Here is a 144,179-nt window from a genome sequence, read left to right as displayed (position 1 = left end):
ATCTCAAATGTCACTGCATAACTTCCCTTGAATCAGCAGAGGTGAAAATGGCCATTCTCTAAATGCTGTTTTGGTTTCAATTTTGAGGGTGGAAATTTAGTTTTGTCATGAATGGAGAAAATATCTAGTGTTTCTGAAGCATAGGTATGCTTGTGGTCCAAGTCTAAATTTTAAGCCATCCCTGACAAAATGAAAACAATAAAAAAAAAAGTGTTCAGAAAGTCAAATGCATTTACTTTAAACAATTATTATTGTGTATTTCCTACCATTTTTGGTATAATAATGTCCCATCTTTTTTTTTTTTCTTTTTTAGATTCCACATATAAGCAATATCATATGATATTTGTTGTTCTCTGTCTGACTTACTGCACTTAGTATGATAATCTCCAGGTCCATCCATGTTGCTGCAAATGGGATTATTTCATTCTTTATAGTGGCTGAGCAATATTCCATTGTATATATGTACCAGATACATGTATATGTGTAACTGAATCACTTTGCTGTATACCTGAAACTAACACAACATAGTTAACTAACTCTGCTCCAATATAAAATAAAAATTTAAATAAATAAATAAATTTTTAAAAAAAGAAAAAAAATGTCCCATCTTTAGGAAATATTAGTGATAGTAAATGTCAGTTGTTTTCTCTCCTAATGTCTTTAATGCACACAATTTGAAGTTGGCTGCTATATATTAATCTCTAAATCTCTCATTTTTCTTATTTACAAAATTCAAATGTCAAGAAATTTCCAGTGTATACTGGAGACGTTGGTCTTACCATCATTTAGAATGGCTTAATTCACACACACACACACACACACACACACACACAAGTGCTTTTTTAAAATCTGCATTTGGGATGAAACTGTAGCAAGTACACTTAGATAATATTGCTTATCCTGTGTTTTGGTAGGTGGAAATCATCATCTGTGTATGTACAACATAGAATCATGCTGTGACATTTTGATCTTGTGAAGCTTTGAAAATCTGAGATGCTCCCAATGATGACCACTGAATCCAAGGACAATTTTCTCCTGAGATCTGCTTTTCTCCGAGGTTGTTTTGGCAGTTGCTCTCTCCTGAACAGGCAGTCTTAGTACTGTTATTTTTCCACGTCACACACACATACACATACACACACGCACAAAACAAAACAAAACCTAACACAGACAGACACTTGCCCAGGAACCCAAAAGAGATGAGAGCCATGCTTTAACAAAGAACTAAAAGGTACCTCCAGGGAACTCATGCTTAGTCAATAGATGCGTCATCTGCCTGACACCCAGAAGTGAGGGAAGAGCTGGTCAAAGGATTACAGATTGGAAATAAAATGTTGTGGGCTGACAGGTTGGAAGTCTGATTGTCTGGTATTCCTGTCACAGTTCATAATAATGTGAAAATGATCAAAGCCTGGAAAAAAATGGAAGTCTGCTTATTGTGAGTATAAGCAAATACAGGGGATTGAATGACAGACGTTGACAATATTCCATTGCAGTGGGCCAGAGAGTATAGTGAGAAAACGTTTGTAGCACTTAGCTTGGGTATGCGGCTTCTTGCCTCTTCCTGCCAGCTTGCGGACTTTTCTATCAGGATTATGGATCAGACAGAACTAACAGGATAGGTAAAATTTAGAACCTGATGGTTTCAAGTCCCAAGAGGCACCGAGAGAAGAGTCTGACAATTGGGTTCACACCGTACAGCATCTGGTAGAAGTTAGGGTGATGTCACCCATTTATCACTATTTCCATCTCCAGTGATGGAGAACACTCTGGGTTCTGACTCTCAGACTCCTTGGAACTGCATAAATCTTTTGGTACCCACAGATAAGTGAGGGTGTTTCACCTAACTGTCTTACAGTTGTGGACATTTCCCAGAGACATAAAGGTAATATAAATGCCCAGCATGGTAGGAATTTTGAATCAAAGGTCATATACAAGTCTCTCTGCTACTCATCTAAAACACTGTATTGAAAATATATCAGCTCCTGAGGTCTGAGAAAAGGCAAGACCTCTGTTAACTTATATCCCGTGCATTGTTTTGATTTTCCTAATGACAAAATGGAGGCCAATGGCTTTAAATTATTGTATAATTATCCCTAGTATGATCCTATAAAAGAAAAGAATCCACATTCTAGGGACAAGCCTGTTTGTGAATTCAATAGTCTGGCTGACTTCCAATGATGTTCATTCAAGTGTTTGATCTGTAAATCCTAGTGTCTTGGGTGGGGGTGATCAAGGGACATTTCTCATCTGTCCGACAAAAGGAATTTCTACACTGTGTTGACTTTGGCTTTGGCAATGGTAAAATCTGGGGAGAGAGTTCTGGGATTCTTCCTCACTCATCAGGGATGCCACGTTCCTCTGCCTCTGCTGCTGTTTTAACCACAGGATAAAGGTTTAAGCACAAAATCATGGGAAAGCATTAGACTAGGATGGAATATTCTAGTCTCTCAGCCTAATTCCAGACTTTCTGATTTGTGTGACTATCAGAAGTTGCATAATATCTGTGGGCCTAAGATTCTTAAACGAGGGCATTGTAGTAAATATTGTCAGGTATTAATAACTTCCAGGACTGAATCTCTATAATGCTATAAAACCTCAGACCCCGTCACTGTTATCCTTCCTCTGTCCCTTGAGATGAAGGACAGGACGGTCATTAAAGACTCTTCCAGGTCTGAGAAGAGTCTTTAGTGACTCTTTCTGATGTCTTATTTAACTAATATGTATCGAGGATTTATACATGCAATTCACTTTCACGTGGACTATTTTCCTATAAGAGATAATGCTATTCCAATTTGACAGATTTAAAAAAGTAGTAAAGCTGGGGTTAGTTAAGGAAGCTGCTCAGGGTTATATATTTACCTAGTGGCTGAGTTGGGATTTCAACTCATCAAGGAATAACTCCAAATCCATGACTCAGTCTATTATAGTGAAGTACCCTAATTCGCATGGAAGTTGTCAGGATTTGATCTTGAGGCCTCTTTTTCCTTAAAAACTTTTAGAGGTGCCTGTGGCCTGCATCACTCAGAAGATAAGTAGATCAGCCCTCTCAACCTTCAAAGTTCTGCACTCAAACCAGACTTTTACTGGAATTCTCTTAGAAGGTAGCAACGTGGTTATAAATTGTCATGGAAGCTGGGAAACTAGGCAAGCAAAGATGGCAATGCCCTGTAACCGTTATCATTCCTGAAAACCCAAAGCTAAGTTTATTTTTAAATTTCTGGAGATGTTAGAATAAACGTACACAGTATTGATTCTTTTCTCAAAACTTTTCAAAACCTTCCAAGGTACAGACACTACAGAAACCCCAATGCCTTCCCTCTCCCTCCCTCAAGTTTATCTTCTCCTGGTATACATGGGAAAGGAGAGGTTTTAGCTTACAAACTTCATGAACTATTGACCATGAATTATTGCTTCTTCACCCTGCCTCTCTCGGCTTGGCCAAGGACTACCACTAACTCCTAGTAGGAAGCTGCCCTCTGCACAGGAGTCAGTGGACAGAGAGATGTGAGGCCAGAATCGCAACACCTTGACATGGTTTATTGCCCGTGCATCCCACCTCAGTGAATTACAATAAAAATGAGTAAAATAACATAAACTTACATGTGAAACATAACTTTTCCTATACGGCAAGTTAGCTGTGGCCCAGTAAATAATATTTTTCCTGCCCAATTTTGAAACAATTGAGATAAACAAGGAAGCCAGGCATGTGGAGATCAAAATAGCTGCTTTATGCTGACAAAAATTAGACTGGAGGATGTGGCTTAGAGGTGTGATCACAGTGGATTTCCTATCAGTGAACCCCAGAATGAGCCTTACACCCCCAAGCCCTGGCAGCACTGAACAGCCACAAGCTTCCTGACATCGGGGGTCTGTCCCTGTCAAACGTGGCGCATGAGGACCTGGCTGAATGCGACCTCTTGTGAGCAGGCTAATTGTCAAGAGGAAGAGAGGGAGGGGGCCATTCTGTACTTCTGGATTTCCTTACCCCAGCTCAGCATCCTGACAACTCCTTCCGTTCTCTGGAGGAAGAGTAAGGGAGTGAGTGGCTCAAGAGGCCAGGAACGTTTAGGGAAAATCTTTCCTTGTTAGAAGCCAGAGAAGGGAGGAAGAAGTGAACATCCAAAAGCAGATGCTCGGTATCCTAGGAATTAAGCATCTTACAGGAGGTTCCCTCGTATAGATGTCCCCAGTTTCCAATTTTGCTTAAGTATTTGTTTTCATATCAAGCTCTGAAAATGCTACCTTCTTCTAGGCTTCTTTTAGTGTCTATTGCAAAATCAGTTGCCCCTTATTTGGAAAACCCTAGCCCTTTGGACAGTAGATGGTTTACACCATGATCTACCCTATGCTCTGCCTGAGTATACTTTCCCATGTGAGTTTCTCAGACTTTAATACCTTCAGAGGTACTCATTCCAGGTAGTCAGTGGTGGCATTCGGCAATTCAGCTTCCGCAGCATAATCCAGAGGAATGGGCAATGCTTTGGGGTGAAATCTTGGCACTCGAAGGCCTTCCTGGGAGGCCAGGATGGATCCTCTCCCTGACTTCCCCCTCCATCTGTGCCCTGAGTGGTCTGTAGATACACCTTCCTATTCTTTTCTGCTGCTAGTTGCCTAGCAGTAAATATTGACTTTCTCACAGTCAGCATCCAAGGACAGATTCTTCCAGGTAAAATGTCATAGGTATAGTTTACCACTAACAGACATAATGACCAGGCAGGTGAGAGTAATAATCTTTCAAAATTTCTACAGCTAGTAGACTGTGGTCTACTGACTTAAGAGTGTTCTTTCCACACTACATTTTTTTTTTTCTCTTTTGAGAACCAAATCACAGCTTCCTGGACTTTTGTATAGAATATCCAAGTAGAACTTTCCAACGATTTAAACCCAGTTACTTCATTTGAAGTCTGCTTTGATGATGTCGTTTCAGACAACCCTTGCTGAGGACTGACTCTGATCTCATATAGTGCTTGTGTGTATTAACCGTTTCAGCATTCTATTATTTATCTTGGCTTCAATGAAATTTATTTTCAAAAGGCAGATGGTAAGCTCTTGAAAACACTGACCTTGTCTTATCCATTTCTCACATCTCCCACATGATGTGTTCACTGAATGCTAATTGATTGGCTGAAGAATCTTTCCTCATCTGACACTGTGTTTGTGAAAAATGCTGCCTAATTACTCATCTTTCTTTATCAGAGTGTCATGTTTTGATACAACTTAATGGGGATAGTTGGAGGAGGAGGCAGAGGGAGAGGACTGAGAAACTGAAGCCAGATAATTAAAATGATTCAGCCTAAAGACACCCTGCTAGTTAGCTGCCTATGTGGGGCTGAATATTTAGTTCTCCTGGAACTTTGTAAGATGAGGTTTCCATGTCACCATGCTGAATCTTTCAGGGGTACGTCCTCATTTTCCCTAGTCTGGGAAGCCACTCCTATAATGAAAATGCATATTTTGGATTATGAATCCCTGCAGTTGAGATTGAGATTTTAGGTGGGACATCAAAATCTACATTTTTAGCAAGGACCCAGGGTAATTTTAAGGAGGTAGTTTCGAAGCTTCAATCTGAGAAACACAGCTCTAGGCTTACCATCAATCTCTTTTACTATCACCTACTTATGTGTTAATTTTTCTCCCAGGCCTAACTCCAACATATATGTTGTTTTGAGTAAGAATGTTTAGAAATGGCCAAGGAACAGTCATGTTTTCAGAAAAAACAGTCTTCTATTGCAGCAAAAGGAACTCTGGTCTACCATGACCACAGCTATCACCAACACCAGCAAGAGTAACTCAAAATTACAGGCCCTTTTTCCTCCTCTCATTCACAGTGAACCCCAGGAACTAATGTGTAACAATACTCCCTATGAACTTTACAAGTGTTTACTCAGCAGCGGGAACAATTAGGATGCACTAATTTGAATGAATTTCTTGCAGACCTAATAAAAGAAATGACAACACATTCTCCAAAAGTGGTGGAGTTCAAAGAAAACAACTCCGTTTGTTCCTGTCCATTGAATAGCAGCATACGATAACTTTGACCTAGCCTCACAGCTTGAAATATCAACTTGTCCATAAATTCACACTCACATTACATGCTGTGTTTCACCCCAATTAGAATATAAGCTACTTGAGGGTGGGAACAGTGCCTATCTTGCTCGCTTTCATAATCTAGAACCCAGCACCATGTCTAAAAGACAGTAGATACTCAATAAAAGTTAAGAAAATAAGAGTCCTGGGGGAAACCACCATACCACCTGGAGGTTTCAACTATCCAATGGAGACACTACCATAGATGTGTGTGTGTCTTATTATACCAGCAATCAACTTCTGTTAAAAAGAAGGAAATTCAATGCCATTCTTGCCTAAGTCTGAGGAAGCAATTGCTGAATGATATTATGGCATATAGAAAGGATTGCATATAATACTGAGATGTTTAGCATTGAACCTGGCACATAGCAGGTGCTCAGTAAAAAGCTACTATGATAATTATCACTGCTATTATTATAAATAGTGGGTCTTAATTACAAGGAAACACTTGGGAACTGACTTGCAATTATATGTGGTTCCTGAACCAGAGAAGCTGTCTAAGGATTAAAATCCCCAGGAATTCTGCCTCTGAAGATAATACAGATAGGGTTCTCTGGTAAGTAATTACAAGGTTTTCTCTGAGTTAACAGAACCTATGGGCCTCTGATCATTTTTAAATAAATCTGTCTCCCTATAAATCACATATACTAAGAACACTTTAAAAACATAATGAATAATTCTGTGGCACTTTATCAGAGAATATGTATTTTAGGAAAAAAGGCTGTATATGTGTGTGTGTTTATGTGTGTGTTTGTACTGGAAGAAAAGAAATTTCTTTTTAATTGATATGATCTAGAGTTGTCTCTCTTAATATTTTTATGTCCTCACATTCTTTTGAAGAGAAGTATACAGTCAGAGACATACACTCCACCCATAAATTCCCAAGGTCTTAGTTTTAGACCAGTATTACACTGCAATAAATTCCCGTTTACCGCAGTCCAGACCACTAGGATAGGGAAATACCACTAATGGATTTTATGGGATTTTTGTGAATGCTGCCCTCCAGTTTTATGCTAAAGGCAAGGGAAGTTGTAAGTAAATACACCATTAAAGTTTTGGCCAGATGAAAACAACTTCCAGGATGTGTCAAGGATCTGCCCATGTTTTCATAACCAGTGGTTCCCAACTTTTTCTTTCTTAGGAATCACTAGGAGAACCTCATGAAAACCATGGGATTTCTCTGAAGAAATATGTTTTTACACATGTGCATAAAATCTAGCATACAATTTCAGGGTGTTTACAACTCCTGGAGAAACTGAGTTTAAGAAAAGGCTCATGCACAAATTATTTAAAAGATATCCAGCTGAGGTTGAGTGCCATTTCAGGGGGCAACCTTTTATTGCCAAACACTACATGTTTCCACTCATGCACTCTCTCGCTAAAGAGCCAACACAGGAGCCCAGATGTGAGCAGGGATACCAGCAAGGAGACACTCCTCTCTTGGAGACCATGGAAACAGAACTGAACACATGACTCTGGCTTTCCTTAGGGGTGATGTCCCATGACCTCTTTTTCTCTTGGAAAATCCCAAGAACTATCTTTTTACTAAATTGGGATAAGTAGAATTTTCTTTATAAATGTTCTTTAATTAGCAGCATGTCAATAATATGAGATGTTAATTACAAGTCTCTACTCCATGCCTGGTGTATCTCTGGCACCGTGATAGACTCTAAGGCAGTCGTGCACAGACAGCATAAGATAGGATCTTAGCCCCTGAGGAAGTTCGAAGTTGAGTACTTTGAAACAAGAACGTAGATAATAAAAATATAGCATGCACTGAACAAATCTCAAGACATTTGGCAGTATTATGTATGTCACTAGAGGAATATTCTAGGTTGCCAAAATAGGGTATCATATGTAGGGACTTAATTACCATGGTAACATGGGGCTTAGCCAGGTATCGCCCACCGGTTTACAACAGAAGAGAACAGACTTGGAAGGTCTGAACTAGGACTGGAGCAGGGGGCACACTGCAGGAGTGAGCCCTTCTCCTCTCCCTCCTCCCCGTGATAGTGGCTAACTTTGGGTGCTCGTGCCAGGCACTGTCTTAAGGCCTTTACATATATTAACCTGGTTATTCCTCATGAGCCCACTATGAGGTGGAGTCTACCTGCATTTTACCACTATGACCATTGAGGCACACCTCATCAAAGATCCCAGGGCTAGGAAAGTGGAAGAGCCTGGATACCAGCCCAGGCAGATCTGGCTCCAGAGGCCATGCCTTTAATCAGCATATTATTCTGTTTAGGGGACAGTTAGCACTTACTGTGTGCCAGGCACAGTGCTTGACGCTGGGAAGACAGAGCTCAAAGTTAACATCCCACTGTGGTGGATGGTGTTTCCCAAGATGGTCACAGCAACATCTCTCATCCCACGTGTTCTGTGGCAATGTGATCTTGCCACACCCATCAGTGGGTGGAATCCACTCTTTCTCCCTGAAATCTGGGTGGGCTCTGTGACTGCTTTGACCACTAGAATACAGCAGACGTTCTGGAACTTCTGAGTCCAGATCTTCAGGGGACCAGAAGCTTCTGCTTGGGCCTCTTGGAATGTTCACTCTTGGATGGCTCTTGCTAAGAACTCTGCTGCCATGCTGAGAGAAGCCCAAGCCACGTGGATGGGACACATGGAGGTGCTCTGGTAGACAGACCCAGCTGAGCTCACAGCCAGCAGCCAGCATCACTACCAAAGATGGGAAGGAGCATCTTACATCTGGTCCAGTATAGCCTTCACATGACGCAGACTGTCATCTGACTACATCCAAAACAGACCTCAAGGGAGAATGTTCCAGCTGAGCGCAGTCAACCCACAGAAACATGAGAGAGAATAGTAAATGTTTGGTCATTTTAAATGACTGAGTTTGCAGTGATTTGTTAGACAGACATATAAAACTAAAGTATCTTCCTACAAGAAGCTGTACTGGGAGACAGGCGAGTGGTAATCAAATATAACCTAGAAATGCAGTACCAGTTACAGTAAACATAAGAGATTCTGGAAGCACAAAGCAGCAACACCTACCTCAGCTCTAAGTGTGGTAAAGGCTCCTTAGAAGTGGCAACAGCTGAGAAAGATAAAGGGGAAGAAGGAAGGAGAAGTGGGAAAGAGGGAGATGGGAGAAGGTGGCAGGGAGAGGGATGGGAAAGAAAGGGAGGGGGCGAGAAGGAAGGAGAGAAAGGAAGCTACTGCAAAGGAGTGCACAGGAGGAAACGACTCATTCTGGGCCAGGTGAGGGGATTGACGTGGCTGAAGAAAAGAGTGCCATGGGTGTGTGTTGGGGAGGACGCTGATGAGTGAGAAGGAGGCTGGGGTTAGAGCAGGCCTGGGTGAGATCAAACAAGGTCTTGGCCTGGGTATGCTGAGGGTTTGGGACTTTACGCTGAAGGTAATATGGAGCCACTGAATCTCTATATAAAGAAGCACAAACAGAGCATATGTGGGACTTGGGAAGACAAGTCTACTGGCAGCAGTGTGGAATGGGTGATAGGAGAAGGCGGCTACACCGAAGTCAGGGCATTCTGGAAGCGGGTAGACCCAGAAACACCAGGAAGGACAGATGAGGAGCAAACCTAAATTTGCAGTTGTGAGGATGTGGGCGGGGTGATTTAGAAGCAATTTAAAAGAGATGGAAGCCACAGTACCTGCAGACTGAGGATCTGGAAGGATAAAGGGCAGGATGCAGTCATGGATGAGGCCAAATTTTCAGGTTTGGGCAGCTATTGCCTGGGGCTGCTATTCATCAGGATAAGCAATAGAGACTAAGGAGCAGAAATGAGGGGAAATAGAAAGAATTAATTTTGAACACGCTGAGTCTGGTGTCTTGGCGGTATCTATGCAGAGATGTCACGTGGGTTGATGAGCAGAACTCTTCTGAAGCTCAAGACAGGGGTTTTCCCAGACACAGAGGGCTGGGAGTCATGAGAATGCAAGTGCTTATTAAATTGCAGGAGGGATTGAGGACTCTTAGAGATAGTACGTATAGTGCTAAAAAAATTGCTTAGGGAATGATTTTAAAGGATATCTGTTAATCCAAAGATTCCAAAGATACATACTGACATTTTAACATCTCTGACATCAGAAAATTTAATTGCCTCTTAAAATTAATGGAAGATCATAGTTCAATGGACAGTGCTTTTTCTTAGTGTTACCAAAAATAATGGTGTCATAAAATCAATGACATCTTAGACTCAGTGAAATAAGATGGTTTATCAAAGTAACCTGGATTACTTAAAATTTTTATTTAAAAATTTTTTAAGCCTATGAAAAATATATATTTAAAAATTATAGTGCAGAAAGTCTGCCAGTGGGGCAAAATCATGCCGTGACTCAAGTGAGAAGTTCAGAAAAACTGCTCCAAGAACTTCAACAGCAGCAACAACAAGAATAACTATTATTTATTGAGCACCTGTGAGCAATGGTTGTGCAGGCGTTCCACTAGGTATTTATGTGGATTAATTCATTTCAACCTCACTTCACTCTCATCAGATAAATACTATTATTGGCCTCATTTCACAGATGAGAAAACTTAGGCAATGTGATATAACATCAAGTTCCGGTCCTGGCAAAACAGTCCATAACAGGAAACCAGAGCAACGTGACAGAGCACACAACTGAGGTACAGCCATGGAGAAATTTGGGGAAATCAACATCCAGAAGTGGAGGCACCAGAGCCTGTCGAAAAAGACAGGAATTATCTTAGCAGATGGCAGGATTCTAGCCACGTGGCTTGAATTCATGAGCAAGACACAAATACTCTAGAAAGGAAACTTGCAAGAATCAAGACCTCAGTACCAGGAGGGAAATGGGGCACCTAGGAAAGTTACTTCGATGAGAATAGGGAGAAGACCAAAGTGGACACCCAGATGCAAATATGATGGACCTGAATAGGGTCCTCTGGGGAAAGGCTTTGGGGATAGTGAAAGAGTAATTGTTCGGTAGACTCCAGGCCAAGAACCAGGAAGTGGCTTGGAACTGCTTCAAATTTAGTCACATTCAGGTTCAAACTGATCCTGGAAATGGCAAAAGGAACAAACTTATAGGAGCAGGAGGAAGAAGCTACAGTTGTGAGGAATGAGAGGTTCCAGAGACCAGAGGATCAGTCAAGACTTGAAATCAGCCAGAAATGTGTTCAGGAATTCCTTGGCCATTTGATTCAATCAGGAAGGGGGAAAAGGACTCGGTACGCAGGAGAACAGTTTTCCTCTTCCCAGACAATAGTGATCAAGATGGAGGTCACTAGTAAGTTTAAATAGCTAGATTATTTGGCTTTCCAGGTTATGGATCAAAAATAATAAAGCATGGAAAATTCTTTAAAAATCTTTTGCTATATAGCCAAATCTCTCTGTTGATTAAAATAAAAAATTAGAAGTACTCATACAAATACTGTTAATGTTAATAATTGAAATATAATGTGTTTTTATCATGTGGCACATGCTATACATTTTGCATCCATTGTCTCGACTCTCACAACAACCCAACAAAGAAAGCCTATTATTATCACATCTATTATTACCCACAAGGAAACTGAGGCCCAGTGACATGATGTAATTTGCCCAAAGACTGAGTAGTAGAGATAAGAATCAAACTCTAGTCATTGACTTTGAAGCCCAGGTCATTCCATTATATTATATTGTTCAAATGCATTTTTAAATGCTCAGATAAAATTTTAGATGCTGACTACATAGGATAAAAAGCTGTTTAATTCAAAATGCAAGTGGTTAAGGAGAATAAATTCTTTCAGTAGATTTCTTCTACAATGAAGAAGGACTTCAGTATTGCTTTCCTATACAGAAGCATCAATAAGTAAATAAGATTTAAGTCTTTTAAAATGAAAAACAAACTTACGTGCCACAGAGTCCTGGTTCTTATGCAACTCTGATGTTAAGAGGGAAGAAAAACACTGGATTCATGAGGTTCCATGTAGTCTGAGCTCACACTTTAAATCCAGGGTAAGCAAACTAAGACCACGGACCAAATGCTGCCCACTGCCAGTTTTGTACAATCTGTGAACTAAGAATGATTTACACATTTTTAAAAAGTTGGAATAAAAACAAGCACACACACACACACAAATAATACCCTGTGACATGTGAATATTATACGAAATTCAAAATTTAATGTCTGTAAATAAAGTTTTATTGAAACAGTGCTTTGTTCATTCATTTACATATTGCCTATTGCTGCTTTCAGGCTTTAGGAGCAGAGTTGAGTAGTTGCAACAGAATTTGATATCTAAAATATTTACTATCCTGCCATTTACAGAAAATGTTTGCAATCCTTGCTGTAAATGAAAAATGGAAAATTATAATTCAAACCAATCATTCATAACTCCCTTAGAAAGGTAGACCCTAGTGGTAAATGAATAAAATTCAGCTTTCAAATTAATGGGGAAAACCCCTCCCATTTCCCCTTCTACATCCTTTTTCTCCTTTAGCAACTCATATTCTCAATCCTGGTTACATTCAGTTATTTCTAGAACCTAGAACAAGATGTCTTCTTTGTCTCTACTTTGAGTTTCTGGTCCTGATGCTGCCTGCCTGGAACAATTTCCCTTTCCCCCCACCGTACCCACCCACTTATTAGCAAAATCCCGCTCACCACCTCTATTAAGAGACTGTCCCTTACCCTTCGCACCATGCCAACGCACTCTTACACTCACTGTGGCTAACTCCTTACCCTAAACCCCATCTCATGTATGGAAACTGATTATTCATTTGTCTGTTTTTTCTTTCCGGTGGTGGTCTTCTAATCTTTTGCTCTTGAACCCCCTTAAATAATTTGTAAAGCCATATAAACCTCACACAATTTTAAGATGGCATCCAAAATTTTCATCATGCATTTATATAGTTGTAAAGTGTGTAATTTGTGTATATTATAATGTACCTTTTAAACGTATACAGTGGAACCCAAATAACAGAAATTTGACAGCCCCCAACATTCATTATGAATCATTCCATCATCTATCCTAAAACTCAAAATTCCATTTCTCTTCCTTTGCAGGTTTTAATCCTAATGTAATATTTTATGAACGAAAGTCTTTTATTCATTGCCCAATAGCCTACAACAAAAATATGTAGATAAATTGAAATTTATTTTTAAATTTCCATGAACTGTAAATATATAAATATTACATTATTTTTTTCTTCTGTATTGAGGTATCATTACAATTATTAATAATGTTCAATTAACCAAATAAGGTGATTAATTTATAAATGTTGATTAAAATAAAAGGGGAAATGTTATTGTACAAATATCCATAATGAGATGGCCTGAGGTTTTTTTTTTTGGCTGCATTGGGTCTTCGTTGCTGTGCTCAGGCTTCTCATCGTGGTAGCTTCTCTTGCTGTGGAGTACGGGTTCTAGGCACACAGGCTTCAGTAGTTGCAGAACGCGGGCTCAGTAGTTGTGGCTCGTGGGCTCTAGAGCGCAGGCTCAGTAGTTGTGGTGCACGGGCTTAATTGCTCCACAGCATGTGGGATCTTCCTGGACCAGGGTTCGAACCCGTGTCCCCTGCACTGGCAGGTGGATTCTCAACCACTGCGCCACCAGGGAAGTCCCAGACTGAGATTTTGTTTGTTTGTTTGTTTGTTTGTTTTATTTCTGAGGTATACATTTTAAAGTAATAACTAGAATTATGGCTTATAACATTATATCAGAACATATAAGATTTTTAGAAATTTCATGTAATGTCTGAAACATTTATATTAACATATTTCCATACAAATAACCCAACAGACTGAGATGTTTTAATATATGATTTCCCTAGGTTCATGTGTCGTGAATGAATGCTAATTATTAATAAAATAACAGGGTTCACCATCAAGTTTTTCCCCATTATTTTTCATTATTGTCTTTGATTTTAGATCTAGAACTGAGAAAGCATGTTACTGTAAATAAGTAGTTGGGAATGAAAGAGATTTGGGAGACAATTCATAGACCCATCTTTTGAGATTCATAACAAAAATTACACGGTGATTTACCATCTAAAAATATTTCTTATGATCCATCAGTCTTCAACTCAATCAGATTGTATTCATTTTTTTAATTAAGCAAATAATTGAAAACCACCAGACTTGCAAAGGGATTTGTTACATAGTTCTTATTCATTTTCCTGTTATTGTTTGGTACCTGGGAGATCTTACACCTCCAGGCAAAACCGTGGAGTCTCTTGTGACATGGAAGAATGGCTACTGTGAATGGGGAGGGGGGAAATTCCATCTCATGCTGGTTAATTTTAGGAAAATGTGCAGATGAAGTAAACTGTCCACACACTGGTATCTGTAGAACTCTCCAGTCCCCCTTATCTACCATGGACGTCTACAAGTCCCCAAGGTACACAGAGCCTGATTTAAGACCACTGCTCTAATAGACACCACTATACTCACTACACTCACTGTATTCATTACTGTATCCCCAAGTGTATGGCACAAAATGTGTGAAATTGTGTTCCATAAATAGAACTTAGAGGAATGACTTATCTAGTTATAGCTTAAGATTCTAGCATTCATCAACATACAGCATTTTCTTCCTTGTCATTCACATATAAGCCAGAAACCTTTAGATTTCTCCGTCTTTTAAAACATTCCAAATTTTTCAGCTTTCAAAGACACAATTATTCTTTAACAAAACCCTATGAAGAAATGCAGTGCAATGCTTCCAACCCTTTTGAGAAAGAGAAACAAGGAGCCTTGGGCTCTGTGACAATACACTAACCTCATCTTTTAAAAACGTGAAGTGGATAGCTGGTGGGAAGCAGCCGCATAGCACAGGGAGATAAGCTCGGTGCTTTGTGACCACCTAGAGGGGTGGGATGCCGAGGGTAGGAGGGAGGGAGACGCAAGAGGGAAGAGATATGGGAACATGTGTATATGTATAACCGATTCACTTTGTTATGAAGTAGAAACTAACACACCATTGTAGAGCAATTGTGCTCCAATGAAGATGTTAAAAAAAAAAAATTTAAGGGTAAGCTGGGACAAAGAGAGTGGCATGGACATATATACACTACCAAATGTAAAATAGCTAGCTAGTGGGAAGCAGCCGCATAGCACAGGGAGATCAGCTCGGTACTTTGTGATCACCTGGAGGGGTGGGATAGGGAGGGTGGGAGGGAGGGAGACACAAGAGGGAAGAGATATGGGAACATATGTATATGTATAACTGATTCACTTTGTTATAAAAGCAGAAACTAACACACCATTGTAAAGCAATTATACTCCAATAAAGATGTTAAAAAAAAAAAAAAAGGTATGGCTGTTGAAAGAACAGACTCATTAACACTCCTAGAGTAGCTTATACTCACAAGGTAGAGAGCTCAATAGAGGTGGTCTCTGACCTAAATATGAGTGATAAATTGCTACTCAGCTTTGCCTACTATTTGTAGGAAGAAGTTTATTCTGTATATAAGAATAAAGCATATATTTGAGCTACCTAAATAATTAAGAAACTTGATGCATTGCAACTTGCTAAAAATAATGATGGAATAATAGAAACACCTGAATAATTTCATTCTCTAAAAGAACTTTAATTTATGTTCTGCTTTTTTTCTCTGGAGTTACCTATTTCTATAACCAAAAACTGAAGGAGGGATAAATCACAATACAATTCTCTTTGTTATATAGCATTTTCCCAGGGATTTTTTTCCCCCGCCAAGCGCCCTTTTGTCTATAAAAGCAAGAGTAAAATTGATTTCATTCAATTTCTTCTAAATCTGCTAGTGTAGTTTTGTAAGATGGCAAAACCAAGGTCAAAACTGTCCAGGTTTCCTGCCCTACAGTGGTAGAATTAGCTGAAGTCTCTGGCTTACTTTGTCTTTATAGGTCTACCATAAATTTCAAGACTGGCCTTTCTATATTTCTTTATTGGCACTTTAAGGCTAAAATCTCTGATCCCCATTAGATCTCTGTTCATAAAGTAAGCACTGAGCTTTTTGCTTTTCCTTTTTCTTTTAAATGGCAACTTCTGCTTTGAGGACCTTGGTTTACATTCTTGAGATGATCAGTAATTCACAGGAAATCCCAGACCATATTACTGACAAATGGGTCTAGAATGCTGAGACCCACATATGTTAAGGTTGGTTTCATTTCAGGGAAAAGTCGGCCTAAGTGTGGGCCAGACAAGCACAGTTTCAAATAATATTTATAATAATGTGTAATATTATCTCTGTTGTATACATGTGAAACCTGAAGGCAAGAGATATAGCAAGATAACCAGAGTTATAAGTCTGGTAAAATGCAGATCGGGACTTGCTGACTCCAAATTCAATGGTCTTCTTCATATACTGTGTTACAAAAGCACTTTACCTCCAGAGAGGAGCACTCATGGAGAACAGTCAGTATCCAGCTCCGGGTAAGCAGACACTTCCCTTCCCTTCGGAGTAGTATAAAAAGTGCCACACACCAATATTAGTTTGGAATTCTCCAAGGATATGTAATCAATTGAGTAAATCAAGTATTGATGTATTCATTACCCATCATGAATGAATACAATTTAAACACCTAAACATAAGGCAATTATTTACATTTGAGTTGTAGTGACTATAGGTAACAAACAACCTGTACAAACATTTCAAAAACGTTCATCATTTAGGATCCCCAATAACAAAAAAGCAAAAGGGCGATGTTTATACCAATAAATGCTACATTATAAATCAATTAACAGACGTGTATATTATAATGTCTTAAAGTGTCCTATAAAGAACATACATTTGAAATAATCGAAAGAATTATAAAACCCATCACTTATCCTCCACTCACCTCCCAGCCCTCATCTCAGTTTCTCTGTAGCCTTCAGCAGCTCTGTTGGTCCCTCCAATGTCAAGACAGAATAAAAGCAGAAAATTCTCCAACACAAGAGGCAGCTCACCCAAGATAAACAAACATCAGCTGTATCTTTTCTTCCTAGCTTTATATAAGTAGCAATATATATAATAAATTAATATAAAAGATATATATATGTATTTGTACATATGTAAAATCTCTCCCTTCCTTCCACTTCTCTCTCCATGTCCATCCCCACTTCTAGACCTCCCTTACTGGCAGAATTCCTTGCAGACGCTGTCTGTATCCACTGTCTCTCATTCTCTCCTCCATTCTTTCTTGAAGCCACTCAAGTCAAGTTCTCTTTAACAGAATCCCATGTCACCAAATCTATAGCTATCAATTCATCAATGACCTCTCTTGTGGACTGAATTGCAGGACCCTGCCAAAATCCATATGTTGAAGTCCTAACCAACAATGTGACTGTATTTGGAGATAAAACCTTAAGGAAGTAATCAAGGTTAAATGAGATCAGAAGGGTGGGGCCCCAATCCAATGTGACTGGTGTCCTTATAAGGAGCTACTAGGAGTGCGAGAGCACACAGGCTATATGAGGACACAGCAAGTAGGCTCCATCTGTAAGCCAAGGAGAGAGGTCTCAGGTAAAACCAACCCTACCAGCACCTTGATTTATGACTTCTAGCCTCAAGAACTGTGAGAAAAAAAAAAGAACTGTGGTTTAATCTACCCAGTCTGGGGTTTGTTATGGCAGCCCAAGCTGACTAATATAACCTCCAGATTATTAAATTCAATGATCATTTTTTTCTCTGTCTACACCTTACTTTATGTGTCAGCAGCGTTCAATACAGTTGAACATTCTCTTAAAATGCGTCTCTTGGGATACCACAATCAACAAGTTTTTCTCTCATCTTCCTACCCACTCTCTCTCAGTCTCCTTTTCTCATTCATTTCTCTCCTTTTAAATGTTGATGTGCTCCACATCAACTAATCCACTCTCTTTACTAACTAACATCAGTCCCTAGGTGATCTCACTGGTCTCCTGGCTTTAGTTACCACCTGTATGCTGATGGTCACCAAATTTATATCACCAGCCTGGAACTCTCCCCTGACCTCCAGGCCTAAATATCCAACTTTCTGTAAGATATTTGCACCTGAATGTTTAACAGGCAGCTGAAATGTAACATATTCCAAACTGAGCTTCTAATAAACCACCACCCCTCAACTACTCTATACCTCCTGCAGTTTTCCTACCTCAATTAATAAAAACTCACTTCTGCTGAAGCCAATTATATTTTACTCACAACCCAGATCCTGTCCATTAGCAAGTCTCTTGGTTCTCCAGTGTCTGGGGAGGCCCACTTTCTAGTTTGCAGATGGCCATTTAATGCTCACATGGCAGAAAGCAGAGAAAAAGACATAAGCAAGTTCTCTTGTGTCTCTTCTCATAAGGTCACTAATCCCATTCATGAGGGCTCCACCTTTATGGTCTCCTAAAAGCCCCATCATCTCCAAATACCATCACATTGGGAATCAGGCTTCAACATATGAATTTGCAGGAGGACACCAATATTTAGTCGATAGCACCATCCATATTAGGATCCCTCTTCTAAGGGGACGTCTCTTACCCACACAGCTCTAAAGAGTTGGCTAAGGAAGCCATGTTTTATTCTACATGATGATGTGCCTCTTGGACCTAAATGATTAGACCAAGAATGAGCCATAACTCAAGAGCAGTTAAATCCACTATCCTGTTAACTAACCTCTCAACACGGCAGCCTCATTTTACAAAGTGAGGTGAACCAGTAAGAATCTTCTCCTCAGCAGCTGGTTTTGAGAAGCTTAGAGGTTGAGCAGCCTGATGGAGTTAAGGCAGAGAATAACCCAGAGATGATAATGACGGTCCACGTGGATAGCAAAGATAGGAGGGCGCAGAGAACAGTGTACAAAAGCAGAGGAAGTTAGTTTACAGGGAAATGAAACAAGGGCCAAAGAGCACAGAAGCTGTGATAGTAAAACAAGGGGCTTCCTAAACATACCAGTCTGTCTGTAAGCTACTGTCTTTAAGGTGACTTGAATAGGTCTCTTTACCTTGCATGCAACTAAGCCAGTCTAACAAATTTATCAGCTAAGTGCACAATGAGGTTATATTTATATTAACTATATAAAAAATGTATCTTACTCATGCATTTGAGCAAATGGCTGGGGTTTTTTATTTGTTTTGTTTTGAGCAAATGTTTGTTAATCAGGTGTATTTGCTTGAGGGTGTTGACAAACAACAATGTACAGAACCACAGTTAAACGCCTAGACGTTTAGGTCAATTAGAGAAAACAGTGTTTTGTTGAATGGCATTTTGTTGAAACAAGTATAATACATTTAATGAACTCTGCAAGTGATCTTCTCTGTGTAAAAACCTAGTGAAGCTCAGAATTATGCAGCCATAATTTAAATTGAACTGGCAGTAGTAAATATAGCACCTTTCTGGTCTTTCCTTTTTGTTCTTAATTGTCAAATACACTAAGCTAAAGATCAACCATAACAAGAGAAGATGGAGGGTGATTTGGGGAGAGTGCATGAAAGCTACATTTTGACTGGTAGTGCTGATTTTGTGGCATCTTTTGTGTGAAGGGGACAAAGGAAAAATAATACTAGAGACATTAATCACACAAAATCTGTCACTAAGGAGGGGCACAACCAACAATTTTACCATCAGAATGCAATCCATAATCAGGAGAAAAGGGAATTGCTTCTCTGTGGGATTCCACCCCTGATAACGAATTAATTAGGCGCCAACTGCTAAATACTAGAGCCAAGGCAGACTAAGGGTCTATTTTCTCTGTTTACAACAAAGGCATTTATCAATGGACTATAGTCGTTTCTTCAATTTTTCCTTTTCTTTTCTTTTTTTTTTTTGGTCAGTTTGAGTTTGGAAATGAATCATTTTTAGAACTCTAGCAATTAAAATGCCCAAGCCTTGGGTATAAATTTGCTCGTTGAAATTTTTGAAATATTATTTATTCTATACATCTTTGAAACAGCATGGTGTGCTGCTTGGAAAATTCTAAACATTTGTTGTTACCTTGAGTTAAAATTTAAATAAGTTTTAGACCAAGAGAAACAAGTTTAAAGTAAAGGCCAAATTATATGTATTTTTTTGTGTACACACGGTTTACATTTCCTGCTGAGAGTAACGAAGGAAGTAGAATATGAAAAAGAATGGAATAAAAAAGTTGTCCTTGGACTTCAGACTGCAAATCCATTAAAAGATAGGTTTTAGGGAGGTGGTTGTTTTATCTGAATTTTTTTTCTTTCTATTTCTATCCTAGCTATTAACTAGATTAGAGTTATTACCCAGAGAATAGAGGTCCTAGAATTAGGCCCAGAGGGAATTCAGGGGGAGCAGCTTTTGTGTATGAATTTGTGCTCTTCTGTTCAAGGCAAGCCATTCAGGCTTTCAACAATTTATCAATGTTTCAGGAGGAACAACCAAAAAAAAAAAAAAGGATTAATATTGTGTGTGCATAAGGGAGGGTGGGGGTAGGTTAGTTGGGATTTGAGTGGTCTGAAAGCAAAGGAAGAGGCATTGGTGGAATTTACACTCAGTGGTTTCTGGGGAAATGTTAGACCTAGTGAGATGATGTAGCACCTCAAAGCCTAATCTGATAAACCTGCAAAGCAATTGCCACTAACTACTCCCTACACTGACCCACATACTTTCTGTGATTCCTGTACTGTCTGCATCTTGAACTAAATTAAAGCCTCTTCAATCAAAAACATTAGTCATTTCTCACTGAACACAAATCATCACAACCCTCTTTGGCCCAAGCCACTGCTTTTTCTTACTGAGGATTTACCACATAAGTATCCTGTGCAGTGCCTTCTCAGGGAGCTAATGTTTGTAAGGCCTATTTCCTGTCCTCAAAGAGGCCTGTAATCTACAGAAATACGCAAGAAGTAAAGTGGGGGGCGGGGGCTGGAAAGGGACAAATTGTGATGCTGACTTAAAAAGCAAAAGAGATTCCCTCATTATCGATCCCTTGATGAATTACATGAGATAATTCATATGTAAGTGACTATGGGGTGTTATGGTAAAATATAAGCTAATCATGCCTATGTTTTCAGTACTCATTAGAAAAGCTAAAAAAAATAAATAAATAACATTTTTTTTTTTAATAGCTACTCTATTTATTTATTTATTTATTTATTTTTAGCTGTGTTGGGTCTTCGTTTCTGTGCGAGGGCTTTCTCTAGTTGCGGCAAGCGGGGGCCACTCTTCATCGCGGTGCGCGGGCCTCTCACTATCACGGCCCCTCCCGTTGCAGGGCACAGGCTCCAGACGCGCAGGCTCAGCAGTTGTGGCTCACGGGCCCAGTTGCTCCACGGCATGTGGGATCTTCCCAGACCAGGGCTCGAACCTGTGTCCCCTGCATTAGCAGGCAGATTCTCAACCACTGCGCCACCAGGGAAGCCCTAAATAACATTTTTTAAATTAAAATTACAGAACCTGTTCCATAGCTAGTCAGTGCTAGCCAGTTTTTCTTGATATGCCACCTTCTGTAAAGGTCTCCAATATTAGTTTAATTTTAACGATGTGGTAATGTTGTTAAGCATGAATAAACCTCACTTTGAATCCATTTTTATTGCTCCATTCTCAGTTTCTAAGAGGCCATCAAACTGCTTAAGTTGCCATTGAAATCTTTTCTATGGTTTAAAGTAAATATTTGATTAAAAATTTATTTTTCTTCATAATATAATACATGGTGGCATATTCAAATAGACTTTTAAAAACATACCTGCATCATCTTTACTTGTCAGAACAAAGAAGTTTTACATTGTTTTTATGGTATTTTAGTACACTCCATGCTTGGGTACACAAACAGCATTTGTGTTTTCAAATGTATGCAGACAGCTTTTGGGTTTATTATTATACCAGTTCATTCATTAAGAGCACTATAGCCTTCATACTTTTGATATTAGTGGGCCCTTTAAAACATTGTAATAAATGGCCAGTTTTTACAAAGTTTTTTTTTAAACGCATTGTTTACTTTGTTTATTTATTTATTTATTTTTGGCTGTGTTGGGTCTTCGTTTCCGCGCGAGGGCCTTCTCTAGTCGCGGCAAGCGGGGGCCACTCTTCATCGCGGTGCGCGGGCCTCTCACTGTCGTGGCCCCTCCCGTTGCGGAGCACAGGCTCCAGACGCGCAGGCTCAGTAATTGTGGCTCACGGGCCCAGTTGCTCCGCGGCACGTGGGATCTTCCCAGACCAGGGCCCGAACCCGTGTGCCCTGCATTGGCAGGCAGGTTCTCAACCACTGCGCCACCAGGGAAGCCCTACAAAGTTGTTTTTAATACATTTATTTGTTCCCACAACATGTTAAAAGCCCGTTCCTATGCTTGAAATCAGGAAACCTAAGTCTCTACTCTCCACCATGTGGCTCACCTGTTGCCTGACATTGGGCAAATCACATCAAAATCTTTAATGATTTCTCATTTTAAAATAATAACATCCACAATAACCATAAAAGTTAACATTTATTGAATGCTTATTCCACACCAGATGCTGCATGTCTTAACTGATTTAATTTTCACTTAACTCTAATGAGGTCAGCACCATCATAATCCCCATTTACCAATGAGGAAACTAAAGCACAGAGAGACTCAACATCCCCCAACTAATAAGTGACAGAGTCAGGATATGGGCAGTTTGACTTGAGAGCCCCTGCTTTCAACTAGCATGCTATACGACCTCTGAAAACTAAACTGGCGAACGGGCCATCGATGTCTTTCTACCTCTTGCTTTATCCATATTCTCCAATAGCTCTTTCCAGAGAACTTTGACTCTAGACAAATGAAATTCTTCCTATTCCCAATATATCTTCTAATCTTTGGAGGCTGTGGGTTTTCACTAAGATTTGTCCTCTGACTAGAATGCTCTTTGCCCATCTCTACCATTCCAAGTCCTGCTCACCCATCAAGAACTAGGCTTTACTAGAAATAACCAATTAGAAGATAAATGCTCTTTATGATAACACCATAACTTTTAGCTACCATCTAAACAAAGAAGACATTTACAGAATCATAGGAGAAATTTTGAATAAAAAATGATAAACTATTTATATAGAGGATGCAATATATCATGATAATGATGTTAATTCTTCCCAAATTGTTCTACAAATTCAAGGGAAACGATAAAAAATTTCAGCTACTGCTTTTAGAAAATTGATAAAATGCCTTTTAATGTTAATATATAATAATAATGGTCTATATGTAACTACGTCAGTTTTGAAAAAAGAGAACCAAGGCTGGATTAGGTTGAATTACTTCACCACATATTAAGATATGTTACTTGGTTATAATAAGACAAACAGTGTTGTGCAGGAACAAAAATGTAAATGAAACAGAATGTATAGCTTATAAATAGACTTATTTATACAAAGAAATTTATGTCATGCAAAGAAATGTGTGATAAAGATGGTGCTTCAAAGCAAAGGGGACAAGGTAAATTGTTTAATACATGGTGTTGGGAAAATAGTCACCTTCTATAGAGAAAAACTAGATATAGTTCTTTACCTTATGCAAAACTCAAGATCATACTCCAGAAAGATTATAAAAAACAATTGAGGTAGTACCATTAAGTTATCAGAAGAAAATGTTCATGAATATCTTTGGAAATATTTCTCAACTTCGTAAAGATGAGGAAAACGTCTTAAGAATTTTTCTAGTAAGAGACAATGTAAACAAGGTTAACAGACGTATAAAGAGACTGGAGAAAGGTATGTGAAATATCTAAAATAAACACACCATTACTATCTTTAATATACAAAGAACTCCCCCTTTTAATGAAAGACAGAAATACAAATGTTTTAAAGGTAAAAAATATTAAAATAGGCAATTCACAAAAGAAGAAGTTCAAATACTAATTCTGAAAAGAGAGAACCAAACTCATTAGGAAGTCATCAGATAAATTCATATTATAATGAATAATCATGTTACTTTATAGTCATTCAAATTGCAAAACTTAGTAAGTGTTGGTAAGGGGTGTAGAGACACACTGTCAGGTGCAGAAACCAGAACAGCCAATCTGGAAAGCAGTCTGTGAATACTTAATGAAATAAACTGAGCACATACCCTTCGACCTGCAGTCCCCCCTATTCCTTCCCAGAGGTCTGTAGAGGTTCAGCTATATAGATATTCCTTATGGCATCATTTGAGGTCATGAATTGGGAGACGCAACTAGGGAAGTGAACATCAAAATGTCAAGGAAGCATGCTACGCGATACTATATATTGGAAGCTATAAACAGACATCTTTGCCAATTTTTTTGCCATTATTTTGTGTTTAGGTTACATCTGTATATCTGCTGGGGCAAAATCAAATGAAATGGTAAGTGTCTTATTATCAAATCTCACAGATTGTCAAATGTCAGCCTGAGTCTGGAGAGTTAAGTTGGAGGAGTAGAAAATATTTTTAAGCCTTTTTCTTTCACACTTGATTTTCATCTTTTTTTTTTTTAAAGTGCAAACTACTTAATGCCTCTTGACCAGGGTTTCCCCATTTGTGGATTGCGGAATCTCAAATGGATCTTAAATTAAGATTCTTTCTGGGGCCAAAATATGTCATGTTAAACAAAGCCAAGCGACAAGGTGTCTGTTGTCATTTTAACTAAATACCAGCAGCCCACATACAGAAGTTCCTTGCATGTGCCAGTTTCCCCTGAATTAGCTAGTTTTCTTAAAAGCAGGACGTCTAGTGAGAGAGGCTGCTCTCTAATTTCTAGCACAATATTTGAGATTCAAGATTCAGGAAGCCCATATTATTCAGATAAGGTTCAGATAAAGATCCAAACATTTGGATGCATTTGAACCTCTTAAATTCATCCCCTTCATCTAAAGTAGGAGTTGGGTATTTGTGAATAAATACAGAAATTGCCAGTGCAGATGGAGTATACAGATAAACATCAAGTTTAATGACAAGTGATGTCTTTTAGCAATTTTTTTTTAGCAATTTTTACAAATAAAAATACAAATAACATCATCATTATTTTGCTTGGGGACAGCTAGAAAATTATAAACAACCTTGTTATGTGGCCAGGAAAATTAAAGGCAGAGAATGCCAAAAGTAGCTTATACTGACTAACGAATCATCTCAGATGGTAAGTAACTTGAAAAAATGTAGTACAAATGCAGAAAGACACACGCGTGCCAGGCTCAAATGCTTACACATGACAGACAGTTCAATGCAGACAACCAAATGTAATTATTACTTTGATGAGTCTTCATGTCACAAAACAACTCCGTAAGAAATAAAATATGAGATTTTTTTTCCTAAAGGATAAAAAAAAAAAATCCCTGGAGACAAATCACTATGTATCATTAATGAAAGAGAAACAGAAAGAAAAAGATAAATCAATGTAGTTAATGACTCTTAATGGCTCAATTGTATATTCGCTTCACCAAATCTGACCACTTGAGAGAACAGAAAACAAAAGACAACTTTTGCATAACAAAATCCTAGATATGAGAAAGGTCTGGGTAACCTTTGAATGGGGTGAATCCATTCTGCATCCACTCAGGTTTGACTGATAAATCTAAAACTAGAAAATAATGATGCTCACAAGATTTCCCAAATGACAGCATGTTTAGAACATCTTATTTCCTTCTTTTTTTGTTTTTTTAACATTTTTCCTTTTTTTTTTTCCCCCCTTGTCAACTACAATCAAACCCTCAAGGGACAAATAAGAACAATTCAATTAAGTTGAATTCAGTGGCTATTTGGTGGGCACGAGACAAAGACTAGTAAATGCAAAAGTTTGATCTAGAACAGTGGTTCCTAACCTCAGGTAATTTTGCCCCCCAGGAGACATTTTTGATGGCCACGGCTGCGGGGAGGGTATGGGTACTATTGGCATCTTGTGGGTAGAGGCCAAGATGGTGATAAACATCATACAATGCACATGACAAAGAGTCATCCAGTCCAAAATGTCAATAGCACCAAGGCTGAGAAACTCTGGACTAACACTTTATAGAAGTTTCTGTCTATGTACAAGGAGCAAAACAGGTGGAAAAGGATATTCTGAGTACAGTGGGAACATATCTGAGGGAATTTTCTTTAGGATATGGAGAAGGTAAAAGAGGTATTTCCCACCAATAGTGATCTCTGAGCTATACTTTAAATAAGAATTTGGGATGACAGAGATAAAGAAAAAGGCTACTCCGGGCTGAGGGAATGAATTAATCCAAAGCAGAGAGACATAAACATGAATGAGAATATCAGGGATTGCTGAATGACAATCAGAAAGACTGGGGATTGAGGAGAGGCAGATTCATTCAAAAGGTGCCTTCTGGGCTTCCCTGGTGGCTCAGTGGTTGAGAATCTGCCTGCTAATGCAGGGGACACGGGTTTGAGCCCTGGTCTGGGAAGATCCCACATGCCGCGGAGCAACTAGGCCCGTGAGTCACAACTACTGAGCCTGCGCATCTGGAGCCTGTGCTCCGCAACAAGAGAGGCCACGATAGTGAGAGGCCCGCACACCGCGATGAAGAGTGGCCCCCACTTGCCGCAACTAGAGAAAGCCTTCGCACAGAAACGAAGACCCAACACAGCCATAAATAAATAAATAAATAATTAAAAAAAAAAAAAAAAAGATTGTTTAAAAAAAAAAAAGATTAAAAAAAAAAAAAAAGGTGCCTTCTACGTGCAAAGAAATACTCTCTGTCTTGCCACTAAAACTGATAAAGATAAATTGCAAAGGAAGCCTCAGGCTTTGAACACAGTAGTCAAGAGCTTGGATTTATTTTATAGCTAAAGTGAAACCATTTAGGGTTTTTGAAATCAGGGATGATATGATTAAACACATAATTTTAGAAAGATAATTTCAGTGGCAGAAAATAAGATAGCTTGAAGGTGGAAGTTTTAGTGAAGAAGTTGACCAAGTAATTGGAGCGTTTGCAAAAACGTGTTCCCGGACTTGTTAAAAAGTGTCATTGGATAAAAGTTGTCCATGGCCAGATAAGTTTGGGAAATGCTTGTTTAAACTACATCAGACAGGGTTCTCTACTATAGCACTTAGAATCTTAGTGATTACACAACATTGCTCTTCACAAGGGCTATTGTATGTAGCATTTTCCAAGTATATTTGCCTAAGGAATATTTTTCATGGCACATGCAACAGGTATCATATTCCAAAGAACACTTCATAAGAAATGTAAGGTACTATTCAGAAAAAAAAAATTAATGACAATAGATTCATCTAAATATTATCTATATTTCAATAATAGAACTAAGTTTTAGACTTCCAGCTTAAGACACTGAGCAGAGAATGATACCTTAACTCTTAGGAATCAAGACGTTCTTACACAAATCAAGAAAGGCCTGGAGCTAGGAAGTAAAGAACTCTAAGAAAGGGCTAGATCAGGGGTGATGGTGCTTTGGTTTAAACTAATGTGCCAACACCGACCAACTATTGTAGCTGTCTGAAATGCTAGGTTGAGAAAGATTCTGAGGCTCCTCAGGAATCAATGAGGATGACATGAATTTAGTGATAACTTCCATGGAAGGAAGCGACATAATAAGCGGTCCTTGTGTCATGTTTGTCACACATGAATCGGAAAGTAGCTGACTCAATGTGATTTGTGTGATGGTTTAAAAAAATTTTTAGCTTGTGAAAATCTTCTTCAAAAGAAACCTCACCTAGAAATGTAAATAAACAGAATAGGTAAAATCAAAACTGTCTAAGGAATGCCTAGAAACTCCACCCACTCTATTCTCCCTCTTGACCTTCCTCTCCATTGAGATCACTACCCAGGATAGTTTCTAGAGCTAATTAACCTAGAATAAGAGAAGGCCAGCAGATGCTAAAGGAAGCTAGCTACAGTAGACACAAATACTTCTCTCTTATCAAGGGAAATACTTCTCTTTTTCTTTTATTCTCTACATTTAGTTCCTATGTGCTCTCTATTAATATTCAGTAAAGATTTGAGAACTTCCAGAGTAATTCAGTTTTACCAATAGACCATCAAAAGGAGGGACTTTTGGTTTACATGGGGACATTATGGTAAAAGGTTAGAGTTCACAGCTGAGGGACCCAGTGGGAGTTAGGGAGTAAATTGGCAGCAGTAATTGAAAGTAGGAAAACCGAAGAGATAGCTATATCTCTGGTAGGCACCATTGGCTCCTCTCTCCCTGACAATTACCCTTGTTGAACCTTAGAGGTTTTCAGACTTACTAAATTACTAGGGAATGATTTCTTTGTAGCTTCAATTGTTAACTTAATGGTTTGTCTTATAAACTCACAGTGAAGTACAAAGCACAGGAACAACGTATTTTAAAAGCATATTTTGTTTTGGGATCAACAGAAAAGTGCTACGAGAATAATGTGTCACTTTGACAAGCTTTAGATAGCTAATGAAATTAGGAGATACCTGTTTTAAAAAAGATTAGATCTAGAACAAAAGCCAACTGATAATTTGGAGTTGGACATTCATTGATGGGTTTTATCTGATATTTAACATACGATTCTTGTCAACTGAAGCAACTTAATGTTCTCTCTTCCAGTTTCAACCAAAGTCTGAAGCATCACAGCTAGGAGAGCTTCCTATTCAGCTTTGCATCTCCAGCACCAATCGTAGATGTCTGGCACATGCATAGTAAATTCTCAGCTATTATTTGCTGAGGTAAAGTTATTGCTTTATGAGAATCTAGATCACGTGCAATAGCAATAGGTATGTTACATCTGAGAGACTCGAACACGAACGAGACTGAAAAACTCTGCTCTTCTTTTTGGAGACGTTGTAGATATCTCTAAGGGCACAAGATCTATGTTCAAGTAGATGCAAAGTCTGGGACGCATGCAGACTATGCTTTCTGATGGCTTTTGAGCGATGGGGCTAGAGATTGCTAGGAGTGCTTTCCATTTATAGATTGATATAATTAGCAAAGTTGACATGGTTGGGGTGATTTTTGCTACATTAAAAATTTCAACTACTGTAATATCGATTAATAAGCATATTTTAAGGAGTGAATTTCTGAACATTGTCCAATGACTTGGGTAGTATCTTCCTGAGACATAACTTTAAAAAAAAACTTTTTAAGCATTGATTTTGCATTTTGAATTGTCTAAAATGTATTCCATGCACTGTGGCTACGAACTTTTGAAGAGTTACAATCTTGATCACCTATCGTGGATTTGTTTCAGCCAAAGGTAATAAGTTTTTACAACTAATTGTAAATATCGCCTTTCAGTGGCTTTAATGAGCCTAATAAAGAAATATGGTAATTTGCCTGCTCTCTGCAGACACTTAGCTGTGAGAAAATTAAATTAGGATTAAGCCACATTAACTCTCATTACTTAGTCAGAGCAATGGATATTTTAGGATAACTTAAGACAATAAAACAATGTTATATATGAATCTTCAGAAATTTTCAACTCAACATATATGATATTCTTTATAGCTATATTTTAGATGTGATAGAATGGAAATATTCTTTACACTTTGAATGCAATGAACAATCTTCAGGGGAACTTGGAGTTAAAACTGGATAGAATCAGCCTCGTTCTAGCAATATACTTGGTAAAAAGCTGGCACTTTCCTTCCTTTAAAAAAAAAACAAACTATTCTCTATTTTATTAAAATGAATCATATCATTAAAGAGAAGCAAGGATGTGTTGTGAGACCTGTGTACTTGTTTCCACATGACAGTACAACTGGGAAGATCTTTTGACGTTGATGAAAATTTTTTAAAAAGTAAGCATTAGGATCTGCTTTTTGGAACACAGAGAATCCATGCATTTTTCTTTATTTTTTGGACAATGGATTTTTCCCTCTGGAGATGTAAACTATATATATATATATACACACACACACATATACCTATACACATGTATATGTCTATATATACATATACATACATATAGGCTCTAAATAAACAGCCTTCAGTTGTAATCCTCCAAGTTCTTTTTCTGGGCAAGTTAAATGAAACTTTATCCGCAGACATCTGGACATACTCAGGGCTTGTCATGTTGGAATTAAGAACTTGGGATGGCATCAACCCTGCTGTCACTGGTTTTTGACAGTTGTATCAATGCCCTCCTTTAAAATTGTGGCGTTTAGACAGTTCTGGGAGGGCTTCTCAAGATCTAAAGCACATTGACGTGACTCAGTGTACATGAAAAGGAAATGTTTCATTGCTTGGTGGTGGTTTCCACGCCAAAAGTTTCCAGACGCTGAGGACACTGACACCAAGTTTCCAGAGAATGGGGATTGGTGAACTGGCAAGGAGGAGGGGTACAGGCAGGATATCTGGATTTGGGATGCTGGAACCAATGAAAGGTTGAAGTACCAAGTTATATTTGCCAAGAATTTAAAAGCTACATCTTCTCCCATTGATGGTCTGTGATTGCCCAAGAGAAGCATGCCAAAAAGGAGGGGTGAAAGGATTTCCGTTACCCATAATATATACTATTTCCCAAATGTCTTGCAGAAGCCGGCAATTAGGAGTTGCCAAAATATTTTAACGTCATATTATGGTGCAAACTCACTGACTTCATGTTCATCTGAAGAACACGAAGGATGCAGGCAAAAATGGAGATGGAGAGGGTAAGAAAATAAAAATGGCGTGAGAATCCTAGGTCTTTAAAGTGACAGCAGTGACATTATATGGGATATTGGTAAAATTCCAATCTTGAAGAAAGATAAATTACAGATGAAACCGCTCCCAAGAGGAAATAAATGGAATACGAAATAACTTTTTAAGGAGAAAAGGCAGATTCTTCCCTCGTCTTATCTCTTAAGAATGAGATATTGCACCATCTGTTCCCCAAACACTTATTTCAGCTGACTCTGGATTTCTCCTTGGACTCCTCGCCACGTTTCTTCGAATTTTCAGATTGGCTCCCTTCCTGCGAGCCACGTCCTTTCTTTAACTGTTTCCATATTTATTCCCCTCTCTGCAGCTTATGTGTGACTCTTTGTTAAGCTTTTCAAAATATTACGTTACTGCGTCATAATACTTTGCCTGTATCTAGCACCTTTTTTTCTTAGAACTCACTAGCATTCAAATACTGTCTTCCTAACTCCTATGTTTAAAAAATGATTATTCATTTTACAGGTATAAACTTGTATCACAATTTTTTAAAAAGATAGAATTACTAGCTTACACTCTGATTCTACAGTGCTTAATCTAACTCATGATTTTATGGCCATTTAAAGATACCCTCCAAACTGTAATCGCTTCTCTTACTGTGTCTTTGCTTTCTTTTACAATATTCTACGTGATATATAATTACATTTGCTTTTAATGAGTTTTAGGGTCATCCATTGGTAGTTTTCTCTCACACATTGACTGAGCCAAAAACTTGGCATCTCCCTCTCCCTTATTTCTAGCCAGTGACGAAACCCTTGCAATTTTACCTCAGCAGCGGCTCTCTAATCTTGCAGACTGTGGCCTGTGGGTCAATTCCTGCCAGCTGCCTTGTTTTGTAAATAAAGCTTTATAGAAACACACACGTTCATTTGTTTGCATATTGTCTACAGCAGAGTTGAGTAGCAAAAACACAAATTGGATCTTATGACATTTAAAAACCTTCAACGACTCCCTGCTTCCTTCAGTATAAAGCTCAACTTTTTAAACATGAGTTGCAAGCCCTGCTACTAATTCTGGCTCTTCTCTTTTTCCTCTCCTAGACAATAGATATTCCAAGCAAAGTGAACAACTTTACATTTCTGTCATATTTCATATCCTACCAGAAAGGACACTTGACTCCAAAAGACTGAGTTAGGTGTCTCTCCTATGCTCTTCCACAGAACTTTGTTTCCCCAATCTAGCACTCATCGCAATTGCACTATAATTTCACTTACTTGTCTGAATCCTCTGCAATAATTTACTTCTTGCTGCCAACTTTTCCAGCATCAAATACAGTGCCTGGTACACAGTAGGGTTTCAGAAGTATTTAATAACGTAAGCAATAAAACAAGGATACCATGCACATGCTTCATATGAAGTTTGTAAAAGTACAAACAGAACAACCAAATTTAGAGAGATGTAGACAAGGCCCAAGAATGGTGGAAAGAATATAAATTTTTTTGTCTTTGGAAATTAGCTAAATTTGCATAGGTAGGATGCTATAGCTATGAGAAATTATGATGGAACAACTAGACGTATTTACTGGATTATAATCTGCAAGGACCAGAAGAAAATGCCATAGCTGTAATTCACAATGCTCAGTTCATTATTCTAAGCATGTTAACATTATCACATCCATTTATCTTGTTATTAATGATTCTAACTTACCCACTGCAATTTTTCAATATACATTTTGATTAATTCTTATTATTCTTAGTAATTATTTAGTTTGAGTCTCACTATTTGGAAATAATGCAGAGTATTAGTATGAAAGGAAAAAACATTTAGAAGATAGAGAATGAGAGATAGTAGGATCACTGACGAATTTGAAGAAAACCACTGTTATGGGTATAGGAAATACATGATTCTTTTTTTTTTTTTATTTCTGAGATATACATTTTAAAGTAATAACTAGAATTTTGACTTATAACATTATACCAGAACATATAAGATTTTTAGAAATTTCATGTAATGTCTGAAACATTTATATTAACATATTTCCATACAAATAACCCAATGAAAGTTTAGTATTAGTTGTTTTGTTTGTTTGTTTTTTTATACTCATGATTCATTTTTCATTAACATTATATTAATTGTGACCTATTGTTGGAATGTCTTCTGTCTTGAGCTGTGGTTATGGATTATCTTAGATCAAGCAAAGAGCTCTTTTCTTGTGAAAAATGTCATCCTACTGTGAGGCTCATATAAAGTTTTCCGTGTTATCTATAAAGAGAGATGATAGCTTGCTTATTATATAAACTCCAACATTTACCTTATTAGACCAATGTCTAACCACCATAGCCTGGCTTTTCCTGGGGTGTAAAAGAATGGAGGGGGTCAAAAGCAAGAAAAGAAGCCAAGAAGTGAATGTTTTTACTCAATTTACTGTATCTGGACCTCCCAAAACAACTTGGAAACTGGGACTTAACATACCCCTCTTCAACGAAGTTGTAAATTTAATAGTATTAAAGTGTGCATTGACATGTTTCTGTACCAATTTCACACACAGAGCTTTTTAAATGGCCTTGTTTGCATTAATTCTGTTGGGATCTGTAGCTAAAAAGAACTACATTCCAACTGATAGATGTGCTTTAAAACATTTCCATGAAGGAAATTATTAATAAAATATTAATGTATAAATAAATAATAAAATATTGTAAAAAACAAACAAGAGGATTTTAGAGACTTTGGAAGCTAAGTGTAACCAAAATATAACAAGGAACTTTGAGCAGATGAGTCCTAGTACATACCCAGTGTTCTCTGATTCCCAAAGGTGGCCTGACTTTCTATATTGTTTCATAGTAGCTCATTCATTTGAGAAAAGACTTTGCCAATAGACTCTATAAATCTGTAAGAAATAACACTTGCCTTTTAATCTCACCCAAAATATCCATAAGAAGGATTGTCAGCATTCTTTTTCTAACTATAACTTTATGGCATGACTTTCCAAAGGCAAAAATAATGTGGAATATTATGGGATTCATATAAATGATTTGACTTATCCTGAGAAAGGAAACCCTCCTACTGTTCTTAATGGCGATGTGACTAGGACAAGCCATGTTTGTACTGTTTGAATACATATCCCCTTACTCCTGCCTGGTGGGATTCACAGTCACCCACTAGGCGGGGTTAACTAATGACTGAAACGAAATCCAGTCATTTGAGGAAATCTCAAAGGCTTCCTGGAGTTAGGTTGGAAAGATGTCACTAATGACGGGCTGTGCTTTATACTTTTGCAATGTTTACAGAACCTATAACACAATGGAGCGTGATTAATGAGGCTCTCCAAACTCTAGGCCAAGCACAGGACTTTGTACTTGTCACTTCTAAAGATCAGCCCTTTATCCCCTTTATAACATAAGAAACGTAAACCAGAAACTGACCATTTCCTAGAGGATTTACCCTGGCTTTCATCCTCAAGCAAACTAAGGGGGTAAAGAGGAAACATTCTCATTTTTAATAAGAATGACACCTTTGCTTAGGGAAATGCTTTTCTCTTAGATACTCTTACATTTATCATTTTATTCTATGCTTACAAAATGATGTAAAGCAAGTTTGCCAGAAATTATTATCACCTCTGAGATGAGACATCTGGGGCCTATGAAAACTGAGTGGCTTTCCTAAATACTCAGCTAGTTGGGAACATATTTGATACCAGAACTCAGCCTGATTCTATTCCAAATAGACTGCAACCTGCTCTTATACTTAAACACCTCCTATGATGCATTGGCAAAGAACTTAGCCAATTAAGAAATTTTCTCAATACCTTCAAAACCTAGTCTTTTTCTAAAGCCTGAGAGTACATGATGTGAAAAATGAAAAATAAATGTGGTTTATATCTATGATAAAATCTTTCAAATATTTTTCATTGCATCAATTCAAGAAGTTGATCTCAAAGCCTTCAGACTTGTGTTTTTCTGTCCGTTCAGAGCTCACACCTCATTAAATGTGCTCATCCTCATCTCTCTTCCATCTGGGATACTGTTGTGAATAGGTGATGGATGACCTACAGGTCCTGCAAATCTAGTCACAGTTGTAACCTCCTTCACTCTATCAACAGTTACCCAAGGCCTGAAAAACAAGGTCTTCCTGGCTGTAAAAAGGCCATTAGAGAGCACACAAACTCGATTTCACCACATCTAGTGGGCAAACTCCTGTTTGAGAAAAATGAATGCAGAATACCAATCAGGGCCCATTTTCAAGTGAGAGCAACTATGTCAGTTGTCCTGAAGCTCCTCATGTGAAGATCACAAATCTGTCCTTTAGATCCTTTTATATTATTGAGGATAGATTATTCTTCCTGAACATGTTCATCAACAGTACCCAGAAAAGCATGATGACAGTTTATCCCAGTGTAATAGACGTGCCGTGCCCCTATTCAATTTTCTTCTTTTTTTCTTTGTGTGCTACAGCTGATTTTTTTTTCAGGTAATCCTCCTAGTAAAATGACATGTTTATCTATTCCAGACATTTCAGTGGAAACCATGGAGAAACACCTTCAGTGGTTTTGCTTATTTATTCTCTGGTTGCTCACAGGTCTGGAGCTGTTATCATTTGAGAAAAGAAAGACTCTTGATCTGAGCTACTTGATGGACAAGATGCTGTCTTTATGTTTTTTTTTTCCTTTGGCAACTGATACTGTGTCCGACTTTCTTCTTAACCCATCTGTCTTATGCTTTCTTGTTTTGCCAGAAAAAAGAAAAAATTGACATCCTCACAAAATGTTATTTATATTGCCATAACTGGACAGAGAGAAAGAAGGTTCCTGATTGATGAATATCTGAAGGAAGTAAACTGTTAAAGGGATATGTTATAATAATTGGTAATTCTACTATGAAAGATAGATTTTTATTAATAAAGCATCCTGTTTCCTTGAGCCATAGTAAACAAATGTACTATGGGTTGTAAAACCAGAAGAACCTTTTTTTTTTTTTTTTTTTTTTTTCAGAAGAACCTTTTGACAGAGGAGTCAGGTAAGCAGAGAACTTAACACAAAAGTCGAAAATTTGTTTTCCCTTAGTGATTCATAGACATTTTTTTTTTTAGTTTATTTATTTATTTTTGGCTGCGTTGGGTCTTCGTTGCTGTGTACGGGCTTTCTCTAGTTGTGGCGAGCAGGGGCTACTCTGTTGCGGTGTGCAGGCTTCTCATTGTCGTGGCTTCTCTTGTTGTGGAGCACGGGCTCTAGGCATGCAGGCTTCAGTAGTTGCAGCACACGGGCTCAGTAGTTGTGGCTCGCGGCCTCTAGAGCGCAAGCTCAGTAGTTGTGGCGCACGGGCTTAGTTGCTCCATGGAATGTGGGATCTTCCTGAACCAGGGATGGAACCCATGTGTCCCGCATAGGCAGGCGGATTCTTAACCACTGTGCCACCAGGGAAGTCCCACAGATATTTTTAAAATGTTCCTTTTTTTTTCAGAGGAGGGAGTGGAAAGGATATATCACTCTGTATTTTGTTTATTTTACTTCTGAATTTTATGGATCACATTGGGTGGATTTACTCAGATTGCAAATGACTTGCTGTTTTGAAGAAGTAGGGAGAAAGACCTGTTGAAACTTGTATATTTGTTTACTATTTCTAATACTCTCATGTTCTTTATTTATCACTCTTGAGATAATTCAAGTCCTATTTATTGGTGATGTACGAGGATCTAACAAGAATATTTATAAGATTAAATATTCATTGATGTTGACATCAACCCTCTTAGCTTTTAAAAAATAATTTTATTGAGACATATTTGCATACCACATAATTCACTCTTTTCAAGTGTATGATTCAATGATTATTTTTAGTAAATTTACCAAGTTATGCATCCTTTCACCATGAATCAGTTTTAGAACATTTTCATCACTGCGTTATGATCTCTCATGTACATTCACTGTCAATCCCCATTTCTTCTTCTTTTTTAAAAAAACCTTAATTTAATTGAATTTATTTATTGGCCACGCTGTGTGGCATGTGGGGGTCTTAGTTCCCCAACCAGGGATTGAAACAATGCCCCCTGCAGTGGCAGTACAGAGTCTTAACCACTGGACCACCAGGGAAGTCCCTCATTTCTTCTTCCCTCCTCCAGTTCCTTGTCATCCTGGCAGCCACTAATCTGCTCTCTGTCTTCATAAACGTTTCCTTTTCTTTAATTTCTATAAATTAAATCATAGAATAGGAGGTATCTTGAGTCTGACTTATTTCACTGAGCAAAATGTTTTTGAGGTTCATCCAAGCCTTAGCAGGTATCCCTACTTTGTTCCTTTTTATTGCCAAATCATGTTCCATTGCATGAATATGCCACAATTTCCCTATCCATTCACCAGTTGATGGACATTTAGGTTGTTTCCAATTTGGAGTTATTACAAATAATGCTGCTAAGGTCACTCACGTGAAAGTGTTTTGTGAATATATGTTTATATTTCTCTTGGGTAGATATAACTAAGAGTAGAATTTCTGGGTCATATGGTAAATTTATGTTTAGCTTTTTAAGAAAACTTCACACCAAACTGTTCTCCAAAGTGGTTGTTCTATTTTACATTCCCATCAACAATGCATGAAGCTTCCAAATTATCTACTTTCTCACCAATGCTGGTAATTGTGGGGCTTTGAGGGGGGGTTTGCTTTTCTTTGCCATTTTAGTGGGAGTGAAGAGGTCTCTCATTGTGGTTTTGATTTGCATTTCCCTAATGATCTTGATGCTCCTTTAGCTTTTATAAGCTTACTTCTGCAATTTTTAAGCCTGTCTGCTTCAGACAGACATGTGAGGAATACACTGTGTCTTTAAAGGAATCTTTAATTTTTTTAAAAAATTGCTTTTAATTCATAGGCATTTAGGAAAAAAATTAAGTAAACTTTGGTTTTATCCAAAGTGACAAGAAAAAAATTCCCTGCTGATGAGAGAATAAAATGTACAGCAGGGCTGTGGGCTAAACTCTGTACAGTCTTCTCAAGACCTGGCATGCAGTACTAGCTGCTTCACTGGTTCTGTGACCCGGGACGTGTGTGTGAAGGCAGCAGCTCTCAGATAAAATCATTAATTTAGAAATACTGTGAGGGATAAAGGTTCAAGAAATGAAGGTATTCTTTATGTTGACTGCTTGACTTTCTACCAACGCTGATCTATAATCCATATTCTTGTATCTGCTGCACTTAGTAATCTAACACTATACCATTTATAAAGCATTAAAGTGAAAAGGAGAGGAACCCCCACTATATAAACATGAAAATATAGCAGAATCCTTAAAAATAAAAATTAATACATAATCCAAGAACAGAACAATTTACCTCTTTCTGTGGTTTGACATTGTGTTTGGGATTCACTAGACATCTCTTCAAAATGCCAAGGAATGGGAAGACGTTTCAAACTCAAGGTCTTAATGACTTCTTTAGAGAAACGAGCCCCATTGCCATTGTTAATCTACAAAACAGACTGGTGAGCCACAGTGGCTCTTCAGTTTTTAGGAAGCACAATTTAACTTCTGCCCCTGTACTATTGGTAAAGAGTGAAAACCAAATGCTAATTTCATGACATATGATTTTTTTTAGCTTAATCTGTGAGGAAAAATTGTTAATTTTACCTTTCAAAAATGTTTCAAGTGGAAAAGGGGAAACATGAAATCCAAGTTGTTCCAACTGAGTAAGCAAATGAGATGACTAAATCCAGAAAACTCAAGCACTGAAATAACCCAGCCATAAGATGAATAAACAAAACAAAACAAAAAAACAAACATAAAAACTAAACAAATAAAAGAATCACTTGAAAAACTTTAGTTCACCTCTATTAGCTAAGTGGAGGAACTTTGGAAGAAAATTGGTCAACAGAATTTTATAGGAATTTTTTAATGATACAGTGAGAAGATAAGCTAAGAACTCCCTAGGCTGAGATTGTTCATTTTTTGAGTAGTTCAAAGCTTAGTAGCAAACAGTGGTACCAGAAAATATTGTTCAGAGACACTTTGCAGAAACTTAGCAGCTCTGTATGTTGAAGCTCTGAGATAAGGTTACCAGAAAAGCAAAACCTACAACACAAGTAAAACCCATGGCTTAATGTTATACAGAGCAAAATATATCTCACATTAAATTAAACTATGTCCTGGAAAACACTATAATTATATAAATAATGAGAATTTATTCTTTCTGTGGAGCTTTGAAATAACTCACCTCATTTATTCTTTATATATCTACTCTGGAAGATAGTTTTGGTTATACTTATTTGATAGAAGAGAAACTGAGTTTTCATGCAGTTAAGTGATTTCCCTAATAACGTGGCAGCAGCTTAAAGTATAATACCATCTTCCAAATCCAAGTTCACGGCTGTTGAAACTACACACAACTTAACTGACAGTATATTTGTTCTCATAAAGAGAGTCAGTCTAGAAAACTGTCTCTGACCTTTTAAAGAATGCAATTTTATTTTTCTAATATATTAATAGACAGTGGGAAGTATACAAATATGTGTGCGTATATATATATATATATAGTGCATTGAGAAGTTATATACATATATATACATATAAATGTAAATGTATACAAATATATATTCCAATTCAGAATCTCATAAACTCATTCAATTGACTTTGTTTCCTCAGATTAAAATAGCACCTCTGTCTTCATCAGTACTACAGTCAGATATGGAAGGCTCAGTAACATTTTCTTCAGTGGTTTTGACCAGGTTTGAATAAATCCCTGGGTAGATCTTTCATCTCTTCTTAAAAAGGCTTAGATCTTTACATCACTCCTATACCCTTGTTAAAAAGGTGTGTCCCTCACTTATTCTTTCCCAGTGCTGTTGGAGAGTGTTTGCTTCAGGTTTTTTACCAGCTTCCTTTTGGAACAGAGAGCAACTGCTTAACAAATGGCAGGTTTATGTAAGGGGAAATCTCCATGGTTTAACATGCTTTTGTTTCCTGTCAGTATGTACCTTCTGTTTTTGTTCATGCATAATCATCTTGTAACTTACATGGAAAGTCAAAGAAACCAAGGCTTGGAGAAACGGATATTCAAGAAATTACTTCCACACTGATTTCCCATTTCTGGGCCCAAAGAGCTTCCCAGGAGACGGGGGACTCTAGCTGGTACCTGGGGTTGCCGCATGCACAAGGCTGGATATAAAATAAAGCTGCAAAGTCCCCTCTAAAATCAATACCTTGTCAAAAGAGCCTCCTCATCCCTTGGATGAGGTCGTCCCTCTAGAGAGAATCTGATTCAGGGTACTGAAGTATTTTGCATACACCTAAATTGTTATATTTACCTAATGAGTATATAATTATTTGTCTATGTGTCTCCACTAGACTGAGCGTTTTGACAGGATTGGAACTGAGTCTATTCAGCATATGCCTGCTACTTGTTTTGTGTTTTCTACAAATGTCTGTTGGATGAATGGATGAACCACATACTGTAGAATGGTGTTTCAAAATCAGAAGGGTGTTCATTTCAGTGTCACCGAATCACATGAACCAAGCTGCACTCACAAAAAGGGTGTCACACATTAGGAGTATTTTATACTCATGAGAAAAATGAAAAGCCACTTCTCCCCAGTATGTTAATCATGGATTTCCTTATGATGGTTCTCATCATAGGAGAAAGAATGCATTTCTCTCTACCTGCTGGAGGAGCTAACTCATGAAGTCAACACATGTATTTGGAGTATTTACCAGGAAAACAGAAAAGTAAGACCAACTCAATTCTTTGAGACACTTAGATCTAGTCCAGAGACAAATATGAAGATAGCTACTGTGGCTTTGAGGGAGAATGAAATGAACACCATACTATCAGAAAACCATGAAAAAAAGAGAGGAGTAAGAAGTCATGAATGTCATCTTTCCATAGGGAAGCTGGAATTCTGAACCAACCACATGTGGCATTGGTTTGGATTGGAAAGGAAAGGGACGTTAGAAAAGAACAGGATTTGGAGAATGACTAGGTTTGGGGACTGTAGAGCATGGAGTAAAGATGGGTTAAAAATACATACCCAAGAGGAGACCGTTGAACACTTTTCTAAGGACATATAATACAGGAGGAATTTCCTGGGAGATTATTCCTGGATGAATTTGATATTTCGGGTGTTTATGAGCTGCCCTAAATACTTATCTTGCTCCTTTAAAAATTCTAAATTCATGAGTGTGGGCAGGAACTAGTAACTCATTTCCAAACAATAGAGTATGGAAATGGGCAAATACTTCTACCGTGGAGAAACCTTGCACACAATACCTTAAGGAGTGATGACTTTTTCATAAGTGATGTCATGCTGATATCTTGTACCACCTGATATGATGTGATGAGAATGACATTCCACCTCCATGGCATTCTTTCCCAAACCCATAATTAAGAGTCTAATCTGGGGTCTAGTCATGAGAAAACATCAAACAAACCCAAACCGAGAGACAAAATACCTGACCATTACTCATTCAAAACTCTCAGGGTCATGAAAAACAGTGAAAGACTCAGAAACTGTCACAGAGCACAGGAGATACGATGGCTAAGGGCAATGTGGTACCCTAGATGAGATCCTGAAACAGAAAAAGGACATTAGTGGAAAAACTGATGAAATAGGAATGAAGTCTGGAGTGTAGTTAGTAGCAATATAACAGTGTTGGTTTCTTCCTTTTGATAAACGTGCCAAGGTAATGTAAGATGATGTTAGGGGAAACTATGTTTAGACTGATGTCATTTTCCTATGTTTTGAAGGCTGGGACTGTGTGATGTAATGATAATACTGCTAGCAATAACAACAACTAAAATTTCTAAAGCGCTTTCACACACACTGACTCACGACCTGACGGTATATAAGGCTGGTAGAACGAGTATTTTTATGTCCATTTCATATACGAGTAAACAGTGGCTTGAAGCTGACTTACTCGGGATCAAAATTTTTAGTTCCTTGGGCTTAAACCATGATCTTGTGAATCCAAATCCTATGTTATTTTTACTTTCACCAAGTCAATGTTCATGTGCAAATGGGGAAGGGTACAAGAAACATGGAGAGGGGGGCTAAAGGATTTGAGATGACAGTCAAAGTTCAATTGAAAACTCCACTGAAGATTGAAGTCCTAAGCATAACTAAGCTGACTTTCTGGTTTTTGAAGCTCACAGATTTGCTTTTTGTTTCTCTCCTTCTCTACCCTTCTACATTAGTGATAGTTTCCCTATAAAAATAAAGTAACCTAATTATCACAGTTTTGTGAGTCTGCAAAATTATTATACCCTGGAGACCCTGAACCACATTCTTTTGCTTCCTCTGGCCCCGCCATCATGCATTCCTAGAGCTGACTCATGGGTCATATGCCTAAGAAATTTGTAACAGTGATTCTGTTCATACATTTGGTGTGATATTTTCCATACATCATTTTCCTTGTCCTGATTAAATAACTGCACCAATCGTCTTTAATAGGGAGTATCCTCATATGACATTCTCTTCTTATACTTCAGAAACAGCAATAATCTAACATACAAATTCTGTAGATCTGCACCACCCCCTCTCCCTTTCTCAGTCTTATTCATTTTCCCGAAGCATAAAACAGAAAGCACAACCTCAACAGGGTTCCGTTTGCCTTTAAACAAGAATGTATTCTTAAAGATGAAATAGTAATACCGTTATCTCACATCAAGGTTTCAAAGGAAGAACCTCGTGTAGATACTTATGTACACTTACACACGCGAAGTTGGATGTTTAAAAAGCAGGTAGATGAATATTTGTTCTAAAATGTGGTCACCCGTGTTGATTCTGCGGCTTGAGGAGCTATCCCTATGCTTTGCTGCCACCTTGGCAAACTAGAAGGATTTACAACGGAATTCTGCACCCGGCTGGCTGGAAACAGCGTCCCCATTGACTCGGCGGGCTGGCCTGGCTCAGAGAGACATTTGAAATGGCTACTATGTAGCAGAGAGAAATTAGAACATCTATTCGGTGGATTTTCTCTATTTAAACATTTTCCTTATTTAAAATAACTCAGGTTCTGCAAGATTCAAGTGTTACTCTCTGAATGATTTTTAAAGGCTCGGTCTTTCTTTAGTTCGAAACGCAGATGGAGAAAGAAGGAATCGGTTGAAGACGTCTGAGTTTGCGCTCTGGGCGACGTTCTGGCGCTTTGGGATATGACGGTGACAGCAGAGGCGTTCTGCTGTCAGTTTTCTCTTGTCTAAGCTTCCATTCTGCGTCCATGAGATGACTCGCCTCCAACTCCAGTTAACTTCTTGGGAGTCCAGAGCAAGTAGTCGAAGATGTTTACAAAATGCAAAGCATCTGGGTGGCCAAGGCGGAGGAGGCTCATATTCATATTTTCTCTCTCTCTCTCTCTCGCTCTTTCTCTCTCTCTCTCTCGCTCTTTCTCTCTCTCTCAGGAACTGGGGAAATAATGTTTATTAAAATCCAGGCTCTTAAAGTTAACCTGCTGCTTTCAAAGTTGGGACTCAGATATATTTTCTGCATCGTCATTCTTGTTTGTGTTTCCCGGTTTTTCCATTCTGAGGATTTCTCTCTCTCCCCCTCCCCCCAGCCCTCACCTATTTCCCCATTCACATGTCAAAAATCCCTCACCTCCCCGCCCCCCCCCCCATCTTCTGGTCTCTTACTCTTGTCTGAATATAAGATTATTATATTTGGCTTCTGCAGACACTGGGTGGTGGGCGACTGGGAGGCAACTTTCCTTGCGGTTTCATTTAAGTTTGGCGTGAGTGGGTGGGTGCCTTCAACAATTCGTCTCGCACACGCAAAACAGTTAAAAGCTAGAGTTAGAAGGAGCAGAGAGTCCCACAACTTCAAAAGCATCGTCTAGGAAAGGAAGTAATCCGGGGGTCCGGAGGGTGGGGGCGGGGAATAAAGGAATAAAACCCAACTTCGCTGGCAACTCTAATAAATCTGGTAACTGTAGGCAAAAAATAGATTCCGAGGGCTGGGTCTGGTCCGGATGAAACGCTAGGGCTCCTTCCCATGCCGAAGTCTGGCGCTGGAAACCTGCCACTGGTGTCTTGCTACGCGAGTGTCCCCAGAGAGCAACACACCCACTGGAATCGCACGTGAACAAAGCTCTCTCCCCGGGAACCGCCGCCTGCGGTTTCCTGGTCGATTACAGCTTCTCCGGGGAGTGCAGGGCGCACACAGGGTTAAGTTAGTTCCCTCCCTGGTAGGAGGGAGAGGCGGGGGAGGGGAAAAACAGCCTACAGTCTCAGGCTGGGTACCTTGTAGTTAGTTGTACGTTCGAAACCTGTGGCCGTCACTTGCGAGTTTGGCATCTTCCACTGTCACCGAAGAGGAACGGGGGCTCGGAGATGATACCAGTGGCCGCAGTCTGCGAGCCAGGCGCTGCGCGACTCCCGCCCTGGGGGCGTCTCTGACCCTCGGTCCCGTGCGTCAGGGAGCTGCGAGGCTGCAGCTCCGCGCCCGCCGCCGTGTCCACCCAGCCCGGGGAGCAGGTTGGCAGTTCTCAACGATGGGCAGGAGGGACCTTGGCGGCGACCCCTAAAATAATACCATGCCCCGGGAGCCCCGCTGCTGCCGAGCCAGCTTCTTGCCTTTCCACCTCCCCGACCCTGTCGGATTCGGATGAGCCCACTGAGAGAAGCCGCGGCCTCCAGGTAAAGGGGCTGAGGCGCCAGGTGGAGTTTCCAGTAACCGACCTGGCTGCCGCTAAGCGAGCACCACGAGGTTTCTTAAGGGGTATTAGAAATCAGCTGGGGGTGGTCATTGGGGTGGGATGTTTTAGGCTTTATCTTTCATCCATAGAAAGAACAGACTGCTTAACTCGCCCCTGATTTTAGGGAAGGGAAGTCTAATTGCAGGTCGAATCTACCTCCGCTAAGTAGTTTCCTAACTGAGCTCTGGGTCAAAACGCAAATTAGCTAGCCAGCTGGAGCAACGATCCTAAATTGGGATTTCTAGATCCACTAAGCTTGCCTGAATCCAACCTCTCATTTCCCCTGAATGAATGCTAACTTCCAAGAGTAACAATCCCCTAGTCCCCCACCCCTGCGCCCACTCCATCTGCTGTTAATGTCACCAGCGTTATTATCCAGCGGTTGCGTCTAAAACCGCCAGCCCGCCCCCTGCCCGCAATCGGGGATCCGTTAGTGGCTAAGAAGATGCGGAGGGTGCTGGTTCGTTTTTCTTCGAGTTGGGGAAGGGGTTACTTTTCCCCAAACAAAGTCTTTCTCCAGCCCTACTGGTCTTCAGTAGCCTGGCACTGAGCTCCGGCCTGCGTGTCTTGTAGGCGCGCCTGTGGTGACGGTGAAGGCGGGAGGAGCCCACCAGGCTGAACTGGGATTGCGTTCCCGGCTCCGCGTGCGTGGGGCGCGGGGAGGGGGTGGATAACGCCTCCCAACGCTGGGTTTAGGGGCGAGGCGACAGCAAGGAGCGCGGGAGTGGAGCCTTGCCAGCTGCCACGGAGTCCCAGGGAGCGGTGGGAGCCGCCTGGAAAGATCCCTCCGCCACGCAGACCAGTCCCGGGCTCGTCCTCGCGCTTTCAGTGCTGTCTCGGTCGCTTCTCATTTGTAATCAGGCCCAAGATCAAGGCTGCTAGTTGAGGTGCGGGCACTAACCAGGGAAAGGAAGTATCCGGAAAGAGGGTGACTGGGGCGGGCTGGACCCACACTTGATGCCCGGTAAACTCCTGGAGCGCTTGGGGCTCCGGAAGGCGGCAGCTGCTGGTGGAGGCAGAGGCCACCGTTGCTGGCGTCCCAGGAGCTTTACTCCTGGAACCTCCCAGCAAGATGGCACTCACTGTCAGTCCTGGTTCAATTAACTCCCTTAGCCTCTCCCCCCACCCGATATTTATTAGTCACACACTGAGTTTGGGGAGAAGAGCGGCTTTGCATCTGTAAGTCAAAGCATTTTCCTAGACACCTTCTCAGGATGCAACAGGAGGAGCGACCCGCGGGCACGACCCCGGGTCGTGTGTGCGTGTGTGCGCGCGCGTGTGCCAGCGTGCGTCTCGGGCGTGCGTCTGGGTGGATCCGTGCGTGGTTTGTGTTTGAGAGGCAAATCAAGCGTTTCTCCAAGGCCGCTTAACGCGATTTAGGCGCTCAAAAAACGTGAAGGCGGTAGACACAACGGGGATGCGAAGGAAATAAAAACAATTAGGAAAGTGGTGCCAAGTGACTCAGACTTTGAACTGAGGACGGAGAACTCATCCCGAGCTGGTTGTGGCCACCGCCCCTGCCTAACACTTCTGCCGCGATAACCGAGAAGGATCCCTAGGGAGTTGGTCCTAAGCCAGTTTCAAGCTCGCTGGTTGCTTCTCGCCTGGCTCCACAGACGGCGCGTCTCAGCGCAGTCCAGCGCTTGGCGCGAACTCGCTCTCCCTCTTCTGTTCAGATTTAGCCTCTCTCCAGACTTGTTAAAACATGACAGCAACTTACTGGAGGCAGGACGAGCGGCAATGAAATGAGAGGAGAAAACCAGAAGCTTTTTTTTTTTTTTTAACCTTTTTCAAGAGAGAGAAGTGCACCCAGTTCTCCTTACATTACTCTTTAACCTTTGCAAAAGATTGCGAAGTGGAGACATAGCCTGTATGCAAATCAGGCTTTTTTTTTTTTTTTTTTTCGCTGTCAAACCTGTTTTCTAAATCTCTGAGGCTGAATTTGGTTGCTCGTTGTAATCTATGGGGCAAGTGAACAACGCTCTTTCCACCGGCCAGGGTGAAGGAATAAAATGGGTGGCTTAAAATAATTATATGAACCTTCGAATTATTTTCCCTATTGAGTTATTTAAGAAGATCCGGGATCAGGGAACTAGTGATGGGGCGGGGGGCAAATCACCAAGGTTGCCTGCATTTTAAATTACGCCATCTTGGTTGAGAGACTTGTGATATATTTCTACCCTCTAATGTGACGTTTCGATCGTTTCTCAGTGTCTAAGTAATAGATCCTCTGGCTTAGATGTACAACCCCGGGCGGGCAGGGGGAAATCAACTTTTGGCGCTCAGATGGTGGCACTATCCTTCAGAGCTGGGGGTGGGAGGGTGCAGGGTAGAGAGAGAGAGGGGAAGGCGTGCACGGTCTGGGTGGCATCCGCGTTGTTAGCCTTGGCGCTCGCGCTGCAACTCTCTTCAGGGAGGACAGGGTTAAAAGCCGAGGCTGACTTTGCCTCTTGGAAAGCTTTTGAGTTGCAGCCGCGCCTCCCAAGCATTCTTTAAACCAGAAATGTGGGAGGGGCTCCGAGAGGGAGGGAGTAGGGGAGGGAGGGAGAGAAAGAAGACTCGACGAGGGGAGCGCGCCAGAGCGCGAGGGACCGAGGCAGAGGAGGAGTGCGGGAGCGGCGGAGGCGATCCCGCGCCTTCATTACTGTAAACACCTCCCGGGGGTGTCAGACGGGGTGGGGGTGGGGGCCGCGGCGCCTACATTAGCCGGGCCGGGTTGGGTCGAGGCGGCAGTAAGGTCGGAGCAGCCTCCGCACCCACGCCGGGCCGGCGCAGCCCTCGGAGCGAGCCCCGCGGCCGCCCCCGCGCACCCCGCGCAGCGCCCCACGCCGGGCTCCGCGCGGTCGGCGCACAGGCGTCCGTGGCGCGCGCGCCCGCCCGGCTCTCCGGCTGCCCTCCGGGGTCCTCCGTGTCCGAGGAGCCCCGGCGCTGCGGGGCAGCTTTCCGCCGCCTTCCCGGGTCCCCCGCCTTCTTTCGGGACTCGTGGGCTCTGCCGAGGCAGAGAGGGGGGAGGCAGAGGAGAAGAGGAGGCGGGGGCCGCGGCGGCCGGAGCCGAGAGAAAGTGGCATGCTCGAGCCCTGGAGGCGGAGGTGTTGGAGGACGGGGGAAGACGATGCCGCGGCTCCGTAGGGGAGGAAGGCGAGAGCGAGCGAGGCGAGCGGGGCGCCCGGGCGCCGGCCGGCTGCGGGGAGGCGCGCGCCGCTCTGAGGCTCCGGCCTCCGCATCCCGGCGCCCCGACGCTGCGGGCGACAGGGCCGGGCTCCGGCAGCCGCCTCCATCGCCGCCGCCACCACCCGGAGGACCGAGCAAAAGTTTGGATCTGGGGGAGGACGCGACGCTGAGCGGGATTACTACCAGGGCTGGAAGGAGACCTCAAGAACCTTCGCAGGTAACGCACACCCCCAACCCTCTCCTTCCCTGCCTGCCCGCTGGGCTCCTGCTCCCTCCTAGCGCCTTTCCAGATCTGGCTGAAAGTAAGAGGGAGGCGAAGTTGAAGATCCCGGGAATGGGCAGCTAGCACGGGGAGATCTACTGGAACGTTATAGCGGGATCGAGGCGCTTCTCTGCGCAGAGTGGGCAGCTGTGCAGGGAGGCGAATGTCGCCCGGGAATGGATGGGAGCCCTCGGCCCCAGCTGGTGCCTCATCTTGTAGCTCGGAGGAAATTTAGAATGTTTATTCAGTGGCTTTTAGTATTCTTCAAAACAGAGAAATGATGCGTAGATTTCACTAACCCCACCTTCACCCTCCCACTCTCTCACCCTTATTTAGTATCTTTTTAAAAATGATACGAACCCACTCTCATTCGCCTGCCCGGTTTAGCTGGTGCAGGAAAGCAAATGGGGGGGGGGGAGTGGGAAAATTTCAAGCAAAGGGGAAAATTTATCCTTCCCCTTTTTAACATCCTAAGAGCCCTCCCTCCCTCCTTGCATTCATCTCTGGCTTCATAAAATAGGAACTTTCGAAGTCACATTTTGATTGAAGGGTGAGATGAAACACGTTAACCATTGGTGGTGTGAATTTGCAGTGATCGTCAGCCTGTGTAAGTGTGTTTAGGGGGCTAGTGGTGTTGCTGAGAGGCCGGTTTTCCTCGGTGGCCTGATGCACCGGGGCTTGGGGGGAGTGAGTGGTCGCGTTTGTGCACTAAGGCGGGGGCAGCGGAGAGAAAACAGTCACGTTTCCTGGGCAGCAGCCTTCCTTAACGCTAATAAAATAGCTCCTGCGTTTCACTCTGAGAGCGAAAAGGTTTCAGCCTCAACTCCCCGACGTCCCCTTTCCCCCAGTCGAGTTTGAGTTTCGAAGCAGCTCAACGTTTGCTGCTCTGTCTTCTTTATTATGATCATTATTTATTCACCTGGAAACTCATCGTGGCGTCTCTCGTAAATGGAAATCAGTCTCCAAGTGCTTCTGATTAATTTTAGTGGAGGAAATCTTTTGTAAAGCTTACAGTAAGCTAATCAAGTGCAAGGCACAAATCTGTGTAAATGCTCGCGCAGGAGTGCAAGGTGCTGATTAGATTTCTTTACATGCTGCATTTGCTGTGCAAAGCCTCTTCTAAATGGGAGCTATTGCTCCCCGCTCAGCTGGGAGACTCTTTAATCACCCAGGGTCAGGGAGCTTTGGGGCATGTCCACTCGCTCACAGGCTTATTGCTAAATTTATTATGTCTAACTTCTCCCAGGCAAAAGGTAATATGAAGGCTACCTTCCATATCGGGACCGATATTGTCTGTGGACTTAGCGGTATGACTTTATTACATCTCCAAAGAAAGGATCCCCCAGATATTTTGAGGTAAATAGAATGCAGGTTGGCATTTGTCCAGGCATGTATTTGGTTTTTGCAGTATGAATCAGTGTGAATGTAAAATTTTAGATCAGTATCTGAAGTGTTAGAACTGGACTTTTTTTTTTTTTTTTTTTTTAAATCACTGGGCAACATGCGCCAGATACATAAGATCGACAGGCCACCATGTTAGATGAGAATCAATCTTTGGGTAATCAATCTTTCATGCATAGCATGAAAAGTTGCTTATTTTCCCACAGTGTCACTAGTCCGCGAAATACAACTTTTCTTCCTCGCCTCATCAGAAACCTCAAAACCATTTATGGATTTTTAATAATCACAGGTGACAGTGCAACACCATACTGTCATGTTGAGCTGCAAATATCTGTGACTGGAGGAGGCTGGAAGATGAAATTTCAAACATTAGTCCATGCCTCTGGCAGCAGGTACAAGAAATTGTAAAAAGACTTGAGCTAGCTGTACTGTAGCAGACCTATTACAAACCTAGCATGGAAGGAATGCTGGTTTTTAAAAAAATGCCTGTGTCTTAACACTTTAGTAGTTTCATTGCAGTTTTAGAAATTCCAGGGGATGCTTTTTACAGAAGAAGTAGATTCCCAAATGACACCATGCTGGGCTGCCTTGGGTTTCCCAAAGCAGGCATGGTTTTTCCTGTATGCTAGGTTTCAGATGATGTGCTCTTATCCGAGTTTGAGTTTGACTTTGACCGCCTGGATCTAATCTGAACCTCCTCTGATACCCGTTACATTCATATTCTGGCCTGCTGGAGAGTTTGATTTAGGACTTAGACATATCTCCCCAAAGCAATCCTATATCTTCCCAGTTTGAAGCTGTGGTTTCAAGAAAGGCTCAAGTATGTACAAGTGCAGAAGCCTTATTCTGTAGAGAACCAGTGTGAGCATCTGATCTGTCTGACTCTTCAGCTTTGTACTCACTCTACAAGGAAGAACTGCCACTTCTGCGGTCCCTAGTGTCTGAAGGTAAAAACCAGCAAGGGTGCCGGGTGGCTCTCGGTTTTGCTCTACTTAGAAGATTCGAAAAAGGTCAAGGTGATGTAATCTTATTTCTATTCCGGTTAGACCTTTCTGGATAACCATCTTTTGGTACCTTTCATTTCAATTCAAGTTCATTTTTCACTAGATTACTAACTTTGTGGTTTCTGCCACAGTGATTCAAATTCAGGCCATTAGTGACCTCTGTCTGTGAGAAGTGAGCACTCATTGTTTTTCTTCTCATCAGAGTCGACAGATTACGTGTGTGTGTGCGGGGGAGGACCCAACAGCTCTGTAGTTCTCTCTGAGTATTTAGATTTTCGAACTTGATATTTCTAATACAGAGTTCAGAATGGGTAATGATATTTAACAACGGTAATAAAAATGTTACAGGCTAATAGGCCACTAAATGGTTATTCCATACAGCATTGACAATGTGATCAACATAAATAAAACACCAGTGCTCTCCACTGCCAATAAAAGGATAGTACAGTCAGGTAGACTAATGTTTCGAGACTCACAATACTGCTGGATGTAAGTGAAATTTTATTACCCTGAAGTGCTTATGTAACAAGGGAAACTTGAGACAAGCCCAGAACATACATGTGGGATCTAGACTTCACAGTAGCAGTGCATGTATGTCTTTTTAAGTTCAGCTGTGCTTCTACTGTGAATTTATGGTCCAGATCAAGGGCAAGGTGGGGTGTGAGAAGGGTGTCTATAAACAGACGGTCTTTTAAGGAGACTTTTTAAAATCTGATTCCTAATCCAGCTTTGTCTTCTGAGCGTTTTCAAATTAAAATTTCCATTTGAGTTGATTATCCTAAATGGTAATTGAAGACAAAGTTTGCTGGCTTTCTTAGGTGGGCGGATACCATTATCTGGCATTTTCCAGATGGTTTTTGATCGCGTGGTATTTGAGAATATAGAATTTTTAGGAGGCTTTCTCTTCCCTTGGGCAGGTTTTATGCCAGAGACATTTAAAAAGACCAATTATTATTATTATTATTACTAAACTTAAACAACTATTATAACACCCCAACTTTCTTACTTTTCCCTACCCTCCACAAATTGCTTTGCTTTTTTTTAAGTTATATTTTTCTTCTAAAACTACATGTTGGGGCTAGGAGTAAGGCTATCAGTATCTTTTTACTCCTTTCAGCAATATGACCTCCAGCTAAATACTTGTTTATAGTAAAACATACACAGGTAAACATCAAGGACCATTTTAAGACAGAGATTCTTTTCAAGGTTTGAAATATGTTTCTTTTTAAAGGACTATGACACAAATATTGTAATAAAAATATCCTGTGTTCCAATGAATACAGAGACTTATTTCAGTCGCATGGAACAGTAAAACACTGTATTGGCAAAATAATCAGCAGTATTTTCAGTACATGGTCAAAATCTGTTAGAACCTTCATGGGTTTTTTTTTTTTTCCCCCCTTGGTGAATTTCGCATCTACTGGTCTTTTTGGTTTTCTTTGATTCTTTCTGATGTGGCTCTTTGAAGTGATTCAAAATTAAACAGTAGCTACTTTTCTCGGGAAATTCATCGTGTTATGTTCAGGATTCCAGAGGAGTTAATGATGCAGAAAAAGTCCTGTAAAACGTCTTTCTAAAAGAAGTCCTTCTCTTGCAGGCTTCCCACTTACTGGCCTCCTGTAGCATTTGCAGTGAATTGGAACTCTGTTATTTATTTATTTTTCAAATACCACCTCTAACTTAATTTAATGTGGGATGTGTTTCTGCAGAAGCGTACAGCACCATGTGCTGTCCGAACAAAGCAGTGTCATTTACGGATCTGTCAAAGGAAAGGTCAAAGAAAATACCCTTGTATAATTTGGGAGGTCAAAAGGCCACATTCATGATTCTTAAATACCGATCAATTGTTCTGCGGATACTCAATAAGGGCACACATTTCTCTGGCAGTTTAGTGGTTGAAGACCTCAGCCGTTTTTTTGAGGCATTCACAAAATAAATCTCAGATGCTCTTACCCGTTCAGCGCTCATTAGAACTGGGCAGTTTTTCTCACTTTCTTCCCAGGTTGCTTTTAAGGGAATGTGCGAGAAACTTGGCAAAAAGTCCTCTGTTCCCCTCAGTTCACAGGTCGTGTGCTGTATTTCAGTTCTCTTTATTAGAGCTTTCAACACACAGATAAAAGAATCTTCCAGCTGAACCTTTTAAGAACCTGAGGGCTTTTGGATTTAAACCCATCGAAAAATATCAGGTCTCCAAGTTCATCGATACTATTAGGCCTCAGAACACTGAAAGCGCCTTCCACAGGGGGTGAAAGAACAGTGGCTTCTAAAACTGGTTCACGAATATGTGGTCCATTGAAGTCAACAGAGGTCACAGGGCTGAATGGAAAACATTAGACTTATATCAGCCCCGAAATAGGCCCACGTGCTGGTGTCACTCTTAGCCCCAGCTGCCCGTGGGTGTCACTTTCATGAAAATCCAGTGTCAGAATAACCTCTATGGTAGTTTTCTCTCCCACTTTGCTACAGAGCTTCGACTGGAATATTTTGAAGAAGGAAATCATGCGGGAACTTGTAATGTTCCTCATAGATATTAGACAAAGAAACGCTGAAGGTTAAGGGAGTAGATTGGATAAACATTTGACATAGTGGTTCCAGAAAATTCTGTGTAGGCCCTGAGGGATGACATTGACTTTAAATCATATTCCTCTTGATCATTTACGCCCGCCTCCTCTGTTATGTTTTTCAGTTCTCACATACAGTATTTCATTTATTCCTCACAACTGCCTCTTCTGTGAGTTGGTCTGAGAAAGCCCCACTCGCCTGGCTTCTTATTGGGTAACAGGAGCCGGGAGGAAGTTGAAGGCTACCTAAGGCTGCACAGAGCCCTCCTTTAAACCATTTGACTTTGTACAAAATCATGAACATTACATTTAATAACATAGATGCTGAATTCTCTGATGCAGTTTAGAAGTTTCCTTCTTTACGAACTCACCTAAAATGATCGGAGTTGGAGTTCTTAAATTAAAACTGTAAAGAATCTTGCGCTTGTGTAAATATTTTGATTTTAAAATAACACTTCACTGTCTCTCCCCCATTATCCTAGAGGCGTGTTGGCCTGTTAGGATGGGGGTAATTTTATGAGGTCGGCTTTGTGATTTGGGACTTTTACTGCGATGGGGAATGAGAAATAGGGAGGCTGTTTTGGAGGAAAGAGAAGGTGTATGTATAGAAAGAAAACCTGCATTCTCATGTCAGCACACTCCTTTCTACACTGATGACCTTGGACAAATTACTTCATCTTCCGGAGACTTAATTTCCTCTCTGCAGAGTTCAACAGCATTGTTATGGGGTCAGATAAGATTAATGTGTGTGAAAATACCTTGATAATAATTCAGTGTTATATTCTCATAAAGAGGCGTTATTCAAATTGATAACATTTATCACTGCAGGACTGTCAGGTGCTAGGATAGTTCTAGGTTTTATGTAAATAGAAGGGTAACCAAGACAGGGTGCCCTGCCCTCCAGGAGCTTTTGTTTTTGTGAGTGTTCTGGATACCACCCAACCAGTAAAGCGTCTGGTGGTCCTCTACATCACTCCCTCCTTTCATTTAATGGTGCATGATCTTCTTCCGTGGTGAGTTGGGCACAAGGGCCAAACTTTCCTTCCTTGACAGCTTGGCTTGACATTGGAGACTGAATTTATCACAGATGGACTCCACTGGGGATCTTTTGGGAAGGAACCGTCAACATTCCCTGAAGCAAGGTGGTTTCTTTTTGGATGGCTTTATACTTTAGCCATCCAAATGAACCTTTTGCAAAAACACGGTCATTACTAGAATATATGATGATTTTTCAGACTTTTGGTTTGCAAAATAAGGCAGTCCAGTGCAAAAGACTGTCAGTGGTTTGGAAGCCTCCTGAGCCCATTACCAATAAATGGCCTCATTTATTAAGAAACAGCACAGTCTCCAAAGCTGGGCCTTATTTTGACTTGTGAGTGTCACAAAGCCCTTGTGGGACAGTTCTTCACAACTTATTTCTTCATATTTTGTTCAGTTGTATTTTTATAATTGTCAAACCGGAGACACTTTTAATTTTAAATGTTCCAAGAGTTGAGCATGTTTATATTACTTCCCTGATTTGTATACATGTAGGCCTCTGTAAAGGTTAAGGTTTAATTGTTTTAAAGTTACTTAATTGAAGCCTGCAGAAAACACACATATGCTAAGTGTGTATTTATAAAACGTATGATTAGGTCATGATTCTTGATCAGAAGAGAATATTCCTATCAGTGATTTGAATGTGTGACAGTCTGGATCTAACGGTGTTCTTTTTAGTTCTGGATTTTCTATTTGCCAGAGTTCTGATGCTTGCTTTTTTCTTTTTTAAGTTGATCAGCATTTTAGTAGTACCTTGTAAAGGACCTGGCCACAGAACTATATTTTTACATGACAAATTATTTTCATAGTCTGAAAAAATTAGTCTGAATACCTTTTGTTCTGGCAGTGCCAAATGATATAATATTTGAAGAAAGATTGTTTGCTGCTACTCTGAAGAGCTCTGCTAACAACATGAGAAGAACCTGTGGGTACATATGGGGGAGGTAGTATATGTTTGTGTGCGTCTTTGAAATGCACAGACAAATCTAAGGCTTAGATACTGTGGGATGGGAGTACTACTTTACCCTTAATGCTAGGTGGTGCTAATTTAGCCCAGATGCCCCTAATATAATAGAGCAATGAGATAACCCAACTTATTTTTGGTTGGAGATTTTCACTTCCAAATAGGTCCTAGGGAAACTCTAAATAGATAAACACACACGTTGTAACGAGGGACTATACTTTTGTGTGAATGGCGTGGTACTTATGAGGAGATATTATTCTTGTAGAGGCAGAAGGTATACATCCGACGATGAAGAAAGCTTTTTCATACATTCAGGAGATAATTTTTGCCACTTACCGTGTACCAGGCATAGAGTAAGAGTGGAGAGGCAAACATTGGTAATGCAGGATCCCTCCACAGAGGCAACCCAGACTGGTGAGGAGAGAGGAAGACATAAAACCTATCTGCATGGCAGTTTCATCCATGATTGAAGACAGTGCCAGGAGCACAGAGTATTCATGAAAAGAGCTTTACATTTGGAGAGAGAGAGTCTCGGGTTCTAATGCTGCCTCTGTCCCTTGTTAATTATGTAAACTTGGGCACACCTTAAAAATATCTTTGCGTCTTTGTCTCCTCAAGTGGAAAAATGGAAGGAAATTCTTTCTAGTCACAGAGCTGTTCTTCTGAGGATTGAGATAATTATGTAAAATGTCTGCCTGTCTGGCACACAGTAGAGGCTTAATAAATGCTGACTGCAGATCCTTCTCTCTCTGAAATGATAATGATTCCATTATGTTACCCTCCCCCTCTACACATACCTCTGCATTTCCCTGGAATCCCGAAGAAGGCTTTTGACCCTTTGAACCTGTTCATTATTAACAGGATACAGCTTCTGCAGAAGACAATTTCGTTTTTTATGCACGTAACAGAGCATGAGGGGACAGCAAAGGAAAGCGCTCTCCACATAGTGGCAGAATGGGCTCATGGCTAGTGGGATACAGTGTGGGCTGATGGTGTGAGAGGGCACAGAGGGAAGGGACGGAGGGCAGAAAAGAGGCCTCAGTTTGGGGAATCAGAAGGTGGTGTCAGCTGGGTCCTGCCTGACTTGCAATGTTTTTGGTCATTGAAAGCATAGCCTTTGGCACCCCGCCCCCCCATTCACCTCCATGCCCCCTTCCAGGGTGACAGTACCTGCAGCTTGCAACAAGCCCCATGTCTAGAGTGTGACCCTGGACACAGTGAGCCGAGGTTATGATGCCTCTGCCAGTCTGCGGAGATTTTTTTATCAGAATGCCTTTTAAACACTTGCTTCACGCAATCCATCTCGCACATGACTCTTGGCAGAGTCAAGAAGATATTTTATTGTAGAAGATTAACATGTAAATCATTGCTCTGTTTATATAATGCTTATTCTGTGCTTACAGAATGATTATACCTTGCTTGTGTAATGGTAGCTGCTCGAATCAGAACGATGCGCTTGGGTTATCATTTCCGTGTGGAAGGATTTCTTTCAGAAAGCCATTTTCAATTAATTTAAGTAAAGGAGCTTCTTACTGCTTCTGTGTGAGACACTCCTGAACAGCACTCAAAGGCACTGCTCAAATACACAATGCTGGGGTTATTTTTCAGTTATCATTATGATTACATGTATATATAGTATAATTTTTGCATTCTACTGAGCAGTTGAGACTTGGTTCTTTTTTTTTTTTTAGCACTATGAATCTGTAAATTGATGTAGGAAGGCTATATTTAAGAAGACGTTAGGAACCCCCAGCTTCCAAGTTTGGAAACACAGAAGGTTTTCCTGTTAAAATCACATCATATATATGCAACACATATACATATAATCAATCACGTTGGAGAAGAGAAGCAGGCACTAGAGTGTATTCTGCAAGCTCTTCACTTCTTAGTAAGTAGCTTTAGAACCAACATTCCACCCCACATAAAACAATAAGACCTTGTTTTGCTTCTTTAGAACATGTAAGAGAGATTAAAATTCTTTGGGAAATGGTTTAAAATATATATATTTTTTTACCCAAATAGGTAAGGAACCAGTCAAATAGTGCTGACAGCAATGGAATTTAAAGCTCAATTCTCATAATCTCTGAGTCCCAAAGGAATGCAAGGCAGGCATCCATTCAAGTCACAAGCTTGTAACTGGGGATTTGACAAAGGTTGATTTTTTACCATGTGCCAGGCACCATGCTAAGTTTTGTTCTGAGCATTTGGGATACTCTTTCAAAGAAGACCTCATCCCTCCTCCCCAGGAAATCTAATGGATTGACCTAGAGTTGCCCTTTTCCAAACGAGACTCATCCATCTGAATGAACTGAAGGAGCTGGTTAAAAATCCATGTTTCTGGGCCTGAGGCCTGGAGATCCCGATATTTTAAGTCTGTGATGAAGCCTGGGAATGTGGATGTTCAAAAGTTCCTGGGATTGGAGATCACTCACTGATAATTTTTAGAATTTTTTCCGACCCAGAGACTCCGTGGTTTTATAGTTGTCTGGTTTAGAGTAACTTGTGAATTTCTGAAAGTATTTTTCCCATATATTTTGCCCCATAGGAACTATTGCTCCATTTAACCCAACTCTTCTAGGGGAACCTTCTGAGGGACCAGATGTCAGGGCTGGTTTCACTCTTGGTAGCCACAGCCTCCTGTGTGGTTTTTCCACCATCTGTCTGTACCATTCTTGGTGACGCCAGAGTTAATCCCCTAAGAAAGCAAATCACATTGCATTACTGGTCCTATGATTTGGATTTCCTGTCCCCCTGGATAAAGCCCATCCAAACTTGTTTTCATGACACGTGAGACCCATGACAATCTGGGTCCCAAGCATCACTCAGACCTCATTCTCCAGCACCCATCCTCAGCACCCATGCTCCAAAGATGGTAAGGCCTCTTGATAGTTAGCCTTCCCCATGCTGTTTACCCTTTACATAGAATATTACCTGCTCACTCTCCATTTGGCAAACTCTTTTCCTTTAAGACACACAGGAATGACACATTCCCTCCCAGTCAAAATTAGTCATTACTTTCTCTGGGCTTCTAGAGTATTTTGTTTGTCACCTTATTAGTTCCCTGTTGGTGTTGTATTGTAACGTGTCTGTCTCTCCCAGTAGGCCCAAAAACCTTGGCTCATTCATCCCATCTCCCTGGTACTAACGATAGTGCTCAATGCCCCAGGTTCTGCATACATGTAATTGAATGAATAAGTACATAATTGTTCTGGACAATTCTGGAAAACAAGAAGATTCATAATCTAGTGATAGGGGCTGCTTCCTCAGAAGTGCTTTCCATACTTATAGATTGGTGGCTCAATGGGGAAAAAATACAACCACCACCATTCTGCCTTACTGTAAGAAGGTTTGTCAGGCAAAAGGCTTTTGGTTAACCCAACCCTGATCAACATCAAGCTCTCCAAACCTCACATGAGGCAGTTTCAAATGCCACACTCAAAGGTCTGTTTAAAGAAGGAATACTTTTGCTTGATGAAGTATCTCTCTTGGCACCGAGTAAAACCATCAGTTAAGTAGATGTTCACGCAGATGTGGTTTCCATAAAATGAGAAATTTAACTTACAGTGTTAACTTTGTGTCTCTTTCCTGGCAGAATTAAAGAGAGCAAAGCAAAGAACTTGTGACAGTGCTGTGCGTTTGCCCTCTTTTTCATGTTGTTGCTCTTCGTTTTTGTTTTGTTTATTTTATCTTAGGCACATTATTTCCTGATGGCGATATCTGAGGAATGAGGGCCCTACAGAGAGGAGAAAAGAAGACTAGGAATCATAGATCGTTACTCTGTCTCCACAAAGCAGGATCCACCCTAGTCCTCATGATTTGCACATTGAATGAAGCAAAGTACATGCGAAGGTTGCAACAGATTCTAAACTTGCATGGTTTAATGTGATCACGGTAGTGACAGAAGTTGGACTTCAAGTCCTTGTTGGCCAAGAGACAATTCGAACACCTTGCTGCATTTATGGTAGACTATCGATTGACGGACAGAGAGGACTTGCTTGCAGGTGGGGGTGGTGTACGCACATATAAACACACTCTGGTCCCTCTTCCCCCTTTTTTAGCAAAATTTTCAGTGGCTAAAAGAGTAGAAGATAGTGGAGCACATTTTGATATGCCCACACCTTAACCCTTGGTCCCTTCTGGGCTGTCTATATACTGGCAACATTTTCCATGCCAATAGGTGACCCATGGATGACCTGAGATGACTTTTTTTTTTAAAATTAATTAATTAATTTTTTTTGGCTGTGTTGGGTCTTCGTTTCTGTGCAAGGGCTTTCTCTAGTTGCGGCAAGCGGGGGCCGCTCTTCATCGCGGTGCGCGGGCCTCTCACTATCGCGGCCTCTCTTGTTGGGAGCACAGGCTCCAGACGCGCAGGCTCAGTAGTTGTGGCTCACGGGCCTAGTTGCTCCGCGACATGTGGGATCCTCCCAGACCAGGGCTCGAACCCGTGTCCCCTGCATTGGCAGGCAGATTCTCAACCACTGCGCCACCAGGGAAGCCCCTGAGATGACTTTTGATAAAGCACTCTGCTTGAGTTCTAGGGGCTAAGCACAACCCCCCCCCCCACCCAAGGATCTTACAGGGTTAATTTATGGGGCTGTTTAGAAACAATACGCTTTCCTGATTCTTGAATCATGCTGGGTATCAGTAAGGCCACACTCTCATCTAGGGAGATTAATAACAATAATAATAATAGTAGTAGTAATAATAATTAACAGGGGTAATTGTATTGATTATACAATTAATTTAGGATGCTGCTTATGCAGTTCATGTATATTATCATGTTTAATTATTCACAAAAACCCTGTATAAGATGTTCTGTTTAGAAATACTGCTAATAACCCCAGTTTACACACAGGGCAACTGAAGTAGAGCGAATTGCGTCAGATTGCTTATCTTATTTTGTAACTGCAGTTAATTAGTTTTATAGGATAGGTGAGCACTAGGTAATTTCCAAAATCCACTCTGAATTTATTTTTCCAGGCCTTAAAATCAAATTCCGGGATGATTGCTCACTGTGCCCTAGGCAACATGTGGTCCAGCTTTCCATATTTGACTTTTTAATAGGTAACTATCTAAGAAGTCATTATTTGCTCTTTGCCATTTTTGAGTGAAAGCAGTTCTTGGGTCTGTCCGTGCATTTCTATAAAATGGGAAGAGAGAAGAGTCATTAATTAGAAAGTAAAGTGTGACAACTTCTAGCATGTTTTCAGTACTAATGAAAGTCTGTGGTAAGTACCTAGTGATTAAGGAGTCAGTTATCGGAGAGCAGGCTCTCCATTTCTTGTCTTTACCCTTTTACCAGCACTACTAATAAATAATTAGATGGACTGATTTGAGATGCACCTCTTTTTCCCTGTGGAGGTGATAATGGACAATGGAATGGCCAAAGGGCAGATAATAACATAGAGAGAGGTTTCTGAGAGAGCCTGGAAATGACTGACAATTGACTGTGCTATAAATAGATCAGATTCTCTCCTTTTCTAAATCTATGTGATTGCTCAGGTGGTAGACCCTGTTGGGTGAAAAAATGACCCAGAGATGGTCTGGGAAAGGCTGTTGCATGTTGATAATTTGAACATAAGCCCAGCGCTTACAAGTCGTCACCCAGTTGAATTTGAATTTTGACCCTCCCTCTTTTTTCACCCTTTCTGCTGATGTCCTCATCTCTGCATGTATTCTCGTTGCGTTTTATGAATTTGCAATTATTTGTCCTTCCTAGTTCTGTATAAATATTCTTAATTCTGTCTAAATTAAGTGATCCATTGCTTAATTCTTTCATTTCCCTGTAGGCAGCTAGACCATGGCTGCTGTTGTTTATATGTTCTTTTGTCACCACATGCCCATCATCTGTCATGAGACTTCTGTGGATGGGGTGGCATAAGATGATTTCTGAGTTGGGTCAGTTTGGATGGGCTCGTGGATGGGGTGATTTATGAAAGCACGCTCTGCCCAGGTGTGGCAGCAGTTTGTTAAGTGGCTCCCCAGCTCCAGGGCCACATGCAAACACCAGCTCTGTTTGGCCCTCCGGTGAATTCTGTGTTATTTCTGTCTATGGCAGAAATTTTACCTAATGCTTTGTGTCCACTATCTGTGAGCTCACTTAAGGTGAAGGCCTTGCCCAACAAATGTTTGAGGAGCTAAATTGAACCAAAGCATTTGCTCTCTGCAGTTTGCAGCTGAGAAGTGATCAGGCCACGTGGAAGAAACTGAAACATACCAGTGTCGGTCTTGCTGGAAATGGCTGCCTGGTCTCTTTGGACCATGCGCAGACCTATAAAGGATCAGCCTGCGACCCAGGGTCAGTCTTCCCTCTCCACTCGGAGTGGTGAACTCACTTGGATTTTGTTGGAATTCAATGTCAGTATGTCATTTTAAACAAAGTCTCACTCTGTTTAATTCATATGTCTTTATTAAACATGATCCGCTGTCTAGAACCACTGCTTTGAGTCATCTTTGATTACTCCCTTTCACTCACTTTCAACTGTTCCGTCACTAGTTTTATGCATCTTTCAAAAATTCTGTCCTTCTTGCCCTTTCAGTTAAACCCAGGTATGTCTTTCCTCCCCTGACTTGCACACCACAGCTGCTCTTCCTCATTTTCAGGCAGATGCTACCGCTTTCCATTATTCACAGGGCCAAGCCTAAACTTTTAAGCTTGACACTCAAGGCCATTCTTTCCTTCCGTGGCTTTCCTTTATCTTCCCAAAGAAAGTTAATCTTCTCCTCTGAACTAAATGTAGGGTGAGCCCTCACTTTTATCTTTATAATAGTCTCGTTGTGGTGTAAAATTTTACCTGGCGCTTTGTGTCCACTGTCTGTGAGCTCCTTTAGGGAGAAGGCCATGCCCAGTAAATGTTTGAGGAGCTCCACTGAACTCAGGTATCTGACTCCAACCTACCTCTGAAACTTACAGGACAAGTCTCTATCTCCATCAACATATACTACTTCCCATCATTTTCAATACTGAGCAAATTAATATTAACAGAAGTTTGCAGAAATAACTCATGAATTTGAATTTCAAAGTTATCTAATAGAAGCTTCCCTTGTTCCCTCTGTGGAACACTTTGTCAAAGCAGTGCACCCTTGCTTTGAAAACAGGAAGGCAGAACATTCCAACAGCACCATGAACCCTCTGTTTATATTTGTAAAATCTGTAGTCTTTCCAGACCTCTAAGCAAGAGCAAATAGAAATAATCAGAGGCATTAGACTTGATTATGTTGAGCTGGATTCTTATAACTGAGGCTGGATAGCCAAAATTAGCGGTGTGCTGGTTTATACTAAAGAGATGCTTGCAATATTGCAGAACCACAGACTGCAGCTTGCTGGAATCTTTGAAGACATCTGGATGTTTTGAAAAATGCAACAATCACATGCTTTTTATTATCTCCATAATTGTATTATTTCAAAAAGGGATCTGCGTAACGACAGAGGATGGGTGTAGTAGGAAGGCCACGGAGTTTGCATTCACATGGATGGCTTTGAATCTGGTTCTGCCGCAACCTGCTAGGATAACTTGAGCATGTTTCTTCGTCTTGGGTCTACTTCCTCCATTTTTAAATGGCGGAAAAAATAATATGCATCTCACAGGATCACTGTGACAAATAGATTAGGTGATGCCTGACACACATAAAGTACTAGTAAGCCTTGGCTCTCCTTCCTTTTGCACTCCAACTTGGAATAATATGAGTGCTGTGGTTTATAAATGGCTATTTTTTTCCTGCATAGATAAGGCAGTTCTGTAATACTGTGTCACTGTTTCCCTAAAGGATCTCTCTGTGGGGCAACACTGCCTCTTGCCCAATTTCTCCATAACAGTATTTATGTCTGGGGTCCAGAAGAGGAAACGATATCTTAGAAATAGTTATCACTCTGTCTCAATTAGGACACTCACTGTTGAAGAACTCTTAAAAACACTTTGCTTCTGGGAAAAAAAGAAATCTCTCCAGCAGTCTTATCGCCTCAAAAACAGTGGGTATCATGGATTATTAGAAAAGAATTACTCAAAGAGAGCGCTCTTAAAAACAACTGCCCGCCGAGGAGTCTGGCTTATCAACAGGCAAAAAAAGATTTTTTCTACTAAATTTTAGCTTGTCACTATAAACATGAAAATGGCAAGGCTCGGAATATATTCTGTGGGGACGATGCAGGGAGTGTTTCCACTAGGTGAAATTCTCAAGGGAGGGCTTCTAAGAATGAACATTAACTCTTCAAGAACCCTAGGGAATGTCTATTAAGAAACAGGTAAACAACAAAATGAAAGCTATTACAAAGAGGGAAGCAAAACAGGCAAATCAAGTAAATAATTTTATTGTGGACCACATTGTGGAAAATATGATGGGATGTGAGGCACATTTCATTTAACATGAATGACCAATGTGATTATAATTGGCTAATGCATATGTTTTCTTTTTCAGCGTAATATTAGTGTCATCCAGAGTTATGAAGGTGTTTTTCATATCAAAACCCCACAGCCATGAGAAATTATATTCGTAGACTTATTTTCTGGTAAAAAGTCAATGTTGTTTCAGCTTCACTTAGATTTCAGTTTAAAGGCTTGTCTGCAGTCTGAAAATACATGTTAGCAGATACAGAAGGATCTGTACAACATGACTTTTTTTTTTTACCCTTAAAAACCAGTATCAGAGCTTATGCTTGATTGTATTTTTCTTTGTGTGGAAATCTTGATCTTCTTGTATAAAATACTTTGGAAGTTTGGAAGGGATCTCATGGGAGAATTGTAGCATTTCCTTCGTTAGCGATTTTTCAGATAACATGAATAATTATCCTGATGGTTTAGCTTAAATTTGGTCTCTGATGACAGGCGTGCAAACAAGCTGGCTTGTCACTGCCCACTCTCGTTTCATGATTCTTTATTTCTAGATCATTAATGGGATTTCTATGAAAATATATAGCAAATAGATTCCTGAAGAAATGAGTATTCAGATGATTATTTATCCTTAAGTGACAGAGAGACTTGTAAATAACGGAATGTCGAGAGAAATCTCTAATTTCATTTAATGGTAGCTTGGCTGTGATTGTGACTCCACCTTTTTACCAGAACTCCTAACAAGAAGATGAAAGGATTGCAATTTCAAGTCCCATATTTCTTTTGCTCTTCAAGATTTAGAGCACGTTGCTGATGGAGGAGTGCTAGTTGGTATCTGTGAAATGTGCTGAACAGGACCATTAGGCCATAATTGAAGTGATATAAGGAACAGGACTGTTTGGAAAAATTAGGAAATGGAGGTAGGCTGGAAGATTAAGAGGAGCACGGACATGCCGCTGGTAGAGATAACCTTCTAGAATCTCCTTTTCTGCCTACAGTAGCTCTTAGCCTTCTCCAATGGAGAGTAATTGAGAATTCATTAAAAAATGCAGTGTTTGCTTTTTTTTCATATCACTCTACGATTTAACTCTCTAGAGCCCAAGTGACAGCGGTAGGTGCTCCCGTGTCGCCTCTGCTTGTCCTGTTTAACGGGAGAGGTTGGGAGGGGTAGTACCTTGTGGTCATCGGCACATCCAAACATGACTCCAGGTAGAGGGAATGTCAAGGACAGCACGGTTGCTCAGTGTTAGAATGAGGTGGGCCTGAGTTTGCATACCAGCTCTATTGCTACCTAACTGTGACACTTTGGGCAAATTATAAATTTTATCTCAACCTCTTGTATAAAATGAAGACAATATTTTATAAAGTTCTTATAAAGATTAAGTGAAATAAGCTATGCAAAATATTATGCCTAGTAGGGTCTTAGCATATTGTTAGTTTTCAGTGTGTTTGGCTAATTACCACTGTATCTTAAGTTCTTGAATGAATGGATGGATGAGTGCATGCATGGATGGATTTATATGTATGTTCTGCCTTGAAATCCCTAAAAGATTCATTTTATTTAGGATTGCAGTGGACCCTAATGGAATAACTAAAGATTTAATTTAATTATTGCCGGAGAGAAAGCATGGCATGAAGTGGAAACATGAAGATGGGAACTGTTTTTCGTAATCCTTTCCATTTTTGTAATTCCTATTTCTTTTATTTCTTAAAGCTTTCAGTTTGGTTATATCATTTTACTTTCCTATCTCCGTAGTAGGTGGGGTGTGTACAGTTATCACTATCTCAAAGATTCCCAGAGAGGAAGATGAAATGGGGAAGGTCATGTCCATTTCTGTTTCGTGTAGCTATTTACCAAATAGTCATCTTATCAACAATTCGTGCCATGAGCTGGACTGGACAAGCAGTGTGCGATCATCAAAAGATCAATAGGCTAGTGGGCAGATGTTCTGAATTCTAGTTTTTGTGCTGTCTCTAAAAAAAAAATATTTGATTTCTGTCAAATTTCTCAACTGTCTTGAGCCTCAGTTTCTTCATTTGTTTAAGACTGGGCAGTTCCAGTAATGCTTTAATTCTCAGAATCTAGGGAGCCAGCATTAGTGGTTAGAAGCTAAGCTCTGGATCTTGTCTGCTTGGGCTTGTAGCTGCCTTCACTACTTCACAGCTCTGGCACCCTGGCAAGGTACTTAATCTCTATAAGCCTCACCTTTCTCATCTGTGCAGTGGGGACAGCAAAATTAAAACCTCCTTTAAAAAGTTGCCATGAGGATAAACAACAAGGTCCTACTGTATAGCACAGGGAACAATATTCAATATCCCATGATAAACCATAATGGAAAAGAATATGAAAAAGAATGTATGTATAACTGAATCACGTAGCTGCACAGTGGAAATTAACAGAACATTGTAAATCAACTATATTTCAATAAAATAAATTTTAAAAAAAGAAAATAAAAACAAAACCCCAAAACCAAAAATAAACCAAAGAAAAATCATGTTAATAAAAAAATGAAAATAAATATATAAGTAATCAAAATAAATGTGAGTAGATTTAATTCATACATTAGTTAGAGATTCTCAGATTTGATAAAGGAAATAAATGGGTATTATGCTATTTATAAGAGACATCTCACCCCTATTAAAAAACTATACCTGAAGTTCGAAAATAAAAGAATGGAAGATTATACCACCCAAAGAGAAATTAAACAAAGCAAACAAATAAGCAACAAAAACTCCACCATCAACAACAACAGTGAAACAGAAAGATGCCAAAGAAAAAGAAATTGATACAGCAGTAGCAACATCCAATAACTAGAAAACAAACTAAACACTTAAGAATTATAGAAAGGAAAATATAAATCATGTATGATGCCAAATACTGGTAATGATCATCACTATTATTATTTCCATGTTTTTCCATATTTGGAATTCTATTAAATACGTTTTTATTTTTAAAAAAACAAGTTGCCATGAGGATTAAATGCATGCCGAGCATTTAGCATAGTATCCGGTGCAGTTATGTGCTCAATAAATATTAACAAGTCTTCCAATATGGCTTATTCAAAAAAAGGTAAGGCAAGCATCACTGATGTTTTGGAAAAGCAATAGACATTAATGTGTCCCTGTATTACTGACCCAACAGCCCAAGTCATGCCCTTCGAAGCTACCAAGGGCAGATGATCACAGAAGAACATCCCACAGGCCTCTTCAGTGAGAGGTGTGGTCCCTCTCGTTCCCTCTAGGAGCTCAGCCAGTGTTTCATGAAGATACTGTTGATGATTCTGCCACAGCATGGAATTTCCTGGTGTAGACAGGTAAGACACGGAGACCTTTCGGTTTATGGAGCGATTTAGAAGGCGGATCGTGAAACCTTTGATGTGAAGGAATGATTCCAGAAATCCTTCCAAGAGACCTGCACTGCTGTAACTAATGAGTCTTGTTGCTCATGTATCTGATGCTTCTGCCACTGCATTATTTCTCTGAAAATTTTACCAGCCTAACCTCTAGGTCTAGTTTTAGAAGACTGTGGAGGAATGGCATTTCTGGATGCAGTGCTCAGGCTAGAACTCTCACATTAAATTTTAACTAGGGGATTTTTTGTAAATGAAATACTTTCAGACACAATAGATAGTGAATAAGGCAGGGGACACTGAGAGAACAGCCACCTTCCACCTGTTAGCTCCTTTCTTTTGATTCAAGTAAGATTTTACAGGTATCTGCATTGGTCTTTGTTATGAAATGCACACCTGTTCTCCTTTGCAGCATTGAGACAGAGCAAAAAGATGCAGTGGATATTGCAGTGATAAAGGTTTATTGGCCACAAAACATAAAATCTGGATGAGATGTGATGATACAGTCTTCTTACGGATGCAAACAGGGTATTTTGTAGTGGCCGACTTTCAAACACTTGCCCCCAATCATCCACTTGCTTTCTCTTCCTCTCCCTCAGTGGGCTCTGCCACTGGGACCATCTAAGGGTCCTTTCACCTTGTTGAAACCCTTGGGATGATGGCTGTCTGAATTATACTTTTATCCTCAGATTCCAGCACAGATCAGGGATACAGTAGGGTTTCAACGAATATTTGTGGCAGAAAGGAGTGAGAGAAGGGAGGGGGAAGGAAGGAAAGATTGAGGGAGAAGGTAAAAAGAAAGATGATTTCAGGACTTCCCTGGTGGTCCAGTGGTTAAGAATCCACCTTCCAATACAGGGGATGCAGATTTGATCTCTGGTCGGGGAACTAAGGTCCCACATGCTGCGGGGCAACTAAGCCCGCACGCCACGACTACTGAGCCCCTGCACTCTAGAGCCTGCGCGCCACAGCTAGAGAGAAGCCCACGTGCCGCAACGAAGAGCCCGTACATCGTAACAAAAGATCCCGCGTGCCTCAACGAAGATCCCGCATGCTGCAACCAAGACCCGACGCATCCTAATTAATTAATTAATTAATTTTTAAAAAAGAAAGATGATCTCATGTTACCTCCGTAGATGAGTATAAGTTTTGGTGGTGGTCCTGCATTGTAATTTTGGAAAAGGATAGAGCCTTTTTGTCCTACTGAAGACACGGCATAACAGAGGACCTTTGGAGTGCGTTAAAACACAGCTCTGCCTATGTGCTTGACACAGTTATACAAAAAACAGCATAGATTCAGTTTTATATTCATCAGCTTATAAGGTAGGGCAGATATTTTCAAATGTGATTTTGAGGGTTTCAATTGAAAAGAAAATCTCATCAGTAACAGAAAGCCAAGCCTCCCTTCTTGTTTTCATTCTCATGTAGAAGAAAGGGGGAAACATTTTATTCTTTTCTTTTTCAAAGAGCTGAACTTATTAGAGGGCTTCATTACCCTCTGCAAGACACCACTTATTTTTAGGTAAAAAAAGATTCATGATTGAGCCAGCGATCAACAAGTACTTATTGAAATCCCAAATACCAGAAAGTTCTAAGTGCTAGTTTAGTGTTCTTCCTGCAGGATTTAATAAACTATCATCTTGCAAAAAAGACATTGTAGAAGATAAACATTTGTCAGTGAGCGATCACAGGGTGCAGACGCCTTTCCTGCAGAGTGGAAGTATTATGTGCTTCATTTCCTGATGTATTAGTGTACCTAAGAAATACAGTCCAGGATGTACTACATTTTCATTTTTTTTTCAAAGTTGCCAGTGGCATACAGATGACTCTGAGGTTTTATCAGACCACGTCTGTGTGGTTTGAATATCTATTTTGAATCCTCCAACCCTTTTCCTTAACTGAATCCTGACATTCTAGTTAGAGCTGACAATGAATTCAACTCACCTAATCGGGCCGAGACTCTTTCCCTCTTAAAATTGTGATATTTCTACTTGATCCATTATTTGTAAAATTTAGTTCATTAACTTTGACCAAACAATTAGGATTGTGAATATGAGTGTGGTGTTTAACTTATCTGAGGAATGGTTATGTTTGCCATTCCTTTCTGAATTTAAAAATAGAGAGATGCTGCTATGAATTTCTGTTGACTCGGTCCAGTTAAGAGAACGATTCTACATCACTACTGGATGCCTGCTAAGGTCTGATTCTGAGGTCCTTTTTCCCTGAAGGTGGTTTGCTGTCCTGCAGTCAGAGGTGGTGCTTGATACCACGTCATCTTCCCATGCCCTCACCCACTGGGTATAGATCACACCTGCAGAACACACTCATGTGGATTAAAGACCTATAACATCATCTAATAATGCCTTTCTAATGGAGACAGGCATCATTCTGGTAATGCAATTGTGGTCCTTAGAGACCACTTGGTATGCTAGTTTACTCTGTGTAAAAGCTATCTTTATTGAAAGGGAAGGAGGGAAAATCTAAGCGTGACGAGATACTGAAGTCTTTTCACGTCACATTTCACAGTAGATTCAGATCTTGAGCTAAGGGGCCAAAGGAGGTTAGCAGCCCTAATAATCTTGCTGTACCTTCAGAAATGAACTAGTTAGTATGTCAGAATATGCCTAAATTCCTATGAGATGCTACAGGTCAGCAACATAACTGTTTCTTCCCTATCTAAAATCTTAAAATGAATCTGGTAAGGAGAGAAGAAAATGGGAAGAACTCCAACTATTAAAAATTAGAAAAGTGATGACTAAAAACACTTTTAATAATTAGCAGGAGAAAGGGACTTCCCTGGTGGTGCAGTGGTTAAGAATCCACCTGCCAGTGCAGGGGACATGGTTCTAAGCCCTGGTCCGGGAAGATACCACATGCCGCAGAGCAACTAAGCCCATGCGCCACAACTACTGAGCCTGCGCTCTAGAGCCCGAGATCCACAACTACTGAGCCCACATGCCGCAACTACTGAAGCCCATGCACCTAGAGCCCGTGCTTTGCAACAAAGAGAAGCCAGTGCAATAAGAAGCCTGTACACCGCAACGGAGAGTAGCCCCCGCTGGCCGCAACTAGAGAAAAGCCTGCGCTTAGCAATGAAGACCCAACACGGCCAAAAATAAATAAACAAATGAATAAATAAATTAATTAATTAAAAAATAATTAGCAGAAGAAATAAGCATAAAGATGTATGCATGTTTCTATTTTCTAGCAGTGAGATGTTAATACAATATAGATAGAAGGCATATAATTAAGAAATTCACTACTAAGTTGATAAATTCAGTCCTGTGAATATAGAAGATTTGTACTTTCGTAAGACTGTCTGGAATATACAGTGATTCTCTTAAAATTAAAGCAGTAATAAGCAGTGCTGTCTGGACGTTCATAATTTTCTTAAAGTTTCATACCTAGAGACAACTATATGGATTTCATCTGCAGTGTTCGCCATTCTAAAAGAATGCCCACTGGGTGGTTGAAAATTAGGTGTATATGGGTGTGTGCAGGGCACACTAATTTTATTGGTAAGAGCTTAATTTCAGATATTTAACTTACCTTTTGACAAGCTCTAGCCTACATCCCAAATACCCTGCTTTCTTACCCTAAATTCACCTATAAGTAGTGCTCTATTAATTTTAAAAAGTTAGTGATAAAATTCTATTGCTAAAAATATTGTAGCTTTAAAAATGGAATCATAGACTGAGCTTGGTCTGAGGACCACACATGTCCCTTGGAGAAAATCCATTTTCGACCCGGGAAGTTCCATATGTTCTATGCTGCAGGGGCGCGCCAAGGCTTAGAGGCAGTTGTAGGAAATGATTAAGCTAGCGCTGGAGGCGGGCTCCGTAGGGCTCAGATCCCTCCTCGTCATTGTACTTGGTTACTTGTCTCTCTGGGCCTTAGTTTTCTCAACTAGAGCATGGAGATAATGTCTACCGCATAAAGGTGTTGGGAGGATTAAATGAATTAATACTGTGTGCTCGGAACAGTGCCCGGCATGTAGTACATGCATATTAAATTAATAACTATGACTATTACTTATACGTAACGCCTTACTAGCACAATTTCTCTACCTTTTATAATTGATCTAGTAAAAGACTTTGTGAACTCTTCCTGTTTTCTTTTCTAAGTGATAAACCCCTTCAAAAAACACAGACCCTCTTACTTGATGGGAAGCTTAAATTCATAACTAATTTAGAGTGTTCTTTTTTAAAGCATTTTTATGAGGTAGCTCTGTTATTAGTTTGCTGATTCTTTGAGAGCAAGGTTCATATCATATTTATCTTGAAATACCTCCACAGCTCCGGAGTATTGAAAGAAGTGATGAATAAATTTGCTTAAATGGTTTCTTCCTTAAGTTTACCGCATTATAACTATGAGGTATTATTAGTAGGGTACCTGGATTTTCAAAAAGGAGATGGGCTAGTTAACATCCCTACACAAACCCAGAAAGTATAAAAATAAAAGCAAAACATAAAAGACACTTCTAGAACTAACTTGTGTATAGCACAAGCTCATATTAGAAGGAAAATGGTGATTATAGAAATAGTGAACCTGGAATCCTTCTTAGGAAATAAAGCACATGATGGAATTTTGTAGACAGTATCTCTTACTGTGTTCTAAGTACAGACCATAAGAATAATGAAGCCGCCGTGTAGTCTGTTTTGCTCTTGGAACGTGTATGTCCTCTGCGTGTGTGTGTATGTTTTCAATTGGGTTATGATTTTGTCATTTTGTAAGCAAAACAAGAGGCAAGGGGCTCTCCTTTGCCCCCAGAGTTATATTCAGGTCTTTTAGGGAATTAGTGTGTTCACCCTGAAGCATATATCCTTGCTTCAAAAATTAATTTAAAAAGTAAGTAAATGAGAACAAACAGAGAAAACAAACTGGGTGGGTGGAGGGAGGGGATTGGAGTCATGGGAATGGGCAGGTGCTTAGCTGATTTAAAATGAGAAGTAAAGCAACGGCTGACGTTCCTGGGTAAATGTCGATATGCATTATTAAATGAAACTGGTAAAATATAGACTGTCAGAAGCATTTGTCTTCTAGAGACATGGGGAGAATTGAAATGCACTTTTGAAGGAGAAGTCTTTTTCAGTGCTTCTTCAATCATTTTCTGCTTGAAGCTTTAATTACAGTGCTCCTTGCTACCTAATGCTTTCAGTTTAAAATCACATCACAAAAGAAAGGGGAAGATGCAGTTGCTCAGATGAGCAGCAGCTGTAGCATCAGTGTCAAGGTGTTTATTCGCCGGGGAGTTCCCGCTACATGAATCCCTTCCAGATCAACATTTTGTTTTTCAAATGCTTTTGCATCATGCATATTGGATAGTGTTTCTTTAGAGTGATCGCGAGATGCTGTTATTGCCAGAGGAGTTAATAACCTTTAGGGAATAAGGTAATCTGAAGTAAAGGAACTAGTTATTCCCATCACTTTCTCTGGATCTGGTAATGTGGGTGGCTAGTGGCTTCCTAAGAGTTTAGTGTCCTCATCAAAGAAAACTGCGTTTAAAATATATTTATGAGGCCAGATAAATACACGTAAAAGCACATGCATACACATAGATATGTACACGTGAATATGCATCAGCATATGTAGACATATATAACTGTCGTAGTTACTCCTGCTGAAGAATCTGTTATTCAGCTCAGCTGACACATACTTTTTGAACACGTGCTCAGCCTAGCAGTACGGAGATGCGGGGACTCAGCCCCTGTCTCAAGCTGTTCATGGTCTGGTGGTAGATGGATAAGAGGGCAGGCTGGGGTGGGGGGTGTACACAGAGGTCTGGAGGCAGAGTAGAAGTGGGGCTCATTTCTACTCTGGGAGTCTGGGAAGGCTCCACAAGGAAGTAACCTTTTAGCTGATCCTTGCTGAAGGAACAAGAATTAGCTAAGCCGATAAGCAGTGTGAGATCTACCAGGCAAAGGAAGTAATCACTTTGGGGCTAAACTGACAGCAAAATGAATATGAGTTCTTTTGTTTCTAAATAGTTCAGCCGTCCTTTGAAAGGCACTACCTAGAGGAAAGGGAGCCCGGGAGCTAAACCATAGTTGCATATGGTAAAGATGATATGCGCTATGTAATATATGTGTATACATACATATATGTGTAATGTATGTACATATGAGTACATGTAATATAGATGTTGTTGTTTATAAAGTCTTTTTACGCTTTTTTTTTTCTTTTTACCTCTTAGCAGCTCAACGAATTAGAGGAATAGGATCACTGTTTTTCAGGTAAGGGAAGGGAGGCTTACAGAAGTGCTGTCACTTGCACAAGATCATGTGGCTCGGTTTCCCTCCAGGGAAGTTCTTGGGACTCACCACTCTTCCCCAGGTCTGTGCCGTCCATTGCCATCCACAGGTTAGATGTCAGGTTACAGGTTAGACCCCAGACCCTGGGCTTCCCCTGGCATCAGCAGCTTTTAGTGGCTTTCCTGTCTCCTTCACTCTCGCTTCATGTCGGATGGACGGGGCTTTTTATCTGTCTCAAGAAGCCCATAGGATTTGAGCAAAAATGTTGACTTTCTTGCATCTCTGCCAGAGTTACTCCCTTCTCCCCCCAGAAATTTCAACAAATCTCTTCATGCTGCTTCCTCATTTCCGTACTTCAAAGTGTTTCTGCCAGACAGACAGACCTTGTCTGTCCCAGCTCCGACTCTTCAGGGATGGGTAGGTTTATTTCTTTCTTTCTAAAGTTTTACTTGTCTACTGTATGTGGATCTGTACCCACCTGGGTGAAACAATTCTGTTTTTCCTCATTTTTATAGGTGAGACAGTGTGAACATACAATTACTCGAAACTTAAGTCCAGAATCAGGAAGCACGAAGGAGAAAAACATCTTAACCTATCAGATTTAGAAATGATATCACACACACCAGAAACTGACTCCTAATAAAGACAGTCTTCACACATAAAATCCATGCTATGTGACAAGTAATTTGTAACAGCTAAAAAAAAAGTGGTTCAAGGGAAGAAAATTGAAAGGTGCTAGGTGCAGTGTGACGAGTCTGCCTGCTCTTGGGTTCTGAGATAGATGCTTGTGAGAAATTTTAAAAAGTAAATGAAGAATGTTCTTTTCTCTCCTTTTTTTTTTTTATACAATTAGATCTTTTTGACTACAAAAAAAACGCGGAAGAGCAATTACTCTGCTACTTTAATTACTCTCCTAATTATAACGATAACCTTGTCACATTATCGTAATTCCCAAAACAGAAAATGCAAGCTCCAAATTGCACCGATATTTGGTCATTTTACCTTGTTAATAGCTCAGTGTCAGTGCGTGGAATGCTAGATTTTTTTTCCTCATTACCTTTCTGTTGCACAGTGGATATTTCTTTGCCTCCAAAGCTGATATTACATTCTGTCTAACGTGCTTCTACTCCACCACCCTGATTTCAGTGCAGCTTTTTAACATCTCCTCACTGTTTCAGAAGCCGTCTCCTGAGCAGTGTGTAATTCTCCCCTGGCTGTTGGGTGGTAATGGGAGCTGTATGTGTCTGGAGAGGGAAGCACACAGCCTGGGGTGAGAAAGTAGCTATTTATCAAGGTATCTCACAATCTCAGTTTATGTTGCTGTAAAACGTTACCGTGCATATGTTCTGCGAGATTATATCCGCTAGAAATTTGTCAGCCATCGTCGACATACTGTAAGGAGTAAGGACCCGTTTTCTTCTAGTCAACGGAATTTTATTCTGCATTTCTTTGCCCTCATTTTCAAAGAGACTGACTTACCGAGGATACTTGCTTAATGGTGCCGTCTGTTAGATTATGAATTGGGCAGAATAAGTGCTGGAAATATACTAGAACACTCACAGAACCCTGGCAGGTAGAAAACAAGGCATCCTAATACATGGCTTTTGCCTGCATGGAAATTCTCCTCCCATTATTACAGCAGGTGATATTGTTGACACCAGTAAAACTGCAGAAAGGCTGCCTAGTATACAGTGATAAAGTAGGAGTGAGATCACATAGACTCACACTGGAAACCTTTCTAAATAGAATGGTAAATTTCCCTTATTTTAAAATGTATAATAACGGAGCCTTGAAAATCATTAGTTCTTTAAGACAGCCCCAAGCCTTGGGTAAAATTACAAAATTGTTTTGGTTGTGGCTCTTGTTGTCTTTGTATTTTGTTTCTGTTGTTTGGCTTTAGTGCCCCTACCAGTTCCAGAGCACCCCATCCTCCCTTCTGTGGGACACTTCTGTCACCATGTTTCTTTTCTGTCCTCAAGCTCTCTTACCAATACAACTGGTCTCAAGATAAGTTGGAACTCATTGCCACTACAGTGAATATGACTGACACCAATGCTCAATGTTTGTTTTCTGAAAGTATTTACATTTTAAAACTATAAGTAAGGCCTTGGACTAAATGCAGATAGTTTCTGAAATGGAATGCTTAGAGCAGCTTCTGAACAACGGGGGGAGAGCATTCGTGGGAGAAAAGGCTTCATTTCCTTCTGAAAGTTACTGCACACCTGGTCAGCTTCTCGAGTCCATCTGATTCAGGTTTCCAAAGGGACACTTCATTTCACGTAGCCATGGATACTTCTGAAATTCAAACCCAAAGTAATCGGAATGTAATGTAGACAATGTAAAGTTTTGATATTATTCCTGGATTCTCCATAGAGGATATATGGCAGTTGGCATCAAGAAGACCAAGTCTGAGTGCAGTCTCTACCCTTTTTTTGGCTGTGAGGCAGGTTATTTGACTTTCTGGAAATACAGTCTCCTCCTCTGTAAACTGAGGTAATAATACCAACTCATGGCCTTGTTCTGAGAATCAAATGAGATATAAATATCAGAGAGGGGGAGAGAGTAGATGGGTATATAATGTCAGCTACTTGAGGCTAGTTCCCAACTCTCAACCCTACTCCACATTTTTTTTTCTTTAATCAAAATGCAAGATCTCTAATTTACTTCATAATTGTCTTAAAGATTGTGATGCTTATGGGCATCAATTATTTTCCTGTTCTTTAGGACACTCTTTAGGCAACGACAGTTCAATAACAAGAAAGAATTCCATCACATGATTGCATCATGTTCTTCAAAATGAAATCTGTTGAAGGTTGAACAGTATAAACAACAAGGAACATAATCGGTCAGAGTGACCCAGGGGAAAATGGCCCAATGAAATTAAACAAAGGAAATTTTATACTGTGAGGAAAAAATCAATGGATTGTAACAGAACCTGGTAAGAAGAGACAAAGCTCTTGAGTCCCAGAGACCCAGAGGTGATTGAGATGCTGTGTGAACTGGAACCTGGGCTTCTTGTTTTGCTTTTTGAAGGCTGTTTCCACTGTGTTAAATATAAAGATAAATAATAAAGACATGATTTTTTAACTTTGTTTTTTCTTAAGTAAAGTTAGATAGCTAGAAGCATCAATAGGGCATCTAGTTCTTAAAAGAAACACATACCATTTTTTGAGAATTATGGTCTTCTGGACACTGTTGCCTTACTCAGTGTAACCATTACAGAAGTCTTATGAAATAAGAATTATTTCATAATTACAATTACACCCAAGTAATATCACAACAGTTACCTCTGTCACCAGGGCCACACAACCAGAAAATGATGAGATTGGAATGGGACCAGCTCTATGTGACTCCAAAGTCTATGCTATTTAACAAATGCCAGATTCATTGAATGCTTCCCAAGGGTACTTCTGTTGTGACTGACATCATTCAGATTTTCTGTTACCTCCAGACCCCAGTACTTTATATGATCTTGGGAAAGAAAAACAAAAACAGAGAGAGTTGGACTTCTCTCTCAAAAAACATGAAATATTACATATATTTCCTCCTAGGTAGAGGATGTGTCTGATATTTGTATATAACTTCATAGATGACAGTTCACTCTAAATCTCAATGAAGACATAGAGTGAAAAAGAAGACAGCGTTGACACAGGTAGAAGTCCGAGCATGAAAAGGCCCTTAAAAAAAGGTACTCCTACATTTGATGCGTGAATGGACAGCTGGACGTCAGGGCATTGATCCCTTTCCTTCAGTTGATCATAAGATGATGTTATCAAGGGAAGTATAGGGCAGGCAGGGGGGTTCACACTTCAGTGCACTGTTTTCAGTATTAACATGGTGGAAAATCAAAGTGACACTCGGCAACCCGTTCTTCTCTGCCGGTATATGGAGAACGTTCTAGCCAAATGACTTTTTTTTTTCATGTCTCATGGATTGATTTGGCTGATGACTGTGTATTGCTTGAGTTGGATGGATAGGTTTAGAAGATTTCGTGATTTTTTTTTTTTTAACCCTTTGGTGAGGACCAACTTGGGAGTGTTAAAAGGGACACTGGTTTCCCTCATTTTAGTATAAATTGATTATCTTAGAGGGATGCAGGATAATCAAAAATTCAACAAACAAAAAGTAACAACTGAGTTAGAAACATATTTAGGTAATTAAGAGCCTAAATCATTACATGTCCGTTGTTCCAACCAAGACCATTCGAAATGTATTCATGGAAGATCTATGTGAAGACATTTTGACTTTGGCAAAAAGGGCTAGTTTTCTGAGTGTTCCATTAGACTCATAGATAGCATGAAAAAAAGTATTTGTAAGTAAGGTCCTGTAACGTGAACCATTTTCTGTGTCTTTTGTAGGCATGGTTAACACTATTGCAGAAAAATAGTACTGTACCTCTCGTGATTGAAACAAATGATATGTAATTTAATGTAATAGTTCTTAAACTGTGCAGCTCTGCAAATCAACTTCTTCATCTATATGATGAGCGTTATAATAGTGCTGATCTCAAAGGTTTTTGTGGTGATCAGTTGTGAGATCCTATCTAAAAGTGATTTGCAAGTTGAAGACTATTATTCATGTGTAAGTCCTAGTGGTGATTATTATTCTGATTCTATGGGGTAGTTCATACATTAAGACACATTTCATGTGGATCACCTTGTCCTGTCTTAAGTTTGTACAGTAATACCCATTTAAATTTATCTCCTTTTGTTTCACGAAATTGTTCTCCTCATATTTCCTGTATAGCCATGAATTAGTTCTCAGCTGCATCCCTGGTTCTTACCAGAAAGCAAACAATTTAATTTTATGGTTCAATCAAGTCTTTGGGATTATAAAATATTGCTTCCTCAATATAAAAGAGAATTCAAACTCCTGAATTGTTGGGTTCCAAAAAATTTATATGATATTGAAAGGGAAATTTTGAATGTACACTGGTTGTTTCATAGTAAGAAGGAGGTAGGATATTTATCATACGATCTCTGGTTGTGTCTTGTTTCTTTCTCACCATTTGTATGACAGCAGGAAAAGAGTTGTAGAGTTATGAACTATACCAGTCTTAGGAACAGAATTTATAAGATATTTTACAGAACATTCAAGATGCAAAGCCACAGAAATCCTAAAGTCTTATTTTAAACTACACCCATTTCTGTCATTTCCATTTCTTTCAGGGATCTTAAGAAAAAGGAAATGAAATACCCTACTTTAAAAACAGTTTTGTTTCTGTTTTTATCGGGACGAGGATAGCGAAATTCTTCCTGACCAAAATGGCATGCAGTCTGCAGTGTCATATATTGTTTTTGCATAAGAGAAGTGATTTTAATATTACCAGGATGTATGGAGTCATAAAAATAGCTTTTGTCATAATGTCACTTGTGTGCTATTATTTTTCTCATAAGAAATCTGTCACATCCATTTTCAGTTAAAATGTGGATATGAGACAAGGGGATTCTGCAATTGGTTTAATGGGCTGGGTGTAAAAATAATGACTTTGATGGAGCTATTTGGAGTGTTATACAGCCTCTGGAACCCCGATAGTTTCTTAATCTGATTAATGGGAATATCACCATTGCTCCAGTACATGCATGGCTAGTGACCAAATTTATTTACTTTTTAAATTTTCAAATGATTTCAGAATACAGAGAATATATAAGATGTACATGCTTGAGGGTCCTTGCGCTCAGGTTATTGGTTTTAAAGTACAGGTTGTTAGCTTTAAAAAAGGGTTGCTATTTTGGATTGTCATGCTTAAAAGACACTTGGAAATAGCATAAAAAGACTCCTAGATTATCATTTTATGCTATGTATATATAACCCTGTACAGGGAAGATCCACTCTGCATTTTAGTTTAAGTCATTTTCAGAAACTAACTAAATGTCAGGCTATCTATCTCTACGCTTACATACCAGGTTAAGTATAAAAAAATTCAGTCATGCACCAGATGTTCTGAGATAATGCCAAATATCTAGACTCATTTAAATTATTCACCTAACCGCCCAGAATTTCTTTAGATTCAACATTACATGTAATTTCGTTTTGCAAAGTTGTTAAGGTAGACTTAGACTTATTCTGAAATATGTATATGTTCCCTATATTTAGTTTTCTTTCTTGTAATATTTCTTATAAACTATTACTTGTTTGAGTTTAAAATATTGGCAACACTTGCACAGGTTTTCCAAAAAAAAAAAAAAAAAAAAGACTCCTAGATTAAAAGAGCTGTTACAAATCATGAGGGAAAATGTACTTGACGTGTGACACTGATGTACTCCTACCTGTTGAATCCATGGGGCCTTGGGAAGGTTTAGAACCTGTAATAGAGTTTATTACAAAATGCCTACCGACAGGCCGTTATCTTAAGGGAGAAAAGCCATTGCTTTGTTAGTCCTCCAGACAGAGACTTCACTGCTTTCAATAGAGGGTGGATAAGCAAAACGAATCAACTTTTGTAAGATTCTCCCATACCCCCAGTCATTAGAACGAGAAGGATGGGTCTCTGCTTTCTGCCAGATCTAGGCCATGCTGACAGATAAACCAGTATAGGAAAATGACAAGTTTAGGGAAATTTGCAAATGCTACTGTGCCAGCAGTAGTTTTCTCATGAATTATCCTGATGACTCATAGAATGGAGATTAGAAGACAAAGTTGGATGCACCTGGACAGAGAACCACTTTCCTGTTGGCACTTGCCCCATTCACTCTGGTTGAGGACCCTAAAGCGTGTACCTGAGTCAACAAACAATAGGCTCTACAGGTATTAAAGGGAAAAACATCAAAGTATTGTTGTGGGCTTGAGTACGCTGATAAGCCACTCACTCATGGGTCAGGGAAGAAGGTATTCACTGAATGAATACCACACATTATTACTACGTTCAAGACTGAAGTTGGGGCAGTTCTTCAAGAATGAAATGGCTTTGTAAAGGAATCCAGAGGATCATTTTGATTTTTCAGCCCATAAGATAACACTTGGTAAATTCTCTAGTCTAATCCTAAAAGAACCATCCTCACCACTCCCATGATTGTGTGTGTATGTGTGTGTGTGTGTGTGTGTAAGATGAAGATTTCTGCTGCTATTTTGGTGAAAGCATTTGGGAAAATGCAATATTCAGTATTGTTCAGTAGCTGATCCAAATATGTGTGGTATACTCTTCAGGGTTTATATTCCCGGCCTAGTTGCAGGGAGAGAAAATGTCATCTGGAGGCTGAAAAACAGTTGCAGTATTGCATCCTATCAAATCTTCGGCATGACTGAAAAGGAACAGACCTCTTCAGTGTATCAGCTTCCCAGAATGAAGCAAGCGTAAATATTTTTCAGTTTGGTCGTTTGTGAATTAGTCATGATGAAAAAAACAGTCCGTTTCTGCCAGATGAAGGGTAATATGGTGCAGAACTTTCAACAATATTAATATTTGTGTTGGGACTAGAAAGTAATGAAAATAGTTTCCACAGGTCACCAAAATTTCTCATGATTCAGCCAGTGTCGTTGAAAGTTGGAGGAAGGACACATCTATTGGAACCTATTTAAAATGAAAAATGTGTTGATGCCTGGCTCAGTGGTAATCTTTTTCAAAGGAGCTAGAGGAGGTGTGTGCAAACGTGTCCATCAATTGGGAGCAGGATATTGGATTTGAACTTTGCAGAAGTGCTTGCAACCAGCCCGGGTCAGCTGCCATGTTTGACACGTCCCCTCAGAACCCCATGGGCATCTGGGCATTGTCTTGAACATCATGGTATTCCCATCATACCATGGTGCCTGCACATAATAGAAACTCCAAAGGTCGTTTGGACCTCCTTCTACACACTTCCTCTGTTAGACCAGAATGGAACTTTCTAGGAAGACATACTCTGTGTACGTGTCATATGCATGTCTGCCCTATTGCCATACTATATGGATTAAGAGCATGGATTCCAAAGACAGACTCACCACCTGGGCTCATACCTTGGCTTTGTCACTTATTTACCTAGGAGCTCGGACAAGGTCTTTATCACTCTGCCTCAGTATCTTTCTCTGTATGATGCAATCACAGTACCTACTCATAGGGTTGTTGTGAGAATTTAATGACTTAATATCTGTAAAGCACTTAGGATGGGGTCTAGCATAGGGCAAAGGACTTATGAGTAAATTTCATTTTCCTATAGAGATCAGGGGAACATTCAGCTTGGTTAGGTTCTACGACAGCATGGCTTACCCTCCTCCCAGCAGGTGGGTTGCCGAAGACTTGCACAGTTCCTCTGTAGAGCAAGGAGTCTTACTGCTTATTTGGAGATTAGCCATCTCTATCTTCCTCATGGTGGGTTCTTTGAGAATTTGCCCCTTATCCTGTTTCATCAGGGGACAAATAAAGACAAGGAAGTGAGAAGGCAGCAAACACTGTCTCTATTCGTAGAACCTCGCTGACTTGGGGAAGGAGGGCGCTGGGGGAGGAACGTGGGTCTTTGAGGCAGAACACATGGTTTTTGTTCCAAGTCTGCCCTAGGCTGGTCACTCAGTTTCCTGCTGAAAGTAAAGAGTTTCTTTGCCCTGCTTGGACAATGGAAAGGGTTATTGTAAGGAGGATGAATGCTGAAATTAGAAGATGATTGGAAAACCTTAACAACCATGTGTGAGGGAGGCATTAGGACCGAGACAGTGGTCATTGCTAGGTGTATTTCCAACTGAATTTAATTTTCCTCCTTTATATAATATAGATGGGGATTTTCCTTAAAAATGTACTCATGCTCAGGAAGCTGGGAGCAACTCTGAATCAAATGGCACAAAAGATGGTGACTGAGCTTCACATTTAGTTTACCTGTCGTTTCTTTTGTCTTTTCTGTTTCCATGAACTTCCTCAGGGATGCAGTGTCCTGATCCTGCCCTCCCCTCCAATTAATGAGGACACTCACTGTGGAGCCCTGCCTTGGATGCTCCCTCCTCCTATTCTTAGGCTCTTTACCTTTCTCCTCTTAGTTATTCGACCTTTTGAAATCCATTTTCATTGTCTGTAAAATAGAGAAGCCTAGAGGTTAATGGACATGGTATGTATGTCTAGCCCAGGGCCTGGTATATATTAACCATTTCTCTCTGCTTCTCATTCTTTCCATCCCCTCTCATCCCCTCTTATCCTAATGTCTTAAGGATTTGCAGGTCAGCCTTTATCTTAGAAATTCCAGCTCTGATACGAATTAATGAGTAAACCCTATCATGATCAGTAGTAACATTGTGACAGTAATTTCTTAGCAACCGCAACCCTTCACGGAAAAAAAGGAATATATTCATGGTGGACCTTTTGGACACTGTGACAAACTACTGAGGGCTCTGTGGGACCAAAGGAAGGCACTTCAGCCAGTAGAGGTGGTTATCATTTTGTTCTTGGGCACTGTTCTTGGTTTCCTCTAGAAAGAAAAGAGGAGATGTGTCTGCCCAAAGCAGCTCTGTCATTACCCCACGTCCTTGACAGCTGACCAGCTGTTGTTAAGGAGACCTGTGTCAATGCAGGTTTCTAGCCTAGGATGGAGAGAAGGGCAAAACTGAGCCCCTCTGGTTCCCTGAGCTGACCAGGAAATGGCACCAGGGGCAAGGAGGAGGGTGGAACCTAGCCCTCTGTGCTGGGACTGTGGACCAGAGCAGTGCAAGAGCAACAGGAGGAAGAGATCATTTCCTACAGTGAACACCACCCTGGATGCATTTAACTTGGTCCTTAGAGATAAACCTTAGAGACAAGGAACCAGTAGGAACCAGAACAATTGTGAGTGCGCTACAGAGTTCTCATAAAGCTCTGCAGACAGTCACACAAAGGAGTGTGTTTTAAGAATTTCAGATGAGGTTTATTTTTGTCGCTGGGCCCTTTGGTTACCAGTTTGTTATGGTTTTATCAGAGCTACTAAAAAATACATTTATCTTGCTGAACACCAGTGAGACAATGGCAGGATACCAATCCTGAAATAATGTTATTAAAGCTTTTTTTTTTTCTGTGCCTTTGGAAGGATTTCGCATTAGCGATAAAATCATCACAAGTGCTGCCATTACCAAGATGTTTTCTTATACAGGTTTTGACCAGTTCAATTTTGGGAGCATGCTAATTAAATGTGACAGAGAGTCAGTCTTAGTGGTATTGATAGGATGTTGATATGTCCATTTCATCTACTACCATGTTCTTTAAACAGGCTTTCTCCAGATGGATATATCATTTTCAACCTTAGTAAAAAATCAGGAACAGAAAGTGACAAGGTTTCACACCACATAAGACTGTGTATCGCCACCATCACCATTCTCTAGCTTCCGGTATTTTTTTTTTTTTTTTTTTTTTTTTTTTTTTTTTAAAGTAATAACTAGGATTATTACTTATAACATTATACCAGAACATATAAGATTTTTAGAAATTTCATGTAAGCTTCCGGTATTGACAGCCATCACCCAGGAGAGTAGAGTTGTCATTTTTGTCCCAAATTATACCTTGGCTCCTTCAAAGATGTTCTCTTGTTCCGATGCCAAGTTCGTGCTGAATATTGAAGATGAAAGCCCTTGGTTTTCGTAGGTTTCAAATTCCAACTCCAGGTTAGAATCTATGTGAGGATATTGTAAATAACTGAGTAGATACATACAAAATTGAACATGTAATAACTGAACTCTTTTCATTTTAGGCATTAGGATTCATAGTTGTACTTTTTTACCTCAACCTGACCACAGTATTGGAAGCAGCTAAATGAATTCACATTTAGAGTTGTTTTTTTTTTTTTTAAACATTGCATAGATGTGCTCTAATTTATACAATTACTGAAAGAGCAAAGAGTGAAGTGCATGGTTTTAAGGAATTCTTTATGCTTGTGTTTTCCCTTAAATTTTCATTATTTCCTTGAGAACAGCTCTGGTGTCTTAATATGTTCCTTATACTTATTTTCATTGTAGTCTGCCATGAATCAAGAGTTTAGATTTTAAAGCATTTGTTGCTTCAAGTGTTTGTAAGACTTCTCTCTTTAAAAAGTATCTGTTTATGGTTCTTAGTGATACTGGCTTTGGGGGGCTGTAAGGTGATTACAGTGTATCTTGGGCCCTGGTGACATCCTAAGGATTTGGAACCCAGGGCCTTTCTTCATCTGATTTGCTCAAGGCTGAAGTTGTTTAAAATGGATATACTTTTATTTTTATCACAGGATGCTATCTGCTAAGGTTTTTCTCAGAAGCGTGCATGATTTTAAGAATCAATGTGATGTTAGCTTAGGGTCGGCTATAATGTGTTTATATTTGGATCTGCTATAACATTTTTATATTCTAGAATTTCTTTTAAAATGGAAGTAATCACCCTCTTATACATTAGTTTCAGAAACTTTAACAAACTATAAATATAAAGAACTTTGTGGAGTAAGGAGGATATTGAAATATTAGATGGCCAAATAGTACCTATTATGACATTTTAATTCAGTGGTCCATAATTGTCAGTTTAAAAAGTATAACCTAATGGATGGGGTGGTGGATGTGGCCATAAGAAAGGAGAAATGGTTTATCTAATCTCTGGGCTCTTCCCTTCCACTGACACGTGTAAAAGCTGTATCAAAGATTGATGCCAAAAATGAGAATCAAAGGTAATCATTATTCATCTGGTGTTGAATATTTCCTTGACTTTCTTCCCATGGTGGAGTGGGAGGCATTGTAACAAGGTGGGCTGGGGGAGGCCACTGGAGCAGAGCCACAGAGGGACTCTCCTTCTCTGACTCAGTGCACTTGATGTTTGAAGAACACAGAGAGCACCTTCTTTCCTTATCAAGTGTCTCTTGATTTGGCTTGCTAACGCTCTTAGAGGCTCTTGTCCCAAGGCAGCCATGTAAACCATGTGTCAAGAGACTATTGTTTTGCAGTCAGTGAAATCGTGTGTGTGTGTGTGTGTGTGTGTGTGTTTGGAATTGGGGGGGATGCTAGTGCCAGTTTACTAGGACTTTATATAATCTACAATCAGTCTTATTTATGCAACCCCAAATACTTTTGAGTGGAGCCTTGAGAATGATCACTGTTATTATCTGACAGCTGTATAGTGGTGAGACAAACAATAAAATGTTGAGAACCACCGGCCTAAATAGCAATGGTCCAACTTCTGTGCCTGGCATTCAGTGCTGCAAACAGCACGGCTAATGTACTGTGTATCTCCAAGTCATCACTTAGCCCTGTGTTTTCTCATTTCTGTGACTTTCTTGTATCATAAATCTAGGATTTCCTCTTCTCTGCTTATCTAAATCCTACTCTTCTTTCAAGTCCAGTCTCAAGTGGCTTATCTTCCATGAAGAATTCCCCGACTGCTTTAACTCATGGCAGTTCCCTTTTTCTCTGAGCTCATGGATGGGGTTATCAGTTATACCACTTGTCTGACTGCTCATCAGTGATTCATCTACTGCCCTTTGTACTTTTATGTTGTCCTTTTGTTGTTATTCAACCATCATTTTCATTAACTTCTCCAGCAGGTGTGTGTCATTTCCTCAACCAAGACATGGGGGCAGGGCTATGTGTCTTACAATGTTTTGTATTATCAACATCAGTTAATCAGGTCCCACGTTCATGGCAGGGGTTGCTATTAAGCATATATTGGTACATGGATTATAAGACAGTTAGTTATATGCAGACAGTAAGTAGGCTTTGATATTCTTTTATTGCTCATTCGTCCTGTATGTAGCTAGGTACAGAGTCTGTGCCTAAGTACTGGCAAATACATGGTGATGGGTTGACCCACTGGGCCCACAGAAATGTGCATTCGTGCTTCTCATTATTCCCATTTAGTGAGCATGTACCATGCTCTGTGGTAGGTACTTCACACACACTAATTTATTTAATCCTCACCGGAGCTCTTTGAGTTTGCTGCTGTTGCTTATATTTTCCAGAGGGCTAAGGGGCACAGAGAGTTTGAGTAACCTGCCCAAGATCTCAGGGCCAGTCAAGATGGAATTCGGATTTGAACACAAGTCTGAGTAACTCTCAAGAGAGAACTCTAATGCCTGCTTTCCACTCTCCTGAATTCCTGCTGCATACAGACCCATGCTTCAGTTCTAGCTTTCCAGTTCTTGGCCATTCTAATGACTGATTAGCCACAGTTTCTGTGTTAACATCTTTCTTTGGCTGGGTCATCCTCTTGGTCATTTGTATCTCGTAGTTAGCAACCCAGGATTGTCAAACATAGCCTCCCTGGGAGGGAAGTTTTTATCTATTGTAAATGCAAGGGTGTGTGTGGAGCTATTGTCAACGGCCATTATGCCCCAGAGAAGAAATTCTGCTGATGGTAAGAGAAGGAAACACTCCCTCCTCCATCATTCCTGCCCATTTATAGGCAACACACACACACGCGCGCGCGCACACACACACACACACAGACAGCATGTCCTTGGAAGCAAAAAGTCATTGAGCTTTATTTTCCATGAAGAAAAATTCGATTTTTCTTTACTCACTTTTAATGCTATGTTAGCATTTACTGATACAATGAAGACCCAGCTCACATCTGTTGAGATAATTCCTGATTCAAACGTGGATGTCATTATGTTATACTGTGATTGGACGGTTACATGGTGGCAAAGGAGTTCGCACATTAGCTAAGGGTAGAAGAATGTCTCAGCTCCTTCTGTTGGGTGTGCCAACTCTCTCAGCTGTTCAAGAAACAGGATGTAAGGAGGAATTGTTTAGAAATGACAACATGGGGTGAATTCTGGCATCAGGTGTCATTCTATTCTTGGTTGTGCTTCTGGGTTACTAATTTAGAATGAGTGGTTCTCCCTCAGTGTCCTCATGTGGGTAATGAAGAAGTGGTCCATGACAATATTTTCTTAACCAGTATTTGGGTTGACATTACCTCCTTTTGACATTCTCAAGTTAACACTACCTTAAGATTTAGGGCATCTGAGTCACCTCTAAAGGCCTAATGGAGTGATTTGAGCCATCAAAGAAATCCGGCATATTGTGTCTTCCACATTTATTTTTATTAGTCTGGGTTAAAACAGTCATTCTCAAATATGTGTGCATCAAGATTCACCTGGGAACTTGTAAACACAGTGATGTTTGGCCCATAGGAGAACTAATCTCTAGGGGAAGGTCCCAGGAGTCTGCATTTTCAAAGAGCTTCCCAGGAAAACATGAAGCACAATAGTGGTTAAGGACCTCTGGTTGCACCATTAACCAGCTCAAAAATAGTTCATTCAAAATTTGCTCATGACTGCTTGATTGTTCTATTAGAGGGTTAATAGATATAATAAATAAAAATATAGGATGCCTGGTTAAATTTGATTTTCTGATAAACAGTGAATATTTTTTTGCATGCATAGGTCCCATGCCTTATTTGTATTATGTTTTCTTCACCTGGCAACCTTTCATGCTATAGAAAGCCAGTACAGTCCCGGTTCTTTTACAAATGTTAATACCAAGGGGTCAAAAAGGATCTCTAGACAAAGAGAGGTTTGCGGAAGCTGTGGTATTGCCTGTTAACTTGTGTCTTGAACCTTTGGAAGATCATTGTATTAGAAAGAAATTTGAAGATGCCTTTTTAAAATCTTTCACTCGTTTTCTTCCCTTTATGCTGCATTTTGCCAGAGCTGCATTCACTTTTATTCCTGAAATAAATTAAAGGGTTTTTTTTTTTAGAGTGCAAAGGAATCTAGCCACACTGCTCCTATTAAGCCATCACTTCATGTGGAAAACTGTTCCAGTGTTTCTCACGTGGGTACAACTACCATCTCCTAAATTTCAGAGCTTTATTTTGATGAGACTTGTGAGGAACCTAAGACCTCCCCATTGACCAATGTGTTGTCTTCCCAAATAGTATTTATTCCAAATGGAATATTTTTCCACTGTTTGTGAATTGCATCTCTTTAGTCTACTTTGGCAAAAATTTACCCAAGACATGCTGGGTAAGGTAGGAAACAAAGGCCTTGGGCCATTTTTTAAGAGCAGACCAGGTCATGGCCAACACCACCAGGATTCATTTTCACTGAAATTGATCTCTGGGTACCACCCACGCTTAGTGATACTTAGTCTTACTGACTCACTATCTCTGGGTACCACTCACACTTAGTCTTACTGACTCAGTAGAAAAGACTTATGGTCATTAGGTCAGCAAATATTTTCACTTTGGCTTTTATTTAGTAAGTTTTCAGATACACTTAATGGGCACACTTGTGAATATGGCCATACTGGCACAGAGCCTGTAATAATAGGTGGTTGTGATTGCCAAGGAAATAGTTCAGCAGCCTGGACCCAACCTTCATCATCTGAAGGTTGTTTATTCCCAGGCTTTGCTCCTGGGCTTTTACCATCTCATTGAGATCTTGAAACCTGGACCCAGATGATCTTCTACAGTCCTTACGCCTAAAACAGGCTGCAGGTAAATTTTGAATATCTACCTCTGATACCTCTGGGTACCTCGGAGCAGAGTGTGTGTGGGTAGAGGACTCTGACTTACAACCCTGTTTCCCATTTTCTGGAGCTGAAGACAATTTGTTCTTATTGAAATATTTCTTCAAACTCAACAAATATCTACCGATACCTCTGGTTCCCCCTCAAAACATTATTTTAGAATGGATCAAATGGTTCTTCAGCTCAAGAAAAGATAACTCACCTTTTTCGTAAGTATGTATAAGTTAAGTTGGAAATGGGGAAATGAAAGTTCTCTGCTCTGGGATGGGCACATTGCGCCCCACAACGAGAATCCCCTGCCAAGCGTAGCCAAAGGGAGTAAGGAGACATGAACGGTTTGGACCCCTGAGACTCCAAACAAAGTGGTTTACAGCAAGTAGTGAAAACCCTGCCCCAGACTGTGCTTCTTCCCAGGGGGCAGATGGGCTAATGAATGAACAACCTGCAGCAGCAATTTCAAGCCTCTTTAAGAGATGAGGGGCTTCCCTGGTGGTGCAGTGGTTAAGAATCCGCCTGCCAATGCAGGGGACATGGGTTCGATCCCTGGTCCGGGAAGATCCCACATGCCGTGGAGCAACTAATCCCGTGTGCCACAACTACTGAGCCTGCGCTCTAGAGCCCGCGAACCACAACTACTGAGCCTGCGTGCCACAACTGCTGAAGCCTGCGCGCCTAGAGGCCATGCTCTGCAACAAGAGAAGCCACCGCAATGAGAAGCCCGCGCACCGCAATGAAGAGTAGCCCCTGCTCGCCGCGACTAGAGAAAGCCCGCGCGCAGCAACAAAGATCCAATGCAGCCAAAAATAAAAATAAATAAAAATAAATAAATAAGTAAAATAAATTAAAAAAAAAAAAAAGATGCAGAGAGCGAGAGGGTGCAGGAGGGAAGACAGAATGGGGGGCCCCCTTTGTTCCAGGAGAGCCACCTGCCAGCCATAGTTCCACTGCTAAGCGCCTTCACTTCTGAGCGTCAAATTGTTCATCTGTAAAGAAGCGATAATACTACCTCTTTGGCTGGGCTATCCAGAAGATTAAAGCGAGGAATATATGTTAAGTGCTTAACACAATGTCTGGGAGGGACAGGGCTTTTTAAGGAGTTCGGTAAACCTTCATTCTCTCTTGCCTGTAAGCTTCTATTTGTGAGGACATATTCTAGAATTGGGAAGGATGCTTATTGCACTAAGCCTTTAAGAGATCATTCACGACCTCGTATGTTTATATTCTGCGCTTCCTCCGATTAATAATCTGCCATTGAGTTCACCAGTGACCAATCTTGAGATGAAATGATCTTTCTTTACTTGCAATCTGTGCTATATTTGAAACTCTGTCAGAGGCAGTCTCAGAAACTCATGACCAAACCCTCAGTTATTCGGATTTCTTTCAGGTTTGCTGCTATTTTAATTATATGTGCTTTTCTTATTTTCCTTTTGGGATAAGAGCTCTGTATTTTCATCACCATAGTTATCTTTTGATGCCTCAAAGTATTTGGCTGTTTTCCTCTATTTGGGCATAGAGACAGGGACGTTATAATTTGTCTAAAAGTATTTGCTGTCTCCAAACAGTAGAGAGAGTGCCTTATGTTTATAAAGTGCCAAAACATTATCATTGTCTTGTGTTTGGTGCTTGCAAACTCAGAATTTTACGTGTTATGAAAAGCTTTCAACACCTTCTTTTCCTACTTTGAAAAATAATCAGCATATTGCCTAGCATTCTTTCAAGGAAAGCCAAAGACTGTGTTTTCCAACTTCTGAAAATCTAATTCCTAAAGCAATAACAGTACAAACTGCTTGTACCTTTTGCAAGGAGACTAACAAGTCATTTGTCGATTTTGTTTTCAAATGCATTTCAGATTTGCAGTTCTTCACAGTAAAACTAATTGCTTGCTTGATGGTAGAAATATTCTATTGCGTCAGAGAAACGGCATTATAGACACCCCTCGAAAGCGCTCCAGGTATCCTTCCAAGAGCATTGACCCACTGTGCTCAGAGAGGAGCAGGAATTCTGATGGCCAATTCAAATCCTTGACATGAAGTTCCCACAATGCCCACGTGTTTTGTATTTCTGTTCAGAAAAAGTGAAAAACCAATTCTGTCCATGTGTGCTCCTGATCTTACATACAGTTATTCCTCTAAATACAGCTCAGAACATTTGTCAGCGAACTGTGAAGCTCTTGTTAAAAATAAAATGGAAATTCAAATCTCAAAATAAATAAGGAGCGATTTGTAATGCATTGCCTGTTTTTCATTTTGGGTTGGCGAATCTGAGGCCCGTGGAATGCCGTTGTGGGTGACCCCATTTAAATAATTATTCAGAGGCTATCGAATCTTATAATTCTGATGCCTCCTTTTGCTGTAGAAAACTACAAAGCCGGATCGATTTTTTTTAATGTATTTTTATATTTTGTCAATATGTATAAAAACGGAGGAGAGGAAGTGAAATGATTCATTTTAAATGACGTATGAATCCATTTTCTCCTGCAATGCTGTCACAGAACTCCCGTCCACACTAAGGGGAGTTGAGTGCAGGCATGAAGAGGTGAATTCTAGTCACAGCCCACTGCTGCTGCCATTAAAAAAAGATGTAGGGATTTTTTTATTAATTCCCTGCAGCCATGCTCTCCTTCAAGATTCTGCTTTCTAGCCAGTATACTGTTTTTCAGTTTATTGGCCTCTGAGGACCATGCCCTGCCTTCAGTGTGCCTGTTCTACTTCCCCTACTGTCAACAGGACTTGAGTGAGATCGTCAAGGACAGCAAACGGCAATCACTGCCCTTAGAGAGTTTGCCACACTGAGTTGAGGAGGAAAGGGCCAGATATTTCTAATGTTGCATATGGTGTTACCTATTTTGTTGTCATCTATGCACAAAAGTACACCCAGTTCGCTGTTTAAAAAGTATGTATATTGGCACCTGTTTTTTTTTTTTTTTTCCCCAGTCCTACGTGTAACCGTTCAGAAAGCTACTAAACATTCCATTGCAGCAGCTTTTTTGACTTGTGCCAGAACAAAAATCACGGGCATGCTATGTTAGCTAGGCAGTGTAGAAGCATATTGCATACATTATTATCAGATGAGAACATCTTTATAAGTCCATAATCATTCTGAATAATAATGGCAGCAGTAACAATGATAACGGATGGATGATAAACCAAGAACAGACGGCTAAGTGTCTGTCTCGAAGAAGTCACCTTGTAAATCAGAGGCAGAGCAGAAGGGAAGGATGCACTGGCTTGACTTCCAGGCAGGGCCTCCAACCCCCATCGTGGACAAAACAAATAGACGCTGCAGCAAGTGGGGGGAAAATGGGGGCTAAGGAATGTTACAGACCATTTTAAGGAACTTTTTGGTTATGTCACATCTTTAGTTTATATAGCTCAATTCAGGAGCATTCTTGTAAAAGAGTATTGCTTCAAATTATAGACATGCTCAGGGTCACAGACAGCTTTATGGGCGGGTGAAATACTGCTGCCTTGTCATGGTGGGGATAAACTGAGTCTACTTGACATCTGGGTGGCCACCCCTGCTCTTCAAATCCAGCCAGGCACTCAGAAATCTGGGATCACCCTGCAAACCTGGGATCTGAGCAGCAGAAACTCATCCCTCCCAGTTGGGACCTCATACCTTCTGATCTGCCCTGGCGGTCCTGATAGAAATCAGCTTTTGGAAACACTTTGAATTCTTTTCTTTGAGCTGACTGACCTCTGTAGTGAATCTCCACTCGTCCTCCACCCTTCCCTAAGGATATGGTCCCCCTTCAGCTGGCCCTCATGGACCTCGTGCTCCTCTTCCCCCTGGAGCTGCCTTTGAAGTCAGAGGGGGCTGTGCAGTGGCCGATGGGAGCGGGGAGGTGGGTGGAGGGGAGGAGTGGGGGCCGGCTGAAATCCATGTTGTTCGATGGGATTACAGGTTTCTCGTTTGCCTCCTTTTAAAAACATATATTTACTTTTTATTTTGAAATGCGTGCCTTCTCTTGGCTAAAGTAAAGACAGAATTATTCTGGTTTTAAAGAACGTCACTAGAGCCAGCCTGTTTATGCAAAGTTGACTGTTACAAGCAGCTGCCACCAAAGCCACTAGTGCCAGGACTCGGAAATTGGACATACACCCATCCCATTTAGGCTTAGGCTATTTTGGGAGTGGAGGAAGGCTGGGAGGTGTCAGAAAATTTATAAATGAATCCTGATGCTCTCTCTTCTTTAGTGTCTCATTTTCCAGCTACCTGGAGAAAATTACCTCTCAGAACCTCAATTTTCCTTATCTGTAAAATGGAAATAAAACTCTTAGCTCATGGGGGTGTTCTGAAGATTAAAGGATGTAGTATTCTTAAGCACTTTATATAGTTGCTGGTTCATCTGAACTGCTTAAGAACCTTTGTCATTATCAGGATCATACTTGTGGTACAACAAATTTCTATTGAATGTGTACAGGGCTCTAGTGGGCAGAAATTGACAGAGTCCTCTTCGAAAGCAACACTCCTGGAGTAATAACAAATCTTTTTGTGGCTATATGCACCAGTAGTGATAGTCCAGATTTGTAGAGGCTATTGGGATTTCTTAAAATCAGTAGTTATCAAAAGGGGAGACGTGAGTCGTTTGCAGATTTGTTCTTGAGCATCTACCAGTCTGGTTTGAGTTGTCGCAGTTTTGTCACTCAGATTTGCATCTTGTCTGTCTTTCTGTTTTTAGTTGTTTGGATTTCTCCCAAAGTATTTGTGGCTAAAATTCCCTTTGGACTCTGAGCTGCCTTTTTTACATAAGCTTTGGATTGGAATCAATAGAATGTCAAGATGCCGGGCACATTCGGCCTAATAGCAGGTGGGTGTCTGCTGGACAGTGTGTCTGATAGTCGCAAATTTAGGCCAGAATTAATGATCCAGGGAAGATGCTGTTGCAGGATTTTTGCAGAGTTTTCACAAGTAGTTTTGTCTTCTCCTTCTAATGGAATTGTGTTTGCTCAAGAAATACGTGTTCACGTACGTATGTGTGTGTTTATTATGACATAGAGCCTATTTATTCTTGGTAACTAACATTCGCACACACCTCAAAATCTGGCTCATAAACCTAAATAGAGTTTAGTTTAAGTTAACGGTTTTTCTCTGGCTGATTAATCTTCAAGGAGAAGAAAACATTCAAATGCTGAGTGAATCGCTGAAGTTTTTGTTTACACTTACTAGGATACTTTTCTGTTGTATTTTGGGCTAATGTCAGAAAACAAGGGGTCAGCAGAAGGGAGGTGAGTTGGGGTGGCGGGTGAAGGAATGGGGTTACAGCCAGACACTACTACGTTTGAATCTTGCTTCTACTGTTTAGAGGATGTTTAACATTGAGAAAACCTCCTGCCTTTTGATTTTCTTTTTCCTCTGGACTTTCCTTGTATATCAAGGAGTAAAAAATGATTAAATGTGGAAATGCAAGTAAAGTACCTGGTGTCATCTTAGGTGCCCCTGAATGGTGACTTGCTAGCTGATCAGTGGAAATGCAAGCCCTCAGCAATGGTTTCTGGTTTCTGCCACGTTTATACTGTAACTGGTCTTTTTGTTTTTTCATACTCTGTATCTTGCAGCAGGTTTTCTCTTGTTTCTGCTTTTAATTTCAAATATAAACCCAACTCTGGAACCCAGACCTTCTCATGATTGACCACAAATGGCCTTAAATTCACGAGACCTCCCACAGCGGGGATGATATTAAACATTCTGATCTAGATTTGGGCAGGGGATGAATAAAATGCAAATGAGGTGTATGCAAATCAGCTTCCCATTTGTTTGGAGATGGTCCGGAGGCAGCAGCAGTCATGGGGTGTTCCAGGATTCTAGAACAGAGCAAGCAGTGCTCTGAATGACAAGCCGGTGGCTTCACATGGCTCATTACAGGATGCCACTGACCCCCAGAGAAGACCGGCCTCTATATTTTGTGGTCAAAGAAAGGAAAACAATAGTTTGACAGTACCATTGAGTCCTAGTTCAAACAGTTTAGAAAATTCTACCACGTCTCCACTTCTTGGAACAAGATGGCGGTCATTCCCTTCCTTTGGTTCAAAGCCCCAGTCGGTCCTCATGGGCATTCATAGTCACGAGTCCAGTAACGTTAGCATTGAAGATTGGCCCCAGGATGAAGACTTCTATTTTCTTCTGGAGTGAAAGGTTAAAAATTCTCCCTATGCAGTGGTGACATTACATATATTTTATAAAGTTTGTTTTGTAGTATCCATTATTTTTAAATTTGTAGAACTAGGTTTTAAATAATAACATTCTTTATTTTTATTCAGAAAAAAATGTGTATTTTTTTGCAGGGCCGGTTTGAGGGTGGTGTCCAAAAGGTCCTTTGCTACGTTTCACTTGAGTGAAGAAAGTCTAATATTTGGGGTCATTCTGCAGTGTTATTTCTCCATATTGTCTTGTCCACCATTAGGATGTGTGACAAATATGACAAAATCTATCATTTCATTTCAACTTGGGTCATAGCCTTTGAAGGGATGAAGTCTTGGCTATGGATGAAAACTATACCTGTGAACACAGATGCAAGTTTGGCTTCCACTTTGATGCTTCCCTACAGTGAAGGGCGGGCTTTTCTTTTCATGGAGTGCATCATTTGCACTAGCTGTTTTCTTCCTTGGGGATGGTGGCAAGTGGGGAGCATTACTAATACAGTATGTTAGTGGAAAGAGCACCAGCACTGGAGAAGGAGCGAGTCTTAAATATTTGTGTGATCATTATTTTTGTGCATCTGAGTCTTCCTGTCTTTAAATTGTACAAAAGAAGTCTTTCTGCCATGTTCTTATGAAGCTTAAGGAAGAAGCTATTTATAGGAAGCAGTAACTCTAACAATGGAAGATATTTACTTAATAACAGCTACCATCCTATTGTCTGTATGATTTGCCTGGTTTAAGGTGTACTTAGGTCCTGCTCTTAGGTCTACAGGCTGGTGGTAAGGCAAAACAAATGGAGTTTTGATAGTCTATTCAACAGCAAGATGAGCATTATTTTGATACATATGCCTTATGACTATGTGATGTGTGTGTGTGTGTGTGTGTGTGTGTAATGGGTAATCATAGTTTGTTTTGATTTAGGAAGCTCAATGAAAGTGGCAGAAAGCTTGAGTTGGGGACCTAAGGAGGAGATAGAAACTATTTGCTCAAGACTCGTAGAGGTCTTCCTCAACCCCACTCACTGATTTTCATTGTACTTCGTGTTTATTTGAGGCAGTAGAGCAAAGTGGTTAAGAAGTCAAGAAATTCAGTCTGGGTTGAAATGCTGGCACTTATTAGTGTTGATCTTAGTTACTTAACCTCTGTGGGCTCCGTTTCTTCATCGGTACAATGGGAGAAGCTAGAGAACCAGGTTCATAATGCTACTGCACGGATTAAATGAAGATGACTTAAGTAAGGTGTCTAGCACATAGTTAGGCACTGAGTAGATAAATCATAGCTCTTGTTGTTATTATCATTACTATGATATGTATAACGGGGGATAATAGATAGTCTTATCTTAAGCAGTCACTGTGGAGATTACATGCAATAATTATGCATAAATTTGTCCTGCAAAGAGAGTGCTAAATAAAGTCTAGCTGTTTTTATTACTAACTTGGGATGAAAGCACCTAATTTTGAGAGATGTTAAATAGTAGCTATGAAAAAGGGCATCCTTTTGTAGGGTTCTGTGTATGTTAGATCAATTTTATTGTTTTACTATATATTTCCATAATATTCTGCATATTTTTTTTGAGAATAACAGTTGCACATCGTTTCACTGCACAACTTTGGAGCTTAAAGCTAAGCTTCCTCCCTACTCCCCTCTCTTGGCCCTTATCTAAAGTAGAAAACCATCTGAAAAAATAGTACCTAGAGAAAATTCCCATGTGAGGAATAAAATTGTCCTTGTGAAGGGTTAGGGCTCTAGGAACTGTGTGCGGAAAATCATTGAAAGATAATCTCTGTAAGATTCTGAAAGTTACTGGGACGGATCAGCTCTGAAGTTTAGAGTGTCCCAATCATTCCCATAGTAAATACTTCAGGGACATTTATTTATTTTAAATTAATTTTGATTCATTTAATTTTTTATGCTATGTCATACTAGCTAAAGAAGCAGAGGTAATGAGAAAGGATAGATAAGGGTCATCCATTTTGTTAGATCAAAACTTAAGGAAACACTTTTAACCCATTTGAAATCCTTGCTGCTGGTAAACTGGAGTGGGCGAAGTTCCCCAATAGTAACAATCAAGGAGTTAATCCAGGGAGCAACTGAGGGGCACTCTGTCCCATGAACAGAATTCAAATGTGGGTTAAAGCAATGAATTTTGGGAGCAGAACACTCCCATTTTGGCAATAGTGGCTTGAAGCCCTAGGTACACACAGAATCAGGCAGTAGATGTCATGGGGAGAGCCTCCAAGCACATCCCAGGGTTCCTACAGGGTAAAGGCAAGATCAGAGCTCCTGGCTCGCTTAAAGAATGTTTCCTCAAGGCATTGTGCAAGGAAGAAAATATATCTTACTTTATATGTGTGCTGCATGTTGATTGTACTGATCTGTACCTCCTGAAAATCAGTGAGAAGGAAGAGAAAAATGGGCCTTAAGCTAATCAGAATCTGACAATGGGTGTATGGATATTTTAAGAATAGGAGATGATTGGCACTAGTTTTTTGTTATTGATGGGCTCCTGTGGCTCCCTGGACTGTCTTTATCCCTGCGATAGGATTTATTTAGTTTTCCCTCAGGGAATATGGGCTCCCCTTTATCTTACCTACAAGCTTTCAGTCTTAGGAAGGCTCCACAATTAAATTGCTCTGTTGTCCTAACCTCTCTTTTTAAGCACTGGTGAACTAGGGCTTCTTAGCTACTTGCCTCACAAAATGCAAGGGTTGATTAATATGTGCACAGGACTAGGAAATGCCTTTTAAGAATGGCATGAGCATGTACCAGGCCTTACAGTACTGCACTCATTATAGTGCAGTACTATAAGTATAGCATGTATACTTATAGTATAGTATACTATAGTATACTTATAGTATAGCATGTACCAGGCCTTATAGCATTGCACTCATTTCCTTCTTTAAATAATTAGCAGGAGAAATTACGTGAAAAAATATATGCTGAAAGGTATAAATGAAAAAAATAGTGGGGGCCAATGAAAGCCATGAAAGGCATTTTTTTAATGATGTCTTAATTCTGTATTTCTGTCAAGCAGTAGACATTCCATGCCTAGGTTGGGTGACTGGATACAGTCAGACTTGGAGGTTCTTCCTTAGACATTTCTGCAGCTCTTTCTCCCCTTCCTATCTTTTGGGACATGACAATACGCCCTCCAGAGCCACGGAGGGCAGACATTCTTCCCTGGGGTCCCATGCAGTCCTGCCTGGGTTCAGTAGAGAATCACTGACTCTGTGGGAGCTGGCCTCCACCGCAGATGCCTGCTGACACAGGGTTCTAAGTGGCGCTGAAAGCTGCTTTATGAGCTTTGCAGAATCGGTGTGCATGCCTGCAGCTGCACGTCTGTGAGAATACTGGTGGGTTCAGGCATTGCTGTCTCTACCTTAGTCAGGCTTTCTGTGTGGGAGCTATATGAGGCTTTTGTACTCCTGCTGACTTTTCATTGCAAATGGGACCGCATCCAAAAAGCAGGGAAGAGGGTGGGCTTGAAGAGGGAGCATGGTAGGGGCAATGAATAAATATATGAGAGGGCTGAGGAAAGGCAAGAGGCAGACGAGGGCCTCTGTGGCATCATGAAAGGATATGTAACTTAGAACTGGGAAATGTGGCTGGTGTCCTACCATGGCTGCTGACCTTGAACCCTGGTTTCCATATTTGTAAAATCGTGGTCCAAATAGCTCTCTACAAGTTGGAGGTGAGATTGAGGGAGATCATGCTTGTCAAGTTATCTGTCATCAGGACTCAATAAGTGTCTCTAGCCCCTAAGCCTTTCCAAGCCACCCCTCCTCAGGTTTGACTGAGGTGAGCATCTGTCCTCAGGGTTCAAAGAGCAAGATGTTACTCAAATGTTTTATTTCTCTTACTGTTCTTTGTCCCACTTGGTTCATCGCAGATGATCATTTTTACGGGCTTTTCCCACTCAAAGGGGGCTCAATTGTGTTCAGTTATAATGAGAATTCCAAAATTATCTCCACTTGAAAACTGCGAACCTTTTTATTTCTGATTACACATGTAAGGTGAGCTTATTTGTAGATAATTTGGAAAATCCAAAGTTAAAGAGTAAAATAACCAGCAATTATAATCTCAGTACACAGAAAAAATCATTGCATGTGTGTGTATGTGTTTTACATGGGCATGAGAGTATATATGATGGGTATTTTATTAAGTATCATATTGATATGTTATTTAGAGTTCTGGATTCTGCAACATAAGGTTTGTTGAGATCTAGGGTGGGTGAATTTTATTTTCTTCATTTTAGAATGAGAATATAAATGCATATACATTTTCCTTTCTTGTTGTTCTTCAGGAGTACCAGTGCTTCAGCTTTGCTGATAGACAGTGATAATGATTGCAAATATTTTTATGTTATTTATCTTCTTGGCAGTGGTTCTACATGCCACACACACATACATAGTTAATACCCACACATACATGTTATATGTTTTATACAACATATAACATATATATTATATATGTATTCTTTTGATTTATATATAAAAATATATATATTTTATGTAACATATATAACACACACACATATATATATAAAACATATAACACATATATATGATTTTTTAAATTCTTTTCGCAGAAGAGGAAAATGAGTCACAGGGGAGGTTAAGTAACTTGCCCACAGGTCACACAGCCTGTAACAGTGGAGCCCGGCTTCAGTCCCAGGGGCTGTGGAGCATGAGCTTTTATCTATTCTGCTTACTGCATTGATAATGCTGGTGTAAGAAATGATGATCAATCAAGGAGCCTGAAGTTTCAGTTATGCAAGATGAATAAGTTCCAGGGATCTGTTATACAACATTGTGCCTGTATGAACAATTCTGTAGTATACACTTAAAAACTGAGAGTCTGTTGAGGGTAATCTTGCTAAGTGTTCTTACCACAATAAAATGAAATTTTTAAAAAATAAATGAAATAATGCCCCAAATCGGAATTTTATAATCCTGGTAAAATTCACCAGGATTATGTGCCAATCCTTCCACAGTTCGGGAATTGAAAATATGGTATTTCATTATATATATATATCTCCAAGTAAAAAGGGGTCTTTGTTTAAATTTTTTTTAAACTGTTGAAACCAGAACACCAGTCAGGCAAATTCTCATGGGCATAGTAGACATGGAGCCAGTTTAGTAATGATCCCATCACTTGTACAATGGGGCCGTGATATTTCTCAAAGTCAGAAGAAAAATGTTCTAATCCAAAAGATCAACACAGGAAGGTAAGCTGGTTCTCATGGAGCTGAGTTGAATCAAAGGAATTCCCAGGTAGCATGTGAATGTTAAAAATAGTAGAGGTTTTTGTTTTGGTTTTTGTTTTTGAGTTGGCTTCCCTTTATAGATCAGTATTCTCCAGTTTGACTATACGGAAATCTGCACTATTTTATATAAAGAATATCTTACTTGATATTTGGCCCTTGGTTATGTGTTAGAAAAGGTGTATTTCCAGTTTTACCATCAAATGAGGAAGCTCAGTTCTACTTTCTTTTCAAAATGATATTCGAAAAAAAAACACACTTACTTTCTTTCAGCATTTCAGGACATGGGCACAAGTAGATTTTAGCCTTGAAACTGCTTTGTCATCATCTAGTTTGTAGCTGGCTAAGGAATGGAAAAAAAAAAAAAAAGAAAACAGAGCTTATCTTGGTCACTCTAATTGTCACTGACAGCAGACACCAGTTTGCCCACAGTTCCAGAGAATTCCCAAGGAAGGGCTACTTCTGCTGTCCGAGGTTTTCCAGATTTGTTCTGTTTGCTCATTTGATATATAATCTTGTGGTTTACACCACCTAAAGCAGAAAAGCATATTCGATTCTTAGGTCATTTGAACTAGAACTTGCTGAAGTTCTAACTATTTCAACAAATTAAAGGACTTGACTGTGGAATTTTTTTTTTTTTTTTTGAAGTGAACACTTTGCTATTACTCAAGCTCTAACCACAGGTTCAACAGACAAATGCAAACTGTCTCTTTAGATGTGGTCACAGTTGACAGCTCAAAAGAGTGAAATCAGGACCCTTAAGACTTGAAATAAAAAATCACTCTTGGAGTAAAAACTCGTATTTCAAAGGTGCTACTAAAGTGATGATAATTTTAAACATCCCCTTTTAGCATAAACTTCTCCTGATTAAATACTACCCACAAAACTGTAAGGCTGCATTGTCTTAATCATCCTTTTAGGGAAATCTCCGGAACTCTCACAGGGTAAATGATGAGGAATGTTCTGGAAGATTGCTTTTGTTTTAGCTTTCCTTTTTATTGGTGGGGATGGGATCAGATTAAAATATTCTAGGCTGAACAAAATGTGACTGTTTGATTCTGAATTTTATTTTTTAATACTATCGTAAGCTTAAAATGCGTCTTTATTCTGATGCCTTCTTATATATTTTCCTTTCTTCATGTGCTGTTCAATGAAAGACATGGGCTTTATTATGAATAAAAATAATAAAAATACTTCCAGTTTTGTAAGCATTCCAGTAACAGGATGAAGTACTTTGCTTGAATTATCTCTTGCAGTACCTCACCCATCCTTCAAGGTAGGGACTGCTGTATTATTAATAGTATTATACAGATAAGGAGGCTTGCATTTCCAGAAGTTCAATAACTCTTCAATGTCGTATCACTAATTCAGGGTTTCTCCACTGCAGCGCTATCGGCAGTTTGAACGGAATAGCTCCTTGTTGCGGGAGCTGCATTCTGCCTTCTAGGACATTGGGCAACATCCATAGGTCTCATCCACGGTCTCTTCCCACTAAATGCCAGTAGCACCCCCAGCCATGACTAATAAAAAGTCTCCAGTATTGCCAAATGTCCCCTGGGGAGAGGGGTAAAATTGCCCCACTGAGAACCGCTGTACTAGTTACGTAGCAGAGCTTGGGAATGTCTTAGACTAATTCCCTTCCTCTTTACTCTCTTTACTGTAATTCCGCTCCCTGTTCATATAGCACATAGCTACAGCTATCAGCTTTTCTTGTCTCTTTCTCTTCCTCTCTCTCTTTCTTTCTTCTGAACACAGAGATTTAGCCCTTAGTAAGTGATCATTAATGTCTGCTTGTTCATCTTGATGATGGGCTAAGTGCACTGACAAACACCTTTCTATTTTCTTTGTGGGTGTAGTCAGTTAAAAATGGTATGGGCTCTGCGCCTTGTGAAGGCGATGTCGTACGCACAGCAGCGTGCGTGAAGAACCACACAGCAGCTGTTCAATTGCTCATCCCTCTTCGCTCGCTTCCTAAATGTGTGTTTGAGATACACAGTCGTCATGTGTTCACTGAGTCAGACTTCTATCACTGTTTCCTCTGAGTCAGACTTCTATCACTGCTTCCTCTGAATGGCTGAGTGGCCTTGAGCAAGTCACTGAATCATTTGTGCTTCCTCTTTTTTCTTTTTGAAAAAATGAGAACCACCCTTCTATCACGAGTCCTCTTACCTTTCGCTTTGGAGAGTGGTGTATAAACGGCGAAACACTTCGAAAGGGATCCTAAGACATCCAGTTCATTGAAAAGTGTAATTTTTGAAAAATAGAAGTATCATTCACGGCGATAACGTTCAAGATGAAATAGTCCATTGGTCAGCCATTAATGCGTAAAATACTATCGGAAGAAAGCCACACAGACCTTTTGCAAGCCACCGTTAGTTTTAGCTTTCTCAGGCCTTCTAGTAGCTGAGGATTTGGGTTAATACAAAACCATTTTGGAAAAAGGTAGTCAAAGCACATATAAGTGGTGTCTTGATGTTGTCATCTGTTCATGTCACAGAAGCTGAGGACACATCTTGCCCTCTTCCAGTGTCGGTGCATTTGAAGTGCGTTGTGCTGTGGGAATTTATTCTCTAGGTTAGAAAGTCTGCAATGGAAGAGTGCTTGGGCTCTGAGGATCTAAAGATGCACAGGCAGCGGATAGACCACAGCCCTGCCCCGTACTTGGGGAATTCATGGGGCAGGTTCCAATTGCTCCTAAAAGGTAACCGAGGTGAACGCTTAGGTGATTAGAAATCCTATCCCCTCGGGCCTCCAAAATAGCCATCAAATTATGTTTTGCCAGTTAGCACATAAACTAGTTCGCTGAGCATAAAAGGAATCTCTATAAATCTAGGTTAGCAGGCAACTAAATGCAGTTCTTTTTTAATTGCTTTTGATTTACTGAGTGACAGGTGTACAAGGGTACCTAATGTATAAGTGAGGTGGAGTTTTGTTTGCTGAATATATCACATTTCTATTGCTTAATAAATATTTCATGGGCTAAGCCCTGACTCCGATGGATGTGGAAAATAAAAGGGCGTTATACTTAACACAGAATGCTATATAAATTGAATATGCATTTATCTTAGTGTTTTAAACGCGTGTAACAGTCAAGAAATGAACGACTCACTCCAGTAAATTGAAATAGCCAAGTAAATTGCAAATTGATTTTTGAAGTGTCAAATTAAATATTTCTCTACGTAGTAGTTGATTTCACCCTGTCTGAGATGGGTCATTAAAAACAGATGTGACAAGAAGAAAACAAAAATCTTTTTATATGACTATTTTTTTAACAGCACCAACAAAAAGTGATAGGATAAAGACGACTTTATCTCTTCGTGTTAATCAATATATTCTGTGATGATGGAAGACAAAATAGAAAAGGAAGGAGAGAACTCTAGAGAAGGACAGAGGTAGCGCCTCCTTTTTTTCTGCTTTGTCCACCCCTATAGTCACATCCCTGGTTTCTCACCCGATCAGATCGCAATTGGGCTGCAAATTGTGGGACACACAGTAAATGGAGACCTTCTCCTTCCCTTCCTTCTTTATCGGTGAGAAGAACTGGTACATCCTTTTCCCTGGGTGATAAAAGTGCATCAACTCTGAAAATAAATGGAATCTGGTATGTACAAAGAAGTATTGGCATTACTTGCTCAATCAAAAATTGTAACCACGTTGATTCTGCACCTGTTTGTCCAGGATACTGTGCAGAGTGTCGTGGAGGATCCAGACGTGCAGAACATGCGGCATCAGCTGTCCCGGGAGCACAGGGCTTTCTTTGTAGTCATTCCATGCTCTTTTCCAATTACATAAATGTTTCACATAATATTTTCAAGTCAGTGGGCGGAAAATACACAAAATACGTCTTCATCTACTCTACACTAAATCTCAATACACATCTGGATATGGGTAACATTTTCTTTTCATCTTATGCTATATAATTGCCACTGGGTTATATACTGTGTCCCTTTAAGAACATTTAGAAGAAATGTTTCTTCAGAAGAAAGCAGAAAAAGAGTACTTGACCAGACGTCTATATACAATCTGTAGATTAACTTTTCACTTCTTCGAGTGCGGCTTTCAAATGCTTAATCAATGAGTTATTAGACTTTTCCTAAAATTTCTAGATTTTTTCTGTGATGTCTGTGTGCCCCTATTCTGTGCTGCTTTTGACATTACATGAGGCTCGTGGCTGTTTCTTCCTCATGATATTCAAGCTCTTTTTCTGTACCTCATCTCCTGGCTGCGGAGCCAGTAGGTTAATTTAAGGCTTGGTCATACCTTTCATATAATTTCTTTTTAAGTACAATTGTGAAATCCTCTTGATTTGATAAGATTAAAAATGTGTTCCGTCAAAATCAGTAGGTGCCAGTAGGATTTTTGATATGTCATATACTTTCTGGGGATTGGAGCCGAGGGATATTGTTGGGTCTTTATACTCTACCTGGGAACCAATTAATAATGTTTTATAGACTGTGAACTCTTTACATCATTGCTGACTCTTAACTGTTTCTTTTGGTTGTTTAGCATTGTTTACAGGGCTCTTAGTTACCTGTGTTTCTTGTTTTTGTTTTTGTTTTTCTTGAATTGAAATTATTTTATGCCTGGTTCTGAGCATTGAAAAGTCTCAACATCTGATTTTTAAAAATAAGATTTTAAAGATTTCTATTCGCCTTATATACTGTGGATCCTACCATTTGCCTGCTTATTTAGAACATTCCAGTCACAAGTATCTGTTAATAATTTGTTTTCAAACTCGTCTAAAGACAATATTTAATATTAAGTATATACTACTTAAATATGATTATTTAAGACGCATTAAGCAAACTAGTAATGAAACTTTTATCAGTGAGTGAATGACCACAATTGTTTTTTACCTAAAATAATTTAAGCTAAAATTTAGATTTTCAGCCATAATGAGGTTTTCAGTCCACTCCAACTGTGGTCTTCTGAATATTTTAATGAACCAACACTAGATTTAAGCTCCTCAATTACAGTTTCTCTAGAAAATTCAAATTGCAGTTGGTAGACCTGGGTAATTCAGCAGCCACATGAAAAAGACCAGGCTCTGTGTCATGTGACCAACGTGAGCCTCTTTCTGTGGTTGAGAACATGAAGCGTGGGCTGGTGGCAGGAGACACAGCAGGCTGGATGCCCTGCCCGGAACACCAGCCACTATGTTTCCCATCAACATGGCTTCCTTCCCTTGGATCCCCAGGGCTTTTCGTCAGATAAGAAAGCATTTTACAATAAAAGTTTATCTTGATTGGAAGCGGTCTCCTAATACTAATAAGCCCTACAAATGGGATGATATTGATTTCTAACTTAGATTAAGCCCAGAGGAGGTATCTTTGGAAAGGAGAAGGCAGAGGAAACAAACCATCTGACTGGAGGAGACAGCCAAGGAATAATAGGAGAAAAAATTCCACAAACACACCCTATGTATGTCAAGAGGAGAGTACACGTCTGTACCAGGAAGTGACACTTTTTGCAGGAGATTAGAAATGCAGGTCGTGGTGGAGTGACTACACGTGGCTGCAAGGGTTTTGTTCAGGTTCTGTCTGTATTTCAAGTTTGTCCTCAGTGGAGGGAGAGGAGGAGCAATGGGGGCCACGATCACTACTCTGGGGAGGATTGGGGATCTGTTGAGTACGGTATGGAATGTGTGTGAATGTGTGTCTTTGGAGTATGGCCCACGTGTGCGTCAGCAGAGCTGCCCTGAATCTGTCCCTCCAGGTATCCATGTGCCCAGCTCCTTCCCTCCTGCAAGTCTCAGCTCAAATGCCTTGTTTAAAATTGCACTCACTCCTCAGCCCTTCACCACACACCCAAATAAATCCCTCTTACCTTATTAGGTGCTCAATAAACATTTGGGAATGTTCTCCCTGAGCTCTGAAAGAACTTGGACCTTAAGAGTTGTCCCCAGAACTTCCCTGAGGGTCCAGGGGTTAAGACTTGGACCTTAAGAGTTGTCCCCAGAACTTCCCTGAGGGTCCAGGGGTTAAGACTCCATGCTTCCACTGCAAGGGGGCACGGGTTCAATCCCTGGTCAGTCAGGAAACCAAGATCCCACATGCCACGGGGCATGGCCAAATAAATAAATAAATAAAGATAAAAAATAATTTGCTTCTGGTATAGGTATTGTACTGAATTTATATCAATTAAAAAAAAAAAAAGAGTTGTCCCCATCTCAGTCATTTTCAGTCGATAAACATACAGGAGACTTTTATCTTTTAGCGCATTGGAGTCTAAGTCCTCCCATTCAGTTTTCATATAATCCTGATAAGAACTAAAGTTTTCTCCATAGTTCCACACACAGCCCCAGTCATTACCTAACAGGGGATACCTGTGATATGTCAGAATGACCCTGGGATTTGGTACTCACATCATCCTAGGTTCGAGAGCTGATGTTTATAATCTGTGTGAATTTGAGCAAATTATTTCACTTTAATTAAATTTAGATTTTTAAAAAGCTCCATAATGAGTTACAAATAATGGCCTGCATGGGTTTTGTGAGGATTCGTGATAAGATGTAAAGAAATACCAGAGAAAGTGCTTGGCCTGGAGAATGTGTCCATAGTTGGTAGACACATTTTGAATGTATATTCATGCTTGTTTATTTCTGTACGTGTATATGCACAGAGCTAGGAGAACTCATGGATTCCTTTCAAAGATAAGGAAGAAAGAATCTTTTGAAGTCTATATGAAAAGAGCTTAGGAATTAAAGCCCTGCTGTTATCCAAGATATAAGTGCCTACCATGTTCAAATAGCATCAATAGGATTAATATTCCTAATTTTCTTTGAAGTCCTAATACAGAAAGGCCTGGAAGCAAAACCCATAGCTATTTCTAAAGGGGGTAAGTTCTCAATACCAAGTAACAGGCCCAGTGGGACAGCTGGGCCATATCTGTGTTCTCCTGTCTTCACATATGTATTCTCTTGGTGCCTTAGAACGGTTCAGTTGACTGGCAAGAGGTAAGCATGTTCCTTGCTTGGTCTGTCGCTTGGAGTTAACTTCTGTAAGTCTCCGGGGGAGGATTTGGAGGGCTTGGAGATTTCTGCTGTCGGGACTGGACTTTCTTTTCATTCATCCTCGGACAGGCTTGTGGCGGCCTCTCAGGAAATTACAGTTCATTTTGTGACTGTTCAGGAAGGGCCTTTTTAAATACTGGCGTCCAACAAACAAACAGTCTTTCCCTGCACAGGTCAGCGAGGCCGCATCTTGCCCAGGGGCCAGGAAACAGACTCCTGTGAACTTTCCCCGTGGTTTGTTTTCACACGTTATCTTCTCTTCCAGATCTGGAGACTGACATAGAACCTGTCTTCATGGATTTAGGTGAGGTCAGTTAAATGACCACCAGCAGCCCTCATCTTCACAAGAATCCTCAAATGAATCAGACATTTCTGCAAATATTAAAGCAGTTGGACACACAGTTTTCATGTAGTTTTTTTTTTTTTTTCTTTTTTGAGACACTCCAGCACATTTGTTTGCTATGTCATATTTATGCCTTGTAGAACCATGGACCGAACTAGAGATTAGGTAGGAACACGAGGCAGGTTTTTTTTGAAGTAACTTTTTTTTTAAGTGAAAAAGGACTTTAATGTGAGAATTTATTTTATGGATTTCTCCAATGCGCAAGTAGATAAAAGAACTTCAGATTTAGAAATTCTAAAGTAACTGAGCCCGTCATCTTTTGGAAGATTTTTCTGTTTGTTTTTCTTTGAAACACTTTCACTGTGTAAGCTCTTTCTGCTTCTCACCATGGTACCTGCAAGAATTCGGATGTTTCATAGGTGAGCAGTTAGCATGCAGCTACACAGATCAGGACATGTTAGCTGGGCCTTGTTATGTGATACGTTGACTTTCAATTGATTTTAAGCACACTTTAAATGGTAATGAGAATGCCAGGCTGGGAGATAGCATATGGCTTTAACGATTTGATTCTCAGAAAGCAAGCAAACATTTTAAAAGTATGATAGAGTTTTACTAGTGTGAAGCTCAAGGTGAAATCAGTGTTTGAATGACAGAAACTATTTCTTCCCTCTTTATTATTATTAGCTATGCTTTATTATATTGTATTGTGTGGATAGGAAAAAAATAAAGAGGAAAACCAGAATTTGCTATCGAAGTTTGGATCAAATTAAATATGACATAAGGCTTTGCTCAGAAGGTATGACGACTGGTGTTTTTGAACTCAGATCATCCTTTCCAGCAAGATTTAATATGAAAAGTCAATTAAAATATAATAAGGAAAAATGTAGTTCAAGGAGCTGGAAAATGAGAGAAAATGTGTCAGGGCATGAAAGAAAGATGAAGAGAAATATTAGCTATTTAGGCGTGAACTACATTAATATATAGAGAGAGTACTCAGTACATAGTCTCCTATTAACCAAGAGAAAAACGTGAGTAAATGAGGTGAGTCATTTGGACATATTTGATTTCTTTATGGGGAAAGACTTGGAGGCGCTGTTGAACGTTTGTTTTCTTTATTTGTTCTATCAGATTTTGCCGGCTGCCATTCCCAGCTAAATGATAAAAGCCTATGGGGTTATTTTTTCTTAAATTACACTGTTTTCATAGTTAAAACTGAATGCTGGAGATACCAAAATGCAGTCAACTTTAGGATATTTAGGGGTTTAAACAACTTGTGAGAAGTACGACCTGTTCACGAAGAAACCATGCTTCTCTATACTTCAGTCACTTCTGCACAAATTTAAAGGCATTGGTGAATTACACAGTAAGATGTGTGGTTTAAAATTATATACCGATAGGATGTCACCGCTGAGTGGAACTACAGAGAGAAAATGCTCTGGAGGCATTTTTTTTTATACCAGCAAAACGGATTTATTTACAGTCAAAAACATAATTGTCTACAGTTGGAAAATAAACCTTTGATCTCCTGAGTTTTAGACTCTCTTTAATGGCTTCTCTACACTTGTCACTATTTCAGTTTAGTTGTTTCATTCAAAACTGTTAATTTAGTTACTTCATATAGACACAGTCTAGGTCGAATGATGAAAATAATGATTACCATTTACTGAGCACTTACTCCATTCAGGCCATTTACTAAGTAAAAGCTTTGCATAAATGCCCTCATTTAATTTTTACAACCATGTTGTAAGGAAATTTTGGATTAGAGAAGTTAAATGATTTACTGAATATCTGCCTGCAGCGCATTAATGGCAGAGAAAGTGTTTGGACACACACGCACACTGGGGACAAGGAGACACGAGGAAAGTTCAGTTTAGCTTATTTATGAGGTTAGCAGTAAATATCTGAAGAGGCAGTTTTAAAGTAAGACTTGACCTTACCAGTGACTCATTTGGGTGGTAAGTTAGGAGGAAGTAGGAGGCAGTGGTGACCTTTTCACTGTGAGTAACAAAGAGGATGTTGATGCCATTGGTCAAAATGAAAAGTCAGAAGAAGATCCTGAGAGAGTTGGTTTGAAGTTCCAGATAGACGTAATGCTGTTAACATCCACGGGTATGGAAATGTAGGACTGAATTTCTGATCAGGTGTTGGAACTGGGTTGAAGATTTGGGATCCAGCTTTATACGATTAAAGCAGTAACATTTCATCGTGCATCGAATAGAAGGTAAATGAGGACAGAACTGTAAGGACCGTCCACATTTAGGGGTTGGGAAGAAACAAATGGGGTCAGAAAAGTAAGAGGAAGACTGACGGGATATCAGAGAAACTGATGAAGGGGAGAGCTTAGGGAAAGGAAGAGTTGTCAGGAGTGTCATCCCTTGCAGAGAAGTCAGGGTGAAGGAAGATCCAAAGAGACTATTTGATTTTATATTATGAAATCCTAATGTGGACTTCTTAGAGAGCAGTTTCAAAAATATTTCAGGATAGTTTAAGCCAAATTATAAAGATCCAGAGGGTAAGAAATAGAGATAATATAATTTACAAGAATGCCAGGAGAAAGCTGGTGTGGGAGTTTGGTGGACTCCCAGTGCTGGGAAGGAGTTTTTGGAATAGTGGAGACCTGATCATATTTGCCATCAGAGAAGACCTAGTTTGAGGTCAAGTCTCTGACTTATACATCATTCTGTGCGTTGCCTCATTCACGTAGGTGCTTAGTAGATGTTTGTTGAATGACTGACTTAGCCTTTTACCAAACCAGAAAGATAGCTATTACCTTAATTTTATAAATTTAAAAAAGCATGTTCTCAAATAAACAAATAGAAACCATGTCCTATGGTAGGCGGGAGGGTGGGGAGGAGGTTGGATGAAGGACGCAAGTTAACATCAGAAAGGAGAAGGTCCAGCTGATGGTCAGGCAGGGCTAAGGCTCAGGAAGGCGGTGAGGATGCAGGGGCAGAGGCAGAAGTGCTGGAGGGAGAATAGGATGAGATTGGAGGGAAGTAAAATACGCAAGAGACCCACTGACAGTTTGTGGCACAGGGCAGGCCGCAAACTGGCAGCCCAGACCGATGAGGGCTGGGTTGAACTTGCATGAACTCAGAGACCATTGCTGAGCCATTTTGTCCGCCTTGCTTACAAGCCCTATTGAACTTTAAATGACATGGCGTGATCATAATAAAGAGGTCCTGGAGCACAGCCAGGCTTCCAGGACTAAAGTTCTGCCCCACATCACCAATTCCCCGGAGAGGCTGCAGGTCTCTGCATAATAGAAAGCAGCAGGCTGCTCTAGCAGCTGGGGAATAGCAGGCTGCAATGGATTAATGGCCTGGGGAGAAACGCCCTAAAGCTCTTCTCACCCCAAAGGAAAGAGCGCAACTCTGGAATCAGAACACTTGAACTTAAACTCCAGCCTTGCTTCCCACTACCTAGATAAGCTTGAGCAAATCTTTGAAACTGTCTGAGCCTCAGTTCTGTCATTTACAAACTGGGACCAGTGACAGACTTGTCTTACAGAGAGGTTGTGAAGATCAAATGAGATACATGGGAGAGTACTTTGTAAATTTTACATTCCACGCAAATATTAGTTTTTTGACCATTATCATTATTGTTGGTAAAGCCACAGCGATGTGAATGGCTAAGAAACAGGGCTAGCAGAAGGATTGCCATGTATCTGGCATACAGTACTCAGAAATGGGAGATGTGTCCTTGAGTCCATCATGGAGTGTTCTGAATACCAGGCTGTACAGATGGGAGTTCCGGTAGAAGAGTTCATTGTCTGTGACAAACAGTACTTCTTGGTCTGTATGGAGGAAGGCCCTTTCTGCAATAGACACTTTTTTGTAAAACCGTATCGGAAATTTGTCATGAAATACTTATTTATAGTAAAGGATAGTGCAGTGTATTTTGTAGGTATAAATGTTTTTTGTGTATATATACATACACGCACTCATCCTGTAGATGCATATAAACATTTACATGTATGTTACATGAAAATACATACATAACTCCCTTATCTTCTTTGCTCTCTCCTACATAGCTGTCTTTTCAAATAGTGATACATCTATTCCAGTTTCTCGAAGTTAACCACCTTGCTAAAACAACCTTGCAATAGTCTCTGGGCTCAGATTTGGAGTTACCATTGCAGAATCATTCCTGGTCCGCTCCTGGCTCTTCTTCCTTCCCACCTTCTCCACTGGAAGGGTGATGGCGTTTCCGATTTCATTACCACGCCCCGTGGCTCAGGAAGCAAATTGAAGACATCAGGATTGATTGTTTTCTGTGCTCTCTTTGTCTTCGTCAGGGTTTGTTCAAAAGCCAAGTTAGAGTTTTCAGAGTGAGAGTAGCTTAATGGAGCTCTACATTCAGTACAGAAAACTGTGATTTGGCAAAAGCTCCAATTATTACAGAGAGTGAAATAGAAAGGGTGGGCGTGATTGTGCTTTAGGAACCTTACCTTCACATCATGTTATTTGCCCTGTAGCTGAACATATCTGGCAAATTATTTATTAGGAAACAAGTTGCTAGAATGTCATAAGTGGATGGCATATCCTTTGATGCATGTAAATTCTGTGTGTGCCCTTCGTTCCTTTTTAAAATAAAACTAATGACCATTTTAAAGATATATTGCAGAGAAAAATTGGTCATAACCCCAGATTAATGATTATCTCTGTGCTCAGGTTTATTTGGGGGGGGGGGGGGTTGGGGGTTGTGAGGTGCTTCTCTTGTTTACAACTCAGCGCGCAGTTAGAAATGGAGCTAATCTCAAATGCCACTTTTTTTTCCAAGTCTTTCAGATATTCCCAATCAAATATTCCCTTTCTTTTCTGCCTGGATATAATTTTGTTGATACCTCTAGTTATGGCATTTATGACCTTCTGCCTTCAATTATTCCTTTATCCATCTTCCTTGTCTTCCTGTCTGCTAAGTAACACGCAGGCAAGGACTTGAACTGATTCATTCTGAATTCCCTGAAGACACTTAGTATGGAGCCCTTCACCTAGTACGTGCTCGCTTGGTAACTGCTCCTGTTGCTGCAACGAGGTAGACTCCAGAGAAGAGTAGGTGGAGGCCCCTTTGCTTGTATCCATAAGGAAGAGGAAAGTTGAGGTTCTGGGCACTGATTATTAAGGAGGAAAAAAAAGACTTGTGTCAGTTCTTTCTACAATAATGGCAGTGTCTGAATAACTGATAAGCTCAAAACCAGCATATTAAAAAATGCCCCTGTCTTATTGTTCTTTGATGAGTGATGCTGTCTGCTGAGGACAAGATAAGGACAGATAAATAACTTCTGACAGAAGATGAAGGGGTTCCCTCTATTTTTTCTTCTCTTTTCTTTTTTGTCAAATCTTGGCAGGTAATTGGGACCTGAACAAAGAATGGAGAAGGGATCAGAGATTAAAATTGTACAGATTTCTGGGTAACAAAAGGTGACTTTTCACTGTGTCTTGATGGGACCATTTTAATAACGTTAAAACGTACTGCTCTGGTTGAAATAGATATCTATTGCTTTCTTTAATATATTTCTGTGAACTCAAGAACTTCAAAGCCTATCCTACCTAAATTAATCCTACCCTGTCTTATTAGTTTTAAAAAACATTTCTGTGGAGTTTTTTGTTGATTTTGGGTAGGTGGGATGGGCTGGAAGAAAAGAGCTTAGATGTAATGGAGTCCATCCTTTTCCATAAAGATGCATGACAGGATGCCCAGGGAAGTTAAGTGACATGCCTGTATTAGTGGAATGTTCAGGAGTAAAGTCATGGTCTCCTAGCTCTTACCCAGATCATCTTTCACTTATATCTTATTTCATTTATATTCCACGTGTTTATCTGCTGCCCGATAATCTTCTCTAATGTGTGTATTTTCTTTATGCAACTATAGTGTACATTTTTCAAGGACTCAGATCATATCTTTGACTTCTTCTGACCTCTCACAGCCAAGCCCAAGTCTTTGAACATTATTATTCACAGTAGGTCACCGTTTAAGGATTAATGATTGCTGTGGGCAGCATTTGTTTGCACAAATTACTGTGGGTGAAGAAGTTGAGTGAGAGATGGAAAGCTCCACCAAAAAGAAAAAAAAAAAAAAAAATCAGAAGCAAGATAAATAAGCCTAAGGACTGTTTTTAAAACTGAGAAGAATTTTTTTTGTTCTTACTGTTTTTGAAATTGAACTAATGGTAGAGGGAATAAAAGGATGCAGATAAACGAAATTGCTCTAAATAGCGGCAGTTCAGAGCAGTCCTAGAGAAATACCTTCAAAGAGGGCTTAGAAGATGGGAAGAAATTAGTCATTCCTGCTGTGTCTGTGCAGAGCGGTGGGATGGGGGTGGTTAGGAAAGAAAATGGGAAGACCACAGTGGCCCCCGCAGCCTCCTCTGGCTGTCAGTGCCCGCTAGCGAAGACGTGACTCTGACACGGAAGGTTCAGAACCATCACAGGTCACGAAGAAGACACCACTAAGAATTCATAGCCCTTTTGGGGCCTAACTACAGTGCACCTGATAAATAATTCAGGTAGTCAGAAGTGCCTGCGTATGGAAGACTTTAACTGTTCTTTTTCATCTTTTCCTTTAATATTATCCCTGGCCTCCTTTCCATCTGATGAAAATCTCAATCTCTCTGTCTCTGTCTCTCTCTGTCTCTCTGACTCTCTCTCTGCCTGCTCCCCTCTCTCTTTCTCTCTGTCACATCTCTGTCTCTGTCTCTGTCACTATATGGCTGTCTGTCTCTAGCTCTCTTTTGTCAAGAAGGATCATTTAGGAAGCCCCTTGTTTTCTCTCAGCTATGTTATTCTTTCAGTAACTTGCAAATATAGTTGGAAATAGGGAGCATCATTTATTTTGGTAACGGTAACTCTCTCCATTGGATGGAGCTCAGCACTTTTGCTTACACTTTTGGCTCAATAATAAGTCACAGAATTTCCAGGTTTTAGGGCTAATAGAACCATGTTATACATTTGAAAATGTATACAGTGTACAAGTTATCTATTATCAGACATAATTGGGACAGTAATTTCAGTTAAATTAAGAAGTCATAAAAATATTCAATGAGTGATACACATACACACAAAACCGTCTAAACGGACACTAACTTGGCAATCTTTTGATGTAGGGTCCAAGTTATTGCCTGCATGTGGATCCACTGATTGAGTTAATATTGTTTCCCTTCCCCAAATGCATCAACTCTGATTTCCAGTTTGCTTTCTTATATTGGAATACAAACATTTAGGCACTTGGAGAGTAATTTGAGTGTAGAATCGTTCAAGATTTTTAAGATTCTGCCCTCTCCTTACCCACATGTCCCCTGATTTGCCAGAAACTTTAACTGACTTGTCCTTCATGAATGTTTCTAAGCCATTCAGGTAGATTTTCATACAATGAGTAACTCCTTTTTTGTTCCCCTATTTTATTGCATTATAAAATATTTATTCTTATATAATCACAATACAAAAGCATAGTTGGCACAATTGCTAATTATTAGAGAAATGCAAATCAAAATTACAATGAGCTATTACCTCACTCCAGTCAGAATGGTGGTCATCAAAATGTCTGCAAATAATAAATGCTGGAGAGGGTGTGGAGAAAAAGGAACCCTCCTACACTGTTGGTGGAAATGTAAATTGGTGCAACCACTATGGAGCACAGTGTGGAGGGTTCTTAAAAAAACTAAAAATAGAACTACCATATGATTCAGCAACCCCACTCCTGGACATATATCTGAAAGAGACAAAGACTCTTAATTCGAAAAGGTACATGTACCCCACTGTTCATGGCAGCACTATTTACAATAGCCAAGATGTGGAGGCAACCTAAATGTCCACCAACAGATGAATGGATAAAGAAGATGTGGTATAAATATACAATGGAATATTACTCGGCCATAAAAATAATAAAATAATGCCATTTGCAGCAACGTGGATGGACCTAGAGATTATCATACTAAGTGAAGTAAGTCAGACAGAGAAAGACAAATATCATATGATATTGCTTATATGTGGAATCTGAAAAAAAAAGAATACAAACAAACTTATTAACAAAACAGAAATAGACCCACAGACTTATTGTTACCAAAGGGGAAGTGGGGGAGGGATAAATTAGGAGGTTGGGATTAACATATACGCACTACTATACATAAAATAGATAACCCACAAGGGGACTATCCTCATTATTTTTTAATAACCTATAAGGGAAAAGAATGTGAAAAAATGCATATATATAGAGAATATTTTTTTTCAGCAATTTTTTTTTTTAAAGTATAGTTGGCATAATATGGTTTGGTAAGAGCTTGATGGTCAAGAGCACACGTGTGGAGGTGCCAGAAGATTACCTGAGCAGCCACTAACGCCCAGTATGTGCTGGGTGGTGGTCAGTGCATTTCATGAGGACATGAGACCATAGAACTTCCTGGTATATTGACTAAGTGGAATATTGGGCAGAAACGTTCTGCCACATATATCCCAGCTATCATATACTTCAGCTGTGCAATCTTGGGAAAATGACTTAAACACATATGCCTCAGTTTCTATGTCACTTAAAATAGTAATATAATAATAATACTTATCTCACAGGCTTGCCAGAAAAATTTAATGAGCTGGCAAATCTCAAGCACTTGGCACTGTGCATTTCAGTTGCAGGTGGCACTCAGTACATGTTAGCTATTACTATTCTTATTTCCTTGTTTGGTAGTCTATGACTGTGCCTCTCAAACTTTTTGTCCTTATTGTCCCCCTAAGGAGATTGCTTAGATTTTTTTTCCTAAAGATCTCGTTCCCTCAACATTTTTTTTTTTTGGCTGTGTTGGGTCTTCGTTTCTGTGCGAGGGTTTTCTCTAGTTGCGGCGAGCGAGGGCCACTCTTCATCGCGGTGTGCGGGCCTCTCACTGTCGCGGCCTCTCTTGTTGCGGAGCACAGGCTCCAGACGCGCAGGCTCAGTAGTTGTGGCTCACGGGCCTAGTTGCTCCACGGCATGTGGGATCTTCCCAGACCAGGGCTCGAACCCGTGTCCCCTGCATTGGCAGGCAGATTCTCAACCACTGCGCCACCAGGGAAGCCCCCCCTCATAACATTTTAATACCATAGATATGCAGTGTATCTGCTTATGTACTGTGGCCACGTGGAGGGTCATAAACTATCATAATATCTAAGGTTTTCTTCTCCTTTCCCTAAGAAAAATTTTCTTACCCTCTGGGGACAGCATTGCCCTGGTTGGGAACGCATGGTCTACTGTATTTTCAGATGACCGTGCTCGCCTCCAACCCAAGGCATCAGGGTACTATGTTAGAGCAGAGTTGACTCTTTATAATATGGGATTGAGCGAGTTTTGACCTGGGAGTGATGCTCGCTTATCCTGTGGATATTTCCCTCCTTAGATAGGTACTTTGTTAATGGCTTGTCATTGGAGATATGGAGTATTATTTGTTGGCCTGAAAAGTGGGAGGTGGGTGGATTCTTGGAACTGCTGGGGGTACGACCAAGGCACCTGGGAAAAGAACGTTTTCAGTTCCAAGAATGAGAAATCCTGATGGGGAGGCCTGGAAGTTGAAATTAGGTTTAGAGTGGACTTCTAGAAGAAAAACCTTCCTTTGGTTTACAAACAAGTCTGCTTTCAGTCTTGCTCTGAGAGTTGGATGTAAGTGAGCTGTTCTTAATCACCTGGTCTTACAATTAGTTGTGGCATGTCTTTCTTTTCCTCTGTATTATGAGTTATTGAACTGAGCGTATCTCTGTGTTAGCTTGCTCGGGCTGCCATAACAAAAAGTACCAAATACTGGGCGGCTTAAACCACAGAAATTTATTTTTTCATAGTTCTGGAGGTTAGAAGTCCAAAATCAATATGTCAGTGGGGTTCTGAGACCTCCCTTCCTGGCTTGTAGGTGGTGGTTTTCTCCTTGTGTCATCAGGTGGTCTGCCTACTGTGTGTGTCTGTGTCCTATAATCTCCTCTTCTTACAAGGATACCAGTCATATTGGATTAGGGCCCACCCTAATGACCTCATTTTACCTTAATACCTCTTTAAAGACCCTGTGTCCAAATATGGTCACATTCTGAGGTCCTGGGAATTAGGACTTCAACATGTGAGTTTTAGGAAACACAATTCAGTTCATAACAATCCATTACCTGTTGGGTAGTGGGCATTCAATAATAAGTGAATGAATGAATGAATGAATGGGTTTTTATTTATATTTTTGCTCTTTGCAGAATTAGCAATTCTAGCAATTCTTGTGAGTTATTAATAAGTTTCTCAAAATCTTTATATTTCTTTCACCCTAAAGATATGCTTAGGAGATAAAATTCCAAGGTGATGTTCATATTTATTCAGCAACTGTGCACCACTCTTCTCTTCATGAAGGAAGGTCCTCTCATCATGTTAAGAGCTTCTGCCATCAGCAGGTGTAACCCAAACATTAGCAGACCGCTGAGCAGCGGTTAGAGAGAGGCCAGCCACAGAGCTCATCTTTCAAAAGTTATCCATCTGATTAACAGATTGTTTATAAAATGCGTACAATCCTCCTACCATGACTGATCTGCATTTCAGAATGTCCTGGAAGGCCAGGCAGGTTTGACTTGCGAAGTCTGACTCCACCAGTGCTGCCTGGAAAGTAGCAACACAGAGAGAGCTGATCCCAAGCCTCTTCTCTTCCCCACAGGGGGGTCCCATGCTGAACCACAAGGGGCTTGGCCCACGCACACCAGCTCTGCACTCTCCTCCCCCAGACAAACAGGTGACACCTAGAGATGTCAGAACCTCGGGAGGACAGACGCAGCAGAGAAGCCCACCCAGGCCCTGGGAGAAGGTTTGGGGCAGGAAATTATGGACCTTGGCTACAAAGAACATAGCTTAGAAGAGGCTGTACAGTCTTCAGACAGTCATACTCTTTGGCCCTGTCCACCCCTTGCCCTGGTGGGAGGGTGCGGGTCTTGGTCTGAGGGTGATGCTGTGGTCAGTTTCAACTCCTTTAGGACCTTTGCACTAGTTCTGAGATTATCCCCATACTCTGACTTCCTTGAAGAGTGAGCAAGAGAGTCAGGGGGACAGAACCTTGTGAGAAAACACCAGGATCAGGGGTTAGCCACGTTCAAAGGGAGCTGTTGGTGGTGGCTTTTTCACCTGGGAATTCACCTCCTTAAGTCCTGATGCCAAATACCCCCAGTTTCTGCACGCGTGAGTCCCCGCAAAGCCCAACTCACTCCTTGTGAGGAGATGCAGCTGTAGAAACGTACGAGCAGATCTCGGGTAAAAGCAGAAACTGCACGGGCTCCCCTGGAGAGGTGCCCACCTCACCTGCAGGGAGCCAGGGCATCGATGTCACCCCTGCACTCAGGTGAGACAGCCCGGCCTCTCATGAATGTTACAGCCCTGCCAAACCCTGGACAGCACTGGCCACTTCTGTGTCACTAGGGTCACAAAAAGCCGCTTTTTCAAAATTATCTGTGGTGGTTTGCCAGGCTGTGCTCATAACTTCAGGAAAAAAAGCCAGTGTTCTTCTTCACGGCATAGAATAATTTACAGGTAGGGACCAATCTACTTGCTTGGGAACAGCGGGTGGTCTATGCCTTTCCCAGTGGAGGGGACATTATGCTAAGCAGGGTGACAGTCCAGTGTTCACCATAGAAGCAGGGAGAGCTTTCTCATCAATTACATGGCTGTCTTTATGCAGTATCGGTACCTTACTTTGTCCTCAAGATTCTTTAGGCAAAGCCGTATTTCTTTTATTTACTTATTATTTATACAACATCTATTTTCAAAGAGAGTTTAAGACAGATGAGAAAATGGGAGGGGGGGGGCAGTATTTGGAAGGCTCTCTGAAACAGGACATTTGAAGAGACAATTCAGACAGAAGTTTGGAGGTGCTTGTCCTCTTCTTGATAAAATTTCCTGTTTTTACTTCATCCTTACTTCTCCTCTCCCCAGACCTCCTTCCACTCTACGCTGTACAGATTCAGGGGATCCCTTTTCATCTTTACCATCCCTCTCTATACGCTCCCTGCTCTAGTCCATTTAATTGTCGGCTTCCAGTTGTCCTTAGAAAAAAATTCAAGTGGTTTACCAAAGCCTCAAGGCCTTGTGTACCCAGGCCCATCGGAACCCTTGGTCCTTCCACTCACCCCATTCCTCACAAAACATCCCCAGTCACGTTGATCTTTCAGTTCCCGGAAAAGACCAGACTCTTCTTCCCTACTAACTTTGTGCCTGCTCTTACTAAGACCTGTACTGCTGTGTTGGCCTCTCTCCTCCCATGCACTGCCCTCCTTTGTCCCAGCTCCCCCATGGGTATCAAATGCTCATCCTTTGGGAATCCCATTCTCCAAGATGTCATCCGTGGCCGCCATATTTAAACCCACACTCACAGCCTCCCAATATTCTCTATCATACTTCTCTATGTCCTTCATGACATCGCTCATAATTTTATTATTTCCAGTCTCAAGTTTGTAGTTGTTATTTGATATTTCTTTTCTGTCTTGCTTTCAAAACAGATAACCTTTCCGACTGCAGGGACTTTATCTGTCTTGTTCATCTTTGTGTCCCAAGGGCCTCACACTGTGTCTGGCACAGAGTAGCCACTCAACACTTGTTTGACAAATGAATGAAGGAATGAGAAATACTAGCTTTAGGATAAAGTCTGATACACTTCACTTGATTTAGAATGTCTGCCAAGGATATTTGGATTTCTAGAGAGGGTAACATTCTAGTCCAAAGAAATTGGTTTACAATTATGAAATTGTAAGTGTCAGGGAACTGGTGTAAAAAGGTTTTTGTGGAAACAGGGGTCCGTTGGGAAACCGTGTCACATTAAGCAGCTGCCCACCCACGAGTCTTTTTCCTTGATCTGTTTCTTGAGTGTTTTGTCTAAGAGAGCAGGCCTGCCATTTAGATGTGATACTTTAGAAGTTAAACCTTGTTAGACCCACCGCGGTACTCCCAAGGACCAAGGGGCCCTACATTTCAGTCAAGTGTGAAAATGTAGCTAAGGAAGGAAAGAGTAATCCAATCTGATTTCAAACATATGATTCTCCCCTCATTAATCTCAATCTTTAAAATCTGCTTTATCATCCCGAACTTCACATTACTCTCTAATACTTGAGTTTTTAGTTTTATTTACAAGTGAAGATAGGAACTCTTTTCTGAACAACCATAAAGCAGCTGAGACAAAGATGAAAAAACAGTCGAAACTTTCTTTTCATGTGATGGGTGTGTGTATGTGTGTGTGTGTGTGTGTGTGTGTGTGTATTACTGGGATCATCTTACAGCTGCGTTGCCTCCCTCTGGCTGCCAGCTATGTGCACATGGGCCTGGGTGACATGGACTAAGTCAGACTGTAGCTTGCTTTCTTTAAAAAAAAAAAAAAAAGAAAAGAAAAGAAAAAGAAAAAATGTTATTGTGTTCTCCGGATTTTTTAAAAACTTTTTGGTGCAAGCTCTTTTTTTGTTTGTTTTAACAAAGACTTAAGTGGTTGAAATTGATTGGCAGCATATATTCAGTACTTAAGAGAATACAAGCTTTTTGCATGTGGGGTAAAGTTGGGAACCTGCAGTGTTCATAAATGAAAGCAGGGCTCTGACTGCGTATTAACCTATAAAAGGATCTCCTCATATGTTTAGATTGCTCAGTATTGGGGGAACATATTTCAAAATTCATTCAAATGAAAAAGGCCACCAGTATAGACTTTTTAAAGGTAGCTTTTAAAATCTGTTGTGGGTGTGTGTTTTTATTATTTTCCTTTGAATTGTTCCTTATCTGAACTGTGTAGCTACACTGGATATGGTACTGATGGCTCTCATCTGAGGTTTTATTTTATGTCTTAGAAATCACTTGACTTAATTTTAACCCATATCTGGACATGTTCCACGGTCAGGGCAGGGGAGAATTTCCTTGAGAGAAGGAGAGGGTCAAGGATAAGGAATAATAATTTTTCTTCTGTTTCTTGTCCCTTCTCATCCTCCAGATCCAGAAATAGTCCCCTGAACATAGCCTGACACTTCTGTGTGACAGGTGTTCTGAAGATGAGAAGGTGCACGTAAAGCCTGTTTATTCAGTGAGGACATTTTATACCACTTACATTCAGAGCCATCACTATCATACTGAAATAGGCTTAAGCAGTGAATTTTTCGTTTTTTTAGACTCAAAACCAGATAACCCACATGGAAATACACACTATGTAATTTCATTTCACGCACCTAATCAATATCACTGCCTGAAATCTGTATTCTCCTTGTGAAGGAGACACAAGATTTTCTGTTTCATTATGTCTATTACATATAGGGTGCAGTATTTTGGTGGGAAAAATAGGCCATGTTTATATTTTTGGATTCAGTTTGTTTTTTTTCATAAGCGTTTTTATAGCTCTCAAAGTTACTGGCCTATTTTGTGTTGATTCCAACTATATGGAGTGGTAAAGTGATGTGCAATTAAAACGCAGTTAAACTGTCACACTGAATGTATGTAAATATTTATAAGCTGTTGGTATATATAAGCAGAACACATATTTGCTGTAGACCATAAAGACTGACCTGAATTCAGGTCATCACCATTTTAAAACTGAGGTGTTAGGTATCTAGCATGATCAGATGTGTCTTTCATCAAACACAGTTTGTAGTAATAGATCAGACTGATCTTATGTGAGCAGTACTCTTGCTGAAGAAGACCACAGAATTTGATGTTGTTTTGTAAAAGAAGTACAGTGCTGTAGTAATTACAGTTATTTTCCACTTGCGTGTTCTGTGTCTTTTCCTAAGGTCATCTAGTTCCTTTGTGTTTGGGGACTATTTATCCATCAATCTCTCCAGCTAGGTTAGTGTAGCGTAAAACCCTTGAAGCCTGTTCTGAAATATTATCTCAGTGATTCCTTATGGGACCTCAGATTGAAGATGCTGAAGAGTTTTCACAGACTGCCTCTTCAAACAAAGTAATCATCTGAAGGTCGTTCTTTGATTCGTCCATTTATTCTACAAACACTTCTTGAATGCCTGCCACGTGCTGCTCCCGGCCCTGGGGAGGGACCAGCCTGTGAATGTGTGGAGTTTACAGAGAGACAGAACACAGGATAGGAGCAAGGCCCTGCAGATCATGCCTGAGTTCAAGTCCATACGTGTCACGTCTCTGCTCATCCACCTTGGAGAAGCTACTTAACCTGGAACCTCCATTCCATCTGTGGGATAATAACAGTATAAAATGCATAATTTTATTATGAGTCCATGTATGTAAGCTTCTTTTAAAGTATCTAAACTGTAAATGCTATGTTGGAAGCGCTCTTGAAACACTGAAGTACGTCAGGTGGGTGTTTGGGTGTACAGACAAGCAGCTGAGAGGACAGTCTTGGATGGAGACTGAAGTTTCTGATTGTATATATGATCATTTTTTAAAACTTTTTTTGGAGTTTAGTTGATTTACAATGTTGTGTTAGTTTCAGGTGTAAGGTGATTCAGTTATGCATACACATATATTCATTCTATTTTGGATTCTTTTCTCATGTAGGTTATCACGGAATATTGAGTGGCGTTCCCTGTGCTATACAGTAGTTGGTTATCTTCTTGTATATAGTAGTGTGTGTTTGTTAATCCCATCCTCCTGATTCATCCCTCCCCCCCCCCCCTGCCATGTTTCCCCTTTGGTAACCATAAGTTTGTTTTTGATGTCTGTAAGTCTGTTTCTGTTTTGTAAATAAGTTCATTTGTATCATGTTTTTAAATTAGAGTCCACATATTTTTAAATATCATATGATATCATATGATATTTGTTTTTCTCTGTTTGACTTACTTCACTTAGTGTGATAATCTCTAGGTCCATCCACGTTGCTGTAAATGGCATTATTTCATTCTTTTAATGGCTGAGTAATATTCCATTGTATATATGTACCACATCTTCTTTATCCATTCCTCTATTGATGGACACTTAGGTTGCTTCCATGTCCTAACTATTGTAAATAATGCTGCAAAGAACATTGGGGTGCATGTATCTTTTCGAATTATGGTTTTCTCGGGGTATATGTCCAGGAGTAGAATTGCTGGGTCATATGGTATTTCTATTTTTAGTTTTTCAAGGAACATCCGTACTGTTCTCCATAGTGGCTGCACCAATTTACATTCCCACCAACAGTGTAGGAGGGTTCCCTTCCCTCCACACCCTCTCAAGCATCATTTGTATATATGATCATTTAAGCTTAAGGCTTGGATGCCATTTCTTACAAAGGGAAGAAAAGAAGAGTGTCTGGACCCAAACTTATTGGACTAACACTGAATGGCTACACTGAAGAGGGAGAACCTATAAAATAGGAAATAACAAGAGAAATAGGAAGAAAACCAGCAGCTGTCATAGCAACCAAGGAATGAGGATGTTTCAGTAAGGGCATGCACAAGTCTAAATGATGCTGTGAGATTAAGTGGGAGGAAGACAGTCAAAAGAAAGCCCTTTGGATTTGCCCACCTGGGGCTGATTGTTAACATCTCCTGATGTAAACATTAGGAGAGAAGCTTGTGGGAGAGTAGGGGCGGGAACCAGCATGGAACGTGTTGGTGTGAGATGGATGGGAGGTGAGAAAACAGAGATATTGGTGATGGACTGTTCTTTCCAGGAATTTAGCTAAAAGGAGAGAAATGTGGGAATAGCTGGAGGGGAACTTGGGGGTCAAGGGGATTTTTTTAGTGGAAAATATTGGGGAATGTTTAAACATGGATCCAGTTTGAGAGGGAGAGATTGTGCATACAGGGAAGGAAGAGATAGTTATCTTCCAGAGAGGCCTGTAGGGCGAGGGCTCCAAGGAACGGATGATGTGATCAACCTTTAAGGAAAAGAAAGTGGGTGCACATAAAGGTAAACTCGTATATTTGGCAACAGAAAGAGGTGGGAGATCCTGTCTTATGCCTTCCGCTATCTTCAGATTAAAGTCAGGTTGTCTCCTGAGAGTGAGGGGAATAAGGTTTGGAGGGCTAAGATGGGGTGAGGTCTCACTTTAGGTTGGGGATTTCTTATTTAAGGTAGAACTAGGCTGTGCTGTTAGATGACTTTCTCTAGTGGGAATCTGAAACACAGGTGGACACAGGGGAGATTGGGCTTGTGATTGGGTGGGAAGCATTTGCTTGATTGGCGTAATGAAAGAATAGAGGGGAAAGAGAACCTGGGGTGTTAGCAGAAGAATTTTTGAAATGAGAGACTGTATACCCTAAACTGATAAGGAGAGAAATGTGGTGTAGTGGGAAGAGCACTGATAGTTTTTTAGCCAGGAAGATTGCGTTGCAGTTCTATTTCTAGGATATGCTACTATTTGAACTGGTGGAAGTCACAGATTTCTCCAAGCTAGTTTCCTCACTTGTAAATTAGGAATAATAATGACTTATTTCTCATAGCTGTGTAGGCATTTCACAGGACTAGTAGTGACTAGCTCTCAATAGGTATTTGAATATTTAGCTGAATCTGAACTCCAGTTGGAAATGTACAAGAGCCTAGTGGTGAATAATGTGAGTATAGTTATTTGCTTATTCCTTCTCTTGAATTATCAAGAACTGTTTAAACATCTTTTGTTCTAGCCCTGCACAGCCTGCCTTTCGGAAAAGAAAGAGAGGGAAAGGGTGAGGAAAAGAGGACAAATTCTCATTTGGGACACACATATTCAGAGTGAGCACTGCATGTTTGAGTTACAGAGTGGAAGAAGGAAAAGAAAACCTATTAGACTTCCTGGTGTCAAATGCTATTATAGGATTGCCTGAACAAAGTCTCTTGTAGAGAAAAAGCAGATGTAGAAAGATTTTCCCTAAAATTACTGTTTGGTAGCTTACTGATCCCACTTTCTACAGATGTTTTTTCACTTGGAATTCAAGGAACTCACAGCACTTAACAACATTTCATTTAATTAGTATACAGAAGGTGGCCGTATGTAGGACAGTTGGCAGTTAGTTTTATCCCTTAAATGGCTTTTCTGACAGTGACCCCCACATAAAGACCTTCCCAAGCTGTAGAACGTGGTGGCAGCAAACTTGGGACTCTTGGCTATGAAGGAGGCAAGGAGACTTTGTTGTCTGTCTTGCTACCAACTTATCAGTAGCCATCTAGAGTCCTTTAGACGCCTCCAGTTTTTGGCATCTTGCTGCTGCCCATCAGCTGGGGAGCCCTTGATTTCCCATTCCTGCTGAGTCCTGGAGTCACGTGGGCAGAGCAGATAATGGGCCCCCTGGTGTAATTACCTTTTACTTATGCATCAGGCCAGCTTGGAAGTGTTACCCACTTTAAAGCCGTCCAGGTCAACTGTCCCCAGACCCAGACTAGCAGGCTGCTGCTAGTTTTGAAAATTTGAGCAGTGGCGAGGGGCTTTAGTTTTTTCAGGGAAGTGGATGTTGGTTTTAATACCACTGTAACTAACACCATTCATAAAATTATACCTGAAGCTTGCATTTTCATACAGAAGATTTATAATACTATCCTCTGTCCATACCGTCTATGTGGCTTCAGGCAAATTATTTCATCTCTGTGGACTTCATTTGAGGTTGATAGAAATATCTCCTATGGGTTGTTGTGGGATTAGATGAAATGAAACATATTAAAAGTCTTCGGAATTATAAAGAGCTTTATACAAAAAGTTACTTGATATAACATGAACCTTTTCTCAATACCAAGGGCCATGTCGTAGGTATCTTTCTAGTTACCAGCTCCATGCCTGGCAGGGCATGGGCATTCCCCGAGTATTTGCTGAGCTGTACTTGGTGCTGGGAGACCTCATGAGTCTTATTTTCCATTCTGGGCAACACATGTCAAGAAGGGCATTGCCAGTGAAGGCATCGGCATTGCTAAGATTCTGGAGCAAATGAAAGAAAAGGGACATTTACACAGGAAAGGAAGAGATCTCAGAGACCCAATAAACGTCTCCACATATTTGCAGGTTTATGGATGGAAAGGTGTATATGTGTATCTCCAAAGGAAAGAACTATGATAAAAATAGAGAATGAAAGTCAGAGGAAAATAAAATTTGATGAATTAAACAGAATGACTTGTCTACTAAATTAGGGACAAAAGCTTCCTAGAATAGCGGGCTTTTTGTTATTTTTTTTTTAATGCTAGAAATAGGAATGACACAATGAATGTATGTTCTCCATGTGTTAGATGATATTCTAAGTGATTTATAGTCCTGCAACAACTATGAGAGAGTAATACTATCATTTTCCCCATTTTGCATATGAGTTAACTGGGGCATAGGGAGATGAAGTAATGTTCCCAAATTAGCACAGCTAGTAAGTGGGAAAGCCGTCCAGGTCAACTGTCCCCAGACCCAGCTTTTTCTCATTATACAGTCTCTATCTCTCCTAAGTCACAGTTTATTGAGTGCCTAGTTGGTGCTTTTTGTTACTTTACATGCATTATATCTAGTCTTCCCAACATGAGCATGGCTTATTATCCCCTCTTGAGATGAAAAAAGGTGATGTACAGAGAGGTTAAGTGTCCATTGTCATGCCGTTTGAGTGGCTACACTGATGTCAAGCTAAATTCTGACTCCAAACCCTTTGCTCTTTCCATGCCCCTCATGCCACTTGTTGATTTGATCCAGAAGCAAGAAGGACCAGTTGTCTCGATGCCCTGAAAGCAGTTCCTGATTAGTCAGTGGCTGGGTAGTAAGACCCTAAAGTGGCTGATCATCAAACCCATCTGGGGAAAGTTGACAAAATGTACCTACCCAGCCTTCTTTGAAGACCAGTCAAACCAGAATCTGCAGGGGTGGGACCCAGGAACTTTAATGTTTCATCACCTTCCCTAAGTGTTTTTGATGACCCTTGGGGATGGGGAGTCACTGGATCAGATGATGGGAAAAATCTCTCCCAAAGTTGAGTCTAAGAAATCAGCTATTTTCTATGCCCGAACCACGAGGTGCTCAGTATCTGAGCAAGTGAATGAATGTATGAATGACTGAACTACCTCCCTTTGAAATGGGTTGAAGAGTGTATAGATATGAGCTGTAGGGAATTCCATCCTTTGTGGACCATATGGTTTTTTCTTTTTATAATCCTGTTGGCGCTGTCTCAATAAAATTCTTCTCTAATAGTGTCTGTTCACCACTGGGCTTTATTAAATACCGCGAAGACTCAGTCTTGCAGTCCTAGATTATACAGATTTATATGAACCCAGGGGATGGTCAGTGGGAGCTCCCTAGTGGATTGAGAGAAGCCTTTGGCAGTAATGAAGGTGTCCTCAAAGTTTATGCAGTTGAGTTTTTAACATTGTAACTTGTTCTAAACTTAGCCCTATTATTCAAACCAACTGCATTGGAAACCATGTGAGAACAACCCTTCAAATGTGTTAGAGAATTTTATGCTTGTCAGGAGAATAGTTTTTCTTCTTTTTTTTTTTGGTCCAATTTTAATGTTTTCCATTCTAGACTGACTGGAGCCAGAAAATTTTCAACTGTTTAAATAAAGTGTTTCCTTTCTTTCCTTCCCTCCTTCCCTCCTTTTCTCCCTCTTCCTTTCTTTCTCTCCCTTTGTTTTGGCAAAGTAAAATATTTGTCTAATGAGAAAAACTTCAAGGAGCTTGACTGAGCTTCAGTGAATGAGATGGAAAAATGGTTTCAAGTTAGGGGGTAGCTATTGTTATATTTTCCTCCACATTCCTATGCTAATCTCCACATCTTGGCCAGCTAACTACAGAACTCTCCTGATTGCTGTAGGAACAGTATTTATAACCTATCTTGAGGAATGTGGAAATGTGCACAAGATCTATAAATTGCTTTAGTGTTTCCAGATTATAACAAAAGACATTTGCAGTATAGTTGGGCCTATGGATTCTGCACCTGTGTGTGTCGATTTTAAGCACAAACTTAACTCCAGAAGCTCTAAGTCTGATGCATCCAGGGAAACTTTTCTAGGAGGATCCTTCATCAACGTAGCTTTTTCACTTGCATCGCTCCAGGCAGTGTGCTGTCTTGGCACAATCCAGCCAATGCCGAAACCATTAAGATTTTTATTAGGTTTGTCCTGGTGTCATTATACTATGCAGTCGGCAGTGCTTATAGATAATGCCTATTTTCTGTACTATGACTTTTATAGTCTGAGTTTATTAAGAGCCCCCGGAATGCAAGCTCCTGGAATTAATTTTAAAAACTTTTTAGGCAACGTGAGGAGAGAAACACTTTGCAGAAAGCTCTTCCATGATTTATGTCTTTTGAGTCTCAGTTCCTATGAAAAGAGTTAAAAAGTAGCCTGGCATAACTGCTGCCGTTACTGTCATCTTTAACAGACAGGCAGGGTCAGGGTCTTGCTGTCTCCAAAGAGCCTTTGTTGCATGTTGTTTTACACTCAGGCTTTTGAAACTGTTTTCTGCTTTAAATGAAAATTTCTGTTTTTACCTAGCACCTTGCATTAAGCCATTCTTCACATTCTCTCATTTCCTGGAGGGGAGACATATTCAGTGCACTATTCAAATAGGAAAGAAAGAAGAAAAACCCCACAACTTTTGCTCTCAATATTTGAAATCCATCTTGTAAAGCAAAATCTTTTTATTATCAACCTTTAGAGACTTATAAATGAAATGACTAATGATTTTGAAACATGGGTTTGTTTATTAACTTCTAGAAACAGGACTATCTCTGTAGGAAGCAAAGAGTTGGGCGAAAGTGCTGTGCAGTCAAAGTTTTGTTCCTTCTCTGAGCTGGGCTGGGTTTCACCTCTTGATCTACATTACAACCGTCCATGTGCAGAACTTTTGGAATCTCTTCCCTGGCTTGCACCTTGCTATCCTTCAGATCCTCATGTAGACAATCCTTCCTCTGCTGTGTTTTTCCTGATACCCCATGGACTAGATTAGACCTTTTTACATGGTGCCATAATGTCCTGATGCCCTGAGGTTGGAGATCTTTACACAGTACCGTAATTCCCTGCTAATTCATTTCTCTCCCCTCATTATACTTTTAAGACTCACAAAGTCAAAAACCATATCAGCTCTGCATGATGGTATCCTCATTCCAGTGCCCAATAAATATTGGCTGAATAAATGAATGAAAAACATATTGCATTTTCATGCTTTTCTGGTGGCCATGGCACGAAGCATTTATGGGCTCTGTTTATTAGAAACTTATCATCACCTTCCTCTATAAAATCAGGATAAAAACACTAACCCTTTAAGGTACTTGTAAGATGGTGTGGGTCAGTCGTTCTTAACTGGGGGCATTTTGCCTCACCAGGGGACATACCTATGGCAATGTCTGGAGACATCTTTGTATGCTCACAGCAGCTCCACAAGGAAAGAATTATCTGCCTCAAAACTTGAATAGTGCTGATGTTGAGAAATCCTGGAGGAGGTGTCAGGACAGAGAACTTGGTTGGTCAAAGGTGATTTTATTTTACTCTACATTTTGGAGTTCACCTTTTTGGATATCATTAATCATAACAAGTACGCAGAGAATAACAATTTTATTTATTATGTTCTTGCCATGTGTCAGGCACCATATAACTTTTCACAAATATTATCCTATTTAATCCTCTCAACAGTGCTGTTGAGTTAGGAACTATTTTATCCCCATTTTTCAGATAGGAACTATTTTATCCCCATTTTTCAGATAGGGAGACTAAGACTTAAAAGGTTAACTAATTTATCTAGCTCCTAAGTGCCAGAGGTGAGATGAGAACTCAGGGGCTATGCTTTCGACCATTATACTATACTACTTTCTCTATAAATACAGTCTCCATTTTAAGGTCTAAAAGGATTTCTCCCCTTAGTATTTAGTAGGAATTACAGTGGAGAATATGGGGATTTTAGCCTTACTTAAGTTTAAAAAAAATCATTATTGCCTAGGTGGTTGCAGTTTTACACTTGCACTAATTTGAACAAAGATACAGTCTACTGGCTGATATAATATGTAGGCAGTTGTTGATCCAGGAATTAGGACAAGTCTACTATGCACAGTTATTTTATGGAATTCCCAAGAAGCACAAAGAAAACCTTGAAAGTTTGTTTTCTTTCAACACTGAACTTGCCATAGCTGATCAACACAGTGCGGTCTAGATGGGACTTTTCTCCTACTGAGGTGGATAAACAGTGACAGTTTGCCCCATGTAATCCCATTAGGAGCTTTCTTCAGGACCACATCCTCTTCTTATGTAATTATACAAGAACCACTCATGAGTAAAGTCCACCTGCCAAGAGAGCAAGGCCTGGGGCAAAGGGTTGGCTGATAGGGCTTTTTCTCTCCTTACAGAGGACACAGCTGAAGCAAGTGGAAGAGTTGCAATTTGGATGCACAGTGATGGTCTCCAGTGATCCCTGAGTACTTTGTTAGCTCCCAATCATTATTGCCTTGAGGCTCTTCACTGATAAAGTTTCTAAACAAATTCTACCGTCTTCAAGCACTGGTTGGTTGTTTCTAGGGCCTTAAAACTTGGCTTGTAAATGCAGTTAAGAAGCATGGATTCTTTTTACAAAGGAACTTAAAAACCCTGGGGCAGCTGTGTTTTCTCCCTTGGAAAATTCCGTTCATTGTGTGCTATTATCACACTTTGAAGATTCCCATGGAATACTCAAAAATGTTAGATTCTATTCTTTTAGTCTCACTCTCCTACCTTTTTTGAAGAGTAAATGCTAATAGCACCAAACAGACTTTTGTTCTTAAATAAATCATGCTTTATGAAAGTAGGCCCCCTCTGATTACAAATAGCTCTTTAAGCTCCTACTGGGTATTAGTGCTTGTCATTCAGACATACATTTTCAAGGGTCTGTTGAAGCCAAGTGATGTATTTAGTCATTGCACTACTCTACCTGTAAGATGTCGTTTACATATAAGATGCAATTTGAGACCATCTCCTGGGGACGAAAGTGATTAGTATGCCTTATGCTTTTACTCTTCACAAATGAATCATTTGATATGCTCTTGCATTTATTTTACATTTAAAAAATTAAAACATTTGAAAAATTAAAGAAGACGGCACTGTGTTTAGGGCGGTGTTTCTCAAATTTTAACGTGTATGCCCTAGGCTCTTGCTAATGTGCAGATTCTGTTTCCAGCAACTTCCCAGGTCAGGTTCATGCTGTTGGACCAGGGATCACACTTGAGTAGCAGGCTATTAGGGAACATTGAGATGGTTTGAGAATTTGAAACCTGAGCTAGGGATGGCATCAAGGTGATGGCATTAAATTTGCTTTTCCTGCACTACCCTTAGTTGTATTATAAATTATTCTTTAAGCGTATAGGGAGATTTGGGGCAGACAGGATGACTCCTGTTCCATGTGATAAAACATATATTTGTAATTTTTAACAAATTAAATAATGCTTAATTTTTAATAAAGTATCACATCCATCTGTTTTGCCTGGAAAGAGACTCCCTATACCCCCTCTTTTTTTTTTTTTAAGTTTTCTGAACAATAAAAAAATGAATATTACCGTTTCTGGTCATCAAAGGCATTTTTTAGATGGCTCACAATCTTTCAAATTGTAGAACAAATTTACAAGAGTCTGGACACTTAAATAGCAGTTACAATGTTTTTGTTTTTGTTTTTCTTTTTTAATTACCTTTCTAAAGATAGCTAAGGGAACAATTTCAAATAGTTCCTCTGTGCTTTAGATATAAGTTGTTTCAATTGCTGTGTATTGGTAAGAAGTAAGAGACTTCCGGCTTGCCATGTCCTGTCAAGTTAGCTTCTTTTGTAAGAAAATCAAATCTGGCACCTTTCAATTAACTTCTTTACCTCTCTAATCTAAAAATAGACGGAACAGTTCTGGAGCAGGAAGGTCTGATTACTATCTGTAGATTGCCTTTACTTCCCCAACTGTGTCTTCTAACATTTCAAAGTTTACTGAAAGTCCTTTTCTAAAAGCAGGAAAACACACACAGATGGGAGGAAGGTTGAGTTGTTGGCAAATAATTTTATTCCCAGTCATGAGCTTGTCAGCTCTCAAAGGAATCACAATGGTGTATCTCATCTGAACCTGGAGGTCTCAAAAGAGGGGATAAGTGGAAATGTGTCATGGACTGGAGTTTGGTCATTCTAGTTGGTAACTCATGTGTGGGCTATTTGGGAGGCAGAGAGAGATGAGAGGAGGCGGGGAGTGGGGAAGAAAAGAGCAGTCTTCTCTCTGACTTGACATCCCCTCTGTTTCTGTGCGTCACCTTTAAACTGCTTCATCACAGTGTCAGATTAAAAGGATGCACCTTTCTAAATAACTTTATCAGTCCCCATTTTGCATTTGTTTATAACTGGAAAGGGTTTCACTTTTTTTTTTTTTTTCCCTTAAATTGTATTCGTTGCTCAGTCACTCATTTCATCTTGAAATATGACTGTGGCCAGTTGCATTTGTAGATGGTCATCATTGATTCAGTGGATTCAGCCCTGGGCCTCTTGTGCCTGTCTGTCTGGATATGCAAATAGATCTCTGAGAGAAGATACTGACTGTGATGTGAAATTCACAATATGATCATTGATAGTGAGAGGTAACAATATGGTTTCCGTTTGTTGATAAAGATAATTGAATCGTTTTCATTTCCTGAATACCTTTTCAACTGAATTATTATTATTTAGCATGTCACTTAATGCCAACTCCCTGCCTCTGGGCATTTAGTCCCAATCACAGTGATCTTTTTTTTTTTTTTTTAACATCTTTGTTGGAGTATAATTGCTTTACAATGTTGTATTAGTTTCTGCTATATAAGAAAGTGAATCAGCTATATGTATACATACATCCCCATATCCCCTCTCTCTTGAGTCTCCCTCCCACCCTCCCTATCCCACCCCTCTAGGTGGTCACAAAGCACCGAGCTGATCTCCCTGTGCTATGCAGCTGCTTCCCACTAGCTATCTATTTTACATTCGGTAGTGTATATATGTCCATGCCACTCTCTCACTTCGTCCTAGCTTACCCTTCCCCCTCCCTGTGTCCTCAAGTCCATTCTATACGTCTGTGTCTTTATTCCTGTCCTGCCCCTAGGTTCTTCAGAACCTTTTTTTTTTTTTTTTTTTTTAGATTCCATATATATGTGTTAGCATACGGTATTTGTTTTTCTCTTTCTGACCTACTTCACTCTGTATGACAGACTCTAGGTCTATCCACCTCACTACAAATAACTCAATTTCATTTCTTTTTATGGCTGAGTAATATTCCATTGTATATATGTGCCACATTTTCTTTATCCATTCATCTGACAATGGACACTTAGGTTGCCTCCGTGTCCTGGCTATTGTAAATAATGCTGCAATGAACATTGAATCACAGCATTCTTGAAAAGCCACAGTCAGATCAGCACTTAATCCACTCACTACCCTTAACTGACTCTTTTCTCTCTACTTTCCTACAACAGATTGCAGACTGAACTTAACCAAGTTCATAGGCTGATCCACACTGACCTGACCGACCACAGAAGAAGGGATTCTGCCTACCCAGCTGGGCCCCTTTTGACCGCTGATAACTTGACTTCACTTGTTGCCTGGGTGGAAAGTTCTCCTTATTGAAATTTTTTTGCACATGGAGGACAATAGCAAAGAGGGCAACATAGGCTGATAAGACCAGAGACCACAGGAAGATTCTTTGACCTTAGCCTTCGGGACTTTTCCTCTAGCTGGAGTTCTGGACGTTAACAGAACTGCGTTCAATCATTTTGGTTTTGCTATCTGTTTTTTTTTTTTTTTTTCTTTTTCTTTTCACTACCACATCGTATTTTATTTCTGTACTTCAGAAATGGGCCTACAGACTACACAGGGGCCCAGCCAGGGGGCTTTTTTCCTGAAATCTTGGCTTCTCATTTCCCTGGGGCTCTACTCACAAGTGTCAAAACTCCTGGCGTGCCCTAGCGTGTGTCGCTGCGACAGGAACTTTGTCTACTGTAACGAGCGAAGCTTGACCTCAGTGCCTCTTGGGATCCCGGAGGGCGTCACTGTACTCTACCTCCACAACAACCAAATTAATAATGCTGGGTTTCCTGCAGAGCTGCACAACGTACAGTCTGTGCACACCGTGTACCTTTATGGGAACCAACTGGATGAATTCCCCATGAACCTTCCCAAGAACGTCCGAGTTCTCCATCTGCAGGAAAACAATATTCAGACCATTTCACGGGCCGCCCTGGCCCAGCTCTTGAAGCTTGAAGAGCTCCACCTGGATGACAACTCAATATCCACGGTGGGGGTGGAAGATGGGGCCTTCCGGGAGGCCATTAGCCTCAAATTGTTGTTTCTATCCAAGAATCACCTGAGCAGCGTGCCCGTGGGGCTTCCCGTGGACCTGCAAGAGCTGAGAGTGGATGAGAATCGAATTGCCGTCATATCAGACATGGCCTTTCAGAACCTCACGAGCTTGGAGCGTCTGATCGTGGATGGAAACCTGCTGACCAACAAGGGCATCGCCGAGGGCACCTTCAGCCACCTCACCAAGCTCAAGGAATTTTCCATTGTCCGGAATTCGCTCTCCCATCCCCCCTCTGATCTCCCAGGTACGCACCTGATCAGGCTCTATCTGCAGGACAACCAGATCAACCACATCCCTTTGACAGCCTTCTCGAATCTCCGGAAGCTGGAACGGCTGGATATATCCAACAACCAGCTGCGCGTGTTGACTCAAGGGGTCTTCGATAACCTCTCCAACCTGAAGCAACTCACTGCTCGGAATAATCCTTGGTTCTGTGACTGCAGTATTAAATGGGTCACGGAATGGCTCAAACACATACCCTCATCTCTCAACGTGCGAGGTTTCATGTGCCAGGGTCCTGAACAAGTCCGGGGGATGGCAGTCCGGGAGTTGAATATGAATCTGTTGTCCTGTCCCACCACGACCCCCGGCCTGCCTCTCTTCACCCCAGCCCCAAGTGCAGCTTTGCCCACGACTCAGCCTCCCACACTCTCTGTCCCGACCCCTAGCAGAAGCTATATGCCTCTAACTCCCATGGCATCGAAACTCCCCACGATTCCCGACTGGGATGGCAGAGAAAGAGTGACCCCGCCTCTTTCTGAACGGATCCAGCTCTCTATCCATTTTGTGAATGACACTTCCATTCAAGTCAGCTGGCTCTCTCTCTTTACTGTGATGGCGTACAAACTCACATGGGTGAAAATGGGCCACAGTTTGGTGGGGGGCATCGTTCAGGAACGCATTGTCAGTGGTGAGAAGCAGCATCTGAGTCTGGTCAATTTAGAGCCCAGATCCACTTATCGGATTTGCTTAGTGCCACTGGATGCATTTAACTACCGAGCTGTAGAAGACACCGTTTGTTCTGAGGCCACCACCCACGCCTCCTATGTGAACAACGGCAGCAACACGGCTTCCAGCCACGAGCAGACGACTTCCCACAGCATGGGCTCCCCTTTCCTGCTGGCGGGGCTCATCGGGGGCGCGGTGATATTTGTGCTCGTGGTCCTGCTCAGTGTCTTTTGCTGGCATATGCACAAAAAGGGGCGCTACACCTCCCAGAAGTGGAAATACAACCGAGGCCGGCGGAAAGATGACTATTGCGAGGCAGGCACCAAAAAGGACAATTCCATCCTGGAGATGACAGAAACCAGCTTTCAGATCGTCTCCTTAAATAACGATCAGCTCCTTAAAGGAGATTTCAGACTGCAGCCCATTTACACCCCAAATGGGGGCATTAATTACACAGACTGTCATATCCCCAACAACATGCGATACTGCAACAGCAGTGTGCCAGACTTGGAGCACTGCCATACGTGACAGCCAGAGGTCCAGCATTACAAACGCGGACAGTAAGACTCTCGAGAACACACTCGTGTGTGCACATAAAGACACGCGAATTACATTTGATAAATGTTACACAGATGCATTTGTGCATTTGAATACTCTGTAATTTATACGGTGTACTATATAATGGGATTTAAAAAAAGTGCTATCTTTTCTATTCCAAGTTAATTACAAACAGTTTTGTAACTCTTTGCTTTTTAAATCTTAAAAAAAAAAAAAAAAAATAGTTGCTGAAGTACTGTACAGGGTTGTACAATGAGAACCCAAAGCCAAGGTAAAAGAACGAGTGATTCTTCCTCCTGATGCAATTCACCACTTTGCTGTTGAAGCTTCAGAACAAATTCCTTTCCTAGAATTGGTGGTCAGATGAAAGGGCAGGTTAAAATGGACTCATCAGGGTAGGATAAATAATAGGCATAAAACCAGAAATGACCCCAGATATCTTCACGCTATTTGTATACTTCCTGGTCTGGAAGAAAAGTGAAAACTTCTAGAATATAAGAAAGGAGGTAGTCACCCTGATTTGACCCAAAGGAGGAAATGCAGAAAACATCTCTTGAGGAAGTCAGTTCCTGTGAGATAAGTTAACCCATGCTGGCAGAATCAAGAAAATGAGATAAGATTTGAAAAGACAGTCAAACCCAGGGGTTGGCTTTCTGGTTGGGAACTTGAAAATCACTCTTCAGGCTTCCCTGGCCCTATGTGAAACAGTGAGAGACCTGAGTCTGATTTCAGTCATCTTCGGGGGCAGGTAGGATGTCCCAGCAAGAAAATGCCCTTTAAAAGTGTTACTGTTCAAATCATATGTCAGGTTGAATCACATTCAACAGAGATATATTCTAGAATACTTTTTTTAGAAGAGGCTAATAAAATAATGGGAAGAATTATATTGAATGGAATTATTTTTGATAATGAGAACTATTTGGGTAGATTCACTGCAGCTATGTCAACATGATATTTAGACCAACAAGGGATCAATGTTTGGAATATACTAAACTTGTTATGTAAAAATTATTGATACCATTTAGACAAAAGCAAGTGATCAGTGGTTCTGTTATACTATATCAACTAACTTTGTTAGTATCATGTTGAAATAGCTTGAATTAATACCTTTATCCCCTCGGAAATTCTTGTCTTCCAACCACCTCACGTATATTTTCGTAATTAGCTGTAGAGGCCACATTTGTCGTTCCCCCTCTGCTCAAAATTCAAAAGAAAATCATGGATGCCAGTCTTGGTTGCACAAAATATCCATATACACTTTAAAATGTACAGTAATTCTCCTTGCTAATAAGTCTGTAAGGACACATCAAAGCTGGCGAAATAACGTATTTGTTTAAAAAGCAATACCAAGTTTCTGCCTTGAACTGACTTTGACCTTCTTCCATTTTTTAAATTTCATTTATTCCTTTTCAGTCGTGGATGTTCTTCTTCTTTGGGAATTGTGGAGGGATAATCAATCTTATATTAACAGCATAACAGATGAAAAAAATGATCAAGTCTGAGAGGGAAGACGTGTTCCCCTAATCTTGGCAAAGCAGGGCATAGAACAGAGGGCATAGAGAAGAGAAGGATGTCCAGACTTAATTCTAGATATTTTTTGAAGCAACGTCCATCTTCAGAAAGCATGTATAATGTACTCCTTTCCATCCCTTAGTTGTAGAAGGGCTATCGATCACATACATATATTATCTAAAAAATACACTCTTGGAAAATTCTTTTTAAAATCAAATTTAGGCATTTCAGTCTGGGTTGCATGTTTCCTTGATCACCGGCCATTATTTTAGGAACCTATGAAGTTAATGTCACAATCATTTTCTTTCTCTTTCTCTATCCCTCTTACCTTTAACAAAATAGAACTGTGATGTGTCTACTTTGTAAGAGTTTAGGTATAAAATGCTATGCAAGTTTTTCTTTATAGTAAGAGCTTTATTTTCTTTAATAATATATCCCCAACTCATATGTTTTAATTTCCCTTGTCCCTCAGAATAAGCAGAAAATATAACTGAAGTTATAATGTTATAGACACAAGAATCGAAACTGTGCAGTCAGTTGAGCTGAAATTAACTACTAATTAATTTGAATTAATTTTAAAGTGACATTGGTTTCCATTGTAGTTTATTAGCTAGCTCATTTTGGCTGTTGCTTTTTTAAAGCTTGATCCACACACTGAAGGGATAAGACAATCTGTGAAAGTGATCAGTGTAGCAGTAAGCCATCTGAAATGCAGGACCATGACATGGGGTTTTGTGTATTTAACTGGATAATTCCCTTCCACTGTCCCTTTCTCCTTGGCTGTGTAGATAAAACTATGTGTTCAAATGATGGTACTTTGATTTTTGAGGTTTTTTTTTTTTTTCCTTTTATCCACAAAATAATCATTCTCATTTATTTGTATTGTGTGTATAACCTCCAGCTGGATATTTCGCTGCTGAAGCAAATGTTTTTGCTTTGAGCCAAGAAGACCAAGGTTAGAGAGGCTTCTATAATGTCTTACGGGATTCACAGAATTATTTGGGGCTTAAGTCCTACGACAGAGACCTGGTCATGTGAAATGATTAGGATGATCTGAAAGGGTTCCTTTGCTAGAAGACATTTCTGAAGAGATAGAATCTAGTTATAGGCTTAATTCTGAGCTTGTGCACGACATGACAGAGACTGTTAAAATTGAGATCAGTCTCCCATTTATAATAGTGTACCTGAGGCTCTCACCTACACCAACCAGGATAGAAAGCACATCATGGAATCTGTAACAACCATCAGTGGTGGATGATGCTTTGAATGGTGTTTTTGTTATGAGAATGTTTTACTGATCCATCAACTCTGTATTTTGGACCTCTCTTGCGCTCATACATTATTATGTATTTTGAGATTAGTCAAGAGTCACAGTTCAAGGTGCAGGACAAGACCATGAGCCGGTACCAAGCCATACGTACCGGCTTGTAAAGAGCTCGATGCTGTCTGACCAAATCGAATGATTTCAGATACTATGTGTCCACTTTCAGAGCTAGGTAACTGTCACTGTGCAGAAGAAATTCCAAAAGGAAAAGGCGTAGCCATGAGCACATAGGTATTACTGACCATTATTCATACCCAGGGTTGTCATGAATACCTACTTGTTTGGGGAGATATATTTGAATAGCAAGAGGCTCTTAGCTTCCCTCAAACTGTCAAATGCATTAACAACCTATCGCATGCGACAATCAAAAGCAGAGACACAAAGGGTGTCCTCCTGCCTATTTTTCTGATGTGAGAAGTGGAAAACATTCTACCCTGTGAGAAATCATGCAATTTCTAGTTATCTGGATGTTTGTTGAAAATATATTACATGTTTTCCCGGAGATTAAAAAAAAAAAAAGTATAATGTGACCAGTCTGGTAAAAAGGATGAATGAAATAGCTAATGTCATGGCTCCATTTCCTACTAGATCATAATTGTCCTAGTCATTCCACAGGAGTTAGAACTTCCTTCCTCACTGAGGAGAACAAGCTCTCCATGTTGTGAACACAGCATCCATTCCAGACACGAGACGATACGGTTGCCGTCCACAGGGAGCAGATAGCTTGGTCAGCTAACCTCACTTGCAGAATCCATTACAACTTTCAACAGTGAAGTGATCAATTTCCATTACTTCTTAGCTTCTAGCATCTTTCTCTACCCTATAACAAGGAGACATTGTTTCACTTTAGAATATGAGGAGAATAGTTTTGCTCATGACTTACCTTTCCAACTTCATGGGAAAGCAGAGCAGAAAATGGAGCCCCAAAGAGAAAGAGATAAATACGTAAAACAAACCAAAAAACTCCTCTTCATTATTAGTTTTGTCCAACCTTGCCTGCTGCTTTTTTTTTTTTTTTTTTTAAGTCAAAATACTAATGTAGGAAGCAGTAGTTTACACCCCTCTCTAATTTCTTCAGTGGGGTCGAAAGACAATTGCTGACAATGGGGGATGCTTGTCCCTGACTGTGAGGAGAAAGTTTTGTACATGTTGTTATAACATGTACTGTTACACTGTTATTCTGAGGATACTGTTACAACAAAAAAATCACATTCTTTTTGCTATAGTTTAAGTTTTTTTTCTTTTTCTAGCAGCACACCCACCAGAAGAGCACAAAGCAAGGCCATCACAACAGACATTTTTTAACTAGTATAAAACACACACTTGTGTACACACACACACCACACACAGGGGTATTCGTAAAGACATCCATGGGATGTAAGATTTTTAACCTTTCTGAGGCAAGGTGAAGGCGTCGCCACTGTGTGTCCCTCGTGGGAACAGTATATATTCACTGAAAGTTAATCCTGATGATTTGTTATTGTTTGAGCCGTATGTTGATTTGCTTCTGGTTTCTGTGTAGTGTGTTCTCGCTGACAAGGGACCGCAAGGGGCTGGAAGATTCTGCATCACACATCCCCTGAGACCCACTGTGTCGCACACTTTGTTAACTACAAACTTCACCCTACACTATACAGTACCTTGTTGATATACTCAGTAAAGGCTTATTTTAAAAGGAAACCACATTGTGTTTATCTGACTAAGTTCATTGGGATACTACCCATCCTTGCTTGGTTCATGTCAAAGAGAAATGAGGGGCACTTCCTGATGCAGGACCATGGATGGGATGAAGGAGGTAGTAGGGTTTTTCATTTTCTCTTACCTTGAAGACAACTTCTGTGTTTTAAGGCCACTTAACTCTTTTTGTGCGAGGGGTTTATATGAAATCTTCACGTTCTTTTCTATTTTCTGACTAAATTGTGTGTTCCTATGAATATCTTTTGAATATACACACATACATGGAGCATATTATTTTGTGTTTGTGAAATCTGTGTTGTTTAGAATATAGATAAATGCCAATGTAGTTATCTCATCAGAATAGTCTTTTTCCCTATTTCATAATATACGCTGTCCATTTGAAATGTCACTTTTCCTTAAGAATCCTCATGGTACTTTCTACTTCAGAATTGTTTATAGCTCATCCACCCATAACTTTCAATAAGCACTCATGAAAATGTATGTATTCATATGCTCAAGTTCAATTCGGGATTAATCTCCTGATTGTCCAGAAGCCCTTTCTCTAACCCCTCTTGGCCATTTTACTAATAGTGTATTTGACAGAGACTGAATCAGGAAATAAAATGATGACACTCAAGTTACTACTATTAATGACTTGCAGAATCTCTGTTGGAGAATTAACTATGAAAGACGGTTGTAACAGGTGATTCATATTACATCTGGGAGATTTTATGCAAAATAATGTCTATGTGCTCTTGGTTACTTTTGCCAAGAGTTACAGACTTTACTCTGTGGAGACCAGACCCTTAGTCAAGGAGTACCTTTCATTCAAAAGAGTTTATGAAACAACTTTTACTAAGTCCCAGACACTGGTCTGAGTTCAGAGGTTTCATAGAAGAATAAAATACAGTCTTAACCAAACCAAGTGTATTTCCGACTCCACCATGTTCCTAAAAATGTTTGTTCATCCAATATGTTTACTTTTCATCTACTTTTTACAGAGTACTTTATTAGGTTCTACTGGGGATTCAGAGAAAAATATGACTCTGCTGCTAGGAAGCCCACAGATCGTGTAATAAACTTGTTTTCTAACACGTTCCAGTGTCTCAGAGCCCATGTAATAACTTTACGTTCTCTCATTAAACTCAATGGAATATCTAAGATAACAAAAGAGACATATATACCTGTTGGTAAATTTGATAATGCATCAAATTTATATATTAGATATCTAGAGAGAAAGAGGTTAGATGATCTTGGTGTTTAATAGATGAAACAAAGAGAGTGCTTTGATAAGATCAGAATTCAATTGAATTAAATTTTCAAATTTACACCGAGTAATTGAAAATTTCGGAATTCTATTTCTTAATTACACAGGCAACCTCTTAAATTCCCATTGAGTACCAGAATGGAAATCAATCTAAAATAATAATCATAATAATGGTACCTGGCTCCATGGACTCTTCTTAACTGTTTTCTTGCCTCTTAATCAATTGACTAGCCTTAAGACTGACTAGCCTTCAGGACAAATTCTTAGTGTTTAAGATTTTCAGTGGTGGAGATACCACAACTTCACCCAGTGGATTCATCCATTGATTGTTTGTGACCCATCAAGGGAGTATTTTTACAAACCTCAAAATATCTATGTCTTTGAACTCCCTTGGTCATCCATTCCTATATTTTAATAGTAATTCTGATTTTGTGATCATTTGATACCTGCACATGGATTTGATTTGAAAGCTTCAGATGGAATCAAGCAAGCTCTGTGTATATCCATGGGGTGAGCTGAGAGAACTATTCAAAAAACTTGAGTCAGGTTATTTTTAGTAATGAATTTGTTTCATACTTGAGAGGTTGCTCTAAATATTTTGTAAATCCTACTGAAGATGCTCATACGTCAGAATCTATTAGGTTGTTAGCAAACTGGCTTCTGGATTTATACCTGTATTTCATCGCACAAATATAGAATGTGTGCTTTAGAGGATATTACACAAGCTTTATCTCATTCGTTATACAGAAAGTTAAGGATAAAGAATTTTTAATGTTAAAATCTCCAAACTGGACGTCACTGTAGGACACACACCAACTGATGATACCGTCTGTCCAGGTTCTTGGTATGAAGTCTAAACTAGATGAACATTTCAATATACCCTTAGGGGGATTCTTATCATTTGACATAATAAACCTCCATAATGGGTCCATCTTTTTCTAATCAAATATAAAAATGTGATGGATCAGAGGGTCTGTTAAACTCCCTGGTTTGGGTAATTTAGTTTTGTTTTCATTCAGCAAATATTCGCTAAGGCCTGGTAAGTTTTGGCGCTGAGTAAGACAGTTTTCCAGGAGACTTAACTTTGCATCATCAAAAATCTTTCCTGGAAGCCGCTGGTATTCAACTCACAGCCTAGGCTATTCCCCACACTCTCTGATTTCTTGGAGCGCTCACGCACCTATATTTAAATCATCAGCTAACAATACTAGTTGTGGCACTTACACACGCTCTCAAATGTGTTTTCCTCTCTCAGCTTCCTAACGCTGACATGGTTAAGACCCTTCCTTCAGTCTGTTCCCACTTCAGCCTCGTGTACACATTGCAGGACGAAGGATAATCTATAAAGAATGCTTGGTGTGACACTGTCTCAATTTCAAAATATTCCATTATCATTACTTTAAGAGAGAAGTCAAACTCCTTGTCTGACATACGCGTCCTATTACACATTGCTGCCTGGTATTCCTTACCAGTATTTCCTGCTCATTCATTATGTGCTCTAGGTTAGATACATATTTTAAATTAAAAAACGAATGAAAATCTTTCAATCTATCTATAAGAGATCTCAAGCTCCTTGTCTGGTTGACTATTCAAGATACAATTCAAATGCACACCCACACCCAACACTTGGAAAGCTTCTTGAATCATACCTGTTAATGATCTGACCTCTCTGTGCAGTTAATCTAACTTTGAAATACTTTTATTTGTGGCACCTATGCATTGTAAATTTTCATGGGTCTGTTTCCTGACTATACTCCAGGAGAGACAGAGCACATATTCTGTCAATTGTATCTCATCCAGTGTTGAGTATGGTGTCCAGCCCCTGGCAGCTGCCCTGTGTGTGCTTTTGGAGAAAGTGTGATTGGAGCACAGGGGGCCCCATGGTGACATCAGTCTCCCTGTGGGATGAGCTCTCCACATACAGCGTCACCTCAAATAACAGCTACCCTGTCGATCTCTTGTGGCTGGATAATTTTTTTTTCAAAGCCTCAGAAAGAGCTATAGAATTGTGAATTATGCACAATAAGCTTTGCTCAAAGCAAATTATATATTTTCTTTAACATCTCTTGGTTACCCATTACTATTTTTTACAGAAATTTTGTTTTTATGATTATATGATAGCCACACATTTATCTGATTTGGAAGCTTGAGATGGACTCAGGATATGTTTACACCCACAGGGAAGGCTAAGAGAACTTTTAAAATGATTTGAAGAATATCCTTTTTTCTATTTACACACAACCTCAGAACTGAGCCAGCTTGCAAAAGGCATATAAAGAACTACCTTAAAAAAATCGTCTTGCAACAAAATGTCACCATCATGAAAAGTACACAAAGTATGGGGAGACACAAAGTCAAACTGAGGAAAACATTTTGACCGTTTGCTAGTCAAAATGAATTCTTCACATGTAAAAAGCAGAGGTAGATTTTTTTTGTTGTTTCCATCAGCAGTATCAAAAGGGACAGTCATTATTCACTGTGTCATACCCTATATCAAAAATACGGCATATATCATTTGAACGTTCACATTGTATTATCTTGGTTATTACCATGAGAATAAATAGTCTCTCCTAGAAATGATGTTCCCATAAAGAAGGATGCAGTAGAGGGTAGTGGTTATTGAAACTTGAATGAGGCTGACTTATTTTGGAAACCTGCCTTTGCCATTGACCTGCCAATTGGCCTTGTTAATAACTTACACTTTAGGGTCATCAGTTTCTTTTACTTAAATGGAGACCGTGAAGACTAACATATATGGTGGCTGTCAGAACTGAAAGCAGGTATAGAAGTTAACACATTATCTGGGGTGAATAAATGACATCAAGCACCATGTATTTTTCAGGCAAACCCAATTCACAAGCACGGGGTGACATATCGCCAACTTTATATGATGAAACCAAGCTTCTTGAAGATTAAGATCAGAATTATATGCAGGAATCATTTATTTAAAGGTAATTAGCATCCAAAATTCCACATCACATTGTACAACCATTTTCAACACAAGTTTGACAGGGAGCTTTTCAGTTTCCCTATTCTTTTTTTCTGGAACAGTTGGGGAAAGTGAGATCCCACAGGGTAACACAAAACAATACCAGGTCCTTTGTCTCATGGTGAGTGGGATCCACTGAACAGCACAGTTGAACGGAAAGAGAATAGACTTCTTTGTAGTGTAGCTATTTCCTCTCTGATCTGCAGAGGACATGTAGGCATGGTTATTG

The 144,179-nt window shown here is 40.2% G+C and overlaps 1 protein-coding gene across 2 annotated transcripts; it reads left to right on the top strand.

The window, feature by feature from the left end:
- The first annotated feature begins 43,677 nt into the window (after positions 1-43,677).
- Positions 43,678-139,697, top strand: FLRT2 (fibronectin leucine rich transmembrane protein 2). 2 transcript variants are annotated; one of them, XM_068541936.1, is made up of 2 exons: positions 43,678-44,042; positions 132,792-139,697. In XM_068541936.1, exon 2 carries the CDS (start codon positions 133,169-133,171, stop codon positions 135,149-135,151), a length of 1,983 nt encoding a protein of 660 aa, XP_068398037.1. In that variant the 5' UTR covers positions 43,678-44,042; positions 132,792-133,168; the 3' UTR covers positions 135,152-139,697. The 2 variants fall into 2 exon arrangements, with proteins under 2 accessions (XP_068398037.1, XP_068398036.1); XM_068541935.1 differs by lacking the exon at positions 43,678-44,042 and adding an exon at positions 47,291-47,489.
- The last annotated feature ends 4,482 nt before the right edge of the window (positions 139,698-144,179 follow it).

The sequence above is a fragment of the Eschrichtius robustus genome, chromosome 1 (genome assembly GCF_028021215.1).
Source record: "Eschrichtius robustus isolate mEscRob2 chromosome 1, mEscRob2.pri, whole genome shotgun sequence".
Classification (NCBI taxonomy): domain Eukaryota; kingdom Metazoa; phylum Chordata; class Mammalia; order Artiodactyla; family Eschrichtiidae; genus Eschrichtius; species Eschrichtius robustus.
This window is presented reverse-complemented; position numbering and strand designations above follow the sequence as displayed.

Bases quoted from the DNA above. Each gene is read 5' to 3' on its own strand.
- FLRT2 (XM_068541936.1), top strand. From the start codon at position 133,169: ATGGGCCTACAGACTACACAGGGGCCCAGCCAGGGGGCTTTTTTCCTG.